The 141846-nt window shown below is 38.2% G+C and overlaps 11 protein-coding genes across 28 annotated transcripts; 8 read left to right on the top strand and 3 right to left on the bottom strand.

Annotated features, from left to right (window-relative positions):
* Positions 1-89: 89 nt before the first annotated feature.
* Positions 90-5941, top strand: LOC103711077 (two-component response regulator ORR1-like). 3 transcript variants are annotated; one of them, XM_008797073.4, is made up of 6 exons: positions 90-379; positions 1669-1748; positions 3998-4075; positions 4215-4285; positions 5463-5706; positions 5788-5941. In XM_008797073.4, the coding sequence occupies exons 1-5, from the start codon at positions 220-222 to the stop codon at positions 5656-5658; spliced, it is 585 nt and encodes a 194-aa protein (XP_008795295.2). In that variant the 5' UTR covers positions 90-219; the 3' UTR covers positions 5659-5706; positions 5788-5941. The 3 variants fall into 3 exon arrangements, with proteins under 3 accessions (XP_008795295.2, XP_008795294.1, XP_038986734.1); XM_008797072.4 differs by having other exon boundaries at positions 5463-5602; positions 5788-5938; XM_039130806.1 differs by having other exon boundaries at positions 5463-5925.
* Positions 5942-8962: 3021 nt separating this feature from the next.
* Positions 8963-23754, top strand: LOC103711076 (eukaryotic translation initiation factor 2D). 3 transcript variants are annotated; one of them, XM_008797066.3, is made up of 10 exons: positions 8964-9141; positions 9998-10171; positions 14905-15016; positions 17782-17972; positions 18063-18157; positions 18253-18672; positions 19289-19397; positions 20254-20531; positions 20752-21122; positions 23352-23754. In XM_008797066.3, exons 2-10 carry the CDS (start codon positions 10037-10039, stop codon positions 23474-23476), a joined length of 1836 nt encoding a protein of 611 aa, XP_008795288.1. In that variant the 5' UTR covers positions 8964-9141; positions 9998-10036; the 3' UTR covers positions 23477-23754. The 3 variants fall into 3 exon arrangements, with proteins under 3 accessions (XP_038986733.1, XP_008795288.1, XP_008795291.1); XM_039130805.1 differs by lacking the exon at positions 14905-15016 and having other exon boundaries at positions 8963-9141; positions 17832-17972; XM_008797069.4 differs by lacking the exon at positions 8964-9141 and having other exon boundaries at positions 10006-10171; positions 17832-17972.
* Positions 23755-25891: 2137 nt separating this feature from the next.
* On the top strand, positions 25892-37483 carry LOC103711074 (zinc finger CCCH domain-containing protein 5-like). Of its 5 annotated transcripts, none has more exons than XR_005513635.1 (10): positions 25907-26498; positions 27545-27703; positions 27826-27963; positions 28110-28268; positions 30754-30846; positions 32550-32666; positions 32878-32952; positions 33034-33254; positions 34866-35960; positions 37003-37483. XR_005513635.1 is itself a non-coding variant. In XM_026806244.2 (9 exons), exons 1-9 carry the CDS (start codon positions 26133-26135, stop codon positions 34548-34550), a joined length of 1434 nt encoding a protein of 477 aa, XP_026662045.2. In that variant the 5' UTR covers positions 25892-26132; the 3' UTR covers positions 34551-34718. The 5 variants fall into 5 exon arrangements, 3 of the variants coding, with proteins under 3 accessions (XP_026662045.2, XP_026662042.2, XP_038986732.1); XR_005513634.1 differs by having other exon boundaries at positions 25910-26498; positions 37047-37483; XM_026806244.2 differs by lacking the exons at positions 34866-35960; positions 37003-37483 and adding an exon at positions 34445-34718 and having other exon boundaries at positions 25892-26498.
* Positions 37484-39697: 2214 nt separating this feature from the next.
* On the top strand, positions 39698-46347 carry LOC103711073 (glycerophosphodiester phosphodiesterase GDPD4). 2 transcript variants are annotated; one of them, XM_008797063.4, is made up of 9 exons: positions 39699-39940; positions 40124-40210; positions 40289-40386; positions 43049-43109; positions 44152-44232; positions 44478-44570; positions 45281-45370; positions 45692-45819; positions 45974-46347. In XM_008797063.4, the coding sequence occupies exons 1-9, from the start codon at positions 39791-39793 to the stop codon at positions 46137-46139; spliced, it is 954 nt and encodes a 317-aa protein (XP_008795285.2). In that variant the 5' UTR covers positions 39699-39790; the 3' UTR covers positions 46140-46347. The 2 variants fall into 2 exon arrangements, with proteins under 2 accessions (XP_026662041.2, XP_008795285.2); XM_026806240.2 differs by lacking the exons at positions 44152-44232; positions 44478-44570 and having other exon boundaries at positions 39698-39940.
* Positions 46348-48536: 2189 nt separating this feature from the next.
* LOC103711072 (RING-H2 finger protein ATL58-like) lies at positions 48537-56962 on the top strand. 4 transcript variants are annotated; one of them, XM_008797061.4, is made up of 4 exons: positions 48537-49080; positions 49177-49262; positions 55702-55753; positions 56406-56517. In XM_008797061.4, exons 1-4 carry the CDS (start codon positions 48871-48873, stop codon positions 56439-56441), a joined length of 384 nt encoding a protein of 127 aa, XP_008795283.2. In that variant the 5' UTR covers positions 48537-48870; the 3' UTR covers positions 56442-56517. The 4 variants fall into 4 exon arrangements, with proteins under 4 accessions (XP_008795283.2, XP_008795284.2, XP_038986730.1 ...); XM_008797062.4 differs by having other exon boundaries at positions 48538-49080; positions 55702-55773; positions 56406-56797; XM_039130802.1 differs by lacking the exons at positions 55702-55753; positions 56406-56517 and adding an exon at positions 50030-50077 and having other exon boundaries at positions 48541-49080.
* Positions 56963-61094: 4132 nt separating this feature from the next.
* Positions 61095-62971, top strand: LOC103711071 (phytolongin Phyl1.1-like). The gene has a single exon (XM_017843782.3). The coding sequence runs from the start codon at positions 62019-62021 to the stop codon at positions 62733-62735; it is 717 nt and encodes a 238-aa protein (XP_017699271.2). The 5' UTR covers positions 61095-62018; the 3' UTR covers positions 62736-62971.
* A 1215-nt stretch (positions 62972-64186) lies between these two features.
* LOC103711103 (putative pentatricopeptide repeat-containing protein At5g08490) lies at positions 64187-68605 on the bottom strand. The gene is made up of 2 exons (XM_008797104.3): positions 68156-68605; positions 64187-68055 (listed from the first exon to the last, which is right to left on the bottom strand). The coding sequence occupies exons 1-2, from the start codon at positions 68330-68332 to the stop codon at positions 65308-65310; spliced, it is 2925 nt and encodes a 974-aa protein (XP_008795326.3). The 5' UTR covers positions 68333-68605; the 3' UTR covers positions 64187-65307.
* Positions 68606-70335: 1730 nt separating this feature from the next.
* On the bottom strand, positions 70336-77636 carry LOC103711070 (single-stranded DNA-binding protein WHY2, mitochondrial). 4 transcript variants are annotated; one of them, XM_017843780.2, is made up of 9 exons: positions 77516-77571; positions 76674-76688; positions 75204-75325; positions 75011-75111; positions 74837-74929; positions 74455-74549; positions 74257-74330; positions 72168-72256; positions 70336-70649 (listed from the first exon to the last, which is right to left on the bottom strand). In XM_017843780.2, the coding sequence occupies exons 1-9, from the start codon at positions 77545-77547 to the stop codon at positions 70524-70526; spliced, it is 747 nt and encodes a 248-aa protein (XP_017699269.1). In that variant the 5' UTR covers positions 77548-77571; the 3' UTR covers positions 70336-70523. The 4 variants fall into 4 exon arrangements, with proteins under 4 accessions (XP_017699269.1, XP_017699270.1, XP_008795279.1 ...); XM_017843781.2 differs by having other exon boundaries at positions 75011-75108; XM_008797057.3 differs by lacking the exon at positions 76674-76688 and having other exon boundaries at positions 77516-77636.
* A 4691-nt stretch (positions 77637-82327) lies between these two features.
* On the bottom strand, positions 82328-90177 carry LOC103711069 (auxin response factor 7-like). Of its 2 annotated transcripts, none has more exons than XM_008797055.4 (14): positions 88846-90177; positions 87926-88041; positions 87535-87630; positions 87369-87425; positions 86864-87016; positions 86666-86750; positions 86228-86318; positions 85917-86081; positions 85346-85465; positions 85191-85266; positions 84768-84936; positions 83660-84117; positions 83309-83499; positions 82328-83150 (listed from the first exon to the last, which is right to left on the bottom strand). In XM_008797055.4, exons 1-14 carry the CDS (start codon positions 88892-88894, stop codon positions 82964-82966), a joined length of 2013 nt encoding a protein of 670 aa, XP_008795277.2. In that variant the 5' UTR covers positions 88895-90177; the 3' UTR covers positions 82328-82963. The 2 variants fall into 2 exon arrangements, with proteins under 2 accessions (XP_008795277.2, XP_008795276.2); XM_008797054.4 differs by having other exon boundaries at positions 83660-84165; positions 88846-90175.
* A 13836-nt stretch (positions 90178-104013) lies between these two features.
* Positions 104014-120608, top strand: LOC103711066 (cleft lip and palate transmembrane protein 1 homolog). The gene is made up of 12 exons (XM_008797052.4): positions 104014-104332; positions 106042-106188; positions 106320-106434; positions 106528-106622; positions 106880-106983; positions 109973-110010; positions 112566-112801; positions 114053-114146; positions 114253-114443; positions 115141-115360; positions 119422-119589; positions 119895-120608. The coding sequence occupies exons 1-12, from the start codon at positions 104111-104113 to the stop codon at positions 120074-120076; spliced, it is 1812 nt and encodes a 603-aa protein (XP_008795274.1). The 5' UTR covers positions 104014-104110; the 3' UTR covers positions 120077-120608.
* Positions 120609-125988: 5380 nt separating this feature from the next.
* LOC103711065 (RNA-binding protein 24-like) lies at positions 125989-132772 on the top strand. 2 transcript variants are annotated; one of them, XM_008797050.4, is made up of 6 exons: positions 125989-126477; positions 126856-126988; positions 127793-127928; positions 128911-128947; positions 130377-130653; positions 131362-132772. In XM_008797050.4, exons 1-6 carry the CDS (start codon positions 126295-126297, stop codon positions 131493-131495), a joined length of 900 nt encoding a protein of 299 aa, XP_008795272.2. In that variant the 5' UTR covers positions 125989-126294; the 3' UTR covers positions 131496-132772. The 2 variants fall into 2 exon arrangements, with proteins under 2 accessions (XP_008795272.2, XP_008795273.2); XM_008797051.4 differs by having other exon boundaries at positions 125999-126477; positions 131383-132772.
* The last annotated feature ends 9074 nt before the right edge of the window (positions 132773-141846 follow it).

Here is a 141846-nt window from a genome sequence, read left to right as displayed (position 1 = left end):
ACGATCTCCCCTCCTGAGAGTGGGTCCCGCTCCACACGCGCGGGGGCCCCACCCCTCTCTCTCTTCCCTTAAAACGGCACGAAGTCTCTTTCCTTCACGCTCTCCACGCTCTCCTCTCTCTCCCCCTCTCTTTTTCTGTCGCGAGAGCCATGTCTACTGCTTGAAAGCCTTGGGAGTTTTATTAAAGGGGAGCTGTTTTGGGTTTAAGGTGGTGGAAGGATGGGGGAGGTGACGGAGGGGGATAACGGCAAAGTTAACGGAGGAGGAGGAGGAGGAGGAGGAGGAGAGGGGGAGGTGAGGGTCCTGGTGGTGGATGACTCCGCGGTGGACCGAAGGATAGTGGAGGGCTTGCTCAAGAGGAGTGGGACCATGTTTGAAGGTAAAACGATTTAAGAAATTAAGTAACGATAATTGATATAGTTAGTCCCTTTTTTGATTTTTTGGATGTTTCTGGGTTGGTTTTAATGGATGACAGTTTGATAATTCTTGTTCTGAATTTTTGGGTTACTTGGATTATTTTGCTACATATTTTGTTGTGTTTTAACTGGATAGAGCTGATTTGCTTACCATTGTTTTGGATTTATATGTCAGTCTTTTCCTTTAGCATGGAGCTTATAACTATATATTATGAATGGATGTGCATGATGATGTTTTTGTCAGCGATTTCAAAAATTCATTCTTTTGATTAGGCAATGCGTAGTCAGCTTTTTTTCTTCCCTTTTCCCACTAAAAGAAAATCTATATAGAAGCTTCTTCTGTTGTCTATTCTTGGAGTTTATAATCTAACTCTCTTATATATTTTTTTTCTTTTTTCTGAAAAAAATTAGGCCACACTTTGCTCGAATCCTGGTTTTCCACCAGTTCAAATTATCTTTTTAATATTTGAATTAGGGGTTCGGTTTATCAGTCAATTATTTGCATATAAGGTTTTGAGCACATGTATAAAGGTTGTCTGAATTCCCATGTAATAATTTAATTTTCAACAGAGGATCTGTCGTCTCTTTGGGAATATTTAGTTCGCCTTTAGTTCAGTATGCATTGTTTTTGCTTAGCTTCCTTATGCCGTTGATGCTTCATTCTCTGCTTTAAAATATTCTGGCTAGTAAAAGTGTCCTCTTAATTGGTTGATAACAGTCCATCTTCCTTCTTTCAATCTCTTATTTAGAATTCTGTGTGTTCTTTGAAGTATGACCAATTTGTTCATTTTTCTTCCAATTCGTGGTTCGAGAGTGTGTCCAAACATTCATAAGTGCATGCTTCTTCATGCAATCTTCTTTGTTTATTCAAATATTGTACTTAATCTATGGATTGGAATCTCTGAATTCTTGTATCCGTTGTAGTTTGTATACTTTATTGGGATAATTCTAAAGAACTCACCCTCCTTCCGTTTTAATTCAAGGGTGGATGTCCAAGGTTCGGTTCCCACATATAATTTTTCAACCTCTTATCAAGTTCATCAGTTTGTTGCTTGCTTGTATCTCTTTCTGATCATTACGTTATCTCCTACTCTCAGTTTTGCTGATTGACTCGCAATCTTATCTCTATAGAGATCATTAGGTTCCTAGAATTGAAGTTCACACCTTCCATCAGTTTTCTAACTTTTAACAAAATTTTTCGTGTTAAAAGGCTTCAAAAAGCTAGTCTCTAAACATGCTCTGTTTTATTCAGTAATTGCTGTTGATAGTGGAAAGAAGGCAATGGAAATTCTTGGATTAAATGAAGGGAAGGCCGAGTCTCCAACTGTGAATGTAAGTTATCTTTTCTGAGGATATGTATGTTCCTATTATTTTGGAAAAATTACCTCCTTATTCTAAAGTTATGTCAAGGATCTTTAAAGGTAATAGCTAAAATATTGCAGACTTTTAGGTTTAAGATAATAATTATAGAGAATATTGTATAGTGATATTATGGTCATCTAATAAAGCACAGACTTTGTTGCAGTTAGTTATCTTAATATAATCAGGGCTAAAAGATATTTGTTTTTCTGAGTTCAAGTGTCAATTTTTGGCTAAACTAGTAGCTGTTTTTCCAGAGGTTTACCACAGTCTTTTTTCTGCTTTCTCTGTGTGAAAGAACTTTAAAGAATGCAAGTTCACTATTCTTTAAGACACACCTTTCAAATTTGAGTAGAAATTCCACCCCCCCCCCCCCCCCCCCCCCCCCCCCCCCCCCCCCCCCCCCCAAAAAAAAAAAAAAAAAAAAAAAAAATCCTTCTCCCCTGCAAGCAGATGGAGATATGGTGAGAAGTTTCTGGCATTCCAAACAAGTTTTATCTTTTGGTGGGCAGAGAGATCAGATTTTGAGGGACTTTTTTGAGAGAGTGAGACCGAGTGGTGAGAAGGGAGAGAGGGAACATCTTCAGTAAATGGTAATACATATGGGGCACTTTATTCAGTCACCTTCATAATGATACAGAGAAACATGAGGGAGGAGTAAATTTTGCATCACTAATCTATCAGCACTTTTTGATGTGAGCTCAAGTGTATAAATTATAATTCCTCATTGAGGTACTAGAATACCTCTCTATAGTCATCAAATCTATTTGTGCTACCTCAGTAATCATGTTAAAGAATGGCATTAGTTTCAACCAGTGTTACACCTACACAATCTAAATTTTGGGTTTTTTTTTTTATGTGCTGGATACTTGAACACTCAGGGACACTTCGTGATACTACCCGACAGTTCATACCGCCGTATCATAGTGTCTTCATAATCATGTGTCTACTTTTGAAAATTTATCTAAAAGTCATCATTTCTAACATAACAACAAGCAAGCATTTTATCAAGTTTTGCGAACTTAAGGACCATAAGTAATTAAGTATGGCTCATTTTTCAATATATGCATATAGCTCCACAAATTTACTTTTCTTGAGAAGAAAATAAGATATAAATGCATCCTCATGACTGATTTTTAAAAGATTCCCTTGTCAGATTCTTCGAAGAACTTGGACACTTAAAAAGCTGTGTCATGCGTCCATGATACATTGGTTTCACCTATTATCTCGTAGGATACTTCTTATTAGGCACCTACTTCCGGTCCTTGGATCTCTTGACAACTATCTCAATCATCTTCTCAGTGCATCTTCAGTTTGCTAATTGTCTTGTAGAGTTTCCTTGATTCGGAGTAAGAGGGGGAAAGGATGGTGGTTCTGTTTGCGGTATTATTTGGTATTATTTCTTAGAAAGGGGTAGGGTGCATGGTAGGGTCAATATGCTGACTGGTGGATTAAGTTTGGGACCAAGGGAGAGGTTTGCATGCATTGAAGTGGGGTGTCATTGTGTGAAAGGAGAACTTGAGTGAAAAAGGTAAAGCTTCGAATGAGTGGTAGGGACAGAAAATGCTATGCAGAGGGATATGATGCTGCCAGCAGGGACACTGGGTGGTTCATGCAGTGAATGGAAATTGTACAGAAGAAAAGTAAAGAGCACGGGGGACGTGAGTCAACATTGTCGCCAGGATTGGGTTTTGGTAGTCTGATGGGCAGTACTAGATGACAATGTTGGTCAGGGCAGTGCGATGAAAGTGAGAACAACAAAGGAGATAGTGACATAGGGGTAGACATTCTGCGCAAGCATGGAGTCGCATTCGATGTATTGTTTTTTTTTTTTTGTTTGTTTTTCCTATCCATTAGTGGTCCTTACTCCAAGTTATGCAGCCAAGAAAAAAGGCCATCAAAGATTGTCTACAATTTGAAATCCTTGGGCAGATATATAAATACTTTAGTGAACGATATCTTCCTCTACAATAGAGTAATTTTCGTCAATTCGAAATAAAAAGGAGAGTTATTACCAAGTTATAGAGATAGATAATTCTTAATGTTCAATACAAGTGTTCTTGCAGTCATTTGATATCCTGTCCCTTTGGTATGGACCTGGATCCATCATTGTCTCGTTTAAGTTTTTCCATTAGCCGTTTACTTGCTAATCTTTTTGTTTGTTAAATATTTTCATTTAATAATGCTTTACCATTGACTACATTAACAAGTAATGTCCACAGGACAAGAAGATTGACATAATCCTCACTGACTACTGTATGCCAGAAATGACCGGTTATGACCTCCTAAAGGCTGTTAAGGTACTATGGTGCTCTAGCCACAAATTTCTCTCAGTCCTTCTGCCATTTATTAATTTCTTTATTATATTATGCTTTGGATTATGTCCAAATCAGTTTTTGTTAAATCTTCATTTTTTTTGGTCTATATGTCAAATTTCAGGAGCAGAGCTGCCCAAAATCTATTCCTGTGGTCATAATGTCATCAGAAAATGAGCCACAGAGAATCAACAGGTTTTTAGGTTCTTTAACACTTTGCATATTTTTAGTCTGCACAGGATATTTATGTGAGATAAACTCTAGCATGGAACCGTTATTGCCCAAGTTTTAGTGACAATTTAAATATCTCAATTTTAGGTTTCAATAAGTACAAAGCTATGGAAGTTAGGTATGTATGATGTACAATGAACTTACATATCTATGCATGTATTGCATGGTATGGCTCTAGTGTTTTCAGGGAATTGTTAATATGTAAGTGCAAATGTTCATGCTAGGCCATTCAAGTTAATGATCCACAATGTTTATTGAAACCTACCTTAAAAACAAATGTCAACCGCCATGGATTAGTAGTCATACATTTAGAAACCATTCGTCTTCTGACCACATCATACATGGCTTAGTAATCAAAGCATCCAGATGATCCATTTCATCAGGATTGTCAATTTTGACAGCCGATCGTGCATTTTTGCTTAATGTTTGACCTTGGACTTTCCATGACTGAACACTCATCGAGATCAATTGTTTTCACCAGTTTTCAGGCTGAGGAACCTACTTTGCATCCAAATAATAAGGTGCGAAAATGTATTGATGTACTAGGAATCATGGCACAGCTTATTAAGTGGCCAGTAATTCTTAGTGGGGAGGGAATATATCATTGTCGATGGGGACGAAATCCAATCTAAATTTGCCAAAAATGATTACAGTATTAAGTGCTTTGACTAATGATCTGGATCGATTGTTTGATGATATGACTTAAATATATTCTTTGGCTACACTTGTCACTGATGACTAGAAATTGCGTGAATCTGAAGGATCTTCCACCCAATACTTCCCATGCTACCAGACTTAATCTGGATTTCTAGAATTCTTTACATGTAAAAAGATGGTGTCAAACAGTAGCAGTCAAAAGTTTCAAAACAAGGAGATGAGCACATAAAGCATTATCCTCTTCTGCTGTTTCTTCCACTTATCACATGCTTTCTCTGCCTGCCCTTTTTCTAGAAGTGGCATCAAATCGCAAAACTTGACCTATGATATTGCATCTTTATTTGATCTCATATATGCTCATTACATACCAGATATGGAGTTCCATGTTACTTTTTTGGCCCACTGCATTTTTCTTTTGGTGCATTTCCTTTTCACAAATTGCATTTGTGCTGGCAACTTTTTCATGCACTCTTTTGACGGATAGATGCCGAGCCATCGGAGCTGACGATTTCATCCTAAAGCCTCTTCAAACAAAAGATGTGCAGAAGTTGAGAAGCTATGCAACATCAATGGCACTGGCATCCAAAGCAGGCACCAAGAGAAAGATGCCACTAGACCTAATGGGTGAGAACAGTGGTTCGGAGAGGATACCGCACCTTGCTGGTGTGGCAGTGGCATAATAATATTCATCTCATAGTTTGCTTTCTTAGCAGATCAGTCTTGAACTAGTATGATAAATAACTTCTCATATTGTAGCCAGAATCTTGTGCCTGTTCGTAACCTTTTGTGTTTTTTCCCCTTCTTTTCAGCTTCCAGTTGGGCGGCCTTTTGGTTAGACTCTGCTCGGCGCTTTTCCTTCTACTGTGTGATCTTTCTTTGTTGGTGTGCATTAATTTTGTATGAACGTTCTCTGAATGGAAATTTATAAAAGCTCTTATAGTTCTAAAGTTTCTTTCCTTCTCACCTTGCCACTTAAGAATGCTAACCCCTTTATTCTCTGTTATGTTAAGCCTCATTTACAATTAGAGCTCTAGTATGCTCTTTATTCAGCTGATTTGCCATGTTGGATTGCACACTTCTCTTGAATTTTTGATGGTGGAGTTAATGACATGGAACTTTGTACATCTGTTGAGTCTTCTCAATTCTTGCCCTGCAGAGAAGTTCCAAGTTTAAACTCGAAAGCTGGCACTTATAGCATCAATCTTGATACTATTACTATTGATACTTAGTAGTATCTCATGGCATGCTATGATGGGGCAAACAACATGCACGAATTCAAAAAAAGTTAATAAAGGCACAATCTTGATGTACATCTATGACTGGAAAGTTGTTAATTTCTCAGTTCAAGAACTCAATATATTTTAGGATCAGTGTCCGTATGCTTGGTAAACGTCATGAAGCTCTGCAAAGGCATTCATGGCAGTAGGCTCTGCAATTCCTTCGCCTCAAGCCCAAGCTGTACTAATAGACTAACATCACATATTTCAACTAAGATGGAGTTGAACCAAAAACCGATCTCAGCTATCTCAAACTTTGAAACAGGCAGGACAGCTCTGTGAAGAACTTGTCTTGCATTTGGGCTAACTCCAACCTCTTTAACAAATGAGAACTGATTTGGATATATTGCTGAACCCAACTCAATTGATAATAATGCAGCCCCTCAACCAACTGTATCATAATCCAAACTGATATCATAGAACTCTTAAACTGACCTAACTCAGATCGATATGTAGCATTCATTATTTTCAGTAACTTCTGCACTGTATACTATCTGATGATAAGAAAATTCTTTTTCTCATGATAATAAAGTAATGTACATTTCTCGACCCTTGCAAATCAGAGGTTTCGGCTTTGTGATTCTCTCCATTCTATGTTTCGATCAAACGACTCAAGAATCAATGATAGGTGGTTGAATGGATGATGGCACTATGTCCAGCTTCTGTTCTATTGGAGTCGATCATCCGGCGTCGATTAATGATATCCTTCTGAATAGATATCGATTAATTCGGGTAGGTTGGATTACAATAGCTGCTTCACTAGTTTCTCTACCTCAGCTTTCCCTCTTTATGAGAATATAATTATAGACTATTGCAAAGATACCCTTACTAAACCAGCCAGTGAACTAGTAGTGTTCTCCAGTGTGGCTTGAAAGGTTGGAAGAACTCATTTTATATGATAAGATGTCCTTGAGCTAAGGATTATGTTGATGTATACCAGCCGGCTGCTCGAAGATTCATTTGATAATGATGATGGAATCATCTTCCATCAATATCCCGGAATCATGGTATACCTAAAAGGCCATGCATACTCCTCATGAAGTCCTCATCTCATTTGTAAGAGCAGAGCAAATGGGGATAGATGAAGATGCAGCACAGAGGGGTCTTTCCATATGATCCTTTATAATGAATCCTACTCCAGCTACAATATATTCCATTTACCAATCCAAATTTATCTTGACGCCGAAGGAGATGGATCAATAAGAAGTTACTTACTTTATGTATGACATTGCATGGCAAGATCGGATTCATTAACAAAATATTGTAATAAGGGAGAGTGCTCATTTCTTATCCCAATTTTAGTAGGATTATTTTTTCATTAATCTATTTTTATATTTTTCTTAGAAAATGTGGTTGCTCTTTAGGCGGTGTTTACATTTAAAGTGGAGGGGTTTTCAATGCAGCGGCATCTAGTTTGCATTTTATGGGCACCGTCAGCAACTTTTAGTGATTGAGAGTACAATAACTCTTCTAAATTTTTCAGTTATTAAAGTTTTCGATGGTTAGCATCCTTCTATACTGTGTCTAAGCATGGTAGCATAATAGCTTGGTAGAATATGTGAGAAGGGGAGAGAGTGTCTTGTAAGATTTCTTTAAAATAATAGTAGAAGCCGAATGTAGTAGCACTATTGCTTGAATTTTGTAAAATTTATTTATTAATAAAAATTTAATTATTTTCTCTCTCTAATTTGTTCTATGCCAATATTATTCTTCACAAAATGAGGTTTATGGTGGCAATAGATTGGTTGTATTGCCTCCAAAGACATTCAATCATTATCTATTGATTCTTTAGTTTGGAATAATAGAATCTCACTTTCAGCTTGGCGGTTTTCTTGGAATATCTTCCATAGATTAATGATTCAATATTTGAAGAGAAGCTTTGGTTGAATTCACTAAAATGGATGCTTTAAACTCTAAGTGGATGCTTGCTTTTGCAATTCCAAGCTTTCCTCGCCTTATCATAGATACCAGTGAGCCAAAATTTCTTAACATCATACTTTGAGGGTTTAACACCATAATTTTATGCTTTAAGGTTTTAACATCTTCTCATATTAATAATGTCAAATAAGTTTATATACTCAAAAACCTAGTGTATTTAGAAATCCTATATCCTAAAAAGGAATATGGAATCCTAATGTACCTTCACCAATATGACACCATCCAAATTTTTCTTTCATAGGGGGGAGGATGATATCACCTTTTACAAGAGAGTATGATTTGTTTAATTCTTCATGGCTTATGCATATCGCATACATTAGACATTAGTTTGCCATGTTTTTATAGTAGATACGAGTTTTTATTGCGTCGAGCCAAATTAAAGTGAAGCCACATGAATGCTTTGCGCTAAGTCTATAGCCAGGATCCGCATTGAACGAATTTAAAAGTTCGATGATCTGATTATACTAAATTAAAGTTCAGAAAAAAATTTAAAACCTTCAAATAGTTCAGAATTTTTTACATGGTTATTTCAAAAAAAAATATAAAAATCTCCAGTTGAATCCTAGATGAACCTCAGATGAGTCATTTAGCCCAAGATTCTCTGCCCCGCTCTTTCCAGCCTGCCCGACCCAGTTTGGGCAGTTTGGGCCCAGACCCAGACCCAGACCAAGTTCCGGAACCACCCAGTTTCAAGAGACGCATCGGTCTCCTTCGGACGTCTGACGTCCGCAAAGGTCGCACCCCGCCGAGATATCTGGGCTCTAGAACCTTCCATTCCCCTCTAGAAGCGAACCCGAAGCGAACGCGAAGCGATCCGTTCCGGCTTCGTATCTCGTCGAGGTCGACCGCTAGAGCTTGGCGACGCGCTCGTTTTTCTCTCTTCTATCTCCTCAATAATCCCCCTCAAAATTAAGCTTATTTTGTTCCTCACTTATCGGGCTTCTTTTGGTTGGTATCACTTGATTCATTTTCCTGTTTTTTTTTTTTTTTATACAATCAAGACAAAGAATGAAAGGGCAATTACCGGATTATTTTTTGTGCATTTTCTTTGATATTTTGATTCATTTTTGAGTCTCGGTGATATGGTCTTTGGTTTAGCGAGGTATTGGATTCCCTGTTGTATTATAGGAATAAAAGGTGGAGTCAGAAGGGCGCATTATCAAATTTCAAGCTGGGAATTTGTAAAACTTACTGTTATAATCAAGAATCTTTGGTACAGGAAGTGTGATGCCTGATTACATTCTTGGAGGCGATGCTATTAATGTCTTAGTGATAATCTTTGCTTCATGACTCCCACACTTATCGCTCATTTGACCTCTCATGCTAACGATCTTTTCATTTCTTGTTTGAAGATGACATGAGCTGATTCTAGAGATTCAACAGCTTTTGACGCAACTATGAGAATTCTTATTATTCTATTCTTGCACTTGAATTATTGATTTTAGTTTCAGGAAGGATGAATTTGACATTTACCTCATTTGTATGGTAAATGTTGGCACTATGATAAACAATGCTACCTTTTCCGACCTTTTTCAGTGAATCCTATAATAGCTGTACTATGAGGATAAAGAATTTTTGTTTGGAATTTCTTGAATTTGCCAGTGAGGAGGTCATCTATTTTGCATTTTGTACAACTAATACATACCCATGCATCCATTTTCCTTATTTACGGGAGCTAAGGCTCTACTGACTATTGCTCTGGAGTAATAGGGTTGATGATGGCTTTATCGCAATTGAATCTTATAATAGTATTCCATATCAGCACATGAGCGTATGAAATAATTTTAACTTTTAACTTTTGCAGTTATAACTGGCTTGGCTCTCTTAATACCAGCTGCCCATCATGTTTAAGAAGCCAGTGGAGGCAAAATCAATGCAACGGTTGTCAGGAGCAGACAAGAAGAAGCTTAGAAGAACAACCAAGGAAAGGTTCCCACAAGCCTCGGATGCTGACATTGATGCTATACTTCCTCTGAAGGTAATAACTTTTAATGAATTGACCTATGATCTTACAGAAAACTATAATCAATATATGTTTATCAGACTTAATACAATTAGTACTGAAAGCTAAATGGCATTCTGTTACGCGAGTGGACATTTCTCAGAGCATACGTTCATATGTATTCATGAACAGTAAATGAATGGAAAAACCCCATGCGATGGTATAGTCTCAAAGGGCAAATCTGGATATACTCCATAAATTCATGACCTTATACCACGGTCATGGTCATGATGGGTAAATGTGCAAAAGCGTGTAAAATCTCAAGACTTAAATATTATAATCTTAAGATTTTATACAAGATACTTAAGAACCCATGGTTGAAGCACAAGTGTTGGTTGTGCTAGGCCAAACTGACACATGACCTAGTTTAGCATAACACTTATTTAACCATTTTTAGCCTTTGGCTTAAAATGGTGTATGTATATTTATTATTATTTTTTAGTCTTAGAATGGTGTGGTATGTGGGCTAGCATGGCATGGCATGGCACGGCACATACCATGCTGGTGGGTGACTGCATGGGCATTGGCATCAATCCTTAAAACCTTGAATTGGAGTTGTATCCATTGAAGCATGTGAAATCCCATGACATGATTATGATGCATGAAGATAAATATGGTGAAGTGTGTACAACCTTGTTGGTAGCAGGCGAAATCACCAGAATGCTTATTTTACATTGATGACAGAATGAGCCCTAAATTTGGGAAAACCTCATGATGTGATCATTATTTATTGATATTGGAAATGCATCAAATGTTATCATGTTGGCAAATCCGCATTTAAGCGTGCTATGTTTTGTAAATAATGTTGTTTAATTGGAACAATTGGTGCCGAGAAATTTATATCTATAGCATAAATGTTGCAACACATTCAATATTTTCAATGACAGCTGTGTTGGCCCCCGGCTGCCTAGATGGTATGCATAGGTGGGGTCACCTAGACACCTGCCTTAATATCTTGTATCATGTGCTGGTATTGAGGATGAAATCTATTTGTAAATAAGTATTGGATGAGGTCAAGATGATAGTTCTCACTGATTTACTTCAACTTATTTGATATGTTATGTTCCATGCAATGTTCCTTGGACACTCGACACCTGAATCTGACATGTAATCATCTAAATATTGGACATGGGGACACATCTCTACTTTATACATGCATGCGTAAGTATGTTTCAACATAGACATATAATGAATAATGAGCTTGACCTATGATTCTTAAGCTTATAAAATTTGAGACAAAGGTTGTTAATTCTTATGCTAGAGTTTTTTTTTTTTTATTTTTTATAAAACTTTCATATGGAAGTGCCAAAAGTAGACACATAATGATGATGGCATCGAAATTTGATAATATGAAGTGTCAAGGAATATTATGAAGCATCCCAAGTGTCCAAATGTTTGACATGTCAAACAATCCAAAATTTAGAGTGTCCAAATAACATTGGTTCCATTTGTTGGATTATAACTATCATTATATTTTTCTTTATATTCATTATTTATTCTTAATTTATTATTTTCTAGCTGCCTTGACCTCTGGTAGATGGTTATTGCTAATAAATGAGTGAGAGTAATGCTCGTCATGTATTGCTCGTAATACATTATGAGAATTAGCTGCTTCATATTAGGCATGAAGTTACTCATAGCCAGCTGCTGGCATGCCAAGGCATATGCACTATCATAAGTTCCATATTTGGGCATAATTTAGTGATGTTAAAATTTTTTAATTTCAGAAAAATCTATTAAATTCAGGAAAGTTGGGTAAATTTGGAAAATTAAATTAACGATAAGTATAAAAAGGATAAAACATTAAAACTTTTAGTATTTTCATAATTACTTTATATTAACTAAACCCAAGGAATATGTGGAAGATGTAAAAGAAATTTCTTCTTCTTCTTCTTCTTCTAAATACGATGTAGAAGATTTTTTTAAAAAAAAAAATACATGAGGAAGCCAAAATGCTTATTCTAGCGGAGGGAAGTGAAAATTGACTCTGATTATTCTAGTTTAGAAAGCTTTGGTGGTGTCCATGGATCTTTTGATTTTACTCTCCCCAAGTTTGAACGAAACCCAAGTCGTCTATTCCCTTCTTTCTCCCCTTCTCTCCCAATCAATGTTTTTTCTTTTCCAGTTGCTTATCTCACATGGTTTCTAGCATGCTCAAGATCGTGACCTCACCTCAAGATAAACATGAACTCTCATGTTTTATTCGCGAATTCAGCGAATCCTACAAATTATTTATGGCCCGTTCATGCATCTTTGGATAGTTTGCAGAATAGTTCACGTGGCTTTTATATGACAAATAATTCATGAGTTTTTTTAAAAAATCACCAAATATTGCAGCTACGCTCATATAGTTACAATATTAGCATAATTACAGTATTTGGCAAATGTGGCTATTCCCATATGTAGAATCATGATATGATGCTCATGCAAACTAATCATTCAAGCACATGCTTTGAAATTTGAGCATCTAACATTTTTGTTGAAGGTGTAATGCATTATATATGTTGAGTGTAATTGCTTGATGGAACTTAAATATTGAGTTATTGGCTAAAGTTACCATGAAGGAAAAAATTCACTGATGTGTGAGTAGCATCACAATGCATATGTTGGATTTGTAGTTAGGTTGGCTCTTAACTAATCCATGGGAGGAAACTCTCAGATCCTAGGAAGCCTTTATGGATCATATTAAGATAGCGTCATGCCCTGAAGGCTGGCAAGAAGTCTAATGATTTATTTGGCTCAACACAAGTGGGACATGTAGGGAACTATGGCCACAAGGCCAAATATTAAGTATCTGATGTTCTGAACCCAATTTAACACTAATTTGGCTGATCAATCCGTATCAGGAAATATTGCAAAATAATTATTGTGATGTAATAGGATACTAGTGCAAGATTTCCACCAAACTATTATGGCATCGGAGATAGCTAGGGTATACACGGACCGTCTAGATTTGTGTATGTATGACTGAGAAAGATTCATGAACTTGGTCATTAATTTGGATTTTCTCAAACCCAAGAATGATAAATTTTTTTCTGTATATTGATGCCTAGGCTTAATGACAACAGATATGATATGTCAATGAACTTTATTCAACACTTTGTATATATTATATGATTGCTCATGGCTATGAGTACCTGACCATATCATGTGCATATGTATTAAGCAATTTGGCTGGCCATCTTCATGAGTTAGTGTTGTTCCATATAAATTTCACTTTTACATAATCTCAGCCTAATTCCTTGTAACTCCTGATCTTGAGGGGCAGCTTTCTAGTGAGGAGCAATCATGTGGGTGGGACCAGATATATAAGTTGATGTAATCATGGTACCAGATATTGTGAACTGATCTTTGAGTTTAATGCCAACTCTGATGTAGATTATCTGTAACTGTGGCTTTGGCTGCATCATTTGGAAATTATATTCTCACATGAGAATAATCTGTGAACGTTTCTTGCAAGTTTCTATCACTGTTTTTTCACTGTTTTTTCAGCCTTCTTTATACAATCCATTAATTTGATTCAATACTATTGTCTTCTCATATAAAAAATGTAAAGATAGAGGACGGAAGGGATGCTACATGATGGCTGATCACTTCTAGATACATAGGAACTGGAAAATCATGGCAAAGAGACCATCATATCTGCTAAGAAGCTTGTTTTCTCCTAGTGAGCTGACCATGAATCCTTGATCATGAGAATGTGCTTATTGAAGTCTAATCATTGAAAGTTGAAACCTAAAACATCAGAGAGTTTTAACAATCAAAAGGTGCGGTTCTTCTAAGGGTATCAAATATGCCTTCAGATGTGCAAATGGAATGAGAGATTAGTTATTTATGAAGGGGATGTTCCCAAGGGTTTGTTAAATGTCTAGCAAACACTGCAGGGTCGCAATTCTGTTGGCATTTGTAGGAAATGATTTTATTCCATGGTAGTGATTTTTTCCCTATGATGGATACTTCTTATCATTCACCACTATTGCCTATCTGCAACACCAAATAAAAGTTGGCCTTGCATTTCTGGGAAGTACTGATTGATGTCTGCATGCATTGTCATTTTTTATTTGGGAGTTATATAGAACCATGTTTCTCGATCATTTCTGGGCATCAGGTGTGTCACTTATCTAATTTGCAATAAATATTTCTTGGCATTTGTGACAATAGTTAATTTCCTGGTTAATATATTTTTACTCTGTATCATGATACTTTCAGATTAAATGTGTATTGAAATGCGTGGATTGTTTTTTAATAGTTAAACCACTTGATCCCTGCTATATATTTTATGCTTTATTGGTTGAATTGCTCATTTTCATATATTATATGACTTTCAGTTAATAGATTCTAATTTATTACCAGCAACTGTTCAATTGAATCCATTTTGACATGCACTGCCTGTTATGATGCATTGTCCTCATTTTCGATTTGCAGATGGACATGGGTTGGAGTGTAGATTCTCTGTTGTTTAATAGCATTATAAGTATCTATTTATGAAAATATTATATTATTTTCTGCTTGAGGAATATATCTGTTTCTTTTGAGATTCTATAGCACGACTTTTTATATCAGGTTAGGTGAGCCCGTCCTTTTCAAAAGTATACCGTGTAAATTTTTTGATGCTTTTGGATGCGGCTTTTAGTTGCTTATTTTAATTCATAGATTCTTATATGGTAAAACAATCTTTTTTATTCCTTATACCATAATATATGTTTTAGGCTGAGATAACAGTAGCTAAGTACCCAAATCGCGTGCATGTGTACGGTGTAGAAGGAAGCTTTCCAATTCTTTTTGATATTGATGGGCGAGGCACTGAGATATTTCCCACAGGTTAGTGTATTCTGCCATTTTTCTGCTTGCACATTTTTCCTTCTGCTATTAATTACTCCGTCCTTTATATTTGAGTTACTTCCATATGTTTTTGCCCTACTAGGCGTGCCATTTGTCATCATAATTGTCTTCTCTAAGAAGCAGATAAAATTTAGCATGTTGCAGCAAGTCTTGTCCATTAGTATGAAATGGTCCAGAAGTCTATAATTTCCTATCCAGTTTTTTGGCTCTTTGTTTCAAATGCAGTGACAGAATTTTTGTGGTTGTGCATTACAGTCCAAAAGTCTGCTTTTTTCCTGCAATTTTTCTTGCTCTCTCTCTCTCTCTCTCTCTCTACAGGACTATTAGTTGCAACATACAAAAAAAGGTGAATGGTTGGATCGGGTTGGCTTTGATCATGAGGAAAAACCACCTCAAAAGTTCCCTGACTGGATCAAGGAGGGATTGACCCTAACTCCCCACTGTTTGATTCACTTTAGGTTGGGTCTAGACTCTAGACTTCCTATATCCCAATTTATTTATCTAGCATACACTATTTTATTTATGATCTGTTCGACCAAACAATATCTAATAAGAAAAGGCTGCAGTACCAGCCTAAGTCAGAATACATGGTTTTGATTTAGGCTTTTAAGCATCACATCTTTCATCTAGATACAAGCCAACATTGTTGATATCAGTGTTTTAAAACGGTTGACCCATCTTGAATCACTTTGGTGGCTGGGCAATGGTTTCTGATTCAACTATGGTCACACCATGGTTTGACTGGGCTATCATCTTTCCAAATCCCAATGTATAAGCAAATTGTCCCCAAATTCCCTTCTCAACTCTCTCCCAACACCTCAAGCTTACTCTATCAAATCTAGGATCTTCTTCATCTCCCAGACTCTAGAATGGAGCCATCCTCGCCAATCTATCTACTCCTCCTGATCCCTCTGTTGGGTCTTTTGCTTTCTTGGGTCAATCTAAAAGAGAAGAAGAGGGAATGGTGGAGCAGAGCTCTGAGCAACAACATCGACCTTCGGCATCCTCATCCCTAGATTTCTCTTTCTCTCTCTCTCAATGATGATGATGTTCTTTTCTCCTTTCCATGTGACCTCGACATTTTAAATCTGTTTATACGAGAACAGTCGCCCCCCCCCCCCCAACAACAAAACCCTCAAAAAAAAGAAGAAGAAAAGCCATGGCATGGAGACTGGAGAGAGAGGAAGGGGAAAGAGACAGGGAAGACTAGGGTATGGATAAGGTTTCAGTCTTTCTTGCAGCTAGCTGCGAGTTTTAGCTTGATCTGGCCAACAACGGCCTATGGTTGATAGGTCTAATGGGCGGACTGGTCTATCCTTAAGTTTTGAAATAGGTATCTGTATACGTATGTTAAAATTTTCTCTGACAGATTGAGATTGCATTTGGTGAGCTCAAAATGCAAGCAATTAGTTTTTTCTTCCTTTCCTCTCTAATTGTAAGGAAAGAAAATAATTAACCTTTATCTCTAAAACCAAGGATATAGCCAGTCTTGCCATATGATAAGTACGTCTCAGATAGTTACTAGCTTGATATGAGGATTACATATAGATGCTGGATGGCCACCACCACACATGGGGTGTTGTAGCTCCTGGTTTACATTGGTAACTATTGATTGTTATCATCCCATATTGTAGCACCTGCAGCTATGTGCTATGATGTATGCTAGTATGGATTCGCTTGTGGTTGGGCTAGTTGTAAATACAACCAAACTTGCATGAATTTAAACATATCACTGAGGTATTTGGTTTTTTACTCTCCTCTCAAGTTTCTGAATTTCTTGGAGTATTTTTTTTTTCTTTTTCTGTATATACTAAATCATATTTATTTTAATTTGTATGTTTATGTTTTTAATATACTAGTGTCTTCTACATGCGATGCATATGATAGAATATATAATTTTTGTGATTTATTAATTATAGAAATATTCAGGGGAGTAAGAAGGTTATAATTTTTTGGGAGATAAAGAAATGGACTAATGGCTCTTAGACTTCTGCTTCTTTAATTTTATAGTATCAAAAAAATATATTTATTGGGAGTCATATTTATTTGTTCTCCCTCCCTCTCTCTCTCTCTATTAATTACATTATCATTTCATTGAAGACATTATTGATTGTTCCCTTTCAATTACAAGGTCCCGCCATAAAGGACATTCAAGTTACAAAGAAAAGTCTAGGTACAAAAGCTTCTTCCTTATATCGTGGCTTATGTGTTTAGGCTATGTTTATCCACGAGCTTTAAGATAAAAATTACATTTGATGGGGTGGATAAATAGTTTGTGTTTTGAAGACCTGCTCATGGAGTAACTATTGAGAATAGTCAAGACACAAGAAATGAGCATAGATACCTTCTATAGCTTAACATTCTATTTTTGTATCTTTCAGCAATACGGCGTTTGTTCCTGCACTAGCGTGCATGTTTTGCCAACAACCTTTTTGCTAACCTGAACAGCATGATCTGCAATATTTATCTTTAGCAAAAACATGGAATAGGTGCCCATGTACAGGTTTTTTTAATAAGGTTTTGTCAAGTTCTATTTCAATGACAATATGGACAATATGATTCTGTTGAAGTGGGGTTGCCTGTACTGCATATTATTCTGATGGCATTTCATCTTGTCCTAACCTTGCTTGATTGTTTATGAGGTTATTGATTGATTTCTAACTATTCATTTGGCTCTTTAGAGACTTGTAAATTGGTTTTCTTTAACTTAATTACCTTAAGGAAACATCATCTCGAGCTTGCAGTTTATGCGCTCTGGAAGGTTCCTGAACTTTTACCTGCATTTCTGCTCAAGGGGGGTGAGGTATCTCGCTATGTCATTGGAGGTGCTGATTTGATGTTCCCGGGTATTAGCATACCTCCAGAAGGGCTGCCTCCATTCTTAGCTGGGCAGCCATGGGCAGTGAAAGTCCCAGGCAACCCAGCACCAATTGCAGTATGTGTTTCAACTGCTTCTTCCATCCAGTTAGTTGCCATATAGAAATGCTGGCATGCATCTTACATAACCACTATCCAATTTTTACAGGTTGGAACCACCACTATGAGTAGTGCAGAAGCCTTAAAAGCTGGTTTGCGGGGCAAGGCTTTGCGAATAACACATTGTTATCATGATTCATTGTGGCAAGTATAGTGGCCTGAAGGACTAGATGCTTTTCTTAAATCTTTGAGACTTTGATAGTACTGGATTTAACATATATTTTACTAAATTTTCACAGGGAATCAGTTGAAGGTCACTATGTTCCAAATGCAGGATTTTTGGAAGATGTTGTCGTTGAAGATCCTGCATTGTTTTCAGTTTCTCAGTTATCTGATGCTTCTGGAGATGCTTCAAGCAGCTTACATGGTGACAAAGTCATAGAAAAAGGAGAAGCAGATTCAGATATGCATACTGAAAAAGATGTTGATGCTCCACAGGATGTTGATATTAGCAATGAAACCTGTGAAGAAGTGGTTGCTGCTGATATGAGTGGGTTAAAGGTATCAGATAATGTACGTGCTGAAGAATCAAACAATGAGAAGGAACAGCAGACTATATCCAGTGAAGAAGTAGATTTTCTTTTGGACAAATGCCTTTTGCAAGCATTGCACACAAGTGTAAAAGATAAAGACCTTCCCATGCCTGGTAGCACATTATGGTACTCCACATGGAACTCACTTTTCTTCCCCTTTCCAACATAAACTTGTTTTAAATTTATTGAATCTTGACTCATGGTTGGTGAGTTAGATGATGCCTACTAAATAGGTTTTCATTATTGTTATTATTAGCTTGGTTCTTTTCGATCATGCTCGAGTCCTGCCCATATTGCCTACTACATTATGGATGTTGTTGTTGGGCTGTGGACTTATTCTTGAGCAATGTTGGTTATATAACAGACAAGAACAGCTGAATGCAGATGTCTCATCTTCATTTATTTGAAATATAAGCGTTCTTACTAATAGAAAATTGAGAATAGTTTCACAAATTTCTAATTATTTCTGTAGGAAATAGCTAAATTAAGATGCTCAACATTGTTTACGCAGTTGAGAGGATGTTATGATTTAATGTGGCTGTGCATATCATACTTCTTTGTTGGGCTCATCAAACCCATCTTTATGGGAATCCCAATAAATCTTGCTTCCCCACTGTTTGAAGTATAATTATTACCATTTGGTCTGATTATTTTCATTAGTATCCTGTGTTTTGCTTTTCTTCACATCCTTTTCTCAAGTCTCTTATAATGCTTACAACTCCTATATGCTTATGATGTGTAGGTCAAACCATATACTGCCCTGTAGGCCTCCAGGCATCACTTTGGACATTAAAAAGTCATCTCATAAAAAACTATCAAAGTGGTTACTAGCTAAATCTTCTGCTGGGCTGGTAAGCATAACTATAAACTCATACTGGATATTCTGAAAAGAAACTTTGGAAATATACAGTATGGCATGTTCTTCTTTTGATTAGTTTTGGACAGCATGGTAGGGTATGAATATCATTCATTCATACCTAAATTTATTTAGCAAACAATGAAATTTGTGTTTTATTGAGTTATTGCAGTTTCGAGGTTTTTTTTTTTGATGTGTGAAAAGAAGCATCTCAAGAGTCCTTTATTGTATAAAATATTATCAATTTATATTTCTGTCCGCGATTAGGGTAAAATCTTATTATGCTATGTATGTTTTACTTTTTTCTAGGCAATAGATTCTCACACAGCCAGAGGGTATTAAGGAAAGTTTATCATCGCTACATAGCTTGCTGGCTATGTCTAGGGTTGCTAGAATGACTCTCTCTTTCTCTGTAGATAATTTGGGAAAGCTCCTTTTTTTGGTTACCTAATTCAACCTGTCCGAGTCACATACCAGGCTAACCTATCACTAATAATGGAGGAGAAAACATGTCTGCAACACTTTCCAAGCAAAGACTATAACCAACATTCCTTTAAGAGATATGGTTGTGCATGTTGATGGCGTGCTTTGGCTATCCAAAAGGGTATCATGGTAATGAATTACTGGAGGAAGTAATATTGTATGTATCAACCCTAAACCCTAAACCCTAAATCCTAAACCCTAAACCCTAAACCCTCTCTTTGTTTCTTTACATATATAACAAAACTGCATGCATGTGTAGAGTGGGTGCGTACTTAAATTTGTCAGGCATTTGAACCATCTTAAGCAAAGACTACAGGATCTATAATTTTCTAATACTTTATTTAACGTTAGTTGCATAAACTTGACAGATATCAGCAAAGGAGGATAAATATAAGAAAGAGGTCATGTTACTTGCTGTTAACCATGCTCACCAAGACTACATGTCCTTCAGACCAGAAAAGCAAGTAGTAGAGACTGCTGATCAGAGGTATGATTCCTCAGTTGGTGAAGTGCGGCATGCTAAACAGCAACTTGAGGTAGCTGAAATTTATAAGCCAAGTACGCACGTCAAACCCATATTCACATCACTTGGAGCTGACGCCGGGAAATATTACAGTGCATCAGAGGCATCTGAGATTGTCTTCAGGTTAGCTGCCATAAATTCATTGTTTTATTTGTGGGAGTATTTGGTTAATCAGGATTTCAATGAAAGCCTCATAATTTTCTTTCATATGTCACAAATCATCACAAGTTAGAAGGTTTATTGTTGGACTTCACCTTTTCTTCTTATATTTCCATTTGTATGCTATATTGCTGATTTTGGAAACTTCACTTTGTTTATGTCAAAATTTTTGCCGGCTATTCAGTTATGTGGAGAAAGAAAATTTGGTCAAGCCATCGGATAAGGCAACGGTAGTTCTGGATGCTATACTATGTGATGCTCTCTTCAAAGGGACCATCAAGAAGGGCTCAACTTACCCAACAGAGATCCATAAGAAAGACTTAGGAGTGACATTTCTAAACCGGCTGCAAGCCCACCATAGGGTGTCCAGAGGAAATGATGTTGCTGTGCGTAAGGGTGCAATTAGGTCCATTCAAATTATGACTGAACGACGTCAGGGAAACAAGAAAGTGACAAGAGTCTCAGGGCTAGAGTCTTTCTTAATGGATGCTGAATTATTAGCATCTGAGCTTCAAAAGAAATTTGCTTGCAGTACATCTGTGGCAGAGCTTCCAGGTATGACATCTTATTGATTTTACATAAGATCTTCTCCGCTCTTGTTTGCTCTTGATGAATTGTGTCATTTATATTTTTCGCGCTATCAACTGAGGTCTATATTTTTGGAAGGTTGTTTTGTATCAGCCAACTGATTGCAATGAACTAAAGGTTGTGCTGGTGTTAGGGTCTCCGATGCTCTTTGTGGGTTAGGTGCATGTCTTTTTTTCTGCTTCCATTATCCAAGACTCTACTTGCAGACCATACCTAAATGTCTTGCCAATGCCCATGGCTAATGTGGCGTATGGTTTCTTAAAGCTAAGCTAAAGGGTCTGCATAACATAGAGATGATGTTTTGGATGCCCATTTGCGCCATGTCTGTCATATGTTGGCTCCTATTTTGTCAGCTAGTTGCTTAGGAGAACGATTTGATGAATGGAGTAAACATAAGTATAGTTACCTCTGCAATGATCCAGCTGGAGATCCCAGCCCTAGCATAACACGGATACCTGACTATTTATGCCAGTCTTTCTTTCATATAAATCTGATACTTTCCCATGCTACTGTTGTATGACATATTATTGATGCTAGGACAGCTAAACCTCCTAGATTTTCCAACCATTGTGAGATAGTTATCTTCTAATCAAAAAAAGGAGATGGTTATCTTGTTTGTGGTCAAAATTGGTCAGAGTGTTGTTTCATTCAAATCAGTTCTGTTCTCAGGTGAAACAGAGTTCCTATCTAATATTAGGCAAGATGGTAACATTTCAATCCCTCAAACCAAAAAATCTGAAATGTTAATAGTCAATACACCAAGATAAAAGTGGTTGAGCAACATTTTGCTTTTGGTCGTAGTACTTTATGACATTTGACTTGCAATTATATTTGAACATCTGCAGAGAAAAGATAGTTATGCACATTGATATTGCATTTTGTTTCTTTTTTTTTTTTGAAGAGCAACTTGTCTGTTCCATTTTGTAAGGTGGTTGTTTCTTCGATTAGGGCTTGTTCTGCTTGGTAAGCTGTATTCAAATATGCCTTCTTCAATGCACTGCATAGACTCAAAGAAACCTAATGCTAAAACCCATGTTCATAAAATGCTATGGAAATTTAATACACGCCCAAGTATTTAGTCAGAATGCCTAGGCAGCGAGGTGGATCAGCTAGGGTTCAAAATTATATGTAGATTTTGACTTTGTAATGGTTTATACTTACTGTAGATATACTTAGGGCCTGTTTTGGAAGTTGCTTCCAGATCACTTCCCAAACGCATCCTTAATGGTTCTTTCTGGATCTTTTATATGGTGTTCGGAAGCAGAAATAGAGAACTAAACATACATTCTGCATACAATTTTTGATGCCATGATTAATTATACAGCTAAATCACCCTGAATATTAAAAAAAGATTTTTTTTCTTTTTTCTTATAATTATTATAAGTTACTATTTATGATAATTCTCTATGATTTGATAAGTTGGAAAACCTAACAACTTCTGTATCTTGTTTATTTATGATGACTTTTCATCATACTGATATAACATAGTGGCTCTCTTGTAGGAATTGTTACCTAGATGGTCCGGCCACCTAAACATCTGCCGATATGAATCCATACGGATGCTTGAATATTATTCATTTGCATACACCTTGGGGAGGTGTGGAACCACATGCCCATCACAATTACCTAAGTTGACTGCCTATGTGCGTAGTTTGCCCTAACCAATTTGCCAAATGACCCTTGTTGTTCATGATTTTCCCCTCGTGGTAGTGATCTCAGTATTTTCTAGCATGCTTTGGCATTAATTGATGATGTATGAAACTTGTCCTGACGACAGGTCAAGTAGGATGATAAATAGTCAGATAGTGTCGAACTAATACTTAATGCATATAATTATGACAATGTATAGCGTCGAACTAATAGTTGATGCATCTAATTTCAACCACATACCTTAAGAGTACAGAGTACAACAGAAGTACAAGAAAGAGTCAATGGAACACAGTTTTTGTTTTGAGTGAAGACATTAGTTACTGATAGTATTGAACTATCCAAGAATGAGTGCTGCTGGCTGCTTGCTAGATACCATGTTCTAGTATCTCTCTGTGCCCCTGATTACTTCTCTATATTCTGCATAATGCCTTATCTCCAAATTTTTATTGAGAAAATCAGCATTGCTGCATCAATGTACATTTTTCTCACTGCTTCACTCCTGGGCCACAGTTGCTTAAGAATGACAACTTCCATAATGAATTTCAGGTAAGAAAGGGCAGCATGAGGTGCTGGTTCAAGGTGGAGTGATCGATGACCTTGCAAAACATCTTGTTGACCACCATGGCATACCAAAGAGGTACATTGAGGTGCTCGACAAAACCAAGAAATAAGAGGCAGGAAGCCTAGTCTTGAACTAAATATAACAAGTAAAGCCAGGAGACCCCAGGGCTCCTTTTTTCAATAGTAGAGCAGTTTAGGGAGTTTTTTTTTTACAAGGAAAAGATATGATACCTGTGTCCTCTCGAAGCATATAATAAATTAGTGGAACTTGTATTACCGATTGGGAGTTCATTTCAAACTGAACACCAGTGTAATGTTGCAGCTGCTTTGAATATGTTAAATTCCTGTTTTATTGTATAATGAATTGTGCAGCTCTGTTAGCTCTCAAGTTTCCGACGGTTGGATGAATGACATCGGTGATGGCCACATTGGTGATGGCCTTCTTATGCCGATAACCTGCATTTTCCTTTGGACTTCAAGCTACTAATGTGATGGCACTTTGGACTGCACTTGCTGATGGGCACCAGGGAAGGGAAAAAGCAACTAATTGTGTTCAATTATATCACCCTCCTAAAGTGAATACTTGTTTTTGCATTCATTTAGGGATCTGAATTAAAGCAAATATACTTTGTGGGTGACCGAAACAAAAAAGAAATTACAGGTGTCAATTCCTTTTTCTTGGGAAATTCTTATTCATAATATCTGACGGCTGCTAGATGTATATGTTGTTATATCAGGGTTGCTGCTGTGCACTGGAATTATACTGTTTTTGTTGCGCTACAAAGCTGTTGAAAAATGTTGGAAATTTTGCTGCATTCTAACGCTGTTTACAGTATCTTGAGATTTCCTGCAGGGCAGATCTAAAATGCAACCCACCTAAGCCGTACCTGGCGATTTCAGCCACACGGCGATCCCAAGGTGAGATAAGATTTCTCGTCTTTGTCCGTGGGTTATATATACTTCTCTAGGGCCATTTTGAAAGCTTTTAGTAGGTTGTACTCGATACTTGAGACGTTGAGGATCCCCTGCCCATCCATCTCTCTTTGGGGCCTGTTTGGATAATGCCGTGGAATCCCGCTTGGACAGAAAGGTTGAAGAGGGAGTGGAGGTTTGATTCTGGTTGGACTTTATGAGGTGAAAGGCTTGGATTTCTCCTTCCTAATTTCGACAAAAATTATCATAAAAATTTGCCATGTCATGGACAGTAATATTTTTATTTTCTAATATTTAATACTTTAGTTATAATGACGAATTTCTTGCATGTGGGTACTTATAGCCATGGCCATGAATATCTAGCCTTGTGTCAGTTATATTGGTTCTTTTAACTTTTATTTGTATATTTATTCATGGTAATTTTGAATGTTATTTTAAGTTTTTTTATACCATTCCTTTCTAAATATATTGTAACACAAAAAATATCTTCATTGTATCATTTTAATTGATCGTATATATCTTTATTCTTAACTTATATACATATTTATAATATGTGTATTTCTTAATCTACCTTTCCAATCTTATTATATTTACTATGATATTTTTATTTTTGCTACACCCAACATGTCCTTATTATTCTTTTCATTTTTAAAAATTTTGAATTTTAAGATCGTACAAGTAATTTTTAAAGTCACAAATACATGCACTGATTACATAATATTAGAAGCATCTTCGCATTTTACATGCATGACCAACTCTAATTCTCTAAATTATGTATCTGTATACGTCTCCTGCATTTTGTTACCTTCGTACGGATGTATGTATATCCTCTTGAGCATATAAAAGACCGAAACCAATCTACAGTGTTCCTTGCAGTCTCCTTTTTTTATTTTACTACTGCATTCAGGATATCTCATGCTTAAAACACTAACTAATATGATAGATATTGTGACCTATAGCCATCATAATCAATATTTCAAGACATAATATATATGTAGGAAAAAAACCTTTGTGTTGTTTATTGCAATATTAATGATTCATATAAATAATTTAAATAATGCATATGGATGATATTATCAGTAGTGGGTCAGCGGCGAGCTCAGACGAGACACGGCCAAAATTTAACCTCAGCGTGGGGTTGAAATCTCATATAAATGTTGGCTCCTGCTAGGATAGCTTGATCAAATGAAGACTTACTAAAAAAAAATTATTATAAATAGAGGAAGACTTTGGAATTATATGTGAAGCGTTTTTGGCCCTCAACAAACTAAAAGAGCTTATGTGGTTGTGTTCCAACAACTACTAACAGAAATGGTCAGCAAGATAAACTATGATATCTAAAAGTAGTTCAGATATAAATGATGAGAAACCATGAAGATGCCCTGGGATGGATGACCCTTAGGTGCGATTATACCAGCACTAATGCATCAGATCTCATCAGAATTCTGCAGTTAAGCATGTTTAGATGAGAGTAAGTACTAGAATGGTGCCTCTCTGGAAAGTTCACATATTACACCTTTTTGTACTCATCGTCAAAGAAAGAAAAAAAACTAGGCAGATGCCTTTTTTATTCTTCATCAGGAAAAAAAAAAAAAGGCAGATGTCCTAAAGAACCAAAACTGGCCTCATTTGAACTTGGATCATAAATTAAGCGGTCCTTTAAACAGGCCGGGCCGAGCCTATTGACCACTATATATATATGTGCCATCCCTGGCCTAATCGCATCGTTTATTTTTGAGATTTTTCTCGTCGCCGATACCGATTAATATCTCAATCGGACGCCATCTCGAACCCTAAAACCATTCTACTTATTCCCGGATTATTCCGTCCCCGATGGCGGACCCGGCCACCGCCGGAGGACCGTCGGAGCCGGCGGGGGAAGCCGCCGCCGCCGGTGGCATGACGAGGAAGGAGAAGCGGAAGGCGATGAAGAAGTTGAAGAGGAAGCAGCTCAGGAAGGAGGAGGCGATCCGGGAGCGCGAGCAGGACGAGGCGCGGTCCACTGATCCGGAGGAGCAGCTGAGGATCCGACTAAGGGAGCAGGAGGAGGCCGAGATCGCGGAGAGGGAGAGGAAGGCGTTCGAAGAGCGGGAGAGGCTCTGGTTGGAGGCCGCCACCGCAAGGAAGGCCGCGAAGGAGGAGGAGGAGGAGGAGGAGGCCCGGAGGAAGAAGCTTATCGAAGAGTCGCGAGAAAAGGAGGTCCTATTCCCATCTCATTTCCTCGTTATTTTTCCTCTATTTTTTTTTTCTTTCCCTTATAGGTTGTCGGATACCATTATAATTAATATGATTATCCTAAGTTCTTGCTCTAATTAGTTTTTTTAGAGTTATGATGTGGGAGAGAAAAATAATTTTAGCTCTCGCTAGTCTGTTGCAAGTCTAGCATTCCGAATTCTAGCATTAAATGACTGTTTTACGTTGTTTTTTAGATGCATTTTCCAGTTTAGCTTCTAATAATGCTTTCTGTGAAAACTTAGGGCCAGTGAAACAACTATATGTGTTTATCGATAAAGGAAGAGGAGTTGGAGAGTCGAGAGGTTTCACATATATCTGTTCTAAAAATAAATGCCAAGCTTTTTTGCTGATTTGAATGCTGGGATGGAGGAGAATTGATCGATTGGTTATATGTTGAGTTATCCCTTCTGTGGAGAGAGAGAGAGAGAGAGAGAGAGAGAGAGAGAGAGAGAGAGAGAGAGAGAGGATGATGTTTGAGTGATGAGTTGCAATACATTACGATTACTTCAGGTTTTTAATATTAGGATGAGTGACATGTTGATGTTGCAATTTAACATCTCAAACTAATTTCCTTCTCTGGGACAGGGTGTTGACAGCTGAGTATATGTAGTGGTAATGTCTAAACGTGGATGAATGCCACTTCTGTGTGCTAGGGAGTAGAGAAACCTGGATTAGAAAATGGTCACATATTAGTTGATTTGCAGTTTAGATTTTTTTTTTTTTTTGGTAACAAAATGTACTATATGTTGGCCTTGTCATAGCAAAGAACTGTTATGTGGATTAGCTGATGGCCAAGCATGGTACCATTGGGATGACCAGTTTGTAACAAATATTACAGTGAAAACAGTTGAATGGGCAATGGAATCAACACACTGCATTTTTCAGCAACTTTTACAGATATACTTTCCGAAAGAGTGTATATGTTGTTAGTTTTTTGTGTTTCTTATTAGAAATTTTGGCGATCAATTTCATATGACTTATTTTTCGCATTTAATTTGGACATGTAACAGACTCAGCAGAAAGAGCACGCAGATGAGTTGGAAGAAGGTGATGAATGGGAGTATATTGAGGAAGGTCCCGCAGAAATCATCTGGCAAGGAAATGAAATCATAGTCAAGAAGAAAAGAGTTAGAGTTGCAAAGAAAAGTGATAGACAGCCAATCAACGAGGTTATACTCTTAATTCCATTTTCAGATTTGGTCAAATAAAGTTATTTTGTTTGGTGGTCATGCGTATAACTGTAGACATCTTTGGAATTTGATGTGATAAAAGTTGATTAAATCTGTTGCAGGATGATGACAGACCCACATCAAATCCCCTTCCTCCACAGTCTGTAGCTTTTACTTCGTACAAGATTGGGCCATCAATGTCAGCACAAGAAGTACTTGAAAAATCTGCTCAACAGATTCCAAATTTTGGAACCGAGCAAGTATGTATCTTAAAAATTTTATCTTTATTTTATAGTCACAAAGACTCCATTTCGATGTTCATTGCTTAGGAATGGATCGTTCTCTCCATACTAATTCATTTCTACCCTCTACATTCACTTTAAATTTCTCATCTGTTCATTTGTAGGATAAAGCTCACTGTCCATTTCACCTTAAGACCGGGGCCTGTCGTTTCGGGTCACGTTGCAGTAGAGTTCATTTTCATCCTGATAAATCTTGCACATTGCTCATCAAAAACATGTACAGTGGCCCAGGACTTGCTTGGGAGCAAGATGAGGGGCTTGAGGTTTGTAAGATGATGCTCTCCTGTGGATAATGTGGTATCCCTGATATTGCTTTTTGGTTTCATCCGCAAATTATAGTTTTCTACTATTTATTGCACTTTTTTCCTTTGGTAATGTTCTTTCCATGGTCATAGTGGCTTCTTACTAATATCTGCAAACATGACAAGCTGCAAAGTAATCTGATCATGTGTCATAGTGATGAAGAAAGGCTACTCGGTAAACATTCTGGAAATCATCTGTTTGAGAAAATGTTTTTGATAGGATAATATCATCTATTTCTAAATGCCTGATTTCAGAAACTACAAGATTATATTTTATGTTGCATATGCATTGGCATGTCTTTTTTTTTTTTTTTTTAAAATTTGTGATGTATGGTCGAGCTGTATTTTTCTTCCAACACTACCAAGTGTTCTTTAACAAAATCGACACCAGAAATTCATCTCGAGGTACAGTGTAATGGCGAATTGGCCTTGGCTGAGGATGGAGATTAACATTTTCTGGGGCTTCTGTATCCTATGCTACTTTTGCAATATGTGGCACTTGTATCTGAGCTTTTTTAACTTTTAATTCAGCTATATTATGATAAAATGTTCTATATTATACAGTCATTCTTGTATAGAATATCTTATCAAGATTCCTCTTTTTTCTTCTATGCTTTTTACCCCTTAAAAATATGAGTTGACTTTTTTAATTAAAGCTTGAGATATTCATGTGCTGACAGACCTTTGACTAGTTCATGCTTGCTTGAATCTATCATATTTGCGAGTATTGATTTGTCAGAATTATTAATGAACAGCTCCTTAACATTCAGTAGTTCTCTGGTCACTTCCTGTTTGTTGAACTGTTGGTGATGTTCCATGGTTGAAGGCATGAGCGGGAATATAAAGTTCACAGGTGACAGAATCTTTTATGTAAATAGGATGAAGGTCATGTTTTTTAAATACAAGTTTCAAACTCAATTGAATTATGAAAATTGTGAAAAACCTGGTTGCGAAGTTGGGTGAAAAGATTTGATGTGTACCTGTGAAATGAACAATATAAAAGAACTTGCAAAGCAGAGTGTAAAATGACAGGGTAAGATATACTTGCTTGATTTATGCATGAAGGGAATGCATTTTTTGTATGAGATGACAATTTTTATGCCTAGATTGCTGGTGGCACAAACACTAATACATAACATCTACTCATAGCATCTTATATATCACTCAAGTTTCAAAATATTTGCATAATATGCATCTTTCTATGAAGGTCGTAAGTTTACATTTATATGGTACAACTGTACATTGTAACTTGTAACTAAGCACCTATAGCCACTAAATAGCTAGCCTGGCATTTTTCTGTTTTGTCGACAAGGTAACTTCATTAGGAAAGTGTCAAAATCTGTGATGATGATCTTCAAGAGCCAAGGTGGGGATTCTTCCATCCAGGTCTCATGATCCTTAATTTCTAAGGCTTATCTAACTAACTGATGAGCCACCTTATCTAAGTAACTTATCTAACTAACTTATGATCCTTAATATCTAAAGATGGTGCACATCAACCAAGATCAAGTCAAACTCTGAGTCAATACTTCACCTTCAAAGACAGCCTTTGATAATATTGAGTGCATCCCCTTCCACTTCAAAATTATTGATTCCATATTGGAAGAAAAAATTGATCTGTTCTCTGACAGCCTGGCATGTTGGCTTGCTAGATGATATGGTCATGGATGTTAAAAGTTATACAGTGGCTGTGGCAAAAGATCTTTGTTCTTACTGGATTTTTGGAAAACAAGCTTCAACTGGCTTAAATGTTTCATATGTATCTTTCTTGTTCTATTAGATGTATTTTAGTTTCAATTTATTTGTGCTTTTGTATTCTCTTGGAGCTCCAATCAGGAAACTCGTTGGTCCTCCACCTGGGAATTGAGATTTATGTGTTAATGCAAGGTGCAGTTATGTGGTACACCTTCAAGTTAATCTCTGTAAACCATGTTAAAGTTAAGCGTTGTGTCACGGACTTAAATTGTTGTCGCTAACTTAAATTAATTGGGAGGTGGTTCAACGGGAATTAGATTTTGTAGGCACAGTGGCTACAGTGGTGCTGGACTATGGATGTCATTGTTGCATCAACACAAAAGTGGAAATCAAAAGTTGATTCTTTTGGTCTTATTGTCTCTTCAGCTTGACTCTATTATTCTATGGTGTTAATTCTTACTGATTTTGGGGACTGAAGAGTCAGTTGTGTCAGCAAGAGTTTATGCATGGAAAATGTCTTCAATCGTGTGGCTTGTCAGGCAAATTTTAAAAAACTTACTGGATCCCTGGTATTGATTTATTCGTGCCATGTTAACATTATTTGAATTTTCCATTATATATATATATATATATAAATTTTTTAATGCAGTCATCAGAATAATGCATATGATACATGTAAATCTGATACATGTTGTTTACTCTTCTTGTATGTTGGCACTAATATACTCTTTCTGGTTCATGCATATTACAGTACACGGATGAAGAGGTCGAACGTTGTTATGAAGAATTTTATGAGGATGTACATACAGAATTTTTGAAGTTTGGTGAACTTGTTAATTTCAAGGTTGCTTGATGCTATTTTTTTTTGCTTTAAAGCTGTTACCAGTTCAACTATATTCATGTTCTCTTTCTTCCTCACCGTGTTTTTGTTATTATTAGTATGAGAACTACTATTTTATAACCACTGATGACAATTGTTTGTAAGATTATAGATGTTGATAAAATTTGTATTAATTGGAAGAGGAAAAATTGGTTTTGATGCATTGCACAAATAATCAATATTAGTTAATATTCATGAAATCTCATGTATTGCTGTCTATCTAAGATGGTTTGGCTGTTGTGTGTTAACAGACTTGTGGCTTTTTTTTAATTTTTTTTACATTACAATAATTATTTCATTTTCCAGCCATTTAAATTGTCTTGCTATATTTTGCAATTCTGATTCACATTTTTTCTTTAATTTTTTCCTTCATTCGAACATTTAATTATTGTCCTTCTCCATATATGTTTTCCATCTGTAATGTTACCAAATTGGTCTGAACTCACCCTTTGCTTTGCATATTTGGAGCTATGCACTATGAACTTTTTGCGATAGTCGGCTGAACCAGCCAATACTACTTGGTCCCAGCAACCAGCTGTGATGCTTCACTCCCACCTTGGACATTCAAATATTTTGATACGTTGCATATTATTACTGCTTAAACTTGTCTTATGTTACTCATGTACGGTCGGTCCAACCAACAAAATAATTACACCCATCACCAACAAGCAAATTATACATCCGACAAAGTTTGTTTTTACTCCATGTTCGCCATTCATTTGCATTGAAAGTTTGTCATTTTTTTTTTACATTTTTTATGACATTAAACCAGTTTTCTATAGGTCTTGCCTTCATCTTTTCTAACTCCTTTTTTATGACTCCAAGTTACTTGCCTTTGTGTGCCTCATGTTGGTTTTGGCTGAAGGATCTAAACCTGCACATGTAATTATAATAAAGGATACATGAAAAAACAGCTCGGTTTTATTGGGAAAATCTTCATTTTCCTATCTTGCACTCACATCTATCAATTCTCTATTGTTATATCAAGTATGGAAACCATCATTTCTCTTTGTTACACTGCTTATTAAGCACCTGGACCCAATGCTGCATGGGCAAGGACATGAGAATCAAGTATCTAACTTGGCTAGAGGGAAAAACATGGATATGTGAGTATGTTGAAAACAATGATATTAATGAAAAATATAAATTTAAATATCATATAAAAGAAAATATTAAAAGATAAAATATGTTAAGGTTTCCAATATGCATGTTTCTCATCCGAAACTTTCTAATTACTTTAAGAATCTTTGAAAAATGACATTTGCAAAGTTATTTTAAAACTTACATTCTTCATCGATCTCTAGAAAAGAATGAAAGCTGCTTATGAGTGTCTAGGTAACACAACCTTGATCTTCTTTATTATCCAACTTCTGATGGCCTGTGAAATTATATATTGCAAGGATCAAAGGAACCAAAAAAAGGTTTAGGTTTTTCTTTCACATTTATTTTTGTAGCCGTTATGTAGCCAATTCAGATTCTAGGAGCTGGATATGAGTGTCTAGGTAACACAACCTTGATCTCCTTTATCATCCAACTTCTGATGGCCTGAGAAATTATTATTGCAAGAATCAAAGGAAGAAAAAAAAGGTTTAGTTTTTTTTTTTTTACATTTATTTTTGTGATGGCAGCTTGGCGTTTGAAAATAAATTCCAATCAATTTTGTCTAGGTGTGCAGGAATGGTTCTTACCATCTACGTGGAAATGTGTACGTGCACTACAAGTCCTTGGATTCAGCCCTTCTTGCTTACAGTAACATGAATGGCCGTTATTATGCTGGAAAACAGGTACCTTGCAGAGGCACCTTGTTTTTTATCGTTTATCATTCCGAAGTTTGATATCTTCATCTTCTGCTGGTAGATTGTTTCTCTTGTGTTCATGTCCATGCATGACCTTGGTTCTAAGCCAGCAGATATCAGTCAAAAAGTATATATAGCCCCTTTGTCGGTTCTTCCTTATTTGTTGGTTTTTCTCTGAATGATCACTTTTTTGAATTAGATAATGTGTGAGTTTGTTACTATCGCAAGATGGAAGGTTGCTATATGTGGGGAATACATGAAATCAGGGTTAAAGGTAATCAGATAGTTTTTGGTGATTAATACTCAGATGTTATAGTCTGCTTTCATCAAATAATGGCTTTTGTTTCTTTGACAGACTTGCTCTCATGGAACTGCTTGCAATTTCATTCACTGCTTTCACAACCCTGGAGGGGACTACGAGTGGGCTGATTGGGATAACCCTCCACCTAAATACTGGATTAGAAAGATGTCTGCTCTATTTGGCCACCCAGAATCAGCGTATGACAAGAAAATGGAGCTAGAAGATTGTGAGAAGTTGAGGGATTCAAACAGGAAGAAAACATCAAAAAACAACAGGTATGTCCAGTCTTAGTACACATTGTGTTGTGGGGGGGCTGCCGAATTTAGTCCCACATCGATCGGTAGCGGAAAGGTTCTGTGTTTTAAATGGGGGGCGAAGCTCTTTCTCCGCGAGGCGTCTTTTAAAGGGCGAAATCGTACGGCGGGAAGGAGATCCCTGATCCCGCCAAAGCGGACAATACCTCATGTGGTGGAACACGGTCCCTTTCTCTGCTCGGTTGGTGTGGGCTATGCTGTTGCGCGAGGCTCCGGCCAAAGCGCCATCTCCGCAACAGATGGCGCGCCAGGAAGGGGGCGTCCCTTGCCGCAGGCTACCCTTTAGGACTGGGAGGCGCACTGAACCTTCCCGTTAGGGGGGCTATGTTGTGGGGGGGCTGCCGAATTTAGTCCCACATCGATCAGTAGCGGAAAGGTTCTGTGCCTTAAATGAGGGGCGAAGCCCTTTCTCCGCGAAGCGCCTTTTAAAGGGCAAAACCGTGCAGCGGAAAGGAGATCCCTACTCCCGCCAAAGCGAATAATACCTCATGTGGTGGAACACGGTCCCTTTCTCTGCTCGGTCGGTGTGGGCTATGCTGTTGCGCGAGACTCCGGCCAAAGCGCCGTCCCCGCAACACAATGGTTGCAGGTTTTATTTCATTTTATAAGTTGCCTAGTTGATTGATGGTGGTGAGCCGCTTGATTGTCTAGGCAAATTGTCTAGGGGCCATTTGGGTGAGCCGCTGAGATATGAATCCCCTAACAATCACTAAGTTGATATGTTAAAACAGCAAACTTATATCTATAAATGTAATTTACTTCATTTGTGGTCTTAGTTTGAGAAATAATTATAAAAGCTTAAGATATAGAGACATTTTTTGTCTAACTCAACAATTAGGATAAGACTTTTTAAATTAAGAACAGGATGGAAAGAACTAAGAGGAAGAAGATGAATGAGATGACAGAGAGGAGGAAAAGAGGGGCGAGTACTTTTAGTCATTTGAAAGAACCAAAGAAAAATAAAGGAAGAGGACTAGGAGCTTAGGGGGGTTCGGACATCGTTGTGTTTATTGATGTTCAAGTGTTAATTTGTGCTTTCCCTGCATTTCTCTATCTTTTCTAAATCTCTCTTCTCTCTTACCTGTTGATCTGAAATTGGCTGGTGCTGTATCTTGGCTCTTACAAACTACTTATTCTTGGATGGGGCAAAGAAAGAAGGATGCTCTGGTACCCCTCTGTCCCCAGCTGCTCCCTCCATGTTTTGCCTTGATCACTATGACCTTCAAGAGATGCTCCTTCATCTCCAGGCTCCCTTAATATTTGATAGTTAACTGTACAGTATAGCTTATCATTGTTATGTGACTCTATTAACTAAGGGATAACTTGTAACTAAGTGCAGCAGTTATCAGTATTGATCTTATTGAGCATCAGGAACTTGTAAATTATTGCCATTTAACTTTAATACTATCTTTTATTTCCTTCTAATGTTCAGAATATCAGAATGTGAAGCTTTTGAATGCTGATTTTCATTCACTAGAGAACATCATTTTTTTTTTTTTGCTTTAGCCTGTCAGGTTTTATCATTATACTATCACAATGTAGGTCCATGCTGACATTCTTATATTGATGTAGTAGGTATCGTTCAAGAAGATCTGTTGATGGTGAGACAGATGTGCGAGATAGTGTTTCCATCAGAGAAGATCCAGATATAAGGAGAGATCAATACAGCAGGCACTCAATCAGGAGAGAGCACTCTTATAGAAGAAGAAAAGAAATAGCTTTTCTGGATAAGCTTGAGCAATCTGAGGAAAACAACAAGTCAGAAGCAAGGCATTGTTTCCCCAGTCATGATTCAGATGAGGACATCTCTAAGACAAGGGATGGGGATTTCCTTAAAAGGCACTGGAAATATGAAGAGAAGAACAATGTTGACGATCATTATAAGAGGAAACATCAAACAGCGGAAGATTTGTCTAGGAAGGAAAGTGGAACGGCTTACTCCAGTGGGCGAAGCAAACCAAAGAAGCGTCATAAATCCAAATCTCATGAAGTACATAAGAAGGAACATGGATCATCTGGTTGGCATTTGGGCAACGATAATAACAACAGGGTGCCAAGCATTAGGCCTCCAAGTGATAAGACTGGTGGTGTACTTAAGATTGATGAAGAGCGGTATGATGGGGGATATTGTTCAGAATGTTCTGATGATGTTGGTTACAACAGAGATTCCTCCATGTATGGAACAAAGAAAGAATATCGCCTGAGTGAAAAAAGAGAATGTGATCGATATAACTCCCAACATCATAAAAGTCATAAATCCTATAATTATGAAAGTGATGATGAGAATAGTAAATTTAGAAAACAGAGGACTGGAAGTCAGAGAGATTCTTTTAATGATTCTGCTAATGATTGGAAATCCACAGATAAAAATTCTGATCAGAAAGGTGCTGATGACACCTTACCAAGTAATAGCAGTCGATCTTATAGGCAATATAGTAGAAGTGGTAGAAAGAGAAAACATCACCCGGGGAAAGATGCGTGCAGAAAATGTGATGGAGAAATTAGTAATTCGGATTCTGATAGGGCAGAGTTGAATAGGAGTGCCTACAAGAAGCATTCAAGAAGCCGCACACACATTCAGTGATCTGGCAGTTTGAGGGACCATAGTCATTAAAGCAGTTGTGATTTCCCAAGGCTTCAAATATGTGCTACATATGCAAGAAGATGGTACATCACTTAACACTGCCTTTTCCCGTTCAAGGATTTACATTCGGTTGTGATCTGAAAATTGAAAATCTGATCAAACGCTAATTTTTCCAGTGATAGTGCTGGGACAAAACCTTACGTAAATGAAAGCACTTGATATTCTTGTATTTCCTATTAAATATCTCTGATGCATGCTAGAAGCTTTCAATTTTGGGAGAATGCTGTATGTGAACTTCCATGTCAATTCTGCTCTCATATGTGGCTGGCAAGCGCTGGGCCGATTGTTTAATTATAAAAAATTTTCTGAATTCATTGTTTTGTGGTCATACATCATAGTCCAATATTCATCATGGGGGTTTAAATAGGATGGACCAGGCTGGGTCCAGGCCTGAGTGCCTGACCAAAGGTTGGGGCTGAAACCTTAGTTCTGGCCCATACTGGCTCAGATATGCCTTGCCTGAACTGGCCCAAGTTTGGGCTCCTTTTTGGATTGGTCCTGGCTCAGTTTCGGGCCTGATTTATTTGAACTAAGTTCTTAAGCCCAGTCTAGTCCTGAACTGGTTCAGTTTTCAACTGTAGGCCTAAATAGGGAGCCTGAGCCTGGTTTGTCTTGGCTCTGGCTGATTGGCTAAACCAGTCCATTTACTCACATAGAGTTCAATCTATCCTACTCTGGTCTATCACACTGGTCAACATTTCATGTCATTATGTTGTGTCATTATGTTATCTGTTGCACTAGGACCTTCTTAATTGGATAATGTTAAAAAAACAAACAATCATGTGCTTCCTATTGTTTGAAAATTAACAGCTTGGTCCGTCATTTAGGATACTAAATCTTGTTCGCTCATGCAACAGTCTGGGAAGTGACCTGTTGAACAGTGGAACCAGGTTGAGTTGTAAAGTTTAAATAATCGATCAATTTTATAAACCCCTTCTTGCTGACTGTTAAAGCTTAGATTGATATATTATTGTTTGCATGGTTTTTCTTTAATAACTTTACAGGATTTATTTCTTTCAAGATTTTGGATTCTTTAAGCACTTATATCATATAACTATTGATTAGTGGCAAGTGTTTTTCTGTGCGCCTAATGATTCCATTCAACCAAGGTACGCTACACCAATCCGGATCGGGCAGTACGGAGTGTACCGTACCAGTTCAGTACTAGTACCTTGTACAGGTGGTATACCGAGCATTGCTACACCAAAAAAACTCCGTATCATAGGCGAACATTGCATTCAACTAAATAATTCTCAGAGGTTGAACTGAGAGTTGGGTTAGACCTTAATGTGTTGGGTTGCAGCTCTTTATTTTACCTTCAGTCATCAATGGCGGGCATTGGAGGGTGATTTTCTTTAACCCTTTTCTTGTGTTGACCAAATGCAGCTGCTGGATTGTATAACTAAACTCCCCGATTTATTATCTTCTCTGTATATTATAATGGTATGAGTAGCCTTTTCCATCCAGAACGAATCGATTGAATGTGAACAGGTCATGCTTTTCAGGTTATATCAAACTATGTCATCATGTTCTTATTCCTTTGCTAGATTTGGTGCTAGTTTAAAAGCTGAACAAAATTTTGGTTCTTTGCCATTCATTGGGAGGTTTGTTCTCGATGTGCATTTGTAATTTGATTGCTTGGTAGAATCTATGGTTGTTGAGTTTCATAGCAGTGGGGAATATGCATAAAGTGACTGTTGGTGACTCTCAGACATATCTCATTTGGCCGGCCCTAGTGGGAGCTGTTCTGATCATTCCCACAGTTAGGAACCCAGAAATTGGCATTGCTGTTGTTTAAAAAGGCCATACATCCTATCCCCATCCCAGTTTGTTATGATCTCTCTTTTCCCATGACAATCAGTCATCATTTTCTAAGGAATTAAAAACATTGGTGTTTAGACAATGGCCTTAATTCCTTTTCAAAGTGTCAAATGCACAAGCTTCGTAGATATGAAGGAAGCTTTATTTTTTCGTTACAGAATAGTATAATTGTTGTAAGGTACAACCTGAAAGCAACCTGTGAGGGAGGATGATGCAAAGAATGTGCCAATGCTATTAACAGAACCATCTTGGCTTCTCAACACCTCCCATGTCCCATCTCCTGCGTGCTGGTTTTTTGGTACACCTCGAGTGGTCTGGATCCCATCAGATATCATCCATGATGTTCTTGCTCATAATAAAGAAGAAATCAGACTCTAATCAGCCTTTTCTAAAAACTAACATATTGTCTGAAAAAACTGGTAGTGTGGGTGAACGTTAAGAATTTTTTTATTTATATTACCCGAATTTGGTGCGGACAGTCTGGGAAAGGTTTGATGGGATTTCTGGTTGTGCAGTTTGATGGTTATGCCAAAGTTTTAGCTCGATAATACTAGAGTTTGACACGTGTCATGCAAGTAAAAGGTGGCGCATGGTTGTAATCGGGGCTGAAAATGGATCGGATATAATTTGACTGTATCCGTATTTGCATCCGATTTGGGCTGAATTGGGATATACATTGTTGAATCCGATCCGAATTTGGATCCAGATACCGAGCCGAAAAAATAGCGGGATATGGATTTGGATATGGGTTCTTTTATTTTTTTCAGATTCGGACATCTGTTTGATATAACTCCTTTCTGTCTCGAATTTAGGCTAAGGTCTGCTTCCTGCATCTGCATGCCCTTTCCTATAGTCCCATTAGACCCATTGGATATGAAAAAAAAAAGTTATAAAGGTATACACGCAAATAGCAATTTTACAAAGGCATTCATGCAATTTCTTATATTTAGAAGAATATATATTCAAACCCGGTTGGAATTTGCTATTAAGTCAAAAAAAAATTGAGCTACATTGTCGATTTTCTTTTTTAAGATCATGACTCGGTCAAGTTGGAATATTAGGTGATCATTTTGGTAATACTCTTCTCCATTTGATTTTGATATAATTATCATTATTGAATCTATGACATTTATATATTCTTTATTATTTTTAAAAGAGTATATCAAATCTAAATTAATTATAGATGCTTAGATTAGTAAAATATTTTTTAGTGATTTGCAAATATTGAGTTGTTGTTTGTTTTTGAGGTGAGAATTTTGTAAGAGCAACGTAATTCATTCTATAAGAGTTGATATTAACATGAGATTGTGTGACATGATAAGTAATTTTTTTTGCTTTTTTTTTTTATTAAGAACAACTGAATTATCTCTACTAAATTTTGATTATTTTTTATTGGATTTTTAAGTATATACCCTTCTAAATATGCATAATTGTATGAATATCCTTGCAAAGTTGCTATTTGCATATGTATTTTTATAAAATTTTCTTTTTGCGTGTCTAGCTATAAGGATATTTCAGACATTTCAAATTTAAATCGTTTATTTTAGCGACGTTAGATGGTATAGGTGTGTGTATATATATATATGTATGTATGTATGTATATAGGTATATATATAAAATAAGTATTTTATAAGGATACATATATGCAAATAGCAATTTTACGAAGAGATCAATATAATTTGTATATTTTGAAAGGTATAAATGCAAAAAAATCTAGGAAATAACTTATCCTCTAATATTGGCTAAAAAAATTAAGGTAAAAAGTATTATTAAATTTTACTATGAATAATTTTTATTTATCATTTCACCTATAATCATATATCCATAATCATATATCCATCCATCAATATTTAGCTACTTGCATCTCATCAAATAATCCATGTGCGGCATGCCCATAATCTTCTCTAAAAGCTAACAAAGACTCGGCAACGACTTTGGGTTTTTTTTCGCCTCTTTAACCCCGTCGCGGCGTCGCCACGGGCTTGCTATTGCGTCCGATTTGCGATAAGAGGACGCACAAACAAGAAGGGAAATGAGAGGGGGGCTGCTCCCTTCTTCGAGGAGAAGGCAAAGATTTCCCCGATTCGCTTCCAAGGGGCTTCTCCGCCTTCTCCTCCTCCTCGCCTTCCTCGCTGTCATCCCTCCAATCTTCTTCCACTTCCGCCTCCCCCGATTCAACCAGGTCTTTCCGCTTCCCTGCAACCTTACAAATCTCTCCTACCCCTGCTTTGATATCGTAGAATATCCAACTTTTATGAAAAACCGTAGCCGCAACCCTAGAATTCTCCCCTGCTTGGATCGCATAAATATCCATTTTTTTTTTTATGAAAAACCAAACCGTTCTAATGAGCTCGCATGGCCTCAGATACGATCGCGGAAATGCGGCTGGTTGAAGGATCCTCCTCTCGTCTGCGCCCACGGCGGTGATTCGAGCAAAGCTGCTCCCAATACCGTGAGAATTTTCGATCCACTTGTCTTTATTTGTGGAAAAAATTGGTTTTTGAGCGATTAGTTGTCTCTATGTTGACAGATGGAAGCCTATCGGATTGCTCTTGATTCTCGTGTAGATTGTGTGGAGATCGATGTCTCTCGTTCTTCGGATGGAGTGTTGTTTGCGCTCCATGATAGGTAAAACATACTTTTTCTTCTTTTTTTATCTTAAGTTGATTTTGGCATTCTTTGAATTATTCTCACGTAATTGAATATTTAATTACTGATGAATTTTGAGATTTACTAGTTAACAACTTGTTGTTAGTGATAGTTTTTTTAGTAATGCTTGTCTTACAATCTTTATTTTGTTATGCTTTTACTTTTTAGTATATAAATTATTTCTGAATTTAGACAAATTCTCTGATTTTGTAATCTTTTCTGCATTTTTTTGATCTTTGCATCCAAGCGAATTGTTCCAGAATGTTGAACTTGTGATGATGATTTCATAGTTTAAATGACACAGCCCTTTTGGTGGATAGAGAGGACACTAGAAGTTGCATTTAAATTCATTTATAATTAGGGAAACTCAGTAGTTATCGGTGCATTAAATCAATGCTTATGCAGAATGTACGTAATGTGTGCAAGGAACCAGTGTTAGGTGAAGGGTTTGTGAAGTCCATGGACGGAAATAAGTGTGAATTCAGAGGAATGTCTGTAAACTCTAGGGTTTCATGGGGATAGAAAGCTGTTGAAAAAGAGATGTCATGTCCTAATTGGTCTCTGGTTATGCTGAACTTAAATTTTTTAAAAAATATCAGAATAAAATGAATCAATAAATTTAAAGAAAACGTATAGTTCAGCCCGAGCAAGGCCAAGAGTATATTTCATATTCTGGATGAATTTTCAAAATCATAAAAAAATCAAATTGCAGATAAAAAATGATTTTTCCAGAAGAATATATAAAAGAATGGATAAAAGGGGTTGTATATGGAGAAATGAAGAAGGAATGGAAGTGTTGCAAAGGAGGTTGTGATATGTTTTAGGCTATAGGCAAAAGTTGATCCTTATTTCGTTCTTTACCTCAAGGTAAATTTTGGTAATACTCAAGTGTCAAAACATTGTTAAGGTACTCTTGTATTACGTAATTCTTAGAATTTAACTTCCTATTATAGCTTGATAGTTGTTTGGCATGAAAACTTTGCATTTAATGATGTGAGAAACTAGTGAAGTTAATTGGTCTTCTGCAAGCAACCAATAAAGTTAAATCTTTCATTATAACAAATTATAAGTGACATTACCCGAACACTTCAAAATTTAGGTTTTTTAATGTGTTGAATGCCTAGATGCTTCTTGACACTTCTTGACACTTTATGACACTAACTGTAACTTCAAATTAACAAGCCGTGATATCATCACAGTTACATGTAACTCTATACACTTATACCTAGAATTTTCCAAGTCAAAAATAGCACTTAATAAAATTTGATAGATTTTATCAAATTACAAAGCGTTCTGCTTAACAAATTCGCATTACATACATACATCTGTACGTGTTTACAAATACATGAACAAGAAATTGGATGCATCCTTGTGCCCCATTTTTTGAAGGTTCCCATTTTCAACTCTTTTGGACACTAGGACACTTGACACGAGTGTTACATATCCAAGTAAAACATTGATTATGATACCTTGGCAAGAGATTCAAACCTATGTGAGCTTATAATTTGTTCCTTAGTTTTAATGAGAAAGAAATTATTGTTATGTAAAAAGAAAAATTATTCAACCATGTAGAAAGTCCTACTCGTTAATTTTTTTACTAGATACTTTTAGTGGATATAAGAATATTTACCAATAAATGAGCATAATAATTGTTATGGCAATTTATATGTTAAGTTGAATACTTTGGTGATAGGATTGGAATTGATAAATTGCTTGTCTTTCGAGGCCTTTGTGACAGTTCTTGTGTAAGATGCATTTAAACAATTGTTTTGAATATGTAATTAGATCATATTTGGTCACTAGGGCTGGAATTGAGCCAGGACGGTTTGGGTTTCTATGCTTTCCAGGCCTCGCCACGAAATTTTTTTTTGAGCTTCTGAGAGGGCCAAGGTCTATTTCTTTTTTCCAATTCTCACCTGAGCCTGCTCTCAAGCTTGGCGCACAGCCAAAATCAGGTTGTCTTGGATCTAGGCCCGAGCCCCTCTCTAGTGCAAAACGAGAGAGCACGTGGGAAAAGGAGAGATGAGAGGGAGAGAAGAGAGAGTGTGAGAGGGAGAGAGGAGATTGAGAGGGAGGAAAAAGAGGTTAGGAGGGAGAGATCAAGATAGAGGGGAGGAGGAGAGAGAGATCAGGAGGGTTAGAGAGAGCGAGAATGAGAGAGAGTGGGCAAAAGGGATGCTGTGGGGGGGGGGGGGAGAGAGAGAGAGAAGCGGGTGCTTGGGAAGGAGAGCAAAGAAGGGGGAGAGAGAGAAAGGGGGTGGGCAACCTAATTTCAAGCTCGGATGGGGTCTACTATCTAGCATAGGCTTTAGGCTAGTTCTAGGCCAATGTCGAGTCTAAACCCAAGCCTGAAATTTCTTTGGGCTTAGATTTTAGGCACAAGCCCGACCTGATTCTTTTTAAGCCATGCCCAAAGCCCAACTTGAAGCTAGCTTGGCACGACGAGCCCCAAGTTGGCCCAAGCCTATTTCCAACCCTAGTGATCATTCACTTTTCTAACTGATATTTGTTTTGAACATTTCTGACTTTGTCGCATTAGCTTGATGACTTCAGTGAATGATATGGAAATTTTGTTTCGAAGATTGCTTTGAAATTATATCGCAAAACACTCAGGGAACCTAATTTCACATGACACAGGCAGGGATTTGCAGAGGATGTCTGGTAATAGTAGTGCAAAAGTTGGCTACTTGAGTAAAAATGAGGTAAGACCTTATTGATTTAGTCAATTCAATTATAGCCCCTGGGTTGTTAGTTTTCCATAGAATTACTGTTTGAGCCAACTCGCTTGGTTGGCCAACCATGATATAATAGTTTTGGTTTTGATATTATTTACTTTTTGCAAGCAATATATATGTTAGGAGCTGAGCTTGTATATTCTCATTTTGCTTTATCATGGGTGTCATTTGCTTCATCTAACACTTCCTCCACCTTACACTTAATGTGGAAAACCTTGCTTGGTATTGACCACTTAATTAAAAGGATGGAGATCAGAATCCCTAGTTGTAGCTCTTACTGTAGGAGACAGAAGGGGGAGAATGAAAAGGCGTCATAAAAGGATGGGCCATAGAAATTGTGGTTGATGGCATCTCTCTCTTTCTCTCTCTATCTTGTGGTCTCATTAAAAAGTGGTTGGGTGGAGAATGAGCTGAGGGGTTGGGTGGTTTGGTTGGGGAAGGGGCGGTGGGAGATTTGGCCGGGTGGGGTGGGAGAGAGGGACAAGTTGGGAGTCAGGGAGGGAGAGGGATGGACAATGTCACAAGAGGTTGTAGGTATGGGGTGGAGCAGTATTCCATGACTGATGTATTACAAATAATACATTCATATCAGTTAGTAATTGGATCATGTTGACGCCCTATCCGAATTTTTTCTGAAAAGTACCGGGTTAGTCAAATCTAGATCGCAATCAAATTATCAGATCTGGAAAAAAGAAGAAAAAATCCTACCAGGTTGGACTGTTGAAACCAGTTTGCAGCGTGATCGATTAATGGACGTAGTTATTTGGTTATCAATATAACTAGCCAATTTTTGAGAATTCAAATTGACTACTGGGCTGCATGGTCCTGCATCCTTTCAAGGTCATGCTGAATTCTTGATTTAAGAAACCATGTAGTTGCGCAACATGTTCCATAGAGAACTGAATTAGAAAATTTGAAGGATTAGTTTATGGAAAGATTCTTTTTCCCCCTCCTTTTGTGGTTAAATTCAAGAAATCATTAATAATGTCATATTTATTTTGTCATGTAGATAAAGGAACTGGATGCAGGTTTCCAGTTATCTCAAAAATTTCAGAAACAAGAAGTTCCGACAGTTGAGGATGCCTTGGTGGTATAGTTCTGCTATCTTTCCACTGAATTGTTTTGTCTTTTGCTTCTTTTGGCTTAGATACTGTACCACTATCATCCAGCCCAACTCCAACTATCTAGGGGCTTTGCTTTTGATAGGTATATTTTGTTTGTTGTGGGACAACCAAATGACATGGCAAAATTCAGAACTTTGCCTATATGCACTTGGCATTTTTAATCAACCACTATTTGTGTTGCTAAGTAGTGATTAATATTTAACTTTTGCAGTTGATATCGAACTCAGTCAGGCAGGTGATTCTAGATGCCAAAGTTGGGCCTCCATCATATGAGAAAGGCTTAGCAAAGGATATACTGTCTGTTGTAAGTTCTATGTTGTTCATTTCATCTAGTTTGTGCCCTGGGTGGGTGTAGAAATTTGGAAGAGAAACTCAGAGTCCTTTTCAGTCAGTGAGAATCAAATGGTGGTCTCATTGAAGAAAGAATGGCTCTTTCGATTTCCTCCAATTTGCAAATTGCATTAACTGTTGATAGGGGTATTATGCAAAACTGTGCCTCATATATCTAGCCTAAGCCAGTATAAGATAACTGAGCCTGAACTGAGCTAAGCCTATTTTCGCTTGGTTTATCTCGTATTGGTTACTAAGCATGTTTCTATTCTTGGGTCTGCTTACAAGCTTGTAATCCAAGGATAAGTTGTTCCACTATTTGCTTTTCTTTTTTAAAACTCGTTGAGAATTCGGACTGAGCCTTCGTACCAGAAATATGCACAGTGCAGTTACATTTCTACAAGACCAGCCTTGTTTATATATTCCTATGCTGAAAATATTTATGAAAAATTGTGCAGTTATAATATACTCTTTATTGGAATAATTGTCTTTCATTGTCTGTCTTTTCATATAAGTTAGATATCATGCATACCATTTTTTTTGTCTTGCATTTAGGACTTGTAAGGGCATGGGCACAAAGTAGCATGTCTACTTCTGCCATCTGTTGTTCATTTTATTCCAACTGCCAGGCTGATCGAATTGGAAAATCACCATAACTGTGTTCTTATTTGAGAATGTTGGCAGGTCAAGAAAACTCGCTGCAAAAATTGTCTCATCTGGGCAAAAAGTGACATTGTTGGAAGGGATGTAATCAAATTATCAAAAGATGTCACGGTAGCACATCTCTCTTCATAACAAATATTTTCTGTATTGACTAAATTTGACAGGAAAGACTGAAGATGTAGCTTATATATCATGATTGATGGCGAAGATAAAAGCAAACTCCCGATGAGTGCACAAGACTCTGCTCAGGGGTGTCCATTTCCATAGCATGTGCACATGGCACATCCCAATTCTATAAAATTTCATTACCTTAAAGTACAGTTTTGCAAGGAAAGATTAATGTTTATTGACATGTCAAATATTAGGCCCCTCTTCCCCCATCCCTCCAAACCCCATGTCCTGAAATTCTTCCCCTTGATTATTCTGTTATAGGTTGGCTACACTGTTATGAAGGATCCTTCAACTGGTGCCAGAAGTGACTTATTGAGGATGAAAGGTGCTGCAGTTGCCGGCGTCTACCATTCTTTGATTGACTGGGAACTTATGAGGATCTTGCATGGGTAAGAGTACACTTCTACTCGCCTACTTATTTCTGAATCTTGGCAATCCCAAAATCCATCTGTTATTGTTACTTCTAACATGTTAGGATTGCTGCTTATAGCTTTTGGCACCACTAAAATGCGAAGGATGCTGATTTAGATTGGGTTATGACAGGAGGGGCAAGAAAGTTTATGCCTGGACGGTTGATGATGCTGAATCTATGAAAAGAATGCTTCTCGAGCGTGTGGATGCCATCGTCACAGGCAACCCTTCCCTTCTTCAGGGCCTTATGCAGGGCATGAAAACAGAATGCCTTGAGGAAGGTTCCGCTTTACCTTGACAACATGCGTGCGCGCGCGCACACACCCCAAACACATTACAGAGAAACATTTGGTTCAGATGAATCGACTTTCGGTTCATAAAGAATAGATTCTCATTCATAAAGCTCTTTCGGTTTTTGGATGATAATCCACTCTATTGTTTCAACCCATGGTAGCAATGTAAATGAACCTTACATACAAATTGCAAAAAGGATTATTTGGATGAGAGTTTTTCTTAGGGACCTTGCATGTATCGAGACTTCGCACCAGTCGATCCAGAATTTGTGAAGGGTAAGTAGCGTGAATGAGGTTTGTGAGCCCCTCCTTTCTCAAAAAACAAGTGGTTAAGTAGGTAGATGAGAAGGTGTCTAATTTGCTGCACTGCTTTTGGCTGGAAGATGTCTAGAAGTAGGAGACAAAGACCTCTTTAGTGGCTGGCAATGCCAAACCTCACCTTACTTCTCCTGTAGGAGTTGGCGTCGATGGTCTTTTTGATGGAATGTAGTGAATGGACTGAAGTTAAATAGCATACCAAGTTCTCGCATGTCCTTGCTGTGAATAAGGTTGATGGAGCCCTCAGGTCATTATTTCCCTTTTGATGTGAAGAAATGCCTGAGTTATGAACTTAACACAGCTGGTCTCTGATGTTATATGTGCTGGTTTCTGATAGACGTATCTTCTAATTGTGCTATTTAATGATACACACTCGTAAATCAAACAACAATCAATTCAAAACAAAAAAAACTAACTAGATTAAAATAAGTGAAGCCATATGTGACCCATTTAATGTAGCACATCTTTGTGTCCAACAGACATAAATTGAAGATGAGAAATACCTCATATACTTGAAGGGTGAGCTCCATGGTGGTAATGTTGAGTGAATTTTAAAATGGCATGTATTATAAAATGTCATGCATGCCAAATAATTAGGGCCCCTAATTAGGCCCCAAGACTAGTAAAATAGTTGCATGTCCTTGATTCGATGAGCCTAAGCAGTGCACATTGTTGTCTCTTTTCCATTCTTTTTATTTTTCTTTAAAGAGACAGCACGCACCCATTCCTTCACGCAATGAACATGGATGGAGAAACCACCAGGCTTGGGCCCACAAGCCCCCGTCCCTTCCACCAAATGCCTTGTTCCTTAAAGACCGAATCGAGCCACCGGTCCACCGGCCCAACTCCCCAGGAGCCTCCCCGGCGTCAAGCGGCCCGCCTTTGAAACTCCACGAACGACACCGAGGCTTCCAGTCCAAGCCCACCATCACCAAACCCGGTTGGCACCTCCAATCGGCCGATCTGAGAGACTCCCGACCAAACCGGAAATCATATCCTCTTTCTCGCCGATGTCTAGTTTTTCTTTTTTTTGGTATAACGGTTGCTCACGCTACTCTGGCGTAGGTGTAACTAGTAGAATCAAGAAAAAAATGATGACTCAACACTGAGGGAATTGCCTCCTGATCTATCCAAAGAACCTCTTCTGAGTGCTAGGCTGCATAGGCGACGATCCAATCGGCAGCCTCGTTCGCCTTTCAGTATACGTGCACGGCTCAAAAAATGCTGCAATTCTCCATCTGTTGAAGATCACAGAGCAAGGGTTGCCATCCCTCCTCCTTTTTTTCTCTCCTAAATACAATCGATCATCATCGCAGGATCTCCTTGAAAAGAATACACTCCGCCCTCACTATCGCCTCGCATAGAAGATGCCTTTTCAGACCACCCTTTGAGCCCATCAATCTCTCCATCATCGAGTTTTATGAATCTTTATCTTAGTGAGGAGGGAACCGGGTCAACCGAGTTGAACCGGCAGGCGGAGGAGGGAGACTTGAGCGGCGGTTCAATTAGGAGATCAAAGTTAGAAAATATAACCAAGTCCAATGGCCCATTTTACGTGCAAATCACAGTGGAAAACTAGTTAGAAAATATAACAAACTGTGCATAACATGCATACAACATGGCTTCTGGAAACTGTTACTAAGATTAAAATTGAAAGAAGAAATAAAATTATATTTTGTTTTTATTAAAAAAATAAAAAAAAAAGTTCTGCAGATTTCTATCTTAACCATTTGGCTACGGTTCCTATCAATTTCATGTCTTTCTTTCTTGTCTGATTTTGCTTCACAGGATGATGCCAATACGTATATCAGATGGAATGTTTTGGTTCGGATCCCAAACAACAACTATTAACGCTTGATAAACTTTTCCTTCTTTTATTCTCACAAAAGGTAGGTGAGATTGATCCAATATTATAATTATTTAAATCCAAATAATTGAACATCACCTTAATTTAATCAATTGGATAGAGTAAGTTACTAAGCCGAGTATCTTTCACTCTCCCTATAAAATAAAAACACTAAATGATTCGTATTCTAAAATAATAATAAAAAAACCATCCTTCTTCTTCTTTCATAAAATATTCTCGCTATTCCATCCTTCCCTTCTTTCCAATCCACCGGCAACGTGTCCCTTTTCCCTCTCCCTCGAGACGTAACCCCTCGCTATCCACATCCTGGGATATTCTAACAACCGGGAATATATTTATTCCACCCCAATTCCTCAACTCCCGATCTCTTCTTTTTCGTGAACGCACCCAATCTCTCATTCTGTTCTCAAGACTTTTAGGGTTTCATGGGATAAACACAAAGTTTCCTGCTTTCTTTCACTAATTTTCTTCAATTTGTTACCTTTCTTGGTTTTTTTTTAGGCTCTTAGGGTTTGCATTTCTTTGATTTCTCCGTGAAATATTCAGTTCAGATGTCTTGTAGCTCTCCGGATCCAGCTAGTTATTGCTCGACTGCTTCCCCTGAGTTGAAGCTCTACCAAGCTTTCATCTTTTCGGTGCCGGTGTTCTTCACCTTTGTTCTTCTGATCTTGTTCTACGTGTTCTACTTGAAGCGGCGGAGAGCGAATTGGCAGTCGCTGAGGATGAGGGCTTCTCATTTGGGCAGGGGAGAGGTCCCGAGAGTAAGATCTGGTTTCGTGCATTTGTTACTGGATAGATAATTACTGATTGATGGCATTTTATTAATTGTGGTATATTTTTGTTGGTTCATGCTTAAGAGTTCGGAGTCGGGTATAAAGAAAGAGGTGAGAGAGATGCTTCCGATAGTCATTTTCAAGGCGAGCTTCTTGATCAGAGAGACACAGTGAGTGATCCTTTTGCAATGCTTATTCACTTACTTTTGTAATGCTAGGAGTGTGCTTTTGATTGGTCGAGTATACCGTCATCAACTCCTAAAATGTCAGCCTATGTTTTGTTATTTGTATCTTCGGATTTTAGCTGGTTCTTGTAGTTCTTGGAGAAAGATGTTTTGTGGCCTTATGGTCTTTACTAATGGTAGTTTTTTTCTTTTTCAGTCAAGAGTTAACATTTTTGTTTGTCCTTTTGGTTAAGTTCCTTGCTTATGCAATATATCAATGAGACAGACAAACAAAGGATTAGTTTGTTCTTTGCTGGTTGCATTCTTGTGTATGTAGTGTATAGAGTTTGGCATCATGGTCTTTCAGAATATGTTTGGGTTGTCATAGAAAATTTTGCAAAAAATGGCAAGGTCTCTTAGGGTGCCCCTTTTTTTTGAATTTTTGTAATGCCTTCTTACAATGATTGATTAGTGACATAAAGGAAGAAGGAAATTTTCCTTGTTGAAATTTCTATATATGCCTGTCATTACTGAGAGAATGCTCGTTCGTGTTGAACGTACTTATGGTATTATATTAAATGAAGTAGTTAGCAATTGATTGTATGTTTGGAAAATCTATTTATTAGTTTATGAGGCCATGGAGGAACTCTGAATTTCGTTCATAGATTGATGGTAGGTGAAGTCTATTTTGAGCATTGATAAAACAGAACTAGATACTGAACAAAATTTGTTTATTTCTTTTTCTAAGTTTTTCCTGGTTTTGATTTGAACAGTTGAGGAAAAAGCAATGGGACAATGATGGATCTCTGGTATGGCCCGAGGTCTCTTCTTTCATGTTCCATTGTCTCCGTAGAATCCACAGGAGTATGATATAGTTTAAATTGGTTATGTGGAATATGGATTATGATAGGATCATGTTGCAGTGCTGCTTTGCTGTTACAGCAAACTGGGCCTCACTTTCATATGAGTTCTTTCCAAGATTACATCCTCTGTGCTTCATGTTACTTATTTTAGACACTTACCTTTAAACCTTCTCTAATGTTCTATATTAGCATTCACCTATCTCGAGTAAGCACTTTGTCATCCTAATATACATACACTTACCTATTCTTAAATGGTGGTAGTTGAAAGGTTTAATGACATAAGAACTTAAGGCCAATGTTTAACGCAGGCAAATTAATAATGGAAGCTTAGATAATGCGAGTACTAGTAACTTTTGTCGGTATTACTTCATGCATGCACTTCATTGATCTAAATATAACCCTTTATTCCTTCACTGTTGCCACCATATCTCATTGCTTTATTTGAAAATTAAGGAGGCCTTATGGAAGAAGGGTGGGATATTGACATCATTTAGGTGGAAAAAGTGGTCAAACTATGAAAATGAAAAATAGGCTATAATAAATATTCTACATGGTTCTTTATTCATACAAAATTTTAAACAACCTTTGATAATTCAATATGCAGAACACCATCTGCTTACATGCCAAAATATCTTAAATGTCTTTATGACTTAGGGTTATAAAGAGCAGCTTCTTTTCAGGGTAAAATTATTCAGTTTGCTGCTTTACTTTTCTATGCAACTCTTTTTTAGCTGTTTTTGAAGTTTATCTAAATGTCTAGATCCAGTCGATACTAGTAGAGTTGCTTATAATGCAAAAGGAGTTGTTAGTTCTCTACTTCGCAGCCTGTCTGAATCAAAAACTTCCAAGATGCCGTGGCACTTACACTAAATGTTCATTTATTCTTTTCATGGATAAGCTAGGAATGGTTGACGTGTTTGCTCTAATGAAGTTGTGGTAAATCAACTACATTGCCACGTGTGCAATTAGTCGATCAATAAAACAAAACGAATCTACTTTATCTAACAAGCATCTCACTTGCAACATGAACCATGAAAAGTGAGGGTGGGGGGGAGGAAGGAGGGAGGGAGGGAGAGGGAAGAGAGAGAGAGAGAGAGACAGACAGACAGAGAGAGATGCATTTCTTTTGTAACAAAGACAAGATATTTTTCTTTTGTCAACAATGTGTTAATGCCTTGGAAGTTTTGTATTCCCCTCAAATCACAATTCACCAATCACTTATGCTTTCTAACCTAGGAGTCCTTATCCTAGTATATTTTCACTTCTTGTGGGACATTTTGCAATTACTTAAATTTTCCACTTCTAGGATTATAATGTCTGATGGCTCATATTGTGTTCTGATGAATATTTCCCCTCCAAGTTTATATTATTTCCTAATTTAGGGTAATCTTGGAGTGTGTAGCCTGTTTGATGAGCTTTAGTGTAGTTCATATATGAGCTCCCCTTTGTATGCATAAGCTCTGAAGCAATCGCACTCCTTTCTAAAGTTTCCTTGTCCAGAATTTGGCTCTAAATAGGTTTAATATAAGTTTGAGAGTTCGTTGTAAGATGTATTCGGTTAAAAATCTTAGAAACACTTGGATGGGGTTTGCCTTGCAGTTTAAGATGAGGAATAACTATTTTATGTTTTTTTTTATAACATTGTTGAAAGCAATATTTTGCAACCAGCCTAGGTGATGACGTATTTGCATCAATCCACTCATCTTGTTGAAATTTAGGATAACATTAGTGCCTCTTCCCAGTCCTTCTGGAAAATAATTTAAAAACAAAGAGAGGAGAAAAGTAGCCTTTTTCTGGCTTTTTGCACCTTGCTGTCAAGTGGCACTTGAAAGACACTTTTCTTCGGCACTTTTCCTAGCATCAGCCATAGTCAGATTTGGCAGCATGGCAGGAAGAGGACAAAGGAGATAAGAGATGGGAGTGGAATGGAGGGGAGACAAACATGGAATTGGCTTCCTCTTTGGCATCAGCCATGATGAGAGATGGGCTGCCTCCTTGGTGCTAGCCATGGTGGCAGCAATATCTGACAGCTAGGGAGGAGAGAGGGTGATTGATGGAGATTGGCATTTATTAGGGCTCTAGAACTAGGATGCTTAAGAGGGAATTGGCAGCTACTTTTTTTTCTTCCTTATCACCTTCATGAGTGATCCATGCAGGTCATTGTTGTCAAACCCGAGTCGTCCGAACGGTTGAACCACTCTTGCTAATGATTCAGCAGGTTATGACTGAATCCATGTTTGAAAATGAACTAACTTGCCTTACTTATCAGATGGCAGTTGCATGATATCGAGCCCAGCAGCTTAACCAGGTTTCGGAACACTGGTTGGAACCATTCATGCATCCTCGACACGTTGCACATTCTGATTTTCGGTCAATAGTAACCTATCAAACCATTTCATCCTATAACGTACAATGATGAGCAGATATGTATATGAGGCGATATGAACATGCTGATTCTACAATAAATAAGTGCATAACTGCATATGTTATATGGTATATATATTGCCTTTCATTTCAATGATTACAAAAAATATTCTATGTGATCTTCACTTTGTTCAATTTTGCTTTCTATTTTAGTCAATGCATACATGGTAATGTATGGCAAAGGTGTTTTTATTACCTAAGCAAAGTGGGGTCTGGGTAGCGAACCTACTTTACCCTCTGCTTGACTTATAATCTAACAACCTTCAAAAGTATCTCGTATGTGTCTAGAAAGCATTGGGATTTATCCTCTGCGTATTGGATACCTTTCTGTTTTGAGAAAATAAACGGATACTTTCTAGAAGCATCCCAGTATTCCAACACATAGAATGCCATATCTGGGTGATATCGTTGCCTTATATATATAGCAGATACAGACATTGATACTCTGTGAAAAGTATTTATGCTTTACTTATTTAAAGACATAAACGTTATAGCTCTTTCATCCTCTATGATGACCTGTGCATGAGTGTCCAAATTCTGCTCCATCTCACTCTGGACAGTAAATGTTTCTGTTAGCTCTCAAAGATGATATCTAATATGGCCATCACAGCTTGCCTATACTCAAATTTATACTTGCTCATGTAAGTTTCAGCCAGCTTTCATAAAGTTTGCTCTAGCATTTTATGATGATGTGCTACCTTTGGGAACTTACCGTCTTTGGAGTGTTCACTGAAAAGAAAAGAAACCTTTTGGACTCAACCCAAAAGTTGAGCAGATTAGACATGAGGATCCAGAGATCATGTTTCTCTAGTTCCATTGAGTATGTTGATTTTCTTTCAAGTCATCAAACATATCATTTGGTAGTGGAGACAATAGCATCTTCAAGAGCCAATGTATGACCACTGTCATGATTTTTTTTTTGAGAAAATTTGCCCTGATAATTTATTTAAAGATTATGACATCCCTTTCAGTGTAATTCCATCCTTTTTCTAGAGCCCACTTGAGTTCATATCTTTTAGGGAAGAAGAACCAAACGGAGGTGCTTGCATATTTACAGCTACGAAGTGAGGAACACTGCCATACAAGTTTTTCCCTTTGTGTGAGTGCATTACAGCCATACAGGCTACAAAATAATTTATAAAAATTGATCACTTTAATTGTCCAAAACTAAGCTTAAGCCGTTCAACTCTTCAATCCAAGCAGAAAAGGAACATATGGCATGTCTACAAGCACAAAAAGAAAAGTCTGATCTCCATATAAAGTCCATCTTATTGCCTTGCAGACTGCAAATGTGATTCTTCTAAAATCAACTTCATGACTGCTTAGGAGCTGAATGATATGATTGCATCACACTGGTGTAACATTTGCAGCTAGATTTTTTCTTTTCTATTTTCAGGCAGACCTAATGGTAAAAAAACCATTGATATTGTGTATCTACATGATTAATTATGCTCATCCTGCTGTTTCGGAATGCCCATAATAAGGAGTATATGTAGTAAGGGCACAGAGGCATACTTTAGTAACACTACATATCATACCCAATTAAATGTAGTCATGCCATAGAGGTTAGTATTATCAAAGATACAAGGAGAAGCTAGGAAAGATGGGGACAGGAAGAATAATTAAACCGTTCACAGAATTTGCATGGATTGAAGAGATCCAACCAAGATAGTACAATTGTCTGCAACGAAGACCTGAGGATTCCTTTCCTCAATAAGAAGAGGTACTTGATTTGTGCTCTGAGGATAAAAACAAAGGGAGAAAGACCTTAAGTAAGTACGTGGTGGACGGTTGTGAGAATATACTCAGAAAGGTGGGTAATGACATCAAAGACAAATCTTAGTTGAAATGATTGGTGGAGAAGCATGTATAAAGCAGACTCTATGGTCGGGCCAAGGCTATATGGTCAAGGCTTGGCTTTTGTTTCTATAGTACACTTGTCCTTTCACCACCCTAGTTCCAATGACGAGCACTCAACAGATGACTTCTATATGTTACACATAAATGCCACAGAGTGAACTATATGTCCATCAATTTGCCATCTCTAATTATGTTATCCATAAAAGCCACAACGTGAACTATATGTCCATCAATTTGCCATCTCTAATTGATCTTCATCATTTTTCTATTTGTTGAAGGTACATTAGCAGCCTTATTCACTTCACGGATGTTGTTATTCATAATGCTCTTAGAAAACCATTACACATGTTCTGAAGAGACAACACCAGCTGCGTCTTAGCTATTTTCCCAGACCTTTTATTCATCTACAAAGTCTATTCCTCTACAAAGCCTTATTCAGTACTAAATCATGTTAAGCATCCTTTTCCTTTGCTTCTCACCTTTGCAAGATGTTGGCATAAGCATGCATCATTTTAACACCAAAATGAAGGCAGTGTTAATAATTTAACTGGAAGTTCCAGAATATAGGGAATGTCTTCTTTTCTTAAAATCCAATTATTTTTATTGTTCTTTCACAAGCACAGTTTATTTGAGAAAAAAATCCACAGGAGCTTCAATCCAAAAGCTCCATTTATCACAAACTGCCCACTCAATAAGCTTGGGGATTTGTTCATTTCTTTTCCAAATGTTTCTGAAATACTCTGAGTTACTCTAATATTCAACTAGATGTTTGAAACCAAGGCACAAGTGACTAGAAAACATCAACTCCCTTAGCACTTGGATAAAAATATTGTGAAAATTCTCGTTAATATGATTTAAACTAAATACATGAATTTGCAATAGGGACTGGGAATTAAGTATTTCATTCATCATTTTAACCCATTTGGTTAAATTCTGATCTAGCATCATCTCTTCTGTTTGGTTTTATGTCTTCTTGTCATCTTTCAAGGAAAGAAGCTCCTAATGCCAGCTTCAGCATAACTCTCACAAATGCAATTCAAGCTCGACTGGAAAAACCTCAGAGACTTTACCCAGGCTTGAGATTTTCTCATTTCAAGCTCTAAATGAGCAGATGATCATTCCTCTATAGTAAACTGCTTGAAGAAATTAGTTATTGTTTTACTTGTCCCTTTTTCCAGAAGGATGATTTAAACTGTGATACTTTCTGGGCCTCAATAACGTATGCTTCATTGAAAATTGCTCTTTATAAATCTGAATATTATTTAAGCAAGTGATTTATTATTTTCAACCATTTGCAGATGCCCATCAGTTAGAGGACTATTTGTTGCTGCATGTCTCCTTGCACATGTGGTGATTATTTCTCCTTTCTGGTAAAATTTTACCCAAGATTTGAAGAAAGTGGTTTAAAATTTTGATACAAAATGAGAGTTTAATTAGGAAATACATGAGCAAAAGATCAACAACTTATGTGCAAGTATGTTCCCACAGAGTAGTCCAACTTCTAGCGAACCATAGCTTTTCGTTTCATTCAAAACTATATGCTATAAGATTGATTAATGCTGGAGTATATTCCACGCTTTCTGTTATCCATTCTTAGTGTCATCCAGTCGCTGTTACCCTGTGCATTAGTTTAGTCAGCATTCTTATTGCCTTGTGCTGAAATGTCTTTTAGAGTCTCACTCTTGTGCTTTTCTGTCATCTTCGGCTTTCCCCATATTCTATCAAGATCACCCGTCATACCCTTCTTTGATGTCAGAACCTGCTTTAAAGGTATTTTAGGTTCTGAAATAGGAGCTCGGTATGCGTGTCATGCACTAGATCTCCCTTGTGTGGTTGTTTCTACAAAGCAGTACAAGACGAAACCTTTCACACAAAATTACATCCTGAATCTTTACAGTAATGCTGTGATGTCCTTTCCTTTCCTTTCAGCTTCATTTCGTTCCCAACAATCATTCTCCACATCCTTTATTTCTTCCTCCTCAAAGATTATATTGTTTTCCAGATGCTCTGTATGCTTAGGGGACTACCGACCGAATGACAAGCTTCAAAGAATACCTCAATGCGGACACACATTTCATGTAGGCTGCATCGATCACTGGCTTGCCACTAACACCACCTGTCCTCTCTGCCGAGCCTCACTCCTTCCAGTGACGAAAGCTGCTGAGACCAACCTCCCACATCATGAAAGCCAAACCACTGGAGAAGCTAACCTGCAAGAACAATCCTCAGAGAGGCTCATTGATGAGAGAGTTGCTCAGCATGACATTGAAGCAACAGAAAGGCAAAGAGATCTTGCTAATGAGGACTGCAGCCATTTAAGAGGAGAAGAAGAATGTAGGCATGATGGGGAAGTATCAATAGCAGTTAATTGCTGAAGCTCATGGTAGTGTTGAGGGGGAACTAGGAGTACAGGCTGCCTATGATGCAAGTGCATTTTCATTTACTGGGGCATGTTATTTAATTGTACTGAATATACTAGTACTATTGATTTTACATGCTTCTAATAAAGCGGATTATGATTTTATAAATCATAAATGTTTGGATTTGTTTCGGTACTTTATATATCTCTCTGAAATGTAAATTCAAGATTTTTTTTTATTTCAAATTTCACATTTATTCTCTACCATCTCTATCTCCCTCCCTCTCCTCTCTATCTCTGAAAGAATCTTAATTTTGAGATTCTGAATTTGTGAATCAAAGGAAGCAACATAGCATAATTTTGGAAGTTAAACCTCCAAGAATGCGAATAGGTGAGGCATTTTCCTTCACTAATTGGACAAGTATACTCATAAATGTATGCAAATTCTGACCACAGGTTCCCATGGGAAATTTTCGGCGAATTAGTACATCTTTCAAAAGGTACCAGTACTTTCCATCTTTAAGTTCTGATCTTCTTGGCCGATTTCATGGTGCAACTCGGTGCAGTCAGTGGAAGATAACTACAAAATGAAATTGGTATTTTTTTAATTTGATTTGGTGCAATTTCTCGCACTCCTTGCGGTAGCGGTTTCCGAAAAAAAAAAAGGTTAGCAATCTTTTTAGATGCACTAGCATTACCACAATAATAAGACGGATTTTCTTATTAGCATTTACTAATGAATTAAGCTTAATAAAAATGTCATGAACACAATTTTAATGGCATGATTCAAAAAATTAAATCATAAGTAATAATTCTACAACTTTTAAAAAAAAAGAAAAAAAGATTGTATCTCATTTACAGGGGAGAACTTGCAGTGCTATCTGTAAAATGCTGACATTCTGCTGCAAGATATGTCAGCTCTGATCGCCAGCCTTTGCATCATCATGTGGCATTCTTCTTTCAAAGTGTACTTCTGGATGAATGTAGCCCATTGCCACCAAAGAGAAGCACCGCAACTGGATACTGAGAAAGGTTGAGCTGCCTGTCTGATTTGTTATCACCAAGTGGAAGAGTGTGATCTATTATTACTTCATAGGCATGTCTCTGTGTTAGGAGATCATGAACTAAATGCAAGTCTAATGCGCACACACAGAAGCTTCAAATCAAATGTATTTTCTATTACGAAAAGAATAGATGGTAAGAAGAAGGACTTATCGGTTGAGACGTGATTTCACTGTTCTTAAAAATAGATCGCACTCCTCGAAGAATCAATCTCGGTGTAGCAAGTAATGGTGGTCTATTCTTCAAAATACAACAACTGGGTCACTCCAAGCGTACACAGAGAGGAGTATGAAGATAAGAGAAGATAAGGGTTAAACTTTAATAAAAAGAGAAGGAAGAGGTGTATTTTAAAGTTTACCAAGTTGTAGCAGGTCCCCCCGTGCGCGATGATCAAGCACGACACGCTCGGTTAACACGTTTTCGGATTAAATCTGCCAATTTTGTCTTGGATCTCTATTGGGCTCGTGCACGCATGGGCTACTACTTTCTTTGCTTTACCAAGTTAAAAGGTTGAAGATTATATAAAGACCATTCGAATTTCATCTCTTTCCAATATGGAACTAAAAAAAAGTACACAAGACAGAAGGACAAAAGACAAAAAAATGGTAGGCTTGGAATTTTGAATACTCCAACATTTTTCACTAACTAGAATAAAACATGAATTACCAATAGGACCTGCGTCTGCAGGGTCCAGTTACATTCCCATTATACTTCTAAACAATAAATAATAAAAATAAAATTTGAGCAGACATAATTTTTTTAAAAAAAAATCTTTCAGCAATTACCAACTTCCTAGATTCAATGGGGGCATCTGAGAAATGAATACTTTGGAGCCTTTAATCCCTCTAGTAAGTAGTAAGTATCCAACATTTGTCCAAGAATTTTGCTTATTTTCTGAATAGATTTATAGCCATGTTTGCAGCCTTCAAATATGCAGTTTAATTGTCTAATAAGTGATTTTGAGAGGAGAGCCTTCTTATACAACCACCCCACATTACTGCTGATTGTTTGTTTAAATAATGTTTGTATGTAAACTGCCAACAATCCTACCAATTGGTTATGATATTATCGAAGAAATTTCACGGACATGAATCATTTTCACTGGTCGTATTCGGTGGGCATGATTCATCATATATAATAAGACATAGAGATTTTCATTTTCTTTTTATGGCTAAACCGAAAGATTCATACCCATATAATAATACAAATATATTCGATAAAATCAAAAAATAAAATATCACGAAATTGTAAAAAAAATAGTTTTAAGATTACTCATCTTTGCCAAAAAAAAAAGCCACTCAATCTAGTCGGCAGACCTGCTTACCTCACGATAAGTATGAAATCTTTCCTTGATGGATATCTTCGTGTCGATCTTCCAAAAAATTTTTGTTTGGTACTTATATCCTTCTATTTGTGAGCATCATAACAAGGCCTAGAGGAGGAAGCCTTTCATATCACGGCACCTCACGTTTGTTGTCACTGTTCTGTTCTTGGTAGTGTTTTTCCACGCGTTCTCGGTCTTAAGGTGGCCAGTTGTCCAGGCCTCAAACGTAGGTCGGCTAATGGGGTGGTGTCATGAGATAATGACCTGTTTGGGCCCATCCACACTAACTTATAAACCTTAGACGTCGTTATCTACATGGCTGAGTGAGCCCTTTCTTTTCATCTACCCTATATTCTATCAAAGTTGAAGTGGACATTAACCTTGTATTGGTTAAAACGACATGATGACTCATAAAAGAGAATGGGCAATAAGCTAGCCAAGAAGCAGTCCTAGATGCTGCTGTCTCCATTTAGCTACTGCCATATAGCCATATATCAACTCCAAATATTGTTATTTGCTTGCTTAAATTTAAGGGGAAAAACTAAAAACTGGGTGTCTACATTTGAGGACACATATCTTGCAAGGGTTTCTTAGTGGTAGTTGGGGAGGGTAAGGGTAACTACTATGGAAAAGGATATACTTGGCTGAAGTTAATCATCACTATATTTGCTCTTTTGAGATTTCTCTACTCTCTCTCTTTCTTCTCTCTGTAGCATGTTTGGCATTTTACTGTAACATGACAGGCCCATCACTTCAGCATGATGCATCATAGATTCGGCTTAATAAATTAACTTGTGCACAATTTATTTAAAAGAAACGTTACTTTGTTGTTGTTATACTAAAAAAACATATATAAACTTTGTTTATATTTACACTCATTATAACGAGCGAGAGAGAGAGAGAGAGAGACTATTAAAAAATATCCCTATTTATTTTAGAGATTCTAATCTCTTCCCACTTTTTTAAACCTTTGATGTCGGCCATCAATATTCAACAAAATAAATAGCATGTAACTCATCTTTTATTCGGACTTATTGATATTAATACAAAATTGATAAACAATCCATGTTATATTTAATTTATCTTCATCAAATTTATCAGAATTTGTTCAAACTAAAAACTAATACATCCTTTTTGGTGCAGTTATTTCTCATTATGATAATTATAATGATTATTATCTGCTTGATATATTATTTGATCTGATATTGGAGGAATAAAAATATAATTGTTATAGCAGCCATTATTAGCGGCTATCATACAAAATAACAAAAATATCAATAAAGTAAGTTACTATATGATCATGCCATTTTAATAAAAGAACGATGAAAAGAATTTATTGCAACTTAAAATTCCATTATACAAAAACTAAAACAACAACTAAATAGTTAGCAATGGTCATTTATTATTTTATTTGTGTGCGCGCATGTGTGCCTGTGCGTGTGGATGTGTATGTGTCTGCGGGCATGCGCGTGTGTCTATGTCTATGTGAGAGAGAGATCAGGACTCGTGTGTGAGAGAGACGCCTGTGTGGGAGAGAGAGATCAACAACCTAAAAGCCGCTCAATGCATTTATAGCTAGAAAGATACGTAGTATTTAAGGCCCATTGGGCGCCTTAATGCATTTGGATGCTCACGTTGAAACTCATTATAATACATGCATTTGGAAGTTGGGGCCTTAAGCGACCATCTCGGGCGTCTAAAGATTGAGCCGGCTCTGAATAGCTCTCGTGTGTTAGAGAAATCAACAGGCCTTGTGTGTGTAGAGAGAGAGAGAGTCCATGTGCGCACACGTGTGAGAGAGGGATCAAGAAGCCTAAAAAAAAAAATCATTATAACGGCCGTGAATTATATGAGGATTATTCTAAAATCACGGCAAAATGTATTATGTGCATATTAGTAACTATATTATATTGTTAAAAAAAGCAAAGATTGGATTTTTTTTCAGTTTTGAATTTGAGGACAGGTCCTGGGAAGAAAATTTCCATCACCCACAAGAAACCGGGTATTCTGTTTTCAGTTATTCTCCAACCGGTATCTCTCCAAGAAGAGGCCTCTTTGGAACCCTAATCCTCACGCGCTCCATTTCGTGCGTCCCCTGCCTTCCTCCGTTCCTTCCTTCTCCCAGTCCTCCAACAAGAGTCCAATCTTTCTTTCTTTGTTTTTTTTCTTCTTCTGATGTTGATGTCTCTGCCTATAATTCCAATCTCTTGGTCCAATCCCCCATGTTTTGAAAACCCTACCCCTCAATTCTTGGTCTGATTCCAAATCCCCATGTAAACGTTTCCAAATTTTACGTCCACCAGAATTTCTCCGAGTTGTCTTCCAATTTGATTCGAAACCCTGGTGAAATTTCAGGTAATCCATCCTAACCCTTGTCAAAGCTGGGATTTTTATGAATACAAGGGTAGCAAAGAGAGTTGTTGGTATAAAGCTGGGATTTTTATGAATCCGAGCTTGTAAGAATTTGGTTTTCTGGATCAAATGAATCCCCCTTTTTTTGGTAAATTCAAATTAATCCCTTCATTCCACCACCAGAATCCTTCTGAAGTTTTCTTTCAATTTTATAGGATAACCCTGGGGAAATTTGAGGTAATCCATCCCTTCTCAAACCTGGGACTTCTGTGAATCAGGGGTAGGAGAGGGAGAGAACTCTTTAATAAATAAAGCTGGGATTTGTTATGAATATAAGCTTGAAAGAATTTAGCTTTCTGTTTTCAAATTAATTCCTAGATTCCACCACCAGAATTCATCGGAGTCTTCTTTCAATTTGATATCAAAACCCTTGTGAAATTTGAGGTAATTGTTCCCAACCCTCCTTAAAAGACCGAGATTTTTATGAATCAGAGCTAGGGGAGAGCCCTCCATCTCCAATGGAATCCCAGCCTCCATCAGGGAACGTAGTCTTCTGCTGCGTTTCCAAAGGTAACAGAATCCTCCACAAATTCAGTGGTTGTGACCCCGAGCTTGAGGCAATAGCCGAGCGCTGCCTGGAAAAAAGCCCAGCCCTGCATTCCTGGTACTCCCACACTGTCGGCTCGAGGACCTTCAGCTTCCTAATGGACGGTAATTTCACTTACTTTGCCATCGCCGACCCGAGCACTGGCAATCTGGAGACCCACCGGTTCCTCAAGCGCTTCCGAGATAGTTTCAAGGCCTCCAAGAATGGATTCCAGGATGAATTGGTTCCCGTCATTGGCCGCTTGATATCTTCTTTGGAGAACATGTCCCGGAATCAGGCCTCTGACAGTGCGTCAACTGATGGATCGACAGATTCTGCAAGGATTCTTCTTTTAGGGAAGGCGAGTGGGAAACATGATAGAAAGAAATCAAAGGACAGGGTGGTTGAGGCTGAAGATGGCAGCGAGGATCGTAACGATAGGGGGATAAAGATCGAATTGCCTCATGAACCGGCAGGCGGTGGTGTTTCTTTGAGGAAGAGCCTGAGCTCGAGGAATCGAGGGCCCCAGCATACACGAAAATTATGGTGGCGCCGTGTGAAGATAGTGCTTGCCATCGATGTGTTCCTCTGCTTGGTGCTGTTTGGGGTCTGGTTGGGGGTCTGTAGGGGTTTCCACTGTCTTTATTGATGATGGTGGGATTGGTTGGATTCAGAGCTCAGCAAGGTTGTTAGCTTCGAGCAGAATGCTTTATGAATATGGAATCCTGCAGTTTTGAGGGATGGAGGATATGGAAGATGATTCGGTTGTTTGTGAGAGCTGAGTTTTGTTGATGCTTGATGTATATATAGTTTTCATACCTTTCTATGTGACAGAAATGTTACAAGTATTAGAATTGTGATATATATGGCTTTCTTTTTCGCTCATTTTGTGGGTGTGATTTCTTTAATGATGGCTTTCTTTCTGCAACTATATAGTTTTCTTTGTTTGTGATACTGAATACCATTGTTGAAGAGATCATGCAGGGGTATTATCATAGGCAGCATCTAAATGGTAACTTATCAACCTATTAGAGTTCATGCTTCCCTTCCTATAGCATTTGAAACATTGCCTTCATTTAGGTGTACATGCCAAGAAGAAGACAACGACGACCAATAAGAAGAAGAAGAAGAAGAAGAAAGAATATAATCAGTTCCTTCACCAAATAATTGCTTTTACTGCTGACCTTAACCTCTGCTACAATTAATCTTTTTCTAAGTTCAGTGCTAAGGACTTTCGTACAGCATCATGGCCAGGTTCTTCTAATTTAAAATTTCCTCTGTTATTTTCAGCAGACTTGGCACGTTTTCAGAATCCAAGATGTCAAATTTCAGCATCTACTCATGGAAGTTTGAAATCTTGAGTTGCCCTGTTATTGCCATTAGATTTATTGCAGAAGGTCTTTTACATTGCATTGGAACTTTACGTTTTTCCAATTCTTTAGATGTCACTGCACTTTTCACCATCAGTGCTCTATCACCTTGCAGTGTCTTCCCTTCGACATAAAGTCAGCTTCCTTGAACTGCATTTAGCAGTCTGGGAAATGAGTTGCTGAATCTAAAACCATTTCATACCTGATCACTAGGATTTTCAGCTTGCTGTAAGTGTTTTATCATTGCTGTTAAAGTTTGGATATCTCGAGCCATGGTTAGGGTTTCTTTGAATCACTTTTCTCACGTGATTAAAATTTGGCTTCAATCATGAAAATTTTGCTTAGCGGTGTTTGGGGTTCCAGTGGTGGAATAAGAACTAGTCAGAAAGTTGGGCTTTTGTTGGAATTCAATGTACTTAAAAGCCCACAGTTTTCAAAGATTTATATGTTGCAAGAGCTGTGAAAGGCAAAATCAATAGATGTTTGACATGCATATGGTTGTACCTTATTGTGTGATGCAAAGGTTGCAAGTGTTCCTGAGAAATACAGAGTGGATGTCTGTGACTCTCTCTTTTGCTCAAGTTGTGGGAGTGCATTCACCTAATGATAGCTTTCTTCCTAAGACTATTTAGTTTTCTTCCTTATTGTTTTAGCTTCCTATTAGTCAGTTTTCTTTAGTTTTATGATACTTAACACCATGGCTGAAGAGTTTAATACAATGCTGTGAAGATGGTAACATATCAATCTGCTTTAGAGTTCATATTTTCTCAATCACCCGTTTTTTTACAACCTTTATAATTTGATTGCATGAATTCAGGTATCAAAAGTAAAAAAGAAAAGAAAAAACATCGGCTACTTTGTCTTTGCTGCTGTCCCCAAGCTCATATTGCCTCAAATTTTGTATATTTGAAGGTTCACCAAGTCAGCTTTAAGAAATTTCCTATACCCACATTCTTCTATGTCAATTGCCCCCCTTTCTTTAAAATAATCACCTCTGCTATAGCATACCTCACATGTTTGAAATTTCTTTGCCATCAAATTTCAGGCTAAAAATGTTTTGCTTTCTTAAACATTTGTTCCACGTATCACAGTAATAGTTCCATCACCTTGCACTATCCTTCTCCGGACACATCAAAATCAGCTACCTTACACTGGGTGAATTCAATTTTGGCTGGCGAGGATGGGTTTGAAATTGTCTTGCATGTGGTTGTTGAAAGTTCAGCTTTCCCCTAGTGCTTCTGTCATTACTGTCTTCAGCTGTCTTGAACTGCGCTGAAAGTATGGTTGTAGTTTGAGCCACTTCCTTTCTGAAATTTATGTTTGGCTTCAACCAAGATATCATACCCATTTTCTGTGGATGGCTTGGATTTCAGAGTTTATTTCAGGAACCACCATATCAAAAGACAACCTTCTCTGAAACTGTTTCTTGATTGGCTATCACCATATGAAACTGCATAACAAATGACGAGATGTTCTGCAGGCATAATCTTCCAACCTTGGAAGATTATCACCATATGAAACTGCATAACAAATGACGAGATGTTCTGCAGTCATAGGAGCTTCGGTTGCTCCTATGACTGAGCTATCTTTTGGTTACTTTTGCGGAACTCATCGACGATCTACAGATCATAGTAATCATGTGCTCCTGTAAAGTCATTTTTTCTGGGGCTGGCATAATAGAAGGCTTTTTCTTGAGAATGTTTGCAGATATAATCCCTGTCAGAAAAATTTTATGATGCCATTTGTTGGCTCAGAGGCCCCTTTATAAGGTCTCTTACGAAAATCTTCCATTGATGTAGAGGCTTCTGCTGAAGGCAAATCTGCTGATTTGCTTAGAAGGACTTGCCGTCATCATTTACTCTGACCCAGTGGGTCTTTGATTTGTCGATCCAAAGTCCTCAACGTACTGCGAATAATAAGTCTCAATGGATGAGAAAGATCACCGGCCACAAACACATGTCTCATTCTCTCAACCTCGATCCAGCTACATCCGGCTGGCTTTTTCAGATCCTTGGCCTTCATTAGTCTACGGACCTGCTCAACACCATCCCACCTCCCATCTGCAGCATAAATGTTTGACATTACCACATAGTTTCCAATATTCCCAGTGTCAACATCAAACAAATGATCTGCAACCAGTCGCCCAACTTCCACCTCTCCGTAAGTCTTACAGGCTCCAAGCAGTGTACCCCATAAATTGCCATTAGCTTCACAGGGCATATCCTTAATGAAATCGTATGCTTCCCTGAAGCGCCCTCTTCGAGCAAGAAGATCCACCATACAGGCATAGTGCTCCATCGTGGGTTCAATGCCATGATTCTTACTAATGGATTTGAAGAGCTTCCACCCTTCATCTACCAGCCCAGCATGACTGCAGGCTGAAAGAAGGGAAGTTATGATAACATGATCTAGCTTTATATCCAATTCAACCATCTGAGAGTACACCCCAAGTGCCTCTTGTGCCATACCATGCATTGCATAGCCACCAAGCATAGCAGTATATGTGACTAGGTCTTTCTGATAGCTCGTTCGAAAGAGTTTGTAAGCATCATTTATGCTTCCACATTTTGCATACGAGTCGAGGAGAGCTCCTTCCAGGTGATCGTCTCCAAGAGAAGCACGGATTATGTAGCCATGGCACTGCCTTACCAAGTGAACAGAAGCCAGACGTGCACAAGCTGCAAGGATGCTCATCATACCAACATTATCAGGCTTCATTCTTTCGTGCTGCAACTCATGAAAAAGACCAAAAGCACGATCTATGCAATCATTCTGAGCATAAACTTGGATCATCAAATTCCAGGTGGTTACATCTCTCTCACACATCTGGCCAAAGATCATCTCAGCATCCTCCCGGCAACCATGCTTCAGATAGCCAGAGATCATTGTATTGCCTGTGATCACATTCCTTCCTGTCAAGCTCCTGAACATTCTGAATGCATCATCAGTGCTCCCACACTTTGCATATGCATCAAGTATTGCATTCCCAACAGTCATTTGGCTTGTGAAGCCAGCTCGAAGGGAATAAGCATGGGCTTCTCTAACCTTTTTTATGCCATAGAAAGCACTTACCTGAAGCACACTTAAAGTAGTTACGGGGTCAGGTTGAATTCCTTTGAGATTCATTTGATTCAACAGGTCCACAAATTTCTCCCATTGTTCATTATCAGCATAAGCTGAAAGCATTGCATTCCATGATATCAAATCCCTCTCTGGAATCCCCTTAAAAGTCTTCAGTGCATTGTCTAGTTCGCCACACTTCCCGTAGAAGCTAATAAGTGCATTTCCTGTGGATGCTTCTTGGCAGAGCAAAAGATGCCGCAATATGTAACCATGGATCTTCTTTCCCTCTCGTACATCATTTAGTTGAGCACACACAGGAAGCACACCAATGAGAGTGATCGAATCGGGTTTTATTTCACTAGACAGCAATTCATGAAACAAATTTATTGCCCTTGAGAGCCATCCATTCAAAGCATACCCAGCAATTACAGTGTTCCATGTTACTAAATCCCTTGAATGCATTTGCTTGAAGATCGATTCAACTGCTTTCATGTCTCCCACCTTCGAGTAATGAGTCAAAAGTGCATTACAGACAGCAAGTTCCACCTCCAAGCCACACCGCAGTGCATAACAATGGAGTTCTCTTCCATAGCACCACCCATCTTCCACAGATGCACAGATGGGAAGAATATTAGCAACTGTAGCATAATTAGGCTGCCAACCTGACAATAGCATCCGACAAAACAATTCAAAGGCTTCACCAAAGAAACTACCATCGCAGTACCCAGCAATCATTGAATTCCATGAGATAACATCCTTCCAAGCAATGAGACAGAATGTCCTAAAGGCATCATTAATGATACTACCACACTTCGCATACATCGATATAAGTGCATTTCCGACTAGAGTATCTGAATCCAATCCCATCTTGATAACAAAAGCATGGACGCTTTGCCCCGCCTTCAGAATTTTTAGTTTTGCGCAAATGGGAAGAATGACTGCCATGGTTACTGCAGTAGGCTTAACTTCCTCATCACCCATTGCATGGAACAAATCCATTGCATCACCATAAAGCCGGGCACGAGCATAGCCCGACAATAGGACGTTCCAAGCGACCGAATCTCTCCAACGCATCTCCCTGAAAACCTGACAAGACTCACTCAGCATGTCAAATCTAGCATACATGTCCATTAGCGCCTTCTCGACTGCCACAAATGTCAAAAAACCTCCCCTAACAGCAAATGCATGGAGTGTTGCTCCAAGTCCAGCATCATGTATTGCCCCCGAGGATTTCACAACCGCTGCAAGCGCAAAGCTATCTGGTCTCAATCTGGCGTTCTGCATCCATTTGAATACTGACAGTGCCTTGAGGTATTGGTGGTCGGTGGTGTAGTTCTTGATCATGGTATTACATGATTTGTAGTCTGGTACAAGCATTTCATCAAGCAGCTCATAGGCGCTAACTTGATGGCCTTGTTCGCTACAGCTGGCAAGTGAGCACAAGAGAGAGGTCTGTGGCTTGGGTGGCAAAGTTGCAGGCCTGACTCCATCTAAGATATAAGATATCTTTGCTGAGATGCGTTTGTTAACGGATCTCTGGAGACAAAAGAACATCAATCTGAGACTAGATACGCTGTCGGTATATGGTGGAATCATCAAAGAGAGATTATGGACTGAGGCAAGGCAATGTTGTTACCGATCTTTGTTTGCGATATCTGAAACAAGTTTTAATTGAACGTGTTTGCATCCATGAGACGGCGTTCTGTCCGGGAATGAAGCAGATACGAGGATTGGAAAAAACCTGGTACTTGCCAAATATTCTTTGTGGGGAAGGCATAATCCAAGAATTATTATGCTCGTCAAACTTGCTCATAGCATGCACGTCGATTTCATCGGAAGGTTGTCATAAGTTGTTTCTAATTATTTATACTTTTTTCCTTCTGCTTCTAATTATTTATTCTTAGTTTTATGTTTTTTTATGGCCTTCATGCAAAAGTTATTCTAAAACTGTGGCCAACAAAAATTAGAATAGTTTGTGGTAACTATTTATATTACATCAGAAAAAGCTATTTTTATAGATATAACTTCAGATATTGTCATTTTTCTTATTTCTAAACCAACAAAGCCAAAAGGATGGATGGAGGTAGGCATAAATGATGGATTTATCTCAAGAGTGGTCTATGACAACTTTTTCCTTGAATATTTATGATGTGAGTAAGTTTGACCGGCATACTTCCATGTTTCCACCTTTTTTGGTTTTTTTTTTTTTTTTAGGGGATAGGGGAGATAAAAACTTATGCCTAGTTTTAAAAAGTTACTCGGGCAAACATAAAGCTTGGAATAAGCTTGTCGTCGCTTTATTCAACAAAGTTTGGTAGGCAAATGAGCAAAGTTGTTTATGTGCTAGTTTGAGTTAAGCTCACTTGATTAAGAAATGAGCGAGCGAGAGCTCAACCTAGCTCTTTCAAGCTTGATTTGAATTAGCTCAAAATATTAATATACACATAATTTATTTTAAATTATTTTTTATATATTAATATAAATTATATAGAATAAAATAGATTTAAATTATAAAATTAAAATATAATTAGAATTATTGTTTCAAACTATCTAAATAAAAGTCTGAAATGATCTCAAAATTTTATTAGATCTTGTAAACAAGCTATTCGTGTATATGCCGAGCTCCAGTCAAAATGAAATGCACTAGCTCAAAATTGGCTCAATTACAAAATGAGCCAAGCGAGAGCTAGAGTTATGCCTCACTCGGCTCACGTTCAACTCATTTTCACCATTGAGAGTTGTGACCAAATGCGGCTTAGAGGATTTGTCTACAGAGAATTTGCCCATGGAGTAGCCCAGGTGCTTCTTTAACTTAGAATAAGGGCTACTAGTATTCTTCAGCACCACTGCAGTTTAATTTCAATAAGTTACTCTTTAGTTAGATAAAAGGAATTAAAATAGTAAAATTGCTCCATTATGATATAAAGATTATAAATTTGACATACAAATAACATCCTCTCCATACATATCCTTTCCAAAGCCTACAATGAATGGCTGACCAACCTATTTTTACCATCTACATAGATTAGCTTAAACCATGACCAATATAGCAGTTTTTAATTGCCAATAAGTTTTTTTAAATTTTGATCAGAGGATTGGCCTTGTGGCTGCATCTTTATGCGTAGGTAAAGATTGGCAAGAAAGGATCATCAAAAACCTTGAGAAAACGTATCACCATAGATCTTTTCTGGTCTAATCAGAACATAATATAACTTAAAAAATTTCTTATCATGAACAAAATAATTGCGTAAAGGGAATGGTCATCCATATTCAGAATATCCTGCTGCATTTTGGAGCGGAACCACACAATTACATTAAAAAAAAAACCATTTGAGATTTCACAACCCATGAATCAGATAGTGGATTATCAGCAAGATGCATTAACTACATAAATAAAGACGGGAACAAGCCAATGAACTAATGCTCAAGAGCATGCAGGAGAATGCTCGAGGAACTACATAAGCATTATACTCTGTTTGGAAAATGCAAACCCAATGATGCAGCTCATCCCGGCTATATCAGACATTTCCATTTTTCAAAGAAATATAGAATGAGAACAATGGCAAAGTGTGACAAATTTAAATTTTTGAAATTTAGGTGATAATCTCATGTAGCTTTCTTTTTTTCCATGCTGGAAAACCAGTAATTCCGGGAAAGCTCCAGAATGATCTCTATTTGTCTGTTCAGTTGTCCACAACTGGGCATCCAAACTCAGATTGGCTCATGGGAGCAGCATTTGGTTGGCCTGAAGTGGAGCTAAAATAAGTTCCTGCAATGGCCCAATTTAAAGAGCAAAAATTGCCAAACTTAACACCAAACCAAACAGGCCCTAAACAAAACCTGATGTTATATATAGCCAACAATATAGATGAGCGATTTAATTGCCCAACAAGTTCAAACATACATCTGGGGATTCCAAGAGAATATTTAGGCCTGACTGTGGCAGATTACATGGTCACTTCTTTCCAATGACGAGAGGTGTGATGCAAAATACACATTTAATATCACCTTCCCCATTCAAAATCCGGGTCTGGCAGCACCTCCCTTCGCTGCCTTGGAGTGTTCTGCGGGATGTTTGGCAGCCGCGGACCGATGACTTGGTCCCAGCCCATGATGTGTGGCAATACATACTGCAGAGAAGAGATGTTAGGAGCCACATAGAAGTCATTAACGTCACAAAAAAAACACACATGAAATCATACTGACATATCCATATGCGTATGCACTACTAAGCATGATAAAGATATCGAGTATATTGGGTGCATTTTTTGTCTCTGTTGTGCATGTTAATGATACCCACAGAAACATCTGTCTAGATAGTTAAGCACTGCCGTTAACAAAAAATATACTTGGTCATATAACCAAGAAGACTGAATCTTGGCATTTTTACACATCCATCTTCAATTTAGAACACTCAAGAAAGCATCCAATTGTCTGTCTACCCATTAACTTAGATGACCCAAAAAACTTCCAAGTACATGTGGGTGTTCATTTTTACCGAAGCAGCGGGTTGAAAGAGAACTAAAAGGGGAATGAAGCATAGAAGGTTCGGAACTAGCATGATTAAGGCACATAAGAGAAAATTGAACTTTCTGCATGACGGTGTAGAGGAGCACTTGCTTATATAATTTTAATAACAGTGCCATTTGTCAGTAGTAACGATAATGATATAATATGGTGGATAAAGCTTCAGAAGCGAGAAAGAACAGCAGGTGACAATGGAAGGGAAATAAAAAACAAGAGCTCAATGACAAGCATTGAACATATGGCAGCAAAAGTTAAATTGCGTCTGTACATGTTCGGGGAAGGTTCAAGGCGTTCCAATGCACAGAGAGAAAATAGCATGGAGAGCCTAAATAGAGTGAACAGTACACGGATAGAAGTCAAGTTAAGAAAACAGTCTATTACAAGGGCACAACCAGCATGTCCAGTGATCAGTTTGGTATGGCAGGTCAATGAACGATATCAGTGTCTGACAAAGGAGGTAAACTAAGAATGAGATTTATGGAGATCGTAATCACATACAAACAATGCAGTAATGCACTATCAATTTTTCTTTTTTTGTCAAATGTGCAAATATGTGCATATGCAAATACATCATTACGAAATTGGCTGATATACTTTGCACAAGAAACATGCTGTTTATGTATATGCAAAGAAACACATGGCACACAAACGCATGCATCTGAAACAATATAAACTCTGAAGTGATTAACTATCATCCTGAGTTTTATTTGTCGCTAAATTATGAAACCTATTCTCACATTTAGATATATTCTTTTTTGTTGTTTCTCATTTTTCTCAAAGAAATGAGTATGTACAGACTGCTGTTTGCTGATTCAACCTTTAATGATAATGATGCCAATTTTCATGTGCATATGGATCCCTTAATGGTACACTGTTCATCAATTATCGCAAATATAATAACAAAAGGAATGATAAATCAGTTGGAATCCGAACTAAATGTAATCCATAGTCCAGGAGTAATATTGAGAGAAATAAAGTGTTTGACTGGACTAGATCTTCATATTGCATTCTAACGGTAGCCAAAAATGATTTATAACACTTTTCCAGTAAATATTGAGCAAAATGACTATTTTTTAGTTCAGCATGGATGACAAATAAATAATTGGATTGCAAAATCTTACACTTAATGCTGTGCGCATCACTGCAAACTCAGCCTTTGTAACTGGTAATGAAAAGCGCTCATTTGTCTTCTGGACGGTATTCACAACATCTGCATAGTATTTCGTAAAAGGGGAAAAATATCTTTAAATTAAATAAACCCCAGGAAAGAAACAGAAAAAAGATGTCAAATGTCAACAAGAATAAAAAAATAGAGAAACACTTTATGCCATCTCAAATTGATTACTCCAATTTTCAAATGAAGAATAAGGCCCTCTCTTTATTTCTTCTACCAATCAGCTGCTGATTGAAGCACAATTGTATCATCATCCCTCATTGTATGTTACTGTAAGACCACTACGCTATACGAAGTTACTACTGCAACACCATCCTCAAGAGAGTTATAATATCATGATTTCTACCTATCCAATTTCAACACTCAAATGAAGATATTCCATCAGTTGATTTTGTAAGCTAACCATCAAAAAGAGATCCATTGTGCCTTAAAGTTTACAAGGTAGAAGACGTTTTAGTTATCCCAACTTTGTTTAAATAGGTCCACCAATTATCTTAAATAAAGTAAAATCTTGCTAAAAAAAAGATAATTGCAGCATGAGACTTTCTGAACTCTGTAAAAATATACATTGATAAGATCTATCCTTGAGGGCAGAGGACCAGTAATCTTACTTGCCAACCTTCCTAGGAGTACATGGGTCCGAGAATGGCCACACTGAATGGAGATCCTGAACTTGATCCTGCCCAGTCAGATCTCCAGATAGTGTTAAGCTTCCACCTCTGTCATGACATGTTTTCTCCACAAAGACAACATGATAAACACCCACCACACTGACTACTCAGAATTCAGGCTACTCAACCTTTAACCAAAGGCCAATTGCAAAAGGGCTGCAGGCCCGTTACACAAATCCAACTCTAAAGAGACTCCCCCTCCATATTTGGTATCCAGTGCTCAGTGAAATTGGGCATTTACCTATATAACAATGTGCATTGTGATGGACAATATGGCAGGGGGTTTCTCCAACAAAAAGGCAATAGGTGCAGTAGGTCCAAATCCTCCTCTAAATAGACCCCTATCCACATTTCGTCCTTAACATTCAGCAAAATTTGGTGATCATTATATATACGCATGTGTGCGCACGCGCGCGTGTACATGTGTATGTGTGTGTGTTATGTTTGTCTTATCCAATCAGAGAATCCTTAAACATTCAAAATCACAAAAAGATATTTTAATTCTAGCCTCACGGCTGGTTAAGAAAATTGTCTCTACAATCCTTTGATACATACTCTTGACCAACCAACTGGATCAATCACTTAACATGGATGGTAAAATGAAGTAAGGTTAACATACTGTAAGATAATGTTCATTATGGTGGACTGCTTTCAATTAATCAGCGGGAAATTGCGTAATCAGCATTTCTCTTGCAGTTCTTTTTCTTATATTTTTCTGTCAGACAATCTAGGAGATTGTTCTTTCCTAACTCGCATGACAAAAAGTTTACCTACAAAATCAAGTTTTATTTCTTTTCAATAATATAAAACGTTTGAGATTCCAAAATTAATACTCCGCAGAATCTTGGTTGATGAAAAAAGGAGGCAGCAAGGAGAATTTTTATTTCAAAAAAGACATTTTGAGAGATTTAGAAATTTGTAAACCATAAATTTTTAACAAACAGTTTAAGGATTTTACAAAATTTAGAAAATAAAACATGGTCATAGCATAAATTAATCGTTGAGAATTTCATGATAGAGATTTTAAAGCATAAATTTATCATATAGAATTTTCAATTGGATAGCTTAAGGATGCTTTATTCTTTAAAAACAAAATAATTGACGTGATAAAACATAAAAGTTGCTCTGAAAAATACAGGTAAAACAACCAGCTTTTTTCCAATTCATTTAAGCAAGGCAACACATTTCTTGCTGTTTCAAAATCCCTGATTCCCAATTTATTCCACATAAAAATGAGATAAGCAAACTTAAAAAGAACTGAAACAAACAATTGGAACAAACAGGGCTGTTGAAACAATGAATGTGTTCTTTAAAAAGACAATAATAATGCAATTGACATATTAGAAGAAACAGAAAATTACTCACTCAAATTAAGGAAATAGCCACTGCTATTGCCAAGTGGGGTAACTGACAGTGATTTCTTCACCTGGCCTTCAAGACTGTATGACCAATGTTCAGTGAAAAATCATGTATGTGAGAGACCATAGGAGTGTAAATCAAATGCCAAACAACTGAATGGAAGCATTTTTATTACTATAAAAACATGGCAAAATGCCGCAAAACCTTGATTTCATTGAAGGATCGTGTAAAAATTCACAAGATTCATCAGGGCCTAGGCTTATCAAGCTTCCAACTTCAGTAGGTGATAAAGCAAAGACCTACAGAAGAAGATTAACCAGAAATGACGTACAATTAAATATAGAATAAAGAGGCAAACCAAGGAAGATGGAATTATCCAAAATGTCAACTTTTTAGCAGTCACAAAATCCAACTTTATGAAAAACCAACTTGTTTCAGCCTTAACACCATAAATAATTTAGAATAAACCCAAAACCTTTAGCAGTATCCAACCAAAATCTATTAACAAGAGTGAAATAGGCCAAAGCATGAAGAAGAGAGCTGATTCAATAGGGGATCCCTGATCAAAAGAAAGAATGATCATTACCTGCTTCTTTTGCCAATCGTATTTCCGTTGCCCAACAGCAGGCCAAAATGTCAGCATTACACCACCCTTTCGGTCAACTCTAGAACTCCCTGACTGTTAAAATAGCAGTTGATAATTTCAAGCAAAAGATATCAAAACAAGAATGCAGAAAAGAATAGAACAAATAAAACATACATCCATTATACAGAAACTTGGTAACTTTGGTGACACAGAAAGGGCAGCTTTCCCTTTAAAAATTGTGTATTGTGCAAATCTTCTGCCTGAGAAATTTCCTGCTGGAGAATAAGAGATCAAACAGATGAAATCAACAATGTATAAGATTTGGGGGGCAGCAAGCGAAAGTATGTCTAATTGGATAGAACCATACCATTTGCCACAAGATCTGGTCCAGAGGTTGAAATACCATGTTGAGAACTAAAAGCACTCAACCAAAAGGTATCCTTTATTTTAGTAGCCTTCCTCAATAAAAAGTTCCTGGCCTGTTCATTTCTGTTTATCCATATAAAAGTTCGATAAAATCATTCAATAAAAACACCATTTCACAGAGAGAGTTTCACACATAGACATAAAGCGGAAACTTGAAGTTATATTAAACAGATTACAATTCTACCTGTTACCTAGAAAAATACATGGTTTTAGTATATCATAAGATTACAGCATTTTTTCCCAAAGCTTAGCCACCTATCTAGTACGCTTTTATATTTGAGATGTTGAGTGCTATAATAAACATGATGCATAGAAGAATCACAACAAATTTTGGAAAATACAGCCAATTATTGGAGTATAACCAGCTGTTCAGGTTTTAAACACATTTGATGTACCCAGGAGCAGAAAAATGTTACTTTGATTTGTACACATCCAACCACTGCTCTGAAATATGCGGCGTATGCTGTGAATGACATGCAATTGATACCTTATCTCACCAAATCCAAGTGAAAAATTGGAGTTATTTTTCTTTAATTTCTACATTGTCCAACTTGATACAAATAAATGTACAGAATTCATGGTCCATGATTGACGGTCATGGTACAAACCAAGTAGCTGTGAGCAATGCTTTATTCCTCTCGTATTGGCTAAAAGAATATTCACCATATAAAATCCACACTGAATTTGAAGCCAGGACCTATACCAATGGGCATCACTTCAAAAGAGCTTCCCGACAAATATCAAATTACCAAAAAGTTGGGTTGAAAAGGTTTAAGCAGAGGCACATAAGGGTATACTATATGCTGTAGAAAAATTCATGGTAGCCCAGTAGCATCCTCATATCACCCAAAATATAGAGCCAACTTCTGGTTGTTTTCTGAAACTAAACCTATTTGTGGTGATTGTGCTGTGTCCTATCAATCTAATGGTGTATATTTAACTTACAATTTCTTTCTCTACCTTTCATGCAGCAACATTAAGTTTTAAGAAATTATTAAGATCCATTTACTTGGTGGCTTAGCATTTGATCCAACATCATAGAAGCCAAAATATTAAGCACAAGACAGGGGTAAAGAAGAGACTACAAAATCTAGCTGAGGTTTTGCTTAACTCCAATATATATATATATATATATATATATATATATATATATATATATATATATATATATATATATATATATATATATATATAGGAATTTATGTTGCAAACAACTCAACCTAAATTTGTACAAGGCTATTCGTTAGTAACAAAAGATCGAGAGGCTAACCTAGATGATCCAATACTTAAAGGAATCCCTTTTAACTTGAAAAAAAATCAATATCGTGGTCACAAAAAAAATTGAATAACCATGAAAAGCCAAAACACATGCAGAAACTTGAAAGACACTTGATGACTCCAAAATACATGCCTAGCAACCCTCCACCTGCAACAAAAACAGGGGGAAAAAGTGAACGCTACTCCTAGGCAATATGAAAGCATTTAATTCTAAGCCACCAATATTGGCCAACTAGCCAAACACATATAGAAGATTTCCATTTTAAATTAAAAGTCTCACTAAAAACTGTCCCGTAACATTTTTACAACCCATATGGCTGCAAGTGAGTCAGGGGCCTCACCTGAAATTCCGAAACCTAGGCACAGATTCAGATCAACGGCCAGACCCAACCTGATATTAACAAACCAATCTAACGGGTCCCAAACTAGGTATACAAGACCAAACCTGGAACTAAGCAAATCCGTTTCCAACAAGGTCAGTTACAGTCCCAAAACATGGTCAGGTCCGGCACATCTTAAACCCAAATCCCAATCTTTCTTGCAGCCCCAGCCCTTATCCAATAGTAAGTATACCAGATTACATACTTCCACCACATCTTTCATGATTCCACTATCATCTTGTTAATCTCACAAATATTTACAGAAAACTGGTATTCCCCAGGGACTCATAAACTCCAATCCCCACAGAACTGATCGCCACAGACTAAGGATTACTCCTCTAAAGTCCTTTCATGTGTTTTAGAAACCATTTCGAAGCAATCCCTCGTCGTTTTGCATCAAAGAACGCCATAAATTCTAATATACTCGACATATTTATAAAAAAAAAAAATTAAAATCAAAAGATAGACGCAAGCAATCAAGGTCAAATCGAGCGACTATATAATCCACTGTGTGGAATTGAATGGAAAAATGTATTATGGAGTATGAGAAGAAGAGGACGCGACGGTATTAGGGTTAGGGTTAGGGTTCAGTTACCTGGAAGGCAGGAAGCGGGAGAGCTTCAACATCGCCGCGAAGTATCAAAAGCGAGTCATGGATAGCCTGCGTCTTTTTGTTTTCGGAAGCCGCATTTCTGATCAACTCGCCGAGATCAAGCAGATCTTGACCGTCCATCTTTGGGAAGAAGCGAGAGATGTTTTCTTTAGGTGGGACCCACTCCGTAGCTCTATAACTCTATTACCATGGTTTACGTGACACATTAACCATGACAAGTGGATCTAGAGTTGCCCACAGCTAAATCATGGATATTTACCTCAGAATCTAAACTCGGATCCATTGGAGATTGAAATCTAAATTTTGATCCATTACAAATTAAGTAGTTTAAGCTTATTATAAGTAGCAATATTTGGCAATGTCAGTTATTTCTCGTACCCTCAAAACAATTCAGGTGAATGGTATGATATTTTTAAATTTTAGTAATGAATTAATATAAGAATTTTTATAAGTAAAATCATATATTGTATGCCCGATAAAAGCATTAGGCTTTCTTTCTTTTTTTTCTTTTTACACCGGACGACTCATACAAATCTAATATGAATACATCTAAAAAAAAGTTAAAATATAAATAGTCATGGAGCACTCTAGGCAGCTCCTCCTCACTAGTCTAAAGAATTTACGGAGTGATTTGCCACAAAGAAAGCCACCCATTCCACTGCTCCATTAGCTTCTCTATAAACATGCTAAGGTAATGTCACCAATAGCTATGTCCCAGATGTTCCGAAGTAGGGGGTGGCATTCCCCAGCGTAACCAAAACACCTCCGGATCCAACCGATCACAGTAGTTGAGTCACCTTCGAGCAGGATGGCATTGGCTCGTAGCACACGTCGAGCATAACATAAATCAGCACAAGCTGTCCTTAGCTCCACCCTAAGAATTGAAATGTCGAAGATTGTGCCCCCTCCGACTGCTGTCACTCTAGAGTCTGAGCTTCTGACCACCCCTCCTGCCACCATCCGAAACACATCTATCAAAGTTAACCTTAAGGAAGTTCAAGGGTGGGGACTCCCAAGTGATGCACACTGTCCAAGATGCTGCATGAGTAGAGGTAGAGTCCCAGTTGCCCCAAGCTATCAACAGCCTGCTTGATAGACCTGTATAGGTGATCTCCACAGCCTGCACTTGGGCTCTCTCCATAACAAGCCTTAGAGTAAAACTGCTCTTCCTGAAATCCAAGTATTCCTAGCCAGCCAAATATGAAAAGCAATATAAGTCGCTCTGATGGCTACATACCAAGCCCGAGGTGTGCAGAATCACCTCCTGAGTGCCTGGGTAAAGGAGTCAGACTAACGCAGAACATCCGGTAAGATATCAGCAAGCCTCCACACCCATATAGCTTAATCACACTAGAATAGAACGTGATCCACAGACTGCTCCACCTCGCACCTAAGGTAGATCGGCAGAATGCTCAACCCACGCCTGCTCTGACGGCCCTTGTCAATAGACGACCCCAAGTCACCTTCTGAAGGAATAAAGCAACCCTCGGGTAAAGATCAAACAATCAAATCCAAGCGAGTCCTGACTTTACTCACTTTGGAAAAGGTTGTGAGTATCCCTTACTCTGACTCTCGAGCTATAGGAGGTACTCTCGACCCTTACATTCAGGCCATCACACCTTGGAACCGCCAACGAATGTACTCTCTTTGCAAGGTGCTCTCCAAATAGATGACCAATCCGGCTGGAATCCCATCCTGCCCCATCAGGACGGAGGAGATCACTGACCCGCAAGCCACCCACGGCCTCAACATTGACCATGGTCGGACAGAGCCTCGGCAAGAGAATATCCACCCAACGGTCTTTCACCATATCTACACTATGCCAATCTCCACATAAAAGAGCATCTCCGTCCACTCTGAAATGCCCCATCGGTGGACACAGGGTCGTATCAAGCTGTGATCACCTAACTCCATAGGCACTGTGACTCAAAAACTAGCCTTGCAGCATGTCTGGCGTCCAGTGCCTCTCTCCTCCTAAGCAGAGACTAGACAGCCAACCCCCTCTTGAACCGGCTACCATATGACACCCTAGGCTAGCAGGTGCACCCCATGTCCGCCGCCATACGAGTACGACAAGAAGCTTGGAGGCTTCTCAACAGCCCCGACCTTGGGACAACCGTGTTGGACATAAGATGGACTAGCATAAAGCTAAAAACCGATCTCTCAAGGGTCAACCTGCCCATCATAAAGAACGAAGCAGCTCTTCAACCCTCTAATCTCTACTGGATGCGCTACACCACACCAAGGCACTCTGTGATCTGCAGTCTCCTTCCGTCAATGGGGATAGTATCAGGCTTCAATTAGATTGAGATCCAACACTCCGAGTAGATGGAATTCATAAGGCAGTTCCATACTCGTGTCATATGTTCAAGTAGAGCAAGGTGGTACCTTACAACATATGAACCCGGACCAAAAATATTTCATATGTCTATTTTCCAATTCATCCTTGACTTATGGGTCTTCCAAGCAAGGTCTTCGTTGTGTGCATGTTTAAGTGAATCCTACTGCTATGGAAGTTGGATAATAAAAAAAGGTAAGGTTTGAAGTTATTGAACAAATGTATCGATCCATTTAGAGCTTTTGGATGACTGGGCTAAAAATCCTATAACATTTATAGATTGGGCTAGTACAACAAACAAAACCATAAAATTACAGACTGAGTTAGATCTATATTCATAAATACTAAAAATAGCTTTGGGGTGAGCCGGTCCGAATTCTATAGGAAGAAGAAAAAAAGACCTCAACCCAGTCTGTGATCCTATAATTTTACTAGTCCAACCCATGGATCCCATAGGATTTTCAGCCCAACGATCCAAATAGATTCCGTGTTCAAAATCAATTCTGCATCTTGTTGGCATCACAATAATATTTTTTGGAGGATGAGAAAAATGAAACATTGACTGATCCATATAAAGAGTTTGCTAGCAACAATTTATTGCACAAAAACCCAAGCTAATTATAGGAGCTTTGGCTAATCACCACCTATCACATTTACTTTTGGCAGAAATATCTACCAAGGCTTGACTGCTGCTGCTGCTGCTTCTTTGTCCCCTGGAGTGAGCCATTTAGGCTAAAGTTATTTCAGTGCATTGCAGAGTAAAAGTATCCCGATTTCTCTCATCAGTAAATAGAGAGACTTTCCTTCTGTTCTTGTATTCTTTATAAGTCGTTTGCTGCATCTGCTAGCTAATTTGCAACATCATTTGCTTCTCTGTAGGGCCAAAATTGAGGACAGGGTGGGGATCATAGTTTAACTCACCAGTGTTCAGTCTTACCAAAATTCAATTTGTGCATTAAACCAAGCTCCTCTACTTTTAGGATATGCCTACTAGGATTTGTTGATCACAGAATCAATGTGATTTTTTTTCATTAAAAAAAAAAAGAATGGGGCCACAGGAATCATTACCCTGCTGCCACAATTTATGATATCTATCTCCTAGCTTTTAGAAATGGTAAACTAGTTCAGCATGGCAAGTGCAATGAAGGCAGCAACCCAAGGCCATGGGCATTCTTGCCTATCAACCACATCCAGTGAAGGAGAGGAGAGATCGATGACGGATTGTTTCGGAAGAAATGAAGAAGAAACCTAAAATTTTTTTTCCTAAAACATAATTCAAAATGAGGGATACAAAAATAGAAAAAAAAAAAGAATACCTTCTTATGAGTATCTGTTCAGCCGATTAGGATTCTTTGTTGGAACTCTTACAGATTTCCATAATTATAAAGAGACATTTTTTATAATTATTATATTTTATTATAGATATTTTAGTTAAAAAAAATTTATAACTCAAAACAACTTTTCGATTGGAGCCTAAAAGTACTTTTCCGGATAAGCTCCTAAAAAGCTATTTTAGCTTTCCGACAAAGCTAAAACAGCCCCCGATTTTTTTTACCAAATATGCCTATTCCATCTAAAAATGCTTTTGAAAGGCCAGAAAGTTCTTTTTGGTCCTCTAAAAGCTCTGCCAAACGGACCTTAGTCATGTGGTATAATAAATATTAGTGTACGATTGATTTGGTTAATAGGCTCCATTAGCATTACTAGCTGAACTAGATTCCCACTATACTTTTATATATATCTGTCTGCAGAGAAATTTTAGGATATTAAGATTTCTATGTTCCTATGAGCACCTATCCTATTAAGAAGACAGACATCAAAGAGTAGAATGAAGGATAATCTATTCCACTCAAGTTTTCTTCTTCCATGTGATACTGCTACAACAATCATCAATGACTTTTTTGTATTCTAATCTCCTACATGGTGCCTATGAAAAATCCCATATAATCAACCAGCTTAGAGATGAAAGATGGGCAATGCTTAACATAAGATGTTTTCACCCTGTGTGGAAGAGAAAGTTTGCCATTCCCTCACTAGATAGGGCGCGATTCGGTTTGCCATTCTGAATAGTAGATGGAACAACCCGGATGCAAATGTGAATCATGAAGTGCCAACTGAATTCAAATCAGGTCATGGAACCACAGCCACCAATCCAGGGACAACATGGATGACCAGAAAAAGCATCACAAACGGGCACATGCGATGCCATCTTGCGATGTGAATCAGAAACACAAATATACATTAGAATTAACCCCATGCTCACCCAAAACACAAAACATAGACATCTTATGCAAGCCCGGAAGCATTCAAGAATATAATCATAAAACCACAGAGTTTTTTTGCCCCTTGATATGACTCGAATCTTATTAGAATTGTAATTCATGGAAGTGAGTTCAATTTATACATTACCATGCAAAACAACCAGAAACACAGCATCCACCCAAGCACCATGCACCTTCCACAAAATCTCTCTTGGGAGGCAGGGGTGGAAGCACCACTGCCGAAAAGTTGATACTAACAGTCAAACAGGGACAGCAGCAAAACAAACAAAATAAAACACAAAACTATACCCAGAATTTGTACATAATTCCTTTCCCAACAAAAGATAAAGAGCATATGATGTAACAAAGGAGAAACGCGAACAACAATCCTGCCACCCAAAATAAACCGGCACAAAACATTAAGCAATGCTGCAGCGTGTAAAGGTATAGACATATATCCTATTTACTCCTGGTTAAAGAAATAAAGAAAGAAAGAGAGTGTAAACTTTATCACCACCTATTACAATATAATACCCTTTCCCCACACAGATCAGACAAGAGCCCATCTCTTCTCCAGTAGCCTGCCGGCCTCCAAGTGCACAGGGCTCGCAAAAAGATGATACTGCCAAAACAGTACCGACGGTAGCCAACTCACCGTTCCTATCCAGTCTTTTCCTTGCCGCCATTCCAGACACGACACATGGCACCAAGGGCAACGCCAGCCATGGCACAAAACAAAACAGGGCCCATGCCGGGCCACAGGCTAATGGCCAAGGCTTGAACTAAAAAACCAAACAAAAGCTTCATGGGCAATTCTATTCTCCTAAATGGTCAGCACTCCTTGACAGCAACAACCTGCTCTTCCGGTCTGTTCGGTGGAGTATCAGCATCGGATGAAGATTTCTTCGATCCAGGCTTGGCCGCCTCGCCGATGACCGGCAATTTTGCCTTGGGTGACAGCCTCTTCGCCTCCTCGTATGTGTAAATATAAATTTTCCTCACCATGCTGCAAAACTCGCTGCAAAATTCAGGCAAATATTCCAGCTTAGTTCAGCTTCAAGTTACCAAAAACATAATATTTTTTTCCTGGGATTAAAAAGCCACTATTTTAAATTGGAACAATCAATAGATCAATCCATGATATGAAATCCACACTGAAGGTTATAAGAGCATTACTGCCATGGGTCATCGCCAACCAGCATCATGTCGTCTTCATCATCAGTATAGACAACCTGCCATTTCTTGACTGCACCTGTGAGCTCTCCCTTGATGCTGAACATCTCTTCCAGCTTTTGGAGAAGCTCATCATATCCATCTAATCTCGTTAAATCCACTGCCCTCCCAACTGCCATACCTTGCATGTGAACCTGTTTGGGAACACCGGAAAGTTAGAAACATATTTCAGCTACTTACCGGCTATACCCTGCAGAAGCTATATAATCCATGCACAATTGTGTTACAGGATTACTAAGCATACCACTGACAGAGGAGACCAGCAAATGTACAGAGAGAAGAGGCTGTGTTCACCTTGGTGCAGCTCCTCAGTTGCCGACTTTGAGTCTCTTGGGGTGATCTGAGGCATGACTTCTCTGGCTCACTACTGACTGCAGGGGCATCAGACCTGTTGATGTTCGATGGCTGAGAGTGCCGATCAGAATCCGCATCCACAGATGTTACTGGCTGATCCTCACCAATGCCGGCAGAAACATTTGCCAGCAGTGAAGTTTCCTCTACAGCGGATCCTTCTATTAATTGGATCCCAAATAACCTGCAGCCAGTGCCAGTATCCTGCTTCTTTTCACATGGTTCCCTATTGACGCTTGCTGAGAAGGACTCGGTTTGTGTATCTGCCCTAACTGGCCAGTATTCAGACCTGCCGGTAACAGCCGATGGCCCCGTGTTTCCATGAAAAACGATGGAGACAGGCTTTGATGTTGATGAGAACAAGCTGGATGATGGATAAAGTTCTCGCCCCCGTTGTAACCCTGAAAATGAGAAAGTTTGGGTAGACTCAACTGGGGATTTCCACAAACCTACATTAAGGAGAAAGTGATGAGTACGTCAGACTTACTAAGATGGTCAAAGAGAACAATTGCAAGAAACACCACTATAGCAAAATAAATAAATAGCATCTTATTAACAGACTGTTTCTCCCTATCACGAGATAACCCAGATTGTCTATAAGAACACGGTTAAGGCTATAAGAAGATGAAATTTCTGCTTGATGCAAAAGCTACAAGCTCAGAATTCTTTGAGCGGTCAATTTCACTAAAATAAATCACCTGCATGGCCCTCCACTGAATCTGAAAGCAAGCCAAACATAGGTTTCGTGTGCATAGCTAACTAGCCAAGATACGTTAATGTATTTAAACAGCACAGACTGCTGTAGAGTGTGGACCATAAATGCAGAACTACAGAAATAGATTACAGAAAATGATCCCATGGAAATTCATCAATAGATGTGTACATAATTGAAGTCAATAGGTGAAAAATGGCATGGCCAAGAAAAATCTAAACTGCCCAAAATAATCTTAAAATGTCTAACTGAAAAGAGATAACAAATTAAAGCTATATTATATGAGAAATCCTATCATCATATAGACATTAAAAGCAACAGCTACCAGTAATTTCATACCAAACGCTGGAGAAATGTCGGGCATAATGGTAGTTGAAGCTAATGGCCGTGCACGTTTATGTCTCGCTGTTTGATGAGATGCTTGAGGAGTAGATGCAACAAGTGGCTCTAATTCCCATGGTGAAACTCTATCTGGGCGTGGAATAGATGAAGGTTCATCCCATTGGACCTATAAACCAAAAAACACCACACAGCTTGAAATTATAGAACAAATAGTATGGGGGAGCACAAACATGCCAACAACTAAAGGCATAATAAAAGGCTGGGGGTTTAATTGCTATATTGATAAACACAAGCTACTCCGAAACTCAGATGATTAAAATAATGCAACTTATTAGTGAAATTCAAGCTTGCCAAGAAAAAGATCCATCAATCTATTAGCATAATATTTCAAGGTTAGAAAGGTAAGAGAGACAATACTACCTTCAAAGATCTCCATTCTGAATCTGCCCACCTAGATTGTGTTGAGTCCCCCACACCAATTATAGTACCGCTAAAGCTGTAGAAATCATAAATGAGACCTTGCCAACATACTTTAACTACATCATTTAAGATCACAATCAAGCCACCAAGCATACCTTCTTTCAGGAGCTTCATCACCCTCAAATCTCATCTTGAACCTCATCCCGACAGACAATTTATGATTCTTAGCTTCAAGGTACTTGTTGACACTGATGATAAACTCGGATCGACTAGTTCTGAAACAATGGACAATGTAATAAATTTCACCCCTTATGTTTTGAATGTACTTGAATTACTTTATGAGGACAAGAAAGATAACCTTTGTCTCCATGATTTGGAAAGATTTAGAAACGATTGTGCATCAGTAGATAGAGCATACAAACCTCGGATGTAATTCAAAATTCAATATGTTCCTTTTCTAGCTCTAAGAACATGGCAAATCAAGCAAATTTACAAGTTACTAAGACTGAATAGCGAAATCAAAAATCTGAAGTTCTTGACAATATCATTCTGTTATATAAGCACTCCATTTTAAGTCAAATATTGACAGATAACTCTTGCTTGTATGCCAGCATTTGTGCATCTCTGTGTCTGTGTGCATACAAGAGAGAGGCCGGTTGAGGTTTCTCGGACAATGGATTCAGACAGTTCAAAGGACAACACAAAAGTGTCAGAAAAACATCAAACCTTGGCTTATAAAAGACAGAAAAAAGAGTCCCCGTAGAGATAGCATGAGAGGCAGTAGCCAGAACTCCAAGATGCATGCTGTGACTGGAAATGACAGATGATGGCATGTTATTGAGTTGTCTCATAAGCCTCCTTACTCCAACCCGCAACTCACCATTCTCTCCTCTGCCATGTTTCATGCATAGATAAATTTTATTGTGATGATCACACAAAGAAGTGCATCAAATAATCTATCCAAAAGATAACATTCTATTTTGGAAGATAAATGCAACAGCTCGACAAGTGCCTGACAAGAGAATCTATACACTAACCTTAAAAAGATAAACGCATCACCAGCTACCAATCTCTTCGAGCTGACAAAAATGCTCCATCCAGTCGTAAGCAGGTGCCGCCTTGGTTGCCCTGAAAAAAATGCAAATATAACAACAGTTAACACAATTTGATCAGCTTGTTTGAGTACTCTGACAGGCACATATTTGCACAAGTTCATACAGAATTCTATGCATTCAAACACCTATACTTTGTTATTTACTTTACCATTTGCATTAAATCTTCTACAATTTGTTAGTCAGCATGTGGAAATACATAACGGTATGCAATATTTTTTTAATACAGAACTTAATACAATTGGCAATAAGAAGTATATAGAAACCTGAGACACGGTCAAAAATGAATAACTCTTGCATCCACATTAAATCAAAATAACAAAGAGGCAACCTTAAATAGCAATGAAGAAGTAATATATAGACCTCGAAAAATGTGACGGAAATGCCATTCAGTCCCATGCAGATCTTTGGCAACCAATTCTTGCCAAGGTGGATGCTGCGACATATCCTGCACAAAGAAGAAAAAGGATCCAGTAGCCTTTAAAAAAGTATGGTAACAATCAGACTATTTAGCTTAATGAAAACAAAAAAGTATTGCAAAAATTTAGATTAACAACTAACCAGAGGAGGCAGGCATTCATCCGCATGCCTCCTTAGGACGGAGAACCCTCCATGTGTACTTGTATCTGAAGCAGTTAGTGTCTTACAAAAGGAATGGACTGCGCACCTTTCCAGCTCAGGTAGCGGAGGATCTGGGCTTGTGATCTCACTTTGCTGATCGCAGAGTTGAAGGAAAGAAAAGAAAAAACCAATATAAACATCAAATAATAGCATGCATAAAAGAAAGTTAGACGTCGCATTTGTTATAGTAAATAATATAGATCCACTTTCAGAAAGAAAACCCAGTTACAGAAGTGATTGCAGAGATGTGTTAAGACAATAGGCTCATTCAGTTGCAACAATAGCAATCTAAGAGGTACATATAAGTATATAAATTTTAAAGTTCAAGTAAACTGCCTAGCATATTTCCTTGTAAAAGGATAGAACATTTAATATTCCTAACCATAGCACTCCATATGATAGGATTTTACTGGACAAAACAAGCAGAAAGAAGTAAAAGACTCACATCTGGTTCAGGTAGCAGAGTAATCTGTGCATATACTTCATCAGTGTCTGGTTCAGCCTACAAAAGGTAGGCGATAAGTAATGCATGCAAAGAGAAATAAAGCTAACACCTTACCCTACCACACCAAACATGATGAACAAATATAAATTGACCAGCAAGAGCTTACTCGAAGTTGAACATGGACCACCCTGCAAAGGATCTTTGATGGTAGATTGAACAAGGGCATATGCTGGTCAAGTCCTTGATTCGTCGATGCCTCTAGCTATGGGAAAAGCAGAAACAGAAATCAACAATTATCATAATTCATGTCTGGGTCATGCTAATATGCTTAGCTTATGAACAGCATGTCCCGGTGTGATAAACCAGCAAAATAAGCCTAAGAAAAAATGCCTTGGATTTTAAAAACAGTATCAAGGAATATAGAAAGCCAAGAATCCAATTCAAAGAGACCTGACAATTGACCCAACAATCCTGAAAGATGATCTTGATATGAAGAAGTGGGAAAATGTGCAGCTTGCAGTCATATTATAGAGCCAATACATGCAAACTTAAGATACCTGTTCCATATGACCTTGAGGAAAGTAATAGACTCGCTCTCGTTCACGAGGCACAGTAACAAGAGGTCCGGCACAAGCATGCCAGAGTTCCCTGTACAGCGCATCTCCAGAGGGCCCTGGAAAGAACAAAATTACATCATGAAAAGAAAAGCAAAGTGAAAAAACCTGGCCCTTTCCTGCGATTTACAACCGAAAAGACATATTATTGAAAATAGTCCATAAAAAATGATTTTGAAAATCTCTTTATGTAGTTTTACAAAAATGAAAGCCTCGATACTACTAGAATAAAGGGGGATTAAGTAGCACAGTCAACTCAAATTTTGATGTAACCAAGATATTATGTTTCCAGTTTGAAATGAGCAAAGCCCCAATCGGGATAGCCAGAATAGAACCTTATGAATAGCAAAATGAGAGAGAATTATTTACAACAAACAAAAAAACAAAAAAAAAGGACTTAAACCAAGATCAGCCCAAACATGAAGCAACAGAAATCAACACAAAGCAATATAAAAACAGGTAGCTACGAGGATAAATGGATCAAACACCACTAAACCATTATATATTTCCGAACCCATAAATCATTCTTTGGCAATGAACAATATATACATCCATCCCCAAGCACGTGACACCCATACACCAAAATCACATGATAAAGGAGGAAAAAGGAAACAAATCCAGAAACAAAAGGCATGAACATGAAATCAGCCCAACATTACAGCTGTTACCATTGAAACCATTGGAAATCCTACAATATCAGAAGATATATCTCCGATTGAAGCAGACCACGCAGCAGAAACGTTAATAAAGATGGGGATGATGTAATCTATATCGACAGGGAGAACAAGCGGCAATACGAATCAACATCCAACACGAAAAACTAAAGAGAAATAGAAGGAATAAAAGATGAGAGGAAAACTAACCTGAGCAGGGGAGTCCTCCGGCTGAACTGCGCGGCGGTGCGAGCGCCATGAGATTTTGCTAGATCTCTTCCAACACTTGGATCAACAAGAACCAAAATTTACTGAAGAAAATATCAAACAAAATCAGCCAAAGCTTCCAACTTTGCTACCCCATCTCACCAGACACCTCTCTCCCAGAGCAACGGATCAGACTGCAGGAGTTAAACAAAAGGAAAAGAACCCTTCGGTTTCGCCTTCGGGCCAGCTTAAATGCTCATAAAAGCCCCACTAATACGCATTAACTGCAACTGGGCTCCAACTACCACCCCTACGAACCCTAAGATGAGGCCAAAGAAGGCCTAAAATGGCATCTGAGGGCTACTGCTGCCACTTGTCCCTTTTACTCCCTCGAAAGCGAACCCTAGAAACCCGCCCCCGGCACCGACTTCCTCCCCTTTTCGAAACGGAAGCCTCGATCTTTATCTGGCTAAAGCTCGAGCATAAAGTCACCCCTCCTCAGATGGAAAAGAATCTCTCCCGCCCCGCTTCCCGGTCGAAACCCGGCAAAGGTCCTCCGGGCTTACCGAGAACGGAGTACCAGAAAGGCGACGCCGTCGCCGTCGCAGAGATCGCAGAATTCCTCCCAAAACTCCACTGATTTCAACCTCAGACCTCACGGTTCTCCGATTCCAGAACAATTAGCCACTAAAATCACAAAGACGATGCTAGGAACTCGACCATTTCATCTCCAAGTTCCCTCCTTTCCCTCTCAAAACACCAAATCTCTAGGTTTCCCATCAAGAGATTCGGCATCCCCTCGCCAAACCCCGCGAATTCCCACAGATACAGAATCTCCCGAATCCAGCAACCACAGCACCGACAATCCCCAAATAACAGTCCCAAAAAACAAAGAAAACCACGGGATTTCCCTCGATCCCCCACTCAACCACCAAATTCCCCCACCAGCAACTCCCCAACCTCGAAATCCGCTTCAAGCCAAGCTCAAATCCCGCAAAATCATCCAAAAACCTCAAAAAACCATCATTTTTGACAACACCGACCTCCTTCCCCGGCGCTTCCTCACCACACCCCGCTCCAATCCGGTCGAAAACCAAAACCCTCGTACAGACACTAAAGACACGGAGGACGCCTCGATCGACTAGTCGACCTCGACATAAAGAGAAAAGAAGAGAGAGAGAGAGGCGAGAAGGAATCGCAGAAAGGAGAGAGGAGAGAAGAGAAGAGTAGTGGAGGAAGAGCTTCTCGGCCTTTAACACGCACTGTGAGAGAGAGAGAGAGAGAGAGAGAGAAGGGAGGATTTTTTTTATTATTTTAGGAGTATTTTAATGGATTTCTCTCTCTAACAGTCTAGCTCTAAAGAATGGGGGAAGGGTTGCCGCTGCCGGACCCTACATGTTACCTCCGAAATCGCCCTCGCCGATGCCGGTTCTTCGCTTTGCCTCCTTTCCCGCTTTCCCCGCCAACGACCCCAAACCCCCTGTCCTCTCGCCACAACTTACCAATCCGGCCCCCATCGCATCCGACCGCCCCGATACCCCTCAACTTCCACGCGTCCTGATCTCAAAGCAAAATCCCGCTCTATTACACTGTTCATAAGGAGCTTATCACCCTCCCTCAGTTCTCCTGTCCCCTCGATAGGTCTTCGTTACCCTGCTTTCAACTCATCGGACGGCCTCAATTTTGTTGATTTCAACGCGTTGTACCCTTCAGAGAGGGATTTGAGTTTAGTATAATGATCCTGAGGAATTCCGTAACCGCAATTGGTACACCAACACGAGAAATGCTTTGGGGCGCAGTAATATTACCCAAACGTTTATTCATTGGCTGGACCTCGAAGAGGAATCCAATAAGAAAGAGCCATTTGGCATAACGACAATGTTGGGTATTTGCGGGGAGATGGGTTCACCGATCCGAAGCGTGCCCTGAATTCCCTACAGGCACCACACCCCAGGATTAAGCTATCTTAATCCCACCCACCCACTTTAAAAATCCACCCCTGCTTTATCCTAAATTCACGACGATGCCACTACACTCGTTCTAGTTTGTAATTGCAAGCTGGCCTCGGTTGATGAATTAATTACGGTAATGCCATTACGGAACGGGATTCTTTTCCGCTGCAAGGGCGAATATACCAAGCGCCAGCGGACAAGGCGGATGAGTTTTCCACGCCGTTGGAACGGCGACTTTCCAAAGATATTCTCGGAGGACCAATGGGCGGCGACCACGTTTTGGGCGGCGGACGGGGTATTAGCTGGGAGATGGGTGCACGGATCGGACGGTTGAAGAGAGTGGGGGAGTGGGGACCACCGTGCGTCACAATTTGGAGTACGCTAAAAAGGGGGATGTTGTGCCCTGATTTACCGCCCGTCGCGATCAGTGGGGGCGAGTTGACGGGCACGATGCAACTCCGCTGTCCGCGGGAGGGGACCAGGTTTTGGAGATCTGTGAGGATGGGCAGATCCAACGGCTCTGATCACATCACGTACACATGGATCCACGGAATTGACTAGTTACATCCAAGGTTTAAAATGATTATTTATACATGTACCTAAAAAAATTTGATTATTTATAGTATAATAGAAAGAGACCATTAGTCAAATTATTTCTATAAATATTACCATTATATTTAACAATATTTTTTTTCAAAATCGGAAAAATAATGCTTGATTGCTATATTACTTCTTAGTGTTTATCGATCTTGCTCTCATTCATATAAACTCGTTCAAGTTGATAACAAATCTTTTTTTTAATAATTAAGAACAATTTTTTTCTCAAAAAATAATGCATTTTTGAAAGTGTTCTAACATTGTCTTCTTTTTTTTCATTAGAATACGGTCGTTATTCATCAATCGTCACCACTCAGGCCTTCTATTTAAAGAGGAGGCTACCAACAAGATAAATTAAAAGTTATTGATAACTATTATTGCATTTTCATTTAACAATATTCAAATCTTGATATTCAATAACTATGGGGCCATAGTTATGACTACTTTGTATTCCTATAATTGTTCACTTGATTATAGTTCTGATGGGGGTAAAATAGATCGTCCAGTCCATAACTAAAACGCCACCCAATTTTGGTCCAGTAAACGTTAATGACAATCAGCCAAATCTTCACTTCGATCCAGGGTCAGCTCGTCTACGAGACTCCACCAAAAGCTCCACCTACTTCAAATATCCGCCGGCTCCCCCGACCAAGGTCGGGGTATTTTTAGACATTCGCCGATCCGTCCGAACCAAGTTCGGGATGCTTCACTGAGCATGCCTCGGAACCCGAGAAGCCAAGCTACTCCTAGCACTCGCCAAGCCGACCTCATCAAATGCATGTCGCGACTATTTAACGAGCTCGGCCTCGTCAACGACCGCACCCATGTGCGGGCCTATGCCCACCTATATGGTCGTACTTCACAATACTACCGTGTCATGTCTCAATAACTGACCCTCAATAGTCATACGGCACCTTGACTACTCCGGCCATGCCCTGCTATGACTGTCAACACCCTACCGTTCTCAAGAACATGCAGTACTGCACGTCACCAGCCAGCCTAAGCTGCGCGCCATCCGGCTCAGAGCTACGCCCCCTCAAGATGAGAACCGGTAGTGCCTCTGCCATCTGGACCACTCCACCGAGACTATAAATAGCTCGGTCAGGTAACTTCTAAAGGACTTTTGGCTGGACCAAATTTACCCCACACTAACTTGATTGTCGGAGGGCTCTCATCGGAGACACTGGTAAGGCTTTGTGCAGATCTGCGGCCGTCGCGCAGGAGGTGGTTCCTATCTTCTCCTTCCAACCACCGACGGCTCCCTCGACTCCACCGGTGTCGTCACCCTCGGGCCAAATTTGAACCACAACAAGTTCTATAATTTTAGATATGTATATCGTATCAAAAAATTATTTTTACATATTTGTACAGAATTGTGAAAAATAATAATATTTTATTTTATCATCATTCTTCAATATTAACGGAGCTGGTGAAGCTATTAGAAAAACAATTGTTACATCACACTAATTTTATTTTATTTTTTCCGCATACAACCTTTCCTATTATCCAATTGTTCATCATCTTTGCAAATTAATATATCACATATTTTTTTAAAAAAAAAATGACAAGGCCTTGAGATAACTCTTCATCGCCCATTATGAAATTCGTTGAATTAATTATTTTCCATTTTTTTATTACAAGATATGTGCATTTCCTTATGGTGCTCCTCCAATAGTCTAGAAGTTTTTAAAGTAGTCGGACAATATTAACTTCTTGAGCTCAATCTCTTCATCATAATTTTTGCTAGTATCGGAATTCATGATTCAAAAATATTTCAGAGGAACGCTTATTTTAGATTTTTAAATAAAAATATTAATCTATAAATATGTGCAAAATAAATATCTCTCCATATACTTCATCTATACATAAAGTTTATGGTAAAAAAAATTTTTTTTTTTGGGAGTAGGGTTAACATCTCATAGAATGTCTACATTGGTCCCTTTTTTTTTTTGCCTTAAAAAAAAGGGAAGGGGGGGGGGGAGGAAGGGACAAACCCACCCCCGCATAGCAGCCTCGATCCCGCCAGTTGGGCATCCCGGTCGGTTTTACTCATACTCTTCCCACCCGTAGGTCCGGCTCGGTTATCTCTTTGGGCTCCGGCACGAATACCACGTGTGAGTACGTCACACCAGACACCACCGAGACTACCAGCAGAGCGATATGCTCTTCTAAACTCAGTGTCCGAGCAGAGAGCATCCGGTCTCCACAGTTTAAACGACGTCCGTGCGTTTCGAACTCGAAATCATTTGGTTAGAAGTAAGGCCACGCTCCTTCCAGGCTACCACCTCAGTGGTACGTTAGTCCCCTTCATTGCATGATTTATATTCGTAAATATATTGGTATGAGAAGGATATTTTAGTGGCATGATGGCATCCCTTATTACATACTTTACAAGGTAGGAGAGAGTGGGGACAGTGACAGCACGGGTCATCGGGCGTGGCAACCAAATACCGGTCACCGTCGGAACTGACGCCGTCTCCCCTTCCTCGATCTCCCCACTGTCCCCCACACCCGTTTCCTTGACGGCGACCGTTAAATGCCAACCTTTTATTATCTCCGGCAACTCGGACACCCCCCCCTCTCTCTTTTTTAAGTCCCCTCTTTCCTAAGCTTGTACAATGTTTATGTTTTAATTACACAAATTAGTGGGACCAATCTTTCAATTATAATCGTCCATGCATTGTACAAGAATATTTTTATGGTGTATAAGACGGCAATCATGTAATATTGAATGAAAAAGGCTTTCATTACCTTTCTATTAATTAATATGAAAGGAGAACCGGCCTAGACCCAAACCATGTAGCATTTCCTTTATAGGCAATCCTTTTCACCCAACCTTGTGATGCCCTTGTCACGTTTGTCTCCTACTCAAAAGAGGAATCCATCTATAGCTGAGTCCTATCTTCGATAAGAAGCTTATATGACAAGAATAGCTATAATGTATATCGAACCTAGTTTTGATACCATCCATACAAATTTACAATATAAAAATTTAAGTTATCGGGAGGAAGGCCAGTCCAGGCTAACAAACTCATATAGCATCTTTTTTATTAGTCGATATAGGATTGCAACATTTAACATACCTCATTGTGCTTGGAAATACCTCAGCATATATCCGGATTAGTTATCCCGATAGGCGAGAGAGTATGCGAAGCAATACTTATGATGTGCACGAACCGTTGTGATTAAGAGAACCGAGAGGTTGGATACTTTCGATTTAACCCTAATTGGAGAGGAGCTGATCTCTAATCATTTATTTGTTTAGGTGGAACGGGGTTTTCGGTAACAATATATCAACTTTTCTTGATCTTATTATATTGCCAATCTGGATCTTAGTTGGTGATTGTTGTCATTTAATCTTAAACAAAGACTTCCCATTAGTTTGTGTTGGTGGGAAACTCAGAAGCAGGCTGGAAGGAGAGGGGGCAGTATTATATAGGTGGAACTCTTTGCTGGCATCTGGGGCTGTGACCTGGGGATTCATATCATTAAAAGACTAAACGACGCCACGGTCTGGTGTCAATTGCTAAGGAACAAGATTCTTAGGTTCCTCTGCCCTTGTACATTTTTTTTTAATAAGCAAAGAAAGGTTATACAATATGATAAACTAGGGAGAAGTCTAGTGGCCTTGTTCTAATGGATTCTTTGTCTTTGTCCAATAGCATGGGAAAACTTAGGGTTGAAGGAAATTTTGTTGGACTTATCAGCATGCACAAGGGGTGGGTGGAGGTGGCTTCACTTGGTTGTAGGTAGAATGCATGTCCTATTTCATTTTCCTATACCATGCATCACTTTCCTATGGGCTATGATTTTTTTTTCTTTCTTTCTTTCTTTCTTAATTTGTTTCTTTTTCTATGGGCTATGGCATCTTAGGGCTGCAAATTGAGTTGTAGTTGTTTGGTTGGGATATTTATGTGAGAGTGGAGATTTGAGTGGTGAAAGTGCCTTGATGTGAGAAAGGTGGAGCCCATATTTTTTTTTCTTTCCCCCACCTTCCTTGCACCATCTTTTTCAGGGTTTTTCTTCTTGACATAGGTACAAGAAAAAGATTAAATTTGTTTGATAGGATTTTGTTTTCATCCCGGCCAATTGCATGCAAAGCGCGAGTATTTCTTGCATTCCTCAGTTAGCTCATCATGAATTCCATTTTATTTCAGTTTCAGAATTGCACAAAAAGATTGTTTTGTATTGTTTTATTTTATTTTATTTTATTTTTTTTGCTAGAATGGGTGATGCATATCTGACGAGTACGAATGCATCTAATAAAATCAGAAAATAAAATATTTCGGAGTGCCCGAGGCAGCTCCTTATCCCTAGCCCACAAGATACTATCCACATGGCTGGTTGCATAAGTAGCTACCCAGTATGCAACCTCCTTAGCTTCTCGGAATACTTAGCCCGAAAGAGGATTGTTTTTTTTTTTTTTGTTAGGTAGAGACCTGGCATGTAATCGTTTATGCTCTAATTTTGGATGTTTTGGTCAAATTCTAATAGCTCCTAAACCCCTTGGTATCAACACCAACTTTGCCATTGCACCCTTATAACTAATGGTCAGACCTAATTGTATATTGAAGTTTAGAGGTAGGTTCTTAATGCTATCATGTTATATATTACTATTTCTTTTTTCCATCTTCTACCCTGCACCGGGTCATTAAAATAGCAATGTTCAAAGTACCAAACTTTGGGACTTGAGCAATTAGGTTAGATGCCATATTTTAGAACGGTGTGTGAGATTTTGATTACGTTCAAACTTGGGCGAGAAAAAAAATATGGGAAGAGCAGTCTCCTGACTTCAATTACCAGCACATGTGGGAACATTTGATATCTTAGCACAGCATTAATAAAACAATTTAAAGAAGGCATAGTAAATAACACTATGAAGCAAAGTTTGATTACCCACGGGACCGTGTGAGAGAATTCTCCAATATCTTTTTTTTTTCTTTGGTACACCGACGCCTCAGACGACATGCACGTAAGTACAACCAACAAAGTCAAAAAAAAAAAAAGAAAGCCCATGCCCCATTATCTACTTTAGCGTAACCCTTATTACATGTAGAAAAGAAGGCTTTATGAAGAAAGGAGCAAGCGGTTTAAAAAAAAAAAGAAAAAAAAAAGAAAGAAAAGCAACCTCTTTATTGTTTGATATATATAGAAAATCCTATACAAATTATTAACTTGGGTTATCATATGGTTCTCACTTCAACTGATGATAGCCCTCATAATTAATAAGAGGCCTCAATGTTATACATTGTGCGTTAATGATTTATTGCATTTGGCGCAAAATGTATTGCGAATGGTTGAGATCTCCTCATCTAATTAAAATATTTTATAATATTATTTGTATAATTTGATATCCATGCTCGGAGTCTTGAGACATGCACTTTTTCTGTGTCTCTTTCTTAAAGTAATTAATGAATAATCTAAAAAAAGAGTTATTTACTCCACAATGAATTGAGAATTAGAGCAGTGAGAGACATCAAAATGAACAGTATCATGCATGATGCTTTAGAGTTTTGTCTAATGATAGAATTAATATCTTGCACATGCTATGCATGTATTTTCTAAGAAAAAGGGATAAGAGAGAGAGCTCAGGCTCTTTACAAATCACATTATAATGCTCAGCTTGGTAGCTTGAATGGTTGTCTTTCATACATATGCACATATATAATCTCGAATTATGTTCTATGTTACGTAAACTTTTACTATATAAGGATCAAACACTTCCCTACATTGGCACGGCCACGTGTGCATGTGCATACACACATACACCCAAAAATAGAAGAGAAAGAAGAAGAAGAAGAAAGATTAGTTCCAAATAATAGGACATTGAGTAAATAATTTGTATGGCAATGAATGTTGTTGATTTCACAATCCAAATTTAGAACACATGGCTCTCACATCCAAATGATTCCCAAAAAAAAAAAAAAAAGTTGATTCTTCTTGGACTACTAGAGGGTATGGCAGGGATGGTGTTGGATAGCACATTCCAACTCTGGCGTGGACCATGATCGCAACCTCTACGAGGGTCACATATGGCATTAACCCACATAAATTGATCAAGTTTGATTCATGGACAGCTTATTTGAGACAAGGGTTAGACTAACCTAATTATGTTCGATAATAAAACTTAAAAGAAATTTTAGGTTATTTGACTGAATTCTGAGTAACGTTGGGCCATTGCAACTACATACCATATGATCGATATGGAATGTGAAATATTCTGTTTTGAACCTAAAAGTTGAAAAATATCAATTAATTCCCAAAACTTTCAAGTCATTACAATATGGCCCGGCCATATGTCTTCATTACAAAATGTGATAACATGAGAGTCATAATAACTAAACTTTTATAAAATTTTAGAATTGCTCTTCTCACTAACTTAGTGAGGGATTGTTTAGTTTAGCATGAATTGAAAAGAAGTACTTAGAGAGTTGTGTAGGCAGATGGATGATGGAGCGCTTTGATATCTATGCATGTGGATGGATGATATAGGATGAAGTACTTCAAAATCTATGCAGACTGATGGATGACAAAGGATTAAGTGTTTTGAGATCTATGCAGGATTATAGGGGATATTGTGCTTTGGGATTTGCATAGATGGATGGATGATAGAGGATTGAGCACTTTAAAATCTATGCAAGTAGTTGGATAACAGAACATAGAGCGTTTTAAGATCTATACAGGTGAATAGATAATAAAGGATGGAGTGCTTTAAGATATATCCACGTGGATGATAATAAAAGATAAGGTGCTTTAAGACCTGTGTATAGTGCATGGATGCTAGAGATGGAGCGTTTTAAGATCTATGCGGGCAAATAGATGATAGAGAATAGAGTCTTTTGAGATCTGTGCAGGCTGACAGATGATGGGAGATGGAGTGCTTTGAGATCTATACATATAGATGAGTGGCAGAGGATGGAGCGCTTTGAGATTTTGTGTAAGTGATGAATGATAGAGAATGGAGTGCTTTGAGATCTATGCACGTAGATGGATGATAGAGGATAAAGCATTTATGTATAAAAAAAAAGAGGATGGAGCATTTTGAAATCTATGCAGACGGATCGATGACGAAAGATGGCATGCTTTGAGATATGTGCAGGCCGACAGATGATGCGAGATGGAGTGCTTAAGATTTGTGCTGGTAGATGAATAACAAAGGACAGAGTTCTTTGAAATCTGTGTAGATGAATGGACGAAAGAGGATGGAGCACTTTGAGAACTATGCAAGTGGATGGATAATAAAGGTCGGAGTGCTTTAAGGACTATGCAGGTGGATGGAGGATAGATTGCTTTAAGATCTATGCAAGCAGCTTGATAATAGAGCATGGAGTTCTTTGAGAGTTGTGCCAGTGAATGAATAACAAACTAAGTGCTTTGTGATCTGTGTAGGTGAATGAATGATAAAAGATGATGCGATTTAAGATTTGTGCAAATAAATGATAGTAAAGGTTATAGTGCTTTGAGATATGTGCATGTGGATAGACCGTAGACGACAAAGGATGACATGCTTTGAGATCTGTATAGATGGATGAATGACCAAGGATGAAACACTTTAAGATCTATGTAAATAGATGAATCATAGACGATGGAGCGCTTTGAGATCACATGAAAGCTACGATCTAAACTCTCTGAATCAAGAGTATTTTTGATTTTTTTTATCACTTCGTTAACGATGCTAGATCGAGATAGACGGTTGGACCACATTGCAACAAAAATAAAGTTTTTATAGCTAATTAATTTTTTTTTTAAAAAAAACTGAGGTCTAAATGTAACTCCCGAGGATGTCACAGTAATTTTCATTTTCAGTTTTATTTAAAGTATGCTTCTCAAGGTAATCGGTTTTTTTTTTTTTTCTCGGGCTGACGGTAACATTCTTGACCTCATTGGTACAGTCCAAGGGGGGAAAGCACGTGCGGTTGGTCCGTCCAAGGGGGGAAAAGCACGTGCGGTTGGTCCACATGGTTTGTGGCGTCCTTTCTCAAGAGACTAATTCAATTTGAAAGCTACGGACCCGGCTACGGCTTTTGGTTCAAAATCACAATCCTTTGCAAAGATATGTCGCCAAATTCATGGTCTATCTCATGGTCAGATTCATTTCTAAAGCACTTTATCAAAGCAATTAAATGATCTGAATCTTAACCATGTCTAAAGTCTATCCAAGGAAATTCCTTCCCATTCTCTACAGAGACCCTTATGACCATAACTAAGGGTCACTTTGTAGCTACATTATGTTTACTTGGACCTATCTAGGTCAATATTCTTGTTTGTTCCCATTGTTGAAAAGGACCTTCTTTGTCATTTGATGGCCCTTGTGCCTTGTTGGGTCTTGGTGTCCTGAATTCGTGTCGTCGTCGAGCTCATGACATCAAGAAGGACCTGCTTGGATGGTGGAAGTCATAGATCGCAACATGATTTATAGAGCAAGAAAGAAGCAAGGAAGAAGTTAGAAGTTTCGACCGGTCCATCGATTCCTTAGAACCCTAATTTTTACAACATAAATCATCTAGGAAATCGAAGGTTATCCGATTCATGTAATTCTCTTTTGTATCTGCATAATTCAATCTTAAAATCCCTTCTGCAGACAAACTATTCATAAACAGGAATAATCAGGAAGCTTCAGTGTCCAAATAGGTCCAGATGAATGAGGTCTTAAATATGGGGTGTGCATGCGATGTCCAAATAGCCAGAAGACACATTGAAATCCCATTCTATGGGTCCTATTTGCATCATGGGGTTTTGAGTCCACTCACACGTGCAGGGAACGTTTTCCTCAAAAAAACATGCAAGGGAAGCGTGTGGTTCACATGCTCTTGCAAGAACAGACCCCTTTTTTTTGGGTAAAAGAAAAGGAGGGGAGAGGGACCAGCCCACCCGCGTAGCGGCCCCCACTGGGCCCCTCTTCCACTAGGCAATGTTCGATACAGGTCGCAGGTTTCGCGTGCCTTCCCCGAACCGTGGGCTCATCGTCTTCATGTGTGAGTACGTCACCCCAGCGCCACCTTGGTACAAGTAGAAAGAAAGCATAACCGCCAACGAGCCAACTGGGCGTGGAGCATCCGGTTCCCTAATTTAATCGACGCCCGCATGTTTCAAATTCAGGCAACTCAGGCGGAATTATCGCCCCCTTACCACCAGGCTACTACCTTGGTGGCCAAGAACGGTCTCTTCGAGGGTTGTTTCGAGATCTTGGACTTGCATCATGAGCATGATTTGACGCACCAGTTTGACCATGCCCCGTTTTATTATGGAATGTGTTCATAAGTTTTCTTCATACCACCGGTGTTTACTCGGATTTCTAATGATCCAAGTAGGTTGGTAGCTCACGAGTCAATATTAAAAAAAAATGTATGAATAAAAATAATATAAAAAATTTAAAATATAATGTAATGACAAATAAATTTAAAATAATTCATAAAAATATGATTACAAATTATTAAATAATGATTATATTAATTCAAGTACATATATGATCTAAATATTTTTGTTTTATAAAGGCAATTGGATTGCCTAGTCTTTTTGGTTATATCATTCACTTAGAAGTGAGCAATCCAACCAAAACTTCAGCTAGCTCAATCCAAATTAGATTATCCTTGAATCTCAAAAAAGATTAGATAAATTTTGGTATGCACCAACTACCCACCAGTGTTTTGTAAGGAGACTTTCTACCTAAAGTTCGACATTGTAGGAATTCACCACATTATGAGAAGCTTGACATCATATAGCCTGTATACACAAAATCTACTCTACATGTCCATGGAATCAATTTATGAGAAATTATATCCTACGCCACATGCACCATATGGTAGTGCACTATGCCAATCACAAGAGCTCGTTTTTATGGGCCAATCATCGATAAAAGCAGTTGATGAATGGGGCCTATAAAAGCACACGCCTATGACTAGCATAATGTACCACTATATGGTGCACATGGTGTAGGATATAATTTTTTTATCAACTTTGCTTATAGTTATACACTTATTCTTCCTATCTTGCCTCCTTTTTAATAGGAAAGCCTACGATGATACTAATGATGCCATGATGGAGATGATGTTTCCATCTATTCCAACATGGTCTAGCATTGCTGCTTATCTTCTAGCCAAGTGGAAAGGAAAAGTTTGATAAGAGACATGTATAAAGGAGAGAGAGGAATCTAGCATGGAGGAATTATGGACAACGAGAGTTTATTCTTGAGCGAGTGGAAGTTATAAAGTTTTCATTATGCGATAAAAGAATTTTATTATAAGAGGTCTTTCTACCTAAAGTTTCATATTATGGGAATTCACTGCCTTATGAGAAGCTTGAAATCATATTGTTACACAAAATCTACTCTATCGGTCCATAGAGTCAACTTGTGAGAAATTATATCCTACACCACATGCACTTTGTGGCAGTGCACTATGCCAATCACAAGAGCTCATTTTTATAGGCTAATCGCTGATACAAGCACTTAATACATGGAGCTTATAGAAATGAGCATCTATGACTGGCATAGTGTACCGCTATATGGTGCACGTGGTGTAGGATATAACTTCTGGTCAACTTCACTTATAGTTATGCTCTCTGTCCTGCCCTCTTTTTAATAGGAAAGCCTACGATGATGCTAATGATGCCATGATGGAGATGAGATTTCTATTGATTTCAATATGGTCTAGTATTGTTGTTTATCTTCTAGCCAAGCGGGAAGGAAAAGTGTGCGTTCGGATAAAAGAAAGGCATAAAGGAGAGAGAGGAATCTATCATGGAGGAATTATGAACAACTAGACTTTATTCTTGAGCGGGTGGAAGTTATAATTTTTTCATTATTTGATAAAAGAATTTTATTATAATAAAATTTGATTGGAATATTATAGGTCCTCGGCAAATTTAAACCAGCATGGGCTAATATAAATTATGCATTGCATGGGAATTTGAAACATTTTATAATCATGAGCATGAAATATGTGCAATGCTTGTTATTCATCTAAGAGAAAAGAGTGATTGAACAATGATGAGTGAAAAAAGGGTGCTGAAATCATGGCTGTGATCTATGTGAAATTGACAATTTGGTGCAATAATTAAATTCATCTCTTGTTTTGCAGTACTAAGGAATTCATCTAATAGACTAATCATGCAATATTATTTTATAATTATAAGTAGTATCATTCATCTAAGATGGGAATGTAGCTTCGATTAAAGCTTATCATTAATCTAAGCCTATCCAAATGTCCTATTACTTTCTCATCCTCTCATGGCTCTAGCTTTTATTCCTTGCTTTTGTATGAGATTGCCAAATCACTACCGCTTAGCCTAAACAAGGATTGGTACAATATACAGGAGTTGATGCAGTGTATGGAAGTAGCTTAACATCAAAAAAACACCATGCCAGCCTAATTTTCAAGTGATGAACTTAGAATGGATACCTTTACAATTCAACACCAACTCTCCAATGAAACGGGAAGCTGGTTAGCATTGTATAGCCAATAAAAATTTGTCTCATGTTCTGACATAAAAATTTCCTGCAGGCTGCAACTAAGGTAGTGGGGTATGCAGGATTATTGCTCTCACTTATGGGTGTATACTGTACATCATGGCTGATATGCATCAGAACCGATCATAGCTCACACGAGGAGTTGCCCAACCAAAGCTTGCCACGAAGCTAGCGCACCACCAATTAGGGCTAGCCATTTGGCTCACCGGAAAGTACGCGACCATATTTGAATTTCAAAAGCCTGTTAAAGCTGACGACACCATAGCCGAGATCCCAGGCGATCTCCGAAATCATGTTGACCTAGCAAGCAGGGTGAGATCCGCGTGCAGAACGCCCGTGCCTGATACTCGGAACGTGCGTAGGCCAGCCAATCCTAGCTATGGAGCCGAATTACATGGCGATAGGCTCTCGTCTTCGTCTATTCAACAAACTCTCTAGGATACCTTTCAGGTAAGTGCTCAGACGTCCTGACAGACTGCCAAAAATCTCCTTCTGTTTTTTGAGCATCGTCCTGACTAGGCATAGAACGATCCCAGCCGGATACAATCCGACAAAAGAACTTTTTCATTTTTGCTATTTCAAGTCGGAGCACGACTGCCAAACCAGAATTCCAACATCAATTATTTGCCTTGAGTTGCGGTCCGAGTATTCCGAGCAGTCGATCGCTGAGTCCTCAAGCACAATCATGTCACACGCTCGACATCCAGGACAGGCCGGTTTTCAGCGGCAGCAACAGCCATTCTAGGGTAAAAAGGCCTTGCATCGATACTTCCATGGCTAGTCCAAACCCACCTGGGTTCACTCATCCAACGGCTGTGAATCCATTTCCTAGTGGACGGACGGTTCTGACGACCCCAACCATCTCAAAGCTCCCACCGGGGAGCCGCACCATGGCAAAACACTAGTTTTTAAGATCATGACCTCCATAGACCAGTCACATCAAAATTCTCAAGAAGCAAATCCCAGTACCCATCCCCTCCTACGTGTAACCAGGTTACTGGCTTCTATTATTTTAACCACTAAATTGCAGCAATCAGCTCGTGCCATATGGCATACAGACGTTTTGGTACGTGCTCGGGTTCCGTAGCATTGCTTCCCGAAAAATCCTCCCTCGGTGCCGAGAAGGCAAAACTCTATTAAGAAATAAATCCTATGTTAAACCTCTCTCCCTCGTTAAAACTCCTTGCACTTTGTTCGCTCTCTCTCTCTCGCGCGCGCCCGTCTTTGGATCGGGGCTTCGCGGTCGGAGGCGATGGCGCAACCGGCGGCACAGGTGGCGACGGCGCAACCGGAAGCACAGGCGGCGACGGCGAGGCAAGGACGGCAGCAGCAGCAGGCGGGGTTCGGCCAGACGGTGACTGGGATCATCCGGATGGCGGTGTTCTGGTACTTCGCTATGAAGTTCTTCTCCCCCAAGAAGCCCTCCGAACCCTCCCACCTTATCTCCAATCTCTTCCAGAAGGGCGAGCCCTTGGTCAGTCCCTTCTCCGTTCCCTCTCCCCAAACCCTACCTTTTTCGATCCCTTTCCCCCTGTCTCGTCATTAGCTCAGAGTTTCAGAGTTTCTATCTGTTTTTTTTTTATAAGTTTCATATTTTTCGTTGATAATCTTTTTGAAGAATCTCATGTTATTCAGTAGAAATTGTTATAAAGGTGAATCCTTCGTACGAACAGTTTTCAATAGCGCTGGTCTTTCTGAAAATCAGATCTTTTATCATCTCAGAGTTGTATATAGCACAAGAAGAGCATCATGCAATTACTGAATTCTCAAGTTTCTGCTGGATTCGTTACTTTTTTATGGATTTGCCTATCGTAAAAGCTAAAGTTACTGCTGTTCCCGCTTTCAAGTTGCATATTAATAAGAAAAAAGTTCTTCTGAGATTTTTTTTTTTTTAGTTTCCTTCTTGCTTTTTCTTGTTATATTTTCTGACTTCTCCTCCTCAACGATCTCTTTTGGCTTTTAGTTGTCTGGTCATTTTGTCTTATCAGGGTTATCCCTACTATGTTGACTTCCTGATATCATCTTGATGGGTCATGTTCTCGGGAATCTGATTGAAATTGACTGAGACATGCTTTTTTCGTGGACTACTTGTTGACTTAGTTATTGTATGTGTGTCTGGACTCTGGATTGAGTATACTACTTGACTGCCAGTGTGCAATAATTATGAATTTGGATAGTTGGACCACCAGTTATCACATGACATTAAGAACCTCAAAGTCACATAATTAATGATTTTTAGACTGCATGATTTTTCTTCCAATATGCGTAGCTCACCTTTCGCCTATCTTAGGCTTCATATGCCTAGAGTTCAGAAAAAAGTAAAATCATATTGGGGGGAAAGCTTGAGGTTCCTACAAAAGAATTGCAACAGAGGAATATGTATTCTCTTGATAATGTGAAGTTGTTGATCTTGTGCCCGGGATAACCTAAAGAGTGGTACCTCTATTTTACTTGTTTCATTTAACACTAGCCAGCTTGTTTCATGAATATTGAGTTCCAATAGCTCCTCTAGGAAGAAAAAGAAAATAGAAAAAGGAGGTATTTGCGAGTTGACAAAATCTATTTATAAATCTAATAACAACATACATTTGTTTTTTGTCTTAAATAAGGCCACTAAAAGGATGCCTTAAAAGTAACTATGCTGCATGGAAAAGAAGCTAGCTACTTATGTAACCCATCTAAGATTTTTAATTTACTCAGAAACCAAAGAGGCTATCCAAAATACAATATAAACTTATGGTATTCCCAATCTAAACCAATATTGGTGGAAAATTCAAAAGCATCAGAAGCCTCAATCCTAAAATTGCTTTCTTTGCTGCTTATGAACTGATTGACGCAACTTGATTTTACATCGGACCAAAAATATTGGATATTTACTGCATTTGAAACTTTATTATATCCCTTTTTTAAATTAAAACATCTTAATGGTTTTAAAGCTTACTGTGAAAGAAATTGCACTTCATCATTTCCTTGTATATTACATTGGAAGAGCAGAATAAGTTTTGCATCTTGATCTGTCACTCTGCAGACACTTGGGTTCAACCATTATTACTTTTGTGGAATACTTTTATCTTAATTTAACTTTGAAATGTGTAATATAGTTCTGCTTTAGTATTGGTTTCATGTTCTCCATTATTTCACTGTACATGAGTAAAAGTGGATTGGTGCTCTCCTCCTGTCCAGGACATGTGGCTATATCTTTCTGAACAGGAGAACTTTAATGACTTCGGCAACGAGGATGCCCTTGTTTGGCATGAGGCAAACATTCCATATGCTGTTTGGGGGCCGGCTAGTACTAGGTCTCATTCTTTAAAATATTATCCATCAGAGGTATCACTATATAGATTATGCAGATCCAACACAGTTTTACTAAACTCTGGGTGACAGTTTTCCACTTATCCATTCTTTTGTCCTTTGAGTCTATCTGACTCCTTGCATGATGGGTATCATGTAACTTGTAGGCTGTGAAGCACAATGGGAGCCTGTATGCTCATGTTTTCTTTGCACGCTCAGGCTACCCTCCAGATCCTAGTGATCCTGAGTATGAGCCAAAGTTTGCCTTTGGGAGGACAAATCGTAAGGATTTCAATACTTAATTATTACCGATTTATATATCTGTAAACTCCATGGCAGTACACAAAACCTGCACTTACTTTGTTTCTCTTTTAGCTGTTGTGATGTTCTTGCCCAAGTCAAAAGCTGATAAAAGGAAGAGCTTGCTGGGAAATTCCAAGGGGCCTGAAGAGGAAGAACAAGCTCCCGAGGTTTTGCTCTTCTCTTTATTCGACAGAACTGTAGGCTCCAAGTGGCTGTGAATGTTCATGTGAAACTTGCAATCTCTTAACTTTATTCCTAGTAGTATTATTTATTATGTTTTTGGTAGATCCTTGCCTTTTTTCACTCCGTAAATTTCCATGTGAAGGGTTATGATTTTAGCTCTTGGAAGAACATAATTGCCTTTATCTCCTTACTTTTATGGTACCCGTGGTTTCACATAAATTCTTCTATGTGCTTGTTACAGTTGAAGGATGATACCTGGGTTGAAGCTAAGGATGAGGGTCCAGTAGAATGGGTTTCCTATTGGAAACCAAATATTACCATTAATCTTGTTGATGACTTTACACGGTATGTTTGTTCAAAACTTTGTCTCCATTTTTCTGTTTAAAAGTTAGTGAATCCCCGAGAATGTGTCAGGATGTAACAACTTACATTTTATATACTATATGTTAATGATGCTGCTGCTGTAAATCTAGAAGTTTCTGAGCATAGTCTCTATCTTTCCAAATTATTGGAAGATCCCAAATAAACTACTTTCATTTGTTGGATGCCAAACCAACTATCAGTTTGTGTCTTAATAACTCGATTGTATACTATTCTTTAATTATTTGTAAATTTCACAAAGTAATGATAAAGTATTTGTGAAATATTGAATGGGTGATATCATTAGTTGTCAGTTTCTGTTAATTTTTGGTGTTTATGAGATATTCTACATGTTTTTCTCTTGTTACATGCAGCTGCCTCTGAACTTATCAGTCATTTTAATTCTTTTTTTGTTTTGAAATTATCAGAATTTATTAATTTTCTTGAATTCTTTTTGAAATCTCGACAAATTTTATGCATTTTCTTGAGTTATGAGTATCTGGGTGACCCTTGTAAAGACCTAGGTGGATTGCTTTTGCAGTGACTCTCATAGAGATCTCAGTGGAACGTGGAAGTTGCCAAGCAGTCATTAAAAGTAAAAATATTAAAGCTACATGTATTTTGTAATTTATAATTTCACATATAGATTTCGAACAAGTAGCTTCCAGGTAAGAGGAATAGGAGATGTACCTAATTGATGACCATGATATATGAGGACAAATAGACTCACTTTTACTGTATGTGCTTCTTTGTCTTCTCTTTCAAAACATTATTTGGGGAAAATGCAAAATTATTGAGTTAACGTCAAGAAGTGGGTCATCAAAAAAATAAAATAAAATGGAACCTTTATCGCTAGCTGGCCTTTTAAGATTGTGAAGCACTTGTATAGGTGCCAGCCTGGACACTCAGGCAGCCACCTGTTTTCAGTGTTTCACGGACATGATCACAAGAATTGGATTTGGAGAAGTCCAAGTGCCTGACTTGGTAAAAGAAGAAAAAGGATATATGGAACACAAAGGAGGAAAAAATTAACTGCATTATATTGAATCAAATTTTAAATTAGAAAACATTGAAAGATATTATTTGTCGTGACGTTTAAGCATGCATACTCTTCATTTGAACTCCAAAATTTACTCAAAAATACAATAACATGATATTTTACAACATTATTTTTAATTCCTACATCCTTATCCTAACTCTAGAAACAATAAGGACCTACTATTAATGTCACTATGGTGTGCCAAACTCATACTAAGAGTCCGATTCTCCACTGTTCTCTAAATTTTGCCGACAAAGAATTTTGTAAGTACTTAGAAATCTTACATGTATTTAAGTTGTGGATGTGTATCCAATGCAATTTTTTTCATAGTGGACACAAGAATTCAGGTAGCCTCTTACGACTTGTGAAAGAAGCAGACCCCTAACTGATGTGCCTACCAAAGCACATAAGCAAGATGGTAGGTGCCCAGGTGGCCACCTTTGATAATGCTGACAAATACACACAACCATGTAAACATGTTTCATGTGTTTTGCTGCTGCTAGCAGAAAGACACATGTAGTGCATGTCACAGAAAATATAATAAAGATAATGCAAGTATAATCCATTTTAATTCTTTTATTTAAATATGACAAACTGTATTGTGAATTTAGAAATAGAAACTTTAAAATTTGTACAGAATTTGAAAAGGTCATGTGGCATCCAAAAAGCTTTTTTAAATAATCCAAATGCATGTCATGATAGATCAGAAATTAATCTCATTAAATGTCAAAATCCCAGCCCTCAGGTTATGTATTTGTGTTAAATTCAGTCATTAAAATTTAAACCATACCATAAAGATTGTGCAGTCCCCTCTCAGTTTACTTTTTAATTCATTTTACACATCCTTCCATATCCCATTTCCCCCCATCCGCTTTCCTTATTCTATCATGGACCACTTCTCCTGCTTCCTAATTCATCCAACTGGCTAATTCTTTCTTTTTTAGTAAATGTACAGTTCTGAAAGAGGATTTTGATTATTTTGTGATTCTTTGAAGAAAGTTTACCAAATTAGGAAGGAGGTGGAAATTATGAGAGAGAGGGGATTTGGATGTATGATGAGATTTAAGACATTTAGATTAGGGAAAAGATGTGAAAGATGCGGATTGAGTATTTTAGTTATGGAGGCAAAAGTATTTTGAGAAAAAAATTCAAGGATGTTCCAGGAATCTGACTAGTGGAATCTTCAGGGAATATTCGAAAATTCAGAACTCCCTTTTTATAATAGAGTAAAGACTTTATTATTTCTCAAGAATTTAACTCCAATTTTCATTTTCGATGTCCATCAAGTTCAAAGTTGGAGGCTCTACCTAGTTGCCTGGGATTGAGTTTCAGAATGACTGAATTCTTTGTATTCTGTAGGAATATTCTGTTGCTGTTCATTGGTTATATATTTGATGGCTAACAGACTTACAAACTATATTGTAGACTGTAATACCTCTCATATTGCTATCCTAAACCAAGCAGTATTGTACCTCAGGCAGTTTTCCCCCCAACAAAATGCTCAGTTGAATGTCTGATGTATTATTCTCTTTAGCTTGCAACACTTTGTAATCATCGGGAGATGAGGTTATGCAGCTTTTGTGTTTAAGATGTGCTTAGGGTTCGTAGTTTGCAACAAATATTATATGAATCATATCGACAAATAAGAAGCTGCCACAAGTGATGTAAGAATCATTTGATTTGACCTAAATTCACAACATAAAAAATAATGACACCCATTGTTCAGTTTTGTTATATTACTTTTTCTTAAAAAGGCTTTGATTCATGAATAATTGATTTGCAGCGTGATGTACACATATCATTGCTCTGTCGTCAAATTCTGTTGTGCTTGATAGACATCTGATATCTTCGATCTCCTCTGGACTGCTTTTTCCTCTCATTTTTATGAGCCTTTTAAGGCCAGCTAATTTCTCTATTTCTCTTCTTTGATTGCAGATACCCCCATAACAATATTCCTCCGAACATCGCTGGCTGTATCCAGACACTCACATTTTATTGAATTAATCAATACCAACCATGTTGACCCTAGTTTGGTAGTAATAACATGCAGAATTTTTTCTAATTATCTTTTTTTTTTTTTCATTTTGTCTCGAGATTAATGTTATTTGTAATGTTCAATTTGTACTCTCTCTATCATGTCCTGTCTTAGTTGTACCTTGACCTTCAAGTTTTCCAACTGCCATGTTCCTACTTCCTTTTTAATAGTCCACAATTTTGATATATATAAGCAGCATTCTGTCCTATTGCCAACTGAAAAATATTAGCATCAAGTCCTTTAGGCATGTTCAGGAACATGCCTCCCTATTGTCTAAAATGGAAATGTTTAACATGTCTTCACTATGATATTAATGTGATGGAACTGAGATAATTAAAATAATCACTTTTAGGGGGCAATTTCTTGTTCATGTATATACTCATTTCCAAAATTTTTATGAAAAATATATTGCATATAATATCTAGATTTTTTTTGCAACTAGTATTGTGAGGACCCGTGCGGGCGTGTTCAGTCCCATATCAGTTATTCATCGTGGAGATCTTGGGTACTTATACAAGATCAAGGAACTCATAATATCTTTCAGCTAGTCTTTATGGGTAAGGTCTTGGATTGTTACAAATAGTATCAGAGCGGATCTGGCCCATGACCCATGTGGACTAGGGAGCACTGCAGCACAGACTCATTAAGGCTAACCACGGGCCATCGTGGTGCTTGTGATTAGATTTGAATGATTTGGACCCTTAGCCTGACGAGAACGTCAGCGTTTAAATGGAGGGAGTATGTAAGGACCCGCGCGGGCATGTGTTTAGTCTCACATTAGCTATATGCCGAGGAGATTTTGGGTACTTGTACAAGATCAAAAAATCCAAATAATACCTTCTAGCTAGCTTTTTTGGATAAAATCTTAGGTTGTTACAGGTATTTAGACATTTAGTTGCCATTTCTCTACAGAATTTCTGTTTAGCATTGTTTTGTTCTGTTATCATCCAATGCTACATAATCGAGAAACTAGATATATCAAGTGAGCTTTCTAAAGGTGACAGTGCGAAGGGCCAATGGCTTAAATTTGATCTTTGTTTCCTTTGACTGGGAAGCAAAATAAAAAAGCCACAGTGACCTTTCTAAATAAACAGCCTCTGGTTCTTTCTCGTGCCTCTGTATCTTACTCCTGCTTAGAGGCCTTTTCCCATCACTTGTCTAAGATAAAAGACAACTGCTACTTCTTCCCGTTGTAAAGTCATGATGGGTCATAGAGATAATTTCCACCAATCTTTGTAATTTCTTGTTGTAATTTCTTGGCCCTTTTGATGTGTTTTTGGAACAATTTAGCGGAGGTGGCTGAATTCAGTTCTCTCTCTCCCAGACAAGGTGTTATTTCCATGGTTTCTGCTGGTAAAGGAATTTTGGTCACCAAAGATTCCATTTAATTATTTCTTTTATTTCTCCTGTACCTTTGAGATTTCTAGAAGCATGCATTCGTCTTACAAATAATTTGTTTTTCTTTTCCTTTTTTGCTTGGACCAAATGATAAGTATGTGATGCCAATACTTGTTCATGAGTTTTGATGCATTTTGACTTTTCACAATGAGTAGCACCATGCTGTTGATGTTACACAATGTTCATCTTGTTTAAATTTGAAGAAAGAATGCTAAACAGATTTTTTAGTGGGGTGAAGTAGGTTAGATGATTTACTCAAAAGTGGTAATTATAGTTCTTGACTGTAAAATGCTGGTGCTTATTAAGCCCAACTCTGATGATTTGTCTTTTAGCAGGGTCAACAATGATCTCCAAGTTCCTTTCAGATTTTAAATCTAGTCCCCTCAAACTTACTCGAGATACAATGTTGTGTCTTTGGTGCCTTGACTAAAGAAAAGCATTGCTAAAGAGGAATCTTGGATCATATCTTGCCTTCAAGGCTGTGGACCTATTAGAGGAAGCTTTGAGATGATGCATGCTTGTGGTACCTTGTTTCAGCAATTATTGCTCTGCACGCCTTTGAAAATAGAGGGTCTTCTGATCACAAATTGTGTTTGGGAGGACCCTTCAGTTTGCCACTTAGTTCATTTGATGGAGCACTTACCTGCTGCTCCTTTTCCACTTAACCTTCTTCTTAAAATTATTCTTTATCCCTTTTCTTCTCATTTTATGCCCTTTCCTTCTCTTTTATTGCCCTCCAGCCCCTTTCACGTAGTCTGGGTAAAATTGGATTAGCATTATCAAAATTAGAAGAGGTCATCCTGGAACTAGCCTCTTTTTCAGGATCCAACCTTGCTTTCCATGTCTCTTGTGGCTTCCTTCAATATCAACAAAATTTTACACCTTATCAACGAAAAAAAGGAAATGGAATGCCTCCAACTTGACACTTTTTATTTCCAAAATAAACTTACTTCCTTTTGTTTTCTGCTAGATTTTTTGTTTTTTTTAGAAATGTTCTCTGCCTATACTAGGTTATAAAATGAATTAAAAAGTAGTCTTACACATGCACATATATTACACATGGTAGAATTCTATTCCTTGACATTAATTCTGCAGATATGAATATAGACCCTACTACTGGGAACTACTACCCCACAATCTTCTTCAATGAATTCTGGCTTTTGAGGGATAAATTGATACCACTCAATGACACTATGAAGGAGTTGCCTCTTAATCTGGAATTAGGTCCTATTAGCATAACTAAGTGGCAGCTGTTTTTACAGATTGAGCAGTCATTCCAGATTCACCGTAGTTATGGAAGTATGCTTGAAGGCGAGGCTGACGAACTCAAGGTAAAAGTATATGAGATTGACATTGCTAACTTCTAAAAGACAAACTTCTGTGATTTTTTAAACTTTTAAAATATGGAGCAAAAGATAGATCGATCTTTATTTTTGGGAGAATCTATGTTCTTTTAGTCCAAATTGCAATGAATTCATAGCCTTTTTTTAACTTTCCCTGCATAATAGTTGGTTGAGAAATTGGTATACCATTCACTGATCTGATTGGATGTAGGGATTTCTGATATCTCATATTCTCTTTGATACCAAGAAGCTTTATCTTGCAAAACCAAACAAGGTTATCTTTTAGATTTCATCAAATTCTGTTATATGAATCTGTAAAATTATGTTGTCCCTTCAGGTGTTCACCTTTTGTGTCCATTTTTATAGTGCACTATACTGCCTAACTAATTTCTAACTATAGTTTAATCACTAAGTGCTTGCGCAGATGGTATCACCCCTTGCCACTGGGACAGGGGGGATGGGGCTTCGATCCTGGGTGGAGTTAGCCCCTCAAGGTTGGCATGGATATAGGGAAGTAATGGTGGGGATTAGCTCCTCCTAATATCAAAAGAAAAGTTCAATTTAAGGTTCGCAATTTCATTATCAAATCTTGTACCGGCACCATGTTTTTATATTGGTACAAGTCGATATGCCCGGTATAGTGCCTGTTCAGCTTATCGACACTTGGTATGCCCCCTCCCCCACTATATTATCTGTTGGGTACCGGTATGATACGGTATCCCTAATATAGGGTGGTATGCACCGGTGTTGCGAACCTTAGAATTCAATTGGATCATTCAGTTGTTGATACATATGACACATTTATATATCAAAAGATTGATGACTAGTATGGTACTTGAATTGCTTAAAATAGTACCTGAGATTAAGTTACCAAACACATAAGTTCTAGAGTCTCTTGTTAAGTAGGGTGAAAGAATAAAGAGTGCAGGTTTAACTTGTACAGAGTAAAGGGGCAAGTATAGATGTAAGGTAAATCTGAATTTCACAAATTTTATTAGTTGCTATAAATTGCCTATAGGTTAACTGATATCTTTTCTTGCTATACCATTTGATTAAATTGTATTGATTAGTATACGTTCATTTTCCTGAAACCAATGACTTTTGCAGCACTTTCCATCCTGCTTTTTTAATTCCTACCAGCTATTTTTTTCTGCTATTTTTGTATATTTATATTTTCATGTATGATTGACTTGGTGTTCAGTATCTGATGTCAACTTTTTCCCCCTTTTTTAACCACAGAGGGTATTCTTGGAAGGAAATCCATACCTGCTGGTGGTAACGATGGCTGTATCTGTACTACATTCTGTGTTTGATTTCTTGGCTTTCAAGAATGGTGCGTTAGGATGACTGTTCAGTTTGGACTTAAATTATCCTTACAGTTATTTTTAAAATATCATCATGTTTGGATGCAACATGCTAATTACATTTGTTCTTTGCAGATATTCAGTTTTGGAATAAAAACAAGTCTATGGAAGGATTATCTGCAAAATCAGTTGTTGTGAACTTTGTTTGTCAGCTGATTGTTTTCCTTTACCTCTTTGATAATGATACCTCATGGATGATCCTTGCTAGTTCTGGAATAGGTGTCTGCATTGAGTTTTGGAAAATTGGGAAAGCCATGCATATTGAGGTAATTTCTGTATTTGTTATCTTGAAGAAAGGCAAATTTAAAGTCGACTATGAAATGTTAAAAAGAAGTTTGTAAACCTGCATGCCTGTTCAGTTTTTGTCAATATTCAAGTAACTTGAAACTTGAATTTCATTTAGAAAGTCAAGTGTATGGGTTCAAAATTTGGCAAAGTTGCCTAATGATTTCAATTCTTTTAAAAATTTATTGTGTACTTGGTGCAAACTGCAAAATGTTCAGTTACTGTGCCAAAATGAGCCAACTTGGCCAAATTATTAGTTATGCAACAAGTTTTGAAATTTGGTCCAGTATATTGTCCTGGGACCAGGGGAAGAAGTTGTTGATCAGGATGCCTGTTATCGATACAGACAGCAAATATTTTTAAGTGTTTTTCTTATTTATATGTTTTGATGACATCATTATTTTTTTCATTTACTTCAATATGGTTTGACCACTCATAGTTTCAGATATCTTCTCCTCAGTCCTTTGTCACTAATACTTCTTCATTTCTTTCAAAGTTTGATAATTTCAGTCAACTTTTCTGGATGTTGATATACTAGTTTTTAGAGCCATTTGGTTTAGACCATTTTTACATCTAACTTAGCTAAAACCTTGAAGGTGTCCTTTTCAGCTCTCTTTCTAATTCTAACGTGCTTGTGCATGAGATTTCATCATCATTTTCATTAAACTTTTCCATCAGATCGACAGAAGTGGAAGGATTCCAATGTTGAAATTCCGAGACCGTGAATCATATGCAAAGAACAAAACTAAGGAGTATGATGATCTTGCAATGAAGTATCTATCATATGTTCTTTTCTTTCTTGTGGCTTGCTTCTCTGTCTATTCTCTCATATATGAGCGGCACAAAAGCTGGTATTCTTGGATACTTTCTTCTCTCACTAGCTGCGTGTACATGTTTGGTAAGTGTTTCCCCCTTTTTATCATAAGTAGGAAACAAGTGCAGTGCATTATATGTGTGGCATGAAAATATTCTAGCACCAATGTTATGGTTGTTTGTTGTCGATACATAAATTTCCGTTATCAGTGTGAAAATGCAATTCTTAAAGCAAGCAAATTGTAGCCTGGTTTTGTCAATATTAGACATTAGATCGTTTTCATAAGAGCATCACTTTTATTTCAGATTGTTATAAATGGCCTAACATCTTGACATTGTTTCATTATGTTAATATGACTTGTATATATGCTTATTATTTTGAAATACATAATGTAACCTACTTGACCTGAAAGTTTACCATCCTTTGGGTTTGCTTATTATTAGGGCTGCCAAATGAGTAAGCTGTTTGTGAGCCAGCTCATGTTCGGGTTGGAATTCAGCTTAATCTCGGCTCATTCGAGTTCGAGCTAGTTTTTCGAGCTCAAGGTGGGCTTAGATTGCTTGTTTTCGGCTTGCTAGCCAACTCATTTAAGATATTGTATATATTATATTATATAATAATATATACATATTATATTTATAGGTTTTGTAAGAAATAAGTAACCAGCCTTTATATGTTAATCCAATGGCTAAATAATAAAGTTGTTCAGCCATTGGGTTAAAACCAAAGGCTCTGATTGGTGGAGTGAATAGCAGTTATTATGAAACCCTAAGCCCCTAAACTATGGCCGAAAACGCTTTAGAGTTTAGACATTATCCAATCATATCTATTTTCGTGTCCAATTCGAATAGGATTAGGATAGAAATTTTTAGATCCAGTCAAATCCAGATCCAGATCAGATACATTTTTAGTAATGCTGATCCAGATCTGGATTTTTGAAAATTTTCTGTATCCAGATATCCTGTAAAAAATATATCTAAATACCGTCTTTATCAAGGACCGTATTGATCTACTTTTCCTTTCTCTTGGCTCCCATCGTGGTGTCAACCTAGGCACCCATTGACAGCCTCTCCTTCATTTAGTGCACTCACGTGCCACCATTGTCCTCTCTTTTGAATCCCTCCACATTACCCACCCGCCCGCCACCACTAGCCTCTCTCGATTTTTCCATGCTATCCGCGCAATCACCATCACTGTCTTCTCCTCTCGATCCCTCCATGGCATCCATCCACCTACCATCTCCAGCCACCCACCGTCTTCTCTTGATCAACAACATTGCCATTCACTCGCCTATTTCTTCTCTTTTCCTTCCTCTTCTCCTTCCCCTATGACACAAGTGGTGATGGGAATGGAGGTTGGTGATGATGAGACAGCAGAATCTCTTCAATTCCCTCCAAGCGCACCCCCCCCCCTCCTCCAAAAAAAAGCTCTCTTTTACATAGCATCATCCTCTCCCTTTCCCTAGATTGGCAATCTCTTCCCATCTGGGTTTTCATCAACACAAAAGGGGGATGAAATTTCAAGCTGAGTGAGCCGAGCTCAAGTTGGCTCGATTACATACGTGTCAAGCATGAGCTAGGGTTTCTCAGCTCAACTCGAGCTCGAGCTGATCCATTTTAATTCTGAGCCGAGCTCAAACAAAGCTTAGCTCATTTGTGTTCGGCTCATTCCCACTCCTACTCATTACTGATCCCTCTCTATCCTTCTAGTCCTTAATAAAATTTTGACAATCTAAGATATTTCCAACTCTTGTTTGCTGTATTTCTGCTGCACATCTCTATCATTATGTTTGTCTATAATCCCTCTCTAGTGTTCAAGTCCTTTATAAAATTTTGACCTCTATTAGTCTAACATGTTTCTACCTCATGTTTGTTGTATTTTTACTGCACATCTCCATAATTATGTTCGTATATACTCTATATTGCATCTTGATTTGTTCCCCCTTCAATGCCTATATGCCAAATATGTTGACCAATCAAATTTTGGCTGTCTTGCTTGTATCTCATTTAGTCTTTCTTACTAGCCTTTACCTTAATCACAAGTTACTTAAGAAGTGCATATGCCTCAAATATTTATTTGTTATGTCCTCATCTATCCCTATTTTTGTTTATAAGCAAATAAAGATCATACAATAATTATGCTCTAGGATGTATATATTGATTGGAACACCACCTCCATATATCCCGTTTAGACTTTTTTTTTCTTTTTTGTAAGTTGAAGACACACAATGCATATATAAATTATGAGACTGGAGAAATTACTATTCAAAAAAGGGAGTTGTAGGAAAATAGAAGTAACTGTGTCAATCTATGCTTAACCGGGAAAGATGTGTTATTTTATGATCGATATTATACTGATAACACATATGGTGTAAAACTAATCTAAGGGTTATATTGAAAATAAAGTGTTAGAAGCATGCAATGCAATATCTAATCTAATCAGAAACAATTTCTTTGATTATAACAAAAGCCATTGGTTTGTCGCTAGTGAAGGAGAATAACTAAAAGCTTGTTCAATGCCTCATGAATATTTTAATATGACAATGATGTGGTGAAATGGAGATAATAAATAGGTATCTCGAGTGATCCCGAACCTTAAACAACAAACCCGCTCCCAACCTTTTGAAGTGTTCTCCATTCTCTTCTATCAAAGTCTAATTCTCTATCAGCACAAGCGCTTTTTTAGAGTTCTCTCTCTTACATGAAAAACCTTTCTTGCACAGTTTTAAGTTAAGGTTCCATGGAGGCATTGAGCAAATACTGTGACCAGCTATCAAATTAAAGTCGATCTTGTAGAAATTGGTGTTTAATTCCTGGTCAAGGCAAATTTAGGCTAGTGAGGGGCTTGCTTTGATGCTTGTAAGACTACTTGGCAGATAGGGGGAATCTACCATATTGACGATGGAATGTCCTTAAAAGTTAAAACCATTATTCTTAACCTTCTCATTGATGATCTTCTGCAGTTGGTCTTGTTTTTTCTCATCAATCAACAGAATGTAATAAACACCATGTACATCTATCTGAATTAAGGTTTTAAGTATTGGTTTGTAACCCATGCTAGTAACCAACTGGTACACCCCATATGCATTGTGGTACGGTATCTTTTGGTACCAACACATGGTATAAGGGGTGTCCCGGGCAGGTACTGGTTCCTTACCAATACGATATATTAAGCATGTATCAACTGTTGCAGTCTGGTATGTTATGCATTTTTGAATATTAAGAATTTGTTTATGATTAGTGTAAAAAGATATGGTCTTATAACTAATCCTTGGTGTAAACCCATTGAAAAGTTTTTCTTCCTATTTTATTTTTCATTAAGGAAGTTCAATTAGAGATAGTAGAAGAAAATGGAACAATATTATTTATCTAATGGGAGATACATGGAAAGAAAATGAAAAATATCTATCTCAAAAGACATAACAGAAGCCAAAAACCGTTAGCATGGTTGGTTGGCACCTCACACCTGTGCCCTTGCCCTTCAGGAGGTCCAGAGTTCAAATCTTGGATGTTACTCAGGAAAAAAATAATGAAATAACACAAGAAGATGGAAGAGAATATATCGAAAACAAAAAACCAAATAGAAAGATTTAGAAAGATGAAGTGTTTACAGTTGGATAATAAACCATATTAAGATCTTCTTTCTGGAACCATATTGAAATCAAATTGGCAAGCATATAAACTGTAGCTGTAAATGTAGACCCTGTTGATTTTCTTTTTGAAATGATCATTATAAACAATTCTAATCATTCATCAAATATCAGCTTAGTTTATACTTAGTATCTTATAAAAGTTATTAAGCAGGGTTTTTCTGTCTTAATCCATTCCTGTACCACCTAACTTTTTGATAAAGAGTTTGGTTTTTCATCTTCCATACGTAAAGGTCTCTATGATTACCTAAACCCAGTTTTAGTTTTCACTTGCTGGTAAAATGCTGGAAGAGGAGTTTTTTTTATCCCTAGCTATCTAAAAATTTTGAGCTTGACTTGAATTATTATCCCGTGGTCAGTGCTTTTTATTGTTTCAGTATTGGAGTACTTTGAACATTTTCCACTTTCTTAGGAGATCTAGATTTACCATGGAGCTAGTTGATTGTCAATATGCTTCTCCTGTGTAATTAATTCTCTTTTTCCACATTGTCTGCAGGTTTTATTATGATGTGCCCACAGCTCTTCATAAACTACAAACTCAAGTCTGTAGCTCATTTGCCCTGGAGACAGATGACCTACAAATTTCTCAACACTATCATCGATGACCTTTTTGCATTTGTCATCAAAATGCCAATGCTGCATCGGCTGTCTGTTTTCCGAGATGGTGGGTTTGCTATAAGATTGCATACTTAATTGAACTTAAGAATTGTTTAATTACAATTTTCTGATAACTCTTTGATTCGAGTGTTACCGCAACATCACACTTGGATCTAGAGTATCTACTGATCTAGATTGCCTGTCTCCTTTCTACCATCCTTGACTTTTGGGGCAGGCTTCCCAACCTTGGTTTTTAGTGGGGTTCTTTTGCCTTGAAGCATCTGTTGAGATGTCCTTCTTTGGAATTCCTTCACCTAATCTATGTCTTCTCCTTGATTTTCTATTTACCTAATTTATTTTGTGCGTTGGCAGATGTTATTTTCTTAATATATCTGTACCAAAGGTGGGTATATCCAGTAGATAAGAAACGTGTCAATGAGTTCGGCTTTGGAGGTGAAGATGAAGACCAAAGCAATCAGAGCCTCGTTGCCAGTGACGCGACCGCAGCTCAGGATGGTGATGCCAGGACTGATGGCAACAAGAAGACCAATTGAGCTTGAAGATTCATATTGCAGTAGTTGCCATTGGTATGTTGCCAACTTAAAAATGGTTTCAGCTCCTTTGCTGTGGGATATAAATTAGCCCCACATCTTGGGTTGGCCTTCCCTGCTCCATGGCAAAATTTTTATGACCAAGCTGGCCGAACGATATGGCAACACTGCTGACCGTTTGATGCTGCATTCCTTTACATGCTTTCTAACAATAGCTTGAGATAAGGGTTGGTGGATGTACTTTAGAGTTCATAACATTTCTTTGAATGTAATGATTAATACCGTATCAGTAGCTTAGAGATCAAGTCTTCCCAATATGTTGGCATGCGCGACTGCCAGTGTTTTCTTCTTTGCGAGTCAGGTTTGTTATGTTATAGCTTGGCTTTTTTGGAGATAAGTTTATGGGTCAAGTCATATATCATGTCCAGTAGAGGATTGGAGTCAGAAATGTAAACGTGATCACAAAGTCTATGTTTGGAGCTGTTTATTCTCTGAATGACACTGCATATAAGGTGGTTTGGTTGGTGATGGTTTACTTGTCTTTGAGTTGTTTATTCCTTATGCTGGAATAAACATACTTTATTCGTTTTGGCGATCATTTAATACTCATGTCTCTGTGTATAAAGTCAGATTTGAAGGTTGCTCTTTTGCTATTGGCAGGTTGAAAGTTTGATTGTGTCTTCTGGATCCTCCCCTCCCCAGTCGCCAGTCTCGCATGCGCAGAAGGATCGATGGAAGAATATGTCGCAACTCTGTTGTTCTTATTCATTCAATTGACTGTTTTCTTGACCAAAAATTTGGTTGGTAATGCACTCTTAAAGCCTGCCATTCTTACGAATTTGGATCAAGCAATAAGAGATGGACGATTTTGAATCTTGTTCATGTCTGTTGAGAATTTTGGATATTAACATATGCCCTTTCAAGATCTGGATCTTGGCGTCGACAGCACATGTATATACTCAACAGAGGACTTCCCTGGCCATGAGTTCCAAAAGATTTCCCATTATAAAGATAGATTTAAGTGAGAATTTGCATCAGTCTCCATGGATGGCATGCTTTCAATCCAACCAAAAATATTTGCATATGTATCTTTCGACACATTGTTCACAAAAGGAACGGCAAAAGCTGGTTGCTTGTATATCAAGCAGCCTTGCTGCGTGCATTTCAAGCAACTGATTCAACCGAGATTTTAGCCTCACAATTGTGGTGGGTCACGAGGTCTAATCTTCTATAACTTGCAAGCAAGCCTGTCTCCTGGATTTAGACTCAAGACTATTGTGAGCATGAAAGAATCGTGCTCATGATAATTCGCACCTTTCTCCTAAATCCATGCATTGAAAAATTTTGAGTTCCAACTTATATACATCATGCATGCACACAAGTGCATCATTATGATTGCGTGCATTGCATAGACTTAGGCTGGTTGATCCGCACCTTTCTCCTTAATTCATGCATTGAAAAATTTTGAGTTCCAACTTATATGCATCATGCATGCACACAAGTGCATCATTATGTCTGCATGCATGCATGCATAGACTTGGGTTGGTTGATTCGCACCTCTCTTCTTGATTCAAAAATTGAGTTCCAACTTATATACATCATGCATGCACACACAACTGCGTCATTACGTTTACGTGCGTGCATGCATGCATTAGGAGAATGGCAAATTGTTTTGAGGTATCATTCCCTGAACGCTGCACCAAAAGGATGCCCTAAATCTTCACCGTGAATCCAAGAGAACCTGCGGATGCCATGCCCCCATCCAGTCCGAAACTTCGGTGGTATTCGTTTGGGACATAGGAAAGACCCACAGGAATCATTAAGGGAATTTGGAGGCTCCAAAAGCTTCGTACCGGGGAGTCTTACTTCGGCTGAGCCGAGAAGGGTGAGAGCCGAGCCACGGCTGGAAGTCTTAAGCCGGCTGATCTGGGGTGGGACCCACTGCTTCTGCTCACCGTCCTCAGAAGCGCCGCTGCGTGCTGTCGGCTTTATAGTCAAAGTGCAAGTTGGAGACAGCTGTCCAAAGCAAAATTAAATATCTTTAATTAGTTGTTCACAGAAAAAGAAAAAGAAAAAAAAAAAAGGCCTCTTATTAATTCTCAAAAAATAACAATAAACCAGCTTATTACTTCATGTACCAAAAAAAACCCGGCTAAAATTACTTTAAATCTTCGTCAGCTAAGAAAAACTGTCCAAAAATTTTAAATTAAAAAAATTAAATTTAAATATTTTTTATTTTTAAGATTGGAGGGGCTAGTTTTTTTTGTTTTAACCCTATACTTATCTTATTTTTTGAGGGCCCGACGCCAAGCTTCTAATCCAAGTGGCAAAAAAATGTTCCAAACTAAAATTTTTCGCAACTCTTTGATCTTAAAAAATCCCATGCTACTAATATTTTATGGAGTACGATTAAATAGATGTCTTATTTTGATTGTTAACACATTTCTTGAAACTTAGGCTACTAGCTTCTGACCTTCTAAATTTTCTAGGGAACATATTGGTGATCAAAGCTAGTTCACCTCCATTTAACTATATATACTATGGAGGGATGGTTGCATCACATTGCTATTTTTTTTTTAGGAAGACCACACTACTATTTTAGTTACAACTGTTCCTTGACTACATGTGAGAGAGTGGAGAGACTTAAATGGGAAAAAATGAGCAGAGAAGGCATGTAGGTACCAATGAATGATTCCATGGTATCAAAAAGTCTATTAGCAACCTTCCAAAGATTTGGCCTTCTGTTTAGATTTCAAAGGCTTATGTTACTTGAGCCATCTTAGTTTTGATTTCTGAACAAGTTGCATTTAAACTAATCACTTAACCATAAAAAATAATAATTTAGTCACTTCCCCATAAATACTTGGCCAAACTACCAGTAGTTTTACTAACATAGGTTTCCATAAGGCATGTAATCAATAATCATGTAATCACCTATTTACAATATGAAGTTACCAAACTATCTTTCAGCCGCATATAGGTTTCATGCTCTAGCTATAACTAACAAACTCTGAATTCAATTATTTTGCTCAGATCTAAGTTGACCCCCCAGTGTAGACACCCTGCATCGCTTCGATACCCAAGCGACATAGCGGACCAGTACCCCCAACCTTGTCGAGTACTCTTAGAATTTGGTTACCCTTGCCACATAAAACTAGCGAATAATGCAATGATTGAAATATGTGATCTCGATGAATATTAATCAACAAGGGTGGCAATTTATCAAGTTTGGCGCGGTTTTGGTTGGATCAAATTTAAACAATAACATACAACCTTAATAACACTTCGTACATCTAGACCTAATCTAATTAACCAATAACTTGTAATGTTCTGCATGCTTAATTCAAACTGGCTTTACCCAACTTGACCCATTTTGAGCTTAGTAGGAGAAAAAAATTCTAACTTCCATCATAATAAAACTGAGAAAATTAATCACTTAAAAACAAGAATACTCCATGTTTAGTCTTTGATCCGATCCAATCCAAATAGAACTCTTCCTCATGGTTCAAGTTAGATCAAAGCTTTGACTCATGTAGAAACTCAGTATGCCGTATTCAATTGAAAATTTCTTGACCCAAATGTGGCCCAAACAAGGTCCGTTCTCTAGACTAACCTGGTCGGCTCAATTTTGCATTCGATCTTGAGAGGGTTCACCAATTTGACGGTCTTGATCAGAGGAGGGCAAAGTGTACAACTGTACATACGCTTGATGGCTAAGCCACGCCAAGCCCAGCCATCAACTCGGAAAGTGGCTTTCCCTGCTAGGCTCTTATCGAACTCCGTTCCCAGTTTTTAGCCGAGACCAAGAGCCGCTAAAACCTGAAGCCGGCTAACTTCGCTAGACGACAATTTTCTCATCATAAGCTCACCAACCGTTGGAAAATCCGCCGTCAAACCAATCAACGTCCATAACCAACTTTAACAACAAATAGATTATTAGATTTAAAAATATAAAATTTGAAAGTATTTAAATTGATTATCTAAAGCTAGTACTGCTCCCCATCAGTGAAGAAATAATGAGTATATGTATTTAGAGAGGCTAATAGAGATGCGGATTGAGTAATTACCTATATGGCCAGCTATTCCGAAAGTATCTTATGGGTCGGGAAGGAAGAGTTGCCTCGAGCACTCTGCGATTTTTTGTTTTCTGATTTTATTGGATGTATTCATACATGTAATGTATGAATACCTGCTTTAGCAAAAAAAATTGATGAGTATAAATATAAATTAAATTAGATATAAAAATTAAATGACTTTAGATCCTAATAATTTTGGGTTTGGATTTGGATTCATGAATGAAGCCTTTTTTGCAGGCTCTGAGAGTCTTTAAGTCCTAAAGTGGTCGGTTTTCTTGCATCACTCTCTTACTCTAGTTTAGTTGAGATTGGACTTGGGAGATCAAGAGGACTAAATGACTAAACATGGGTTGAATTTTGGAGAAGGGATCATTTTGGTTTGACAAGTGTTTTCAACTCATCCATTCAAGTAGTATGGTCGGAAAAACTCGAATTTCTTGCATTAAAGCATATAAATATAGATATGAATGAAAATTTGTTATTTATGCATTTTAAGCTCTTATCTAGTGGATGTTTGGGAACTCAATAGAAAAGGAAATAATGAATCCAAGCCTTAATCTGTGATTACTTACAACTTAGTTAGTTCTTTGCAGTTGCCGAAAATTATTTTCAACTCTCTTTCCACAGGCATCCCATTTTCCTCCTATTTTATTGGTAGTTATCTTCTTTCACTGAAAATATATCACTTTTCCACGAACTTTTTTGCTGATAGTTTCTTGTGCCACGTCAAGCTTGTATTCATGGCCTTTAAGTATGCACTCTCATAATAAAAGAGGTGAGAAATTAGACCACAGTAGACAAGGCCCTAAGGCATGTCAAGTGGGCTCCTAAGTCAGTCTAAACTAACCATGTATCAGTGAGCTTTCATGATATAGCTCATGGAGCCAGCCACTCCCTCCAACAAGTATGAGCTGTAACAAGTGAACCATGACACCAGTGGCACTTGTCTAGAAGAGACACCTAATTTGTGCCCTTATCCAGCAAAACAACTATACTAGTGGGTCACAGAGGATAACAAATTAACACCCATCAAAATAATATTATAAATGCAAATTGAACAGCTCCAAAAGTACATCCTTTGCTCTTGTATTGGAATCTAGTATATATATTTTTTTTTGATGTAAGAATCTAGTATATATCTTACTACCATGGTTGAGCTCAAATGACAAATCATGTCTAATCTAGTAACTTTAGTCTTCACTTATTGCATGCATGTTTGAATAGAATTATCAAACTTCTATGCTACGACACATGTTGGACATGGTATGATAGCCAATGACATGAATTTTGTGTAGAATCGAAGGAATCATTTTCATCATGCATGTCCCTCTCAGGGATGCTTCATAATTCATAAATTATGTGAGAACTTGTCTGTCTTTACCTATCTTAACACATCAAGAGAGACATTAGAAAAGACAACACTGTTCCCTAACATCTCTCATAATAAGTCTGAACGTCAATATATATTATTGTGATAAGACCTAACTCGAATCTTATCTACAAGAAAACTCGCCAAACAATTATGACAATATTGTTAACTCATAAGAACCATCTTATGCCTAACAAAAGGTCGAGAGCTTAGGCTTATTCCAAATCTTTAGCTTAGATATATTATATACAACATTAAAACAACTGCCTCTTGTCTCCACTCTCCCAATTCAATTTTCCGTTCCGTTTTTGCCACAGCGCCATGGATAACCTCTCAACTCGAGCTTCTCGTCAACAATGTAAATTCTTCAAGGTGACGAGGGCATATTGATCAATTCAGCCACAGCCAGGGCTGTATTATATTTTATCACCATGCTTGGACCATAGGACGAAGGTGATGAATATCACCAGCAGTGTTTTAAGGGTAGTATAAAATGGAATAGGTCCTACTATCTGTGTAATCTTTCCCTTTTCCCACCTTTAGCTTTTCTTCCCTCCCCCTCCTCTCTCTCCATCTCTCTCTCTATCCAGAGAAAAAGCTTTGGCAAACTCTCTATATATTTGGTTGGATTTTTTTCTTATCATCATCTGGATCACTTGTTGCCTAGGCCTCCTGATCACCAAATAGCTATTAACTTTAGAGTTGGGATTGGAGAAGGAGAGAGGAGGGTGGTGGGGGAGATAAGAGGGAGAAGAGAAGGATCTTGGGAGGGGAAGATGAATCCACCAAACATGGCAGGCCAATTTGGAGACACCACTTACACCAAGATCTTTGTTGGGGGGCTGGCTTGGGAGACCCAAAGAGAGACCATGAGGAAATATTTTGAGCCGTTTGGAGAGATCCTAGAGGCTGTGGTCATCACTGATAAGAATACTGGAAGATCCAAAGGCTATGGATTTGTGAGTTCTTATCTCCCTTTTTTTGGTTCTCTCCTTTCATTATTTTTTCCTAGGTGCATGGATCATATGTAGCCTTACTATATGCGCATATTATCATTCTTCCTTGGTTTATTTCCGCAATTGGGTTATGATTCTATTATTCTGATCTACCTAGCCTGATGTCTTTTCAAAATATCAAGGTATATATGAACCAAAGCAGGATGTTGGTGGGGTTTGTGCATCATGGAATCAGGATCTATGCTTATCAATTAATAACAGTTCGAACTTTTCTGTAAAATTTAATTATTTTTCACTGTATTCCGTGTTTGAGATATTAAGAGAGGAGGAATTGGTTGATCTCACTCTTTCTTTCTCTGTCTTAAACATCTTATAAATTAGGTCACATTTCGAGAGCCGGAGGCTGCGATGCGGGCTTGTGTAGATCCAGCACCAGTGATCGATGGAAGGAGGGCTAACTGTAACCTTGCTTCTCTTGGGGTTCAGAGATCTAGACCAACAACACCTCTCCATGGTAAATAGTTATTATTGACATATACTCCTTTTTGTGTTTTGCCTGGTTGTTTTTTTGGATGTCATTCAAACTTCTCAGGGTCTCATCTGCAGCATTTATATTTGTTTGCCTCTTTGCTATATTGAATGATGACTATCTACAGCTTGGTTGAGATCCCATGGCGCTGGGAGTAACATTTCTCATCTTTAACAATAGAAATAATAGGAGTTTTACTTCATTCTTCACATACTACTTTATTCTATCCTTCTGCCGTAAGAGAATAATATTACTTGGATGGGATCCATAGAATGCTGATCAATTATCCATTGTTTTAAGGATCACTACAATTACATCGGATCCGGCATCAAAGCTCTAATGCTTGAATGCTCCGAAAGACACAACGGCCTGGCAAATCTCCAAGTAATATCTCATTTGTTTTGGTAAAGATAATGGGTAAAAAGTTTGGAAACTTGAGGAAACATCAGAAGACAAGACTAGGATGATATGATTATGGAACAGTGGTCTCAAAAAGAATGCCATTCCTTTCGAGAAAAAGTGCAAGTTAGTTATAACACCTAGGAAGTCGTTCTTTTTAGTCAGTAAAATATAACTAAAACTGCAAGTGGTAGTACATGGTGTATGTTTTCTTTTTTTCTGCATAATAGTGTACTCACCACTTCTTAATTGGTGCAGGTACTAAGACTGTCATGACACGGTTAGTCTGTTCATGGATTCTTGCCCATAAAATAGAAAGTTACCATGGTTACTATGCTTATGTTAATAAAATTTGCTGCTCCTAGTGGTAATTGTTATATTATCTTGCAGGTGGAAACAGAAGCTTTAGGGCAATGAAATCTTTTCAAGCAGGCCAGCTTCAAGGTGGGATGGGAACAGCTTTTCCATCGCCTGCCACCTTCCCTCATTATGCTATCCAACAAGGGATTCCTTATAATGTCTATGGGTAAGGGCAGCTGTAAAGAAGCTTACATATATAACGAGTGTCAGATGAAAGGCACGTGCACCAACACTTGGACCCTCAAAAGTTAGCCCCATGCATGGCATATGATCATGCATGCATGGCATACGATCATGCATGCATGGTGCACTCCCTCGCTCTCTCTCTCTCTCTCTCTCTCTCTCTCTCTCTCTCTCTCTCTCTCTCTCTCTCTCTCATTTACACATATAGATCATGGTAACATTTCATGCATTGCGTCGAGTGATGGATGTATCATGAATGTATAGTATAGATGGCATCCCATTCACTCCACATGCTCCTCTTTTTCATTCTCTTACTAAAGCTGACACATGAATGTGCATAGTTGCATCCATTTCATGACTCTCACATTGCCATCTTTTTCTCTACTTTCATTTCTTCTCTCTCTCTCTCTCACGCGCGCCATTTCTTCTCTCTCTCTCTCTCACGCGCGCGCACACACACACACACACACACAGAGAGAGAGAGAGAGAGAGAGAGAGAGAGAGAGAGAGAGAGTGGCATTGATAATGCATGGATGGATGCATTGCATCAAGCACAGTGTTATGGCATGGATGATAATACATTAACTTCACTCCACAGTATTTTTCTTGATTGATAATATTTTGGGAGAAGTGTCTCACTTCAGCTTCATTACTTCTGGAAAAAAGAGAGGATAATACTGTTCACTGCACATGCTTCTTTTTTCCATCCTCTTATCCAAGTTGATATTTTATGTATGGGTTCCATGACCCCCCCATTCCCTCTCCCTCTCCCTCCCTCCCTCCCTCTCTATCTCTCTATCTCTCACACGCACAACCAAGACTTCGCACACATGATACATGATCATGGATCCCTTTTATTTCCCCTCACATCGATGTGCATGCATGTATTTGATGCCATGCATGCACATTAACTGCCAAGCGTATGTGTTTCTAATCTTTCGTTTTTTTTTCCTGCAAAATTTCAGGTATTCTCCATATTCCTCCGAGTACACTTATCCAACGGTATGTCCCACTTCCCCGTTTCTGCACTCATATAAATATATTTTTTATCAAACATATAGATACGAAGAAGCTTCGTCTCCATGACTCTATTATATATATCCTTTTCAGAACTATGCTATGGTTTTTGTTTTTTTTCCAATGAGAAGCGCAGACAATTTCTGAGAAACTTTCAGACGTGAGGCCAAATTAAACGATGTCTCTTTCCCTCTTCCATATACGAAGCCTCTGTTCTTTTAAACATTTTTATTTCTTGTACGATAGGTTAGCACGTCAACAACATTATTTATATTGCACCAGCTGTGAGTGCAGAGTGTTGGCCGGCCATGTTCATCCTGGCCAAGAAGAGTACTGTGAAGGCAATCACTCCTAAAATTAACTAGCTAGCATTAGCTTCGTGTCATGCACCAAGTGTTGTTAATATTGTATAGGTATTCAAATGCACAATGCTATTCTAACAAAACTTTTCTACTCGTTAGGAAGTGTGAGGACCACAACTATGATCTCCAAAGTAAAAGAAATAGATCCCCCCTCTTTCTCTCTCATCATCCTTCATGGGTTGGGAGATCTGACTGCTTCACTACCTGCTCAATATATATATATATATATATATAACTTTAACTTTTTCTCCTAATCACTCCAATAGTTGAGTAAGAGAACTAAATTTTACGTAATAACCGCGACACCTTTGTAAAATTTTTCCAATGGATAACACTTCCCAATGTGTGTTTATGTTAGGTGGGACCTTTTGCTTCCCTATCTTGCAGTGAAACTCACCAACAATAACCATAGAGAAACATATTTCCCCTAGAGAAGCTTTAGTGACTCTACTTTGATGAAATTGTGCACCGTTTTCAATAAGCCACTGTGTAGAGTTTTATTGTAGGATCCACAGAAGTACCTTTTAACTTTTTCCATGTGATATGTTTCTTCTTCCATACTTTGCAAGCATATCAAACATGCCTCAGTTATTGAACAACTTTAGTTGGACTTTTGGCGTTTCTTCTACTAGTCTCCCAATATTGATGGCTCACCTGTCTTCTCTTGTCCTCCGTTATTCACGAATAGAGCTCCAATTCACAAACTCTGTCCTAATCTATCCAAAAAAGCTAGCCAAATAAAAATATTATTTGAGTTTCTTGGTCCTATATCCAAAATCTATCCAGTACGTAGCCGATGTGGGACCAAATATACATCCGTACGGATCCTTACAAACCCATTCTCCTAAAGGCACTACTCATAGATCACTCCTATATGGTAAATATAATTGAATGCCCTTTGGAAACTTCTCCACATCCATTCAAAGGTAGTCTTCATATATCCCAATGCAAGGCTTGTACCCCAAACCCCTACTACAACTTGGCCCATGCTACATTCATGACTACAATGCAGCAAAGCTTTATACTAACAATTCTTCTAGTGTGATTACCAGAGCTATTACAATGTGTATGGAGGGGCAGCTGCTCAGTATCCATTGTATGGAGGAGCAACAACTGGGCTGGTGAATGGAACCACTGCTTTCTACCCATACTTCGAGCTTAGTCAGGGGGGAGGCGCCGCAGCCTACGCTCATGGTCAGGGCTTTGGTTTGCAGTACCCACAGATGTTGCAGTACTCTGCAGCGACCGCAACGGCCGGAGTGACGGGGTTCTCAGGGCAGCACTATGGAGGGCCCTTGTCCCTTGCACCAAGTCCCACGGCTCAAGCAGGTTACTTCACAATCTCATGTTACTTGAGTATGTTTTTCTTAGTCATTCTCCCACCTCATGGAACAATTTAGATCACATCCAAATAATTTTTAATGTGATTACAAGTCTTATTTTCCGAGCATTATTATCAGCCAACTATCTACAAGAATTAACAATGTAAGCTATAAGCAATGTGATGGCTAGATAATCAAAATCGAATCATGTTTTTTCCTATATACTTTGCTAACTATTTGAATAACAGTGGTCTTTGAAGCTTAACCTGGGTGATGAATTATGTGCATGCTGATTAAGAACAAGTACATTACTGAACATTCTTTTGTTTTATGTTTGCATGCTTTTAGATAGACTGGATCACACTGAACGTTAATTTTATTTGATTTCCTGTTCTATAGCACAAATATATATACATATATATATATATATATATATATATATATATATATATATTCAAACTATATATATTTTTAAACATTTATCTACTTGATTTTCTAATGTCATCAGCATTGATCATGTTTGAATTAGATGACAATTTCGACCTTGTTACAACGCTGTTCAATTTTGAAATGTATAGATGATGATGCTAGGGAAATCATTTTCTGTTATTTAAAATTATGTGAGTGGGTTGCAGAGATATGATATTTAGTTTCTTCCACTGATTTTTATTGAAGCTAATTATGCCATTAAATATGGTACTAATATCTTTAACAGTGTGTTTTTACTCTAAAACAGGCATGACTATGGCTCTCGCAGCTCCAACTCTGCCAACTCCAACAGCTCATCACTACAGACTCATCCCTACTCCCCTCACTGCATCGACGGCACCGGAGCAACCCTTGGCTTAACCATGGTTTTTCCTTTCATCGTCCACTGCACTTCCTTTCTCTTGTCATTCTCCTTTCATGTGTCTGTCTGTCCACGTACATATTTCCATCTCTGAAGCATGCCCAAGTTTGCATCTTAAGGACCCAACTTTTTTTAGTCCCGCAGAGGCTAAAAAAAAAAACTTTCAAGTTGGGAACAACTCTCCAAGTCTCAGGTGCATTGATGCGAATTGGGCAGTATTCATTAAGCTTTAGCCCTGGGATGGGCTTAAAGCATCATCACGCCCCAGGGTGGGGTGGCATCTTCAAAGACCAAAAGGGTCACCAACCTTGGCTCCTCATAAGCCAAGCACAAGAACCCTTCTAACCCCATAGCCCAAGCTGGGCTTGAGCCAAGATGGTGATTTTTTTTTTTAAAGTCTAATGGTCGAGTCTCTTCCATTGTTAGCCTTAGGTTGGCTTATCTTGCTTCAACCTCTGCTAAATACCTCTAGATGTAGAGGCCAATTTAGCCAAATCCAAGGGCAAAGACCAGCCCTGGAGCATGCATGCATGTTCTATAATGTTAGCCCTTGCATGGGCTAATTAACACACCCTCATGACTCTGGTGAGTTGTTATCACCCACCAATATGGGTCACTTACCAACCTTACCCAATAATCATGTTAGAATTTAGTGCAACCAACCATCTCATCCCTTACCTAGAGAAAGGTAAGATGCCTTAACTAATAGTACTCCTTCGCCATTAGCTTTCTGCATACATTAATTCATGAGGCTGGGCTCTAAGGAGAGTTTCGGCCCCCAGTCGAGGCAGGTTTGAGAAGAACTAGTGCTTGTTTTTGGCATATAGCTCTACCTCCTGCCCCAAACTTCGGATGAACTCCACATATGGCTGTGGAGTTCCCCTCCACCCTTATGAAAGTCCAGTTTTCCCAACCCAACGGTCCCTAGGGAGATATTTTTGGTCTCTTGGGTCCCATCTCCCCTAACTCTCCTCCAAAAATACCATGGTTAAGTCCAAGAGTCTCTCTCTCTCTCTCTCTCTCTCTCTCTCTCTCACTCTCTCGCTCTCACTCATGCTGCTTTAATATCAGGGAGACTTTTTATACTTTTGTATGCAATTTCTTTAGAAGTGGATTGTAATAATTAGTCATGCTACTTTAGGACAAGATGACATCGCTTTATATTCCCAGTCATGACAATGCCTTTAGCTAATATTACTAAAGTAGTTGAAGTTGTTTAAGCAAATTGATGTTTAATGACCTTATTATGCATCATATGATCTTTATTTCGCTTCCATATCAGGTTAATGGTTACTTAAAAATGTGAGAGGGGATTTGCTTTTGGTTTGGTTGCAAACAAGCACCGTACCTAGGAGCAAGTGGCGGGTGCTTGTTGGCCAAATATGCTGTTTGCTTTCATTAAACAATGGCAGTTTTCTACGGGCATATTTGGTCAGAGGGAGTTGAGCTCTGGAATGAAAATAGAAACGAGCCATTTGGTTAGAGAGATTACCATTCCGATTTCGATTTCAGAGAGAATGAAAATACCCCAATCCCAATCCTCCAGAACCTAATCCTGACTATCTCCTAATATTCAAATTTCATTCCAATTCTAATTCTGATTCCAGTCACGAACCAAATACGTTAAGGAATATGGCCATTCCGATTTCTATTCCAATTTATTCTGATTCTGATTTCAATTTTAATTGCGAACCAAGTGCACCCTACATCTTGTGCCAATCTTTGCCCTTGGTTTGATAAATGAGTACACCCAATTATCGAGTAGGCATTTGGGATCATCTGCACCATCCAACTATAGGCAAAAGTTGTGTAACGGCGGTGTTGGGTGCATGAATGATCAAAACATGCTTAAGATACTTGTTGGTAAGAGCAGGGATGCACCACTATTGTAGCGTTGTGCTTCTTACCTCAAGTTATATTTACTACATAATTAACACTTTCCCACAAATCTACGGGAGGGCAAAACCAAGGCAAGTTTTAGTTAGCATATGGCTTAAGATAACCTCATCTTGCATTGTTAAATGAGTAGCATTTGTTTGACAAGAGTCATTATGACTTCAAATTCTTAGTTCAAGTTCTTGTGACTAGATTAGTCGATATTTACGACCAAGAATGTCTTGGTATTAGGGGCTAAAACTATGAACCATGCAAGAGGGGTTTGTTAAGGAAATTATCATGCTACTGTTGTGTTATAGGTACACCAATCATTTTGGGAAAGGCCTGCAACCTGATCTTCACTTGACCTCAACTCTGCCAACCCAACTCTCATGTCGGTTGAGCTAGTTTCGGATCTCATCACCTCAAAAAATTGGGTCAGAATTCGGTCCAAAAATTTCTTCTCAATCCTTGATTAGGCTTGATTTGAGCTCAAACCCAACCTAAACCTAATGTATATAGAATCCTAAATCCAAACCACACTAGTTACCCGGTTCAGAATTTGGTCGAGCTAGACCAGGCCAAGTAAATTAAGTGCATCTGATCGCATATGTTTGTGTGTGTGTGTGTGTGTGTGTGTATATATATATATTAAAATAGTGCTTGATTTTAATTCAAGAAGCTATATGGATTTTCACCAAAAAGGAGCCATATGGATTCTTTAAGCATTTCCAATTACAACTGTTATATTTATATGTTATCTTTCTTAAAATAATAGAAAGCTTGTGAGAGAGATGTAACATGTGAGATTCAACATTACTTCATTAATTAACCGTCACAACCTTCATATCAGGCAACATGACTGAAACTAAGTATAAATTTTATTTACTACAAATTTACAACATGGTCCATATAGATGTTCACGAATATGAAAAATTACAAGCTCTGCTGAAAAATTAAATAAATTATGGATGGCTCCAAGACTCTGTGAGTATGCATATGCAATGAAAATTTTAATAATTTATCATTTATAATTTAGAATTAATTATATGTTTGAATCAAAGTTTCCAAAAAATAAAAGTAACAAAAAGAGAAAAGAAAAGGTCCGCAAGATGGACCTCAAGCAGAAGGAAAATAATGAAAGTATGGACAACAAGAAACATACTTTGTTCCTATTTTGTACCATAGGCATATATTATATTTCTCCTTTTTTTCTTCTCTTGTGAAAGTTGTCTTTATCTCATGGCTATGAATGATTGGCAAAACCAAATGGAAAAACCACATGGACAATTTTTATCAATCATGATAGTCATGGATGTAAATATTCTTTCTCTTGATCTGTGATTTTTTTTAACCCCTTTCTAGTAAGCACAAGGCAACGACCGCTAAAGTATAGCGAAAGAATATATAGCTATTACAATCTATCAATCTTGCTTGGGTGACTAGGTTGGAAAGGAGAGTAAGCACAGAGATTCAGATGTCACATAAGGATGAAAACCAATTTGTAAGCTTTTGTCTTAAATTTGAGACTTACTCTTAAATTACCGGGCACTTATAATAGAAGTGCTAATTGGTTTAATTGTAAGTCACTAGGTACTGGATACTAGTGATCGAGGTTTGAATACCACCGGCACATGAACTTTGATCAGGATTCCTTGCATCCTAGTTCTCAAAAAAAGGCACCTATCTTACACTATTCCATATAAGATTCTATCTTAATTAAGGGCATCGATTGGTCGAGTTCTGGTTGGGCTTGGTCATATCCAAAACCAAACCCTACTCTATGTTCCCATTAGACTCAAAAATGATCAGGTTTCGAGTAGAAATCGAGCATCTAACAAGATTTTTTTGCTATACCTTTTAGATTATTTTTCAAACTAGTAATACATTTGGAGACTACTTCATGAACTTAGAAATATGAAATAGAATATTGATATAAAAAAAGTTGTGCCTAAAAGAGGCATCTATGTGACAAAAACATGAGAGAGGAATTCATATATTCAAGCTCAATATAAATATTAAGTAACATATAATATTCAAGCTCAATAAAAATATTAATCACAATAAATATATTATGAAAAACTAATTTATTGGTAACAACAACTAACCATAACTATATATGACACAAACACAAATTTAATGAAAAAAGATAGGATACAATTTTTGACACTCTCTGATCGATTCTTTTCTCTTATGATTAAAAAGAAAAAAAATAATATATGCATGCGCACACATATGCATACATATATAATATTATATATATGTTTATATGAAGTTGTTTTATTTATACATGTGTATATGATGAGACTTTGGGTTTTCGAGTATAATTTACCTAAATCCAAACTCAACCTAATAAGACTTCATATCTAATTTGGGGACCAAACCCAATCTAGCTATTAGCTTATTGGGTCTATATTCTTTTTAATTCAAATCTTATATTTCAATTTGCTTTTGGATTGGACTAGTAGGTTATCAGCCTCTCGAGCTATCTCTAATCTTAATTTCTTAAATCTAAATTCATAGAATCTTGAGTCTACAAGCGAAGGGGAGTTGTAATTGAATTGGAGGAGAAAAGAGTTAACCACATTCAACTAATGATGGAGTGAGAATGAGGGGCCGCTTTTAATTTAATTGGGAGTTAGAGGGGACTGCCGACATATAAAGATAATATAGAATTGAAGAGACCTCCTACTCTCAAGAATTTGCCACTTCAAATTAGTTTATAAGCCTTTTGATCTACGTTATCACCTCCTTAGTTACTATTTAGCATTAGTGTAGGTTTTGCCAGATAACAACCATTAGACATGCAAAGCCTAATTGCTTTAAACTCTTACAATGAAATTAATTGGTTAAGGATTACAGGTAATTATTGGAATCCAAGTTGTAGATAGTTAAGAGATATTAATTCATTCCAATATATTACAAGAACCCTGAGATGCTTTCATGAAGTGCTCCCTGTTGTTCGTCTTTCTCATTCATGTGCATCAGACATACCAGTTATAGCGTTTTTAACCATCATCGAAGAAAGAAACCCAACATGAAGTACTCTCTTAGCTACAAAAATAATTTTGGATTCTCAAAATATTTCTTAAGTAAGAGCCACCAAATTTGATATATGAAGTAAATAAAACGAACTTATTTACAACGATTTTAAGCCATGCCAGCTTTAGTACATAAAAAAAAACATTTTTGTGACTACACAATGATCTTTTAAAGAACCATGAAATAAAAAAATTTGTTGCTTTTTTATTCTTTCATTCATGCATTGATCTATTTATTTATACAAGGGATATGAATATATCTATCCATGCATTCCAAAGATAAAATAGTAAGGAAGGCATATGATGATCATAAAGATACATTGCTAGAAAGTTGACAATGGGATTTTTTTCTAAATTATATTTCTTAAATATACTTATATTAATTAATTGATAAAGGCCACATTGAAATCTAACTCATCCACAAAGAAAATATATTCTTTACCTAAATATACATGGATAAATGCATATTACAGAAGATAAAACTATCAAAAAATCAAAAAGTTTTAGTTTGATTGACAATGAATATTCAAGAAATCTAATATATCTTTACTTAAAAGAAGGAAATACAAGCATGGAGTTTCCATGAATAACCTAAACATAATACATAATTACAAAAAATATGGTTATGATTTTGGATCCTCTATAGTTATTTGATGGTTCAACTCAATCATGCATGTTGTCATGATAACAAAAGGATGATGATAAATATACCACAATAGCTCACCCACATGGCTCAATTCAATTCAATCATACCAAATATCATATGGCTCAATATATAAAAGGAGTTCAACAATAGCAATAACAATATTATTATAAATCATGTCAAATTTCTTATAATTAAGTAAAACATCGATTATATATTAATTGTTTATAAAATAGTGTATTTGAAGATGTGATATTTTTCTCTTGTTTTCATGAAAACAACCAATATTCACATTTGTATAATCCAGGTAGTGGTGTGCATGGGTTGGGTCAAGTTGGTTTTGGGGTGAAATTGAAACCAAATTGATTTAAATCTGTTTTCTAAAACCGAAACTCAAATTGAATTGGTAGTTTATAAAAAATAAATGAAATTGAACCAAAAAACTCTATTCAATTTCGGTTCAATTTGTTGGATTGAGATCCAGTTGTAGGTTCGCCGTATTAGATTGAAGAGATCCAAGCATTACTAGTTTGTGATAGTGTTTTTGGAGTTTTTACCCAAAAACCCATCTAAAAAATCTCCAAATCCAGAAAGAAAAATGAAGAACGAGAAAAACCGAGACTTACGGATTGTATAGACTAGATAAAGGTTTTGGATGCTCGTCAAAATTCTTATAGACATATAACTCCAAAACCTCTCTTCATATACTTCCCATTTCATGAATCAAAGGAAGGTATTAGAATATGAAGTGAAGCAACCAATTAGAAAAAGGAGAAGGGATTGAAAAAATAAAGTGGAGAGAAAGTGGTGAGGATCGGACATGATAAGAAGGTCCCTAGTGTCAAGCTTCACGAGGGAATAGTGGAACTTGAAAGACATGAGATACCCCACAAGACATGGGTGAGATGTCTCTCCTACCTTTTATGGTCATTCAACTATCGAGAAATGACATCATTGATTTGTTGTCTTTAAATTTGTAGGATAAAGAGGCTCCAATGGTTAAGATTGTGAGGAGAGGAAGAGATACAGTGATATGAGGTTCGATAAGAGGAGAAAAGTTGCGGTGGCTTGGTGGGATGAGAGATCTTTGATGGCTGTAGTGGTGAGAAAAAAAAGAGATGGTGAAAGAAGAAGCAATAAAAAGTTGTTCGAGTGGGGAGGACAATTATGAGAAAGGATTAGGGTTAATGTTGAACCAAGTAGGGTTAGTACTACAAAAATAAACTAGTTTAAACCAAATCAAAGTAACCATTTGATTCAGATTTGTAGTTTGGTCAGTTTTTTACGTACCATAAATACATGTGCCATAATACAAAGGAGTAAATACGGAGAAAGAAATTTACCATGAAATTCGAAGCGAACACTTGCTAAATGCATTGCTTTCCGGTTGTTAAGTTACATTAGTAAATCAATAAATTAGAAAAAACTAATTAGTTGACACTAAAAAAATAATCACTAAAAAAAGAAAACTTGTATGTGTTGAAATGCATGAGATGTAAATACGAAGATAATTTTAAAACAAAAATATTCACAAGTTTAAAGTACGAAAACAACCTTTCTGCATATGGGGATAAGGTTGCATCCGCAATATATTGGGCCACCTTTTTTTATAAAATAAAATAAATGTTCGTTGAAATTTCAATGATTGTTATATTTTGTAATACCTTTGAAAAAGTACAAATGATGAAGGTTTTATGAGTCATCTAGTGAGATTATAACTCTTATCATCCAAACAAGAGGGGGAACTCGAATACACAATTATTAATAAAAAAAGTTGTACAATTGTGTTAATATCATTAATATCCTGTCATCTACATTTATTCATATTATCAATATTATATCATGTAAAATTTTGAAATTTAATATATACTTTTAATGAGAATCCCCGCCAAGAAGAGATATAGCTGAAACTAAAAATTTTTTATACCCAACCTTATTGCTAATTGTTGGGGGGATATGGTTTTTCCCCCAGTGACATAATTACTCCTAAGAAGTTGCACAACCGCCGACCTTGGACAGCCGAAGTCGGCGTCCAACCTCGGAACATCCGACCTCAAAACCTCCGACCCGGAAAATTTCCGACACCCGAGGTCTATTCTTGTCAACCACCTACTACGGCCGTACCCCTCCGAGGTCCGGCCGAGGGCCATGTCCTGCCACTGCCCCGGCATTTATTCCGCATGACCCCTGCAAACCCCCAGTTTACTCAACAATTAATGCGGATCTCCGGCTTACTCCATAATTAATGCGGATCTCCGGCTTACTCCACCATTAATGCGCGTGGCTCCTGTTATCTACGGACCCGCAACTCTCCACGGCAAGTCAGCCCAGCAGAGTCCAATCAACGACGATAAGTCTCTGATCTCGGCCATACCTCCAACATCAATGCAATGATTCGCCCGATCGCGTGCTACCTCGGGTCGTACGACGACCTCACCTCCGGCATCAATGCAATGATTCACCTGATCGTGCGCCAATCTGAGCAACATGCCGAGCCGTACGATGACCTCGCCCCATCACATCTCAGGTAAACCAACCCCCCTATAAAAGGAGGCCCTTGCTTCTCAGAGGGGGGGTTGGAGACTCCGCATACTACAAACACTGTTCTTCTTCTTCCCACATAATTTGCCCCCCTTCTGACTTGAGCGTCGGAGGGCCGGCGCCGGAAGACCCGGCCACCGGCTTTTCTGCAGGCACCTGGACGGAGGACGCCGCCCGCCGACGGATCGCCGCTCGCTTGTGAGGACTTGCCGCTCCCTCTCTTCGACCGAAGATCGCCCCCGGGTCCAATTTCCAGCAGCAGTTGGCGCTAGAGGAAGGGCCCGAGTAGCGATCATGAAGTTGAGAAGCAAGGGAGCCTCCAACATCTCCCGACGTCCCCCACAGGATTCTGGACATTTCGTCCAGAATTCGCCTACTCCGGCTGATCCGGTTCCTCAGGTCCAGCCAGAACAGTTTGATGCCCTGGTACAGCAAGTCCAGGCCCTGGCCGCCGCCGTTCAAGGCCTGCGGCGCGAGGAGGCCTTACCAACGCTCCCCCCGCAGGCCCAGGTCCTGCCGGAATGTCCTCCCAACGGCCCGGTCTTCCCAGGCCAAAATTTGCATGGCTTCTCCAGAGCCAACAACGAAGAGCGGACTTCCCCCCAGAGAGAGCTACCAGGGGAAGATCTCAACAGAAGACCCCAACCCTCTGAGGCTGAGTCAGCTCCAGACCACCGTGAGCCGGAGCAGACCACGGCGACAATCCCACGGGTTGGGGAGCTCAACAGGAAAGTTGAGCACTTGGAGCGCTAGATCGCAGCGCTCCACAGTAGGAAGGCAAGGCAGGAGGGAGACTTCGAGTTCACTACCAAATCCCCCTTTTTCTGCCAGATCGAGGACGAGCCGGTCCCCGCGAGGTTCAAAATGCCTCAGGTGGAGCCCTATAGCGGAATTACCGACCCCCTCGACTATTTGGAGAGTTACCGAGCCCTCATGACTCTCCAAGGATCTTCGGAAGCCGTACTTTGCAAGGCCTTCCCAGCGACTCTTCGAGGGACCGCTCGGCTTTGATTTTCTGGACTAAAGCCGAACACGATATCCTCCTTTGAGCAACTCGGCAGGCAGTTCGCCACCAATTTTGCCGCCAGCCGGCGCCAACGACGGACGTCAGACTCCCTTCTGGACATCAAGCAGAAGGAGGGGGAATCCCTCAAGGAGTATCTGGACCGCTTTACTGCCGCCACGTGGGAAGTTCGCGAGCTAGACCAGTCGATAGCCATGTCGGCTCTGAAGACTGGGGTTCGCTCCTACCGATTCCTCTTCTCCATTGAGAAGAGCTCTCCGGCCGACTTCACCGAAATGCTGGCCCGAGCTCGGAAGTATGCCAAGGCCGAGGAGGCGGTTGCCTCCAGGCGGGGTGCGATTGAGCCCGCCTCAAGGAAACAGAAGAAACGCCGCGAGGAGCGCGGCCGACAGAGAAGCCGATCCCCCCGTCGAGAGAAGAACTTCCCTCGGCTGAGGAGCCCCCCTCGGCAGCAGGGGCGAGCTCAGCGGAGGACCCCACCTCGACCAAGATCTCCACCACGGCCCCGGACGTACCCAGGGAGGTACGAGAATTACACACCTGTCAATGCCCCTCGGGCCGAGATCCTGATGGAAATCGAGGGTCGGGACTTCTTCCGACCCCCGCCTCCTATGCGAGACACGGGAGTTCCCCGCAATCCCAGGAAGTACTGTCGCTTCCATCGAGACCGTGGGCACGACACGGAGGATTGCTTCCAACTCCGGGACGAGATAGAAGCGCTCATCCGTCGGGGAGTACTCAACCGGTTCGTGAGGAACCGACGTGAGGAAAGGAGGCCGACGGAGAACGCCGTACTACCCGAAAATCCGGACGACAACAGGCCTATCGCCGGCACCATCAATATGATCGGAAGGGCCTCGGCAGGAGCAGCCGCCCAGGGAGCACCCCCAAAGCGCCCGCGTACTGATGAAGTCATCTCGTTCTCGGACGAGGACTTGCAAGGGGTCAAGACCCCTCACGATGACGCTGTGGTCATCTCTATGATAGTAAACAGGTTTGATGTAAAACGTGTCCTAGTTGACAATGGAAGTTCAGCCAACGTTTTGTATTATCATGCCTACCAAAAAATGGGGTTGCCAGAAGGACATCTCCGGAAAATTAATGCCCCACTGGTTGGGTTCACCGGAGACTCGGTCCCAGTTGAAGGTGAGGCCAGCTTCCTTGCCACAGTTGGCCTCGCTCCCCGAGAGAGCACCGTGAGGACGGACTTCCTTGTGGTCCGTCTG

This window comes from Phoenix dactylifera, chromosome 10 (assembly GCF_009389715.1).
Source record: "Phoenix dactylifera cultivar Barhee BC4 chromosome 10, palm_55x_up_171113_PBpolish2nd_filt_p, whole genome shotgun sequence".
NCBI classification, from domain to species: domain Eukaryota; kingdom Viridiplantae; phylum Streptophyta; class Magnoliopsida; order Arecales; family Arecaceae; genus Phoenix; species Phoenix dactylifera.
The sequence above is the reverse complement of the archived record's forward strand: the minus strand, read 5'-3'. Positions and strand labels throughout refer to the sequence as shown.

Excerpts from the sequence above, each read along its gene's own strand:
- LOC103711073 (XM_008797063.4), top strand. The coding sequence starts at position 39,791 with ATGAGAGGGGGGCTGCTCCCTTCTTCGAGGAGAAGGCAAAGATTTCCC. Across the intron at positions 44,233-44,477 it reads CAGTTGAGGATGCCTTGGTG|TTGATATCGAACTCAGTCAG; the intron begins GTATAGTTCTGC and ends TAACTTTTGCAG. Across the intron at positions 45,371-45,691 it reads AATTATCAAAAGATGTCACG|GTTGGCTACACTGTTATGAA; the intron begins GTAGCACATCTC and ends ATTCTGTTATAG.
- LOC103711071 (XM_017843782.3), top strand. The coding sequence starts at position 62,019 with ATGGAATCCCAGCCTCCATCAGGGAACGTAGTCTTCTGCTGCGTTTCC.
- LOC103711065 (XM_008797050.4), top strand. The coding sequence starts at position 126,295 with ATGAATCCACCAAACATGGCAGGCCAATTTGGAGACACCACTTACACC. Across the intron at positions 126,478-126,855 it reads GATCCAAAGGCTATGGATTT|GTCACATTTCGAGAGCCGGA; the intron begins GTGAGTTCTTAT and ends CTTATAAATTAG. Across the intron at positions 130,654-131,361 it reads AAGTCCCACGGCTCAAGCAG|TGTGTTTTTACTCTAAAACA; the intron begins GTTACTTCACAA and ends TATCTTTAACAG.
- LOC103711069 (XM_008797054.4), bottom strand. The coding sequence starts at position 88,894 with ATGGCGCTCGCACCGCCGCGCAGTTCAGCCGGAGGACTCCCCTGCTCA. Across the intron at positions 86,751-86,863 it reads ATGAATGCCTGCCTCCTCTG|GATATGTCGCAGCATCCACC; the intron begins GTTAGTTGTTAA and ends TTCTTTGTGCAG. Across the intron at positions 85,267-85,345 it reads GATGAAGCTCCTGAAAGAAG|CTTTAGCGGTACTATAATTG; the intron begins GTATGCTTGGTG and ends TGATTTCTACAG.
- LOC103711074 (XM_026806241.2), top strand. The coding sequence starts at position 26,133 with ATGGCGGACCCGGCCACCGCCGGAGGACCGTCGGAGCCGGCGGGGGAA. Across the intron at positions 26,499-27,544 it reads AAGAGTCGCGAGAAAAGGAG|ACTCAGCAGAAAGAGCACGC; the intron begins GTCCTATTCCCA and ends GACATGTAACAG. Across the intron at positions 30,847-32,549 it reads GTGAACTTGTTAATTTCAAG|GTGTGCAGGAATGGTTCTTA; the intron begins GTTGCTTGATGC and ends AATTTTGTCTAG.
- LOC103711076 (XM_008797066.3), top strand. The coding sequence starts at position 10,037 with ATGTTTAAGAAGCCAGTGGAGGCAAAATCAATGCAACGGTTGTCAGGA. Across the intron at positions 18,158-18,252 it reads TGTTATCATGATTCATTGTG|GGAATCAGTTGAAGGTCACT; the intron begins GCAAGTATAGTG and ends AAATTTTCACAG. Across the intron at positions 19,398-20,253 it reads CTAAATCTTCTGCTGGGCTG|ATATCAGCAAAGGAGGATAA; the intron begins GTAAGCATAACT and ends TAAACTTGACAG.
- LOC103711072 (XM_008797060.3), top strand. The coding sequence starts at position 48,871 with ATGTCTTGTAGCTCTCCGGATCCAGCTAGTTATTGCTCGACTGCTTCC. Across the intron at positions 49,081-49,176 it reads GCAGGGGAGAGGTCCCGAGA|AGTTCGGAGTCGGGTATAAA; the intron begins GTAAGATCTGGT and ends TTCATGCTTAAG. Across the intron at positions 49,263-56,405 it reads TTCTTGATCAGAGAGACACA|ATGCTCTGTATGCTTAGGGG; the intron begins GTGAGTGATCCT and ends ATTGTTTTCCAG.
- LOC103711077 (XM_008797072.4), top strand. The coding sequence starts at position 220 with ATGGGGGAGGTGACGGAGGGGGATAACGGCAAAGTTAACGGAGGAGGA. Across the intron at positions 1,749-3,997 it reads CCGAGTCTCCAACTGTGAAT|GACAAGAAGATTGACATAAT; the intron begins GTAAGTTATCTT and ends TAATGTCCACAG. Across the intron at positions 5,603-5,787 it reads GATGCCACTAGACCTAATGG|CTTCCAGTTGGGCGGCCTTT; the intron begins GTGAGAACAGTG and ends CCTTCTTTTCAG.
- LOC103711070 (XM_017843780.2), bottom strand. The coding sequence starts at position 77,547 with ATGTTGAAGCTCTCCCGCTTCCTGCCTTCCAG. Across the intron at positions 74,550-74,836 it reads ACGATTGGCAAAAGAAGCAG|GTCTTTGCTTTATCACCTAC; the intron begins GTAATGATCATT and ends CTTCTTCTGTAG. Across the intron at positions 72,257-74,256 it reads TGGCTATTTCCTTAATTTGA|ATGTTGTGAATACCGTCCAG; the intron begins GTGAGTAATTTT and ends AATACTATGCAG.
- LOC103711066 (XM_008797052.4), top strand. The coding sequence starts at position 104,111 with ATGGCGCAACCGGCGGCACAGGTGGCGACGGCGCAACCGGAAGCACAG. Across the intron at positions 106,623-106,879 it reads AGGAAGAACAAGCTCCCGAG|TTGAAGGATGATACCTGGGT; the intron begins GTTTTGCTCTTC and ends TGCTTGTTACAG. Across the intron at positions 106,984-109,972 it reads CTTGTTGATGACTTTACACG|ATACCCCCATAACAATATTC; the intron begins GTATGTTTGTTC and ends CTTTGATTGCAG.
- LOC103711103 (XM_008797104.3), bottom strand. The coding sequence starts at position 68,332 with ATGAGCAAGTTTGACGAGCATAATAATTCTTGGATTATGCCTTCCCCA. Across the intron at positions 68,056-68,155 it reads GATATCGCAAACAAAGATCG|AGATCCGTTAACAAACGCAT; the intron begins GTAACAACATTG and ends TTTTGTCTCCAG.